Source organism: Hirundo rustica, chromosome 25, assembly GCF_015227805.2.
Source record: "Hirundo rustica isolate bHirRus1 chromosome 25, bHirRus1.pri.v3, whole genome shotgun sequence".
Lineage (NCBI taxonomy): Eukaryota > Metazoa > Chordata > Aves > Passeriformes > Hirundinidae > Hirundo > Hirundo rustica.
In genome coordinates this window covers 286,082-419,092 of record NC_053474.1, presented here as the reverse complement: position 1 = coordinate 419,092, position 133,011 = coordinate 286,082, and the positions used below count along the sequence as shown (strand labels likewise).

General features: G+C 52.2%; 15 protein-coding genes across 24 annotated transcripts in view; 9 read left to right on the top strand and 6 right to left on the bottom strand.

Annotated features, from left to right (window-relative positions):
• Positions 1-6,253, top strand: part of IL22RA1 (interleukin 22 receptor subunit alpha 1) — a 7,135-nt gene extending 882 nt beyond the window's left edge. The window contains exons 2-7 of the mRNA XM_040086341.1: positions 1,365-1,497; positions 1,799-1,971; positions 3,378-3,562; positions 4,029-4,164; positions 4,353-4,474; positions 5,252-6,253. Coding sequence (XP_039942275.1) covers positions 1,365-1,497; positions 1,799-1,971; positions 3,378-3,562; positions 4,029-4,164; positions 4,353-4,474; positions 5,252-6,253 — 1,751 coding nt within the window. The remainder of the gene's footprint in view (positions 1-1,364; positions 1,498-1,798; positions 1,972-3,377; positions 3,563-4,028; positions 4,165-4,352; positions 4,475-5,251) is intronic.
• Positions 6,254-10,601: 4,348 nt separating this feature from the next.
• Positions 10,602-35,000, top strand: MYOM3 (myomesin 3). 2 transcript variants are annotated; one of them, XM_040086105.1, is made up of 37 exons: positions 10,602-10,711; positions 12,459-12,593; positions 12,734-12,808; positions 13,406-13,571; positions 13,793-13,950; positions 15,501-15,596; positions 16,195-16,283; positions 18,555-18,599; positions 18,745-18,885; positions 19,414-19,575; positions 19,842-19,983; positions 20,065-20,264; positions 20,538-20,591; positions 20,733-20,860; positions 21,426-21,609; positions 22,594-22,768; positions 23,358-23,479; positions 23,979-24,166; positions 24,301-24,427; positions 24,810-24,988; positions 25,063-25,177; positions 25,447-25,603; positions 25,913-26,022; positions 26,484-26,528; positions 26,647-26,783; positions 27,864-28,008; positions 29,059-29,118; positions 29,833-29,900; positions 30,151-30,261; positions 30,893-30,980; positions 31,560-31,598; positions 31,786-31,891; positions 32,649-32,812; positions 33,355-33,391; positions 33,504-33,526; positions 33,614-33,669; positions 34,377-35,000. In XM_040086105.1, exons 2-37 carry the CDS (start codon positions 12,487-12,489, stop codon positions 34,671-34,673), a joined length of 4,296 nt encoding a protein of 1,431 aa, XP_039942039.1. In that variant the 5' UTR covers positions 10,602-10,711; positions 12,459-12,486; the 3' UTR covers positions 34,674-35,000. The 2 variants fall into 2 exon arrangements, with proteins under 2 accessions (XP_039942039.1, XP_058279522.1); XM_058423539.1 differs by lacking the exon at positions 10,602-10,711 and adding an exon at positions 11,874-11,885 and having other exon boundaries at positions 34,377-34,971.
• A 1,987-nt stretch (positions 35,001-36,987) lies between these two features.
• On the top strand, positions 36,988-39,057 carry LOC120763193 (fatty acid-binding protein, liver-like). The gene is made up of 4 exons (XM_040086336.1): positions 36,988-37,110; positions 38,127-38,299; positions 38,586-38,675; positions 38,949-39,057. The coding sequence occupies exons 1-4, from the start codon at positions 37,044-37,046 to the stop codon at positions 38,997-38,999; spliced, it is 381 nt and encodes a 126-aa protein (XP_039942270.1). The 5' UTR covers positions 36,988-37,043; the 3' UTR covers positions 39,000-39,057.
• Positions 39,058-42,808: 3,751 nt separating this feature from the next.
• SRSF10 (serine and arginine rich splicing factor 10) lies at positions 42,809-53,218 on the top strand. Of its 6 annotated transcripts, XM_058423542.1 has the most exons (7): positions 42,809-43,005; positions 44,988-45,094; positions 46,747-46,848; positions 48,280-48,442; positions 48,736-48,789; positions 48,966-49,067; positions 52,017-53,218. In XM_058423542.1, the coding sequence occupies exons 1-7, from the start codon at positions 42,941-42,943 to the stop codon at positions 52,033-52,035; spliced, it is 612 nt and encodes a 203-aa protein (XP_058279525.1). In that variant the 5' UTR covers positions 42,809-42,940; the 3' UTR covers positions 52,036-53,218. The 6 variants fall into 6 exon arrangements, with proteins under 6 accessions (XP_058279525.1, XP_058279527.1, XP_058279526.1 ...); XM_058423544.1 differs by lacking the exon at positions 48,966-49,067 and having other exon boundaries at positions 48,739-48,789; XM_058423543.1 differs by lacking the exon at positions 48,966-49,067.
• Positions 53,219-53,476: 258 nt separating this feature from the next.
• On the bottom strand, positions 53,477-57,374 carry PNRC2 (proline rich nuclear receptor coactivator 2). Of its 2 annotated transcripts, none has more exons than XM_040086455.2 (3): positions 57,218-57,374; positions 56,202-56,403; positions 53,477-55,739 (listed from the first exon to the last, which is right to left on the bottom strand). In XM_040086455.2, the coding sequence occupies exon 3, from the start codon at positions 55,719-55,721 to the stop codon at positions 55,299-55,301; it is 423 nt and encodes a 140-aa protein (XP_039942389.1). In that variant the 5' UTR covers positions 55,722-55,739; positions 56,202-56,403; positions 57,218-57,374; the 3' UTR covers positions 53,477-55,298. The 2 variants fall into 2 exon arrangements, with proteins under 2 accessions (XP_039942389.1, XP_039942388.1); XM_040086454.2 differs by having other exon boundaries at positions 56,202-56,406; positions 57,218-57,373.
• Positions 57,375-67,713: 10,339 nt separating this feature from the next.
• On the top strand, positions 67,714-69,642 carry CNR2 (cannabinoid receptor 2). The gene is made up of 2 exons (XM_040086415.1): positions 67,714-67,814; positions 67,953-69,642. The coding sequence occupies exon 2, from the start codon at positions 68,019-68,021 to the stop codon at positions 69,066-69,068; it is 1,050 nt and encodes a 349-aa protein (XP_039942349.1). The 5' UTR covers positions 67,714-67,814; positions 67,953-68,018; the 3' UTR covers positions 69,069-69,642.
• A 1,061-nt stretch (positions 69,643-70,703) lies between these two features.
• FUCA1 (alpha-L-fucosidase 1) lies at positions 70,704-75,117 on the top strand. Its single transcript, XM_040086414.2, has 8 exons — positions 70,704-71,047; positions 71,660-71,794; positions 71,991-72,128; positions 72,758-72,863; positions 73,205-73,405; positions 73,544-73,734; positions 74,197-74,296; positions 74,798-75,117. Exons 1-8 carry the CDS (start codon positions 70,704-70,706, stop codon positions 74,933-74,935), a joined length of 1,353 nt encoding a protein of 450 aa, XP_039942348.1. The 3' UTR covers positions 74,936-75,117.
• Positions 75,118-76,060: 943 nt separating this feature from the next.
• On the top strand, positions 76,061-79,802 carry HMGCL (3-hydroxy-3-methylglutaryl-CoA lyase). Its single transcript, XM_040086424.2, has 9 exons — positions 76,061-76,108; positions 76,219-76,308; positions 76,454-76,561; positions 76,920-77,015; positions 77,546-77,694; positions 78,024-78,087; positions 78,388-78,576; positions 78,811-78,936; positions 79,231-79,802. Exons 1-9 carry the CDS (start codon positions 76,061-76,063, stop codon positions 79,330-79,332), a joined length of 972 nt encoding a protein of 323 aa, XP_039942358.1. The 3' UTR covers positions 79,333-79,802.
• Positions 79,803-80,524: 722 nt separating this feature from the next.
• On the top strand, positions 80,525-84,292 carry GALE (UDP-galactose-4-epimerase). Its single transcript, XM_040086309.2, has 11 exons — positions 80,525-80,555; positions 81,326-81,452; positions 81,523-81,638; positions 81,799-81,912; positions 82,032-82,208; positions 82,287-82,400; positions 82,472-82,538; positions 82,624-82,709; positions 82,793-82,870; positions 82,969-83,083; positions 83,161-84,292. The coding sequence occupies exons 2-11, from the start codon at positions 81,332-81,334 to the stop codon at positions 83,214-83,216; spliced, it is 1,044 nt and encodes a 347-aa protein (XP_039942243.1). The 5' UTR covers positions 80,525-80,555; positions 81,326-81,331; the 3' UTR covers positions 83,217-84,292.
• On the bottom strand, positions 84,197-91,665 carry LYPLA2 (lysophospholipase 2). The gene is made up of 10 exons (XM_040086310.2): positions 91,604-91,665; positions 89,460-89,563; positions 88,822-88,853; positions 88,142-88,207; positions 87,798-87,845; positions 87,564-87,634; positions 87,261-87,334; positions 86,838-86,939; positions 86,537-86,713; positions 84,197-86,068 (listed from the first exon to the last, which is right to left on the bottom strand). The coding sequence occupies exons 2-10, from the start codon at positions 89,535-89,537 to the stop codon at positions 86,018-86,020; spliced, it is 699 nt and encodes a 232-aa protein (XP_039942244.1). The 5' UTR covers positions 89,538-89,563; positions 91,604-91,665; the 3' UTR covers positions 84,197-86,017.
• A 250-nt stretch (positions 91,666-91,915) lies between these two features.
• Positions 91,916-94,134, bottom strand: PITHD1 (PITH domain containing 1). Its single transcript, XM_040086407.2, has 6 exons — positions 93,908-94,134; positions 93,187-93,230; positions 92,999-93,076; positions 92,741-92,845; positions 92,266-92,374; positions 91,916-92,180 (listed from the first exon to the last, which is right to left on the bottom strand). Exons 1-6 carry the CDS (start codon positions 94,088-94,090, stop codon positions 92,079-92,081), a joined length of 621 nt encoding a protein of 206 aa, XP_039942341.1. The 5' UTR covers positions 94,091-94,134; the 3' UTR covers positions 91,916-92,078.
• A 2,586-nt stretch (positions 94,135-96,720) lies between these two features.
• On the bottom strand, positions 96,721-109,167 carry ELOA (elongin A). 2 transcript variants are annotated; one of them, XM_040086406.2, is made up of 11 exons: positions 109,024-109,167; positions 104,279-104,335; positions 103,542-103,660; positions 101,198-102,410; positions 100,285-100,399; positions 99,792-99,947; positions 99,330-99,427; positions 98,917-99,097; positions 98,388-98,499; positions 97,959-98,110; positions 96,721-97,450 (listed from the first exon to the last, which is right to left on the bottom strand). In XM_040086406.2, the coding sequence occupies exons 1-11, from the start codon at positions 109,093-109,095 to the stop codon at positions 97,389-97,391; spliced, it is 2,337 nt and encodes a 778-aa protein (XP_039942340.1). In that variant the 5' UTR covers positions 109,096-109,167; the 3' UTR covers positions 96,721-97,388. The 2 variants fall into 2 exon arrangements, with proteins under 2 accessions (XP_039942340.1, XP_058279562.1); XM_058423579.1 differs by having other exon boundaries at positions 99,792-99,944.
• A 1,930-nt stretch (positions 109,168-111,097) lies between these two features.
• On the bottom strand, positions 111,098-114,113 carry RPL11 (ribosomal protein L11). The gene is made up of 6 exons (XM_040086408.2): positions 114,037-114,113; positions 113,511-113,661; positions 113,052-113,158; positions 112,570-112,701; positions 112,100-112,210; positions 111,098-111,173 (listed from the first exon to the last, which is right to left on the bottom strand). The coding sequence occupies exons 1-6, from the start codon at positions 114,040-114,042 to the stop codon at positions 111,144-111,146; spliced, it is 537 nt and encodes a 178-aa protein (XP_039942342.1). The 5' UTR covers positions 114,043-114,113; the 3' UTR covers positions 111,098-111,143.
• A 2,545-nt stretch (positions 114,114-116,658) lies between these two features.
• On the top strand, positions 116,659-120,518 carry PPT1 (palmitoyl-protein thioesterase 1). The gene is made up of 9 exons (XM_040086104.2): positions 116,659-116,762; positions 116,988-117,097; positions 117,829-117,956; positions 118,183-118,253; positions 118,838-118,940; positions 119,017-119,107; positions 119,224-119,322; positions 119,524-119,595; positions 119,888-120,518. The coding sequence occupies exons 1-9, from the start codon at positions 116,663-116,665 to the stop codon at positions 120,008-120,010; spliced, it is 897 nt and encodes a 298-aa protein (XP_039942038.1). The 5' UTR covers positions 116,659-116,662; the 3' UTR covers positions 120,011-120,518.
• A 14-nt stretch (positions 120,519-120,532) lies between these two features.
• Positions 120,533-132,673, bottom strand: CAP1 (cyclase associated actin cytoskeleton regulatory protein 1). 2 transcript variants are annotated; one of them, XM_040086101.1, is made up of 13 exons: positions 132,498-132,673; positions 127,350-127,462; positions 127,090-127,190; positions 126,644-126,721; positions 124,832-124,975; positions 124,660-124,745; positions 124,426-124,531; positions 124,165-124,336; positions 123,341-123,528; positions 123,030-123,153; positions 122,847-122,929; positions 122,233-122,376; positions 120,533-121,896 (listed from the first exon to the last, which is right to left on the bottom strand). In XM_040086101.1, the coding sequence occupies exons 1-13, from the start codon at positions 132,656-132,658 to the stop codon at positions 121,813-121,815; spliced, it is 1,584 nt and encodes a 527-aa protein (XP_039942035.1). In that variant the 5' UTR covers positions 132,659-132,673; the 3' UTR covers positions 120,533-121,812. The 2 variants fall into 2 exon arrangements, with proteins under 2 accessions (XP_039942035.1, XP_039942036.1); XM_040086102.2 differs by lacking the exon at positions 132,498-132,673 and adding an exon at positions 131,828-131,889.
• Positions 132,674-133,011: the final 338 nt, after the last annotated feature.

Genomic DNA, 133,011 nt, shown 5'->3' with positions numbered 1-133,011 from the left:
TGCTTTGCATAGCAGTGCTCTAGCAGGGATAAATGTGGGAAGACAGAGATTTCCTACTCCTGATAAGATCGAGGTATTTGTGACTCAGTTTTCAGGGTGCTCAGACAGGGAATCCCACTCCTTCACACCCACACTGCTGCCTCCTGCTGAGCCTGGAATGAGCAGAGGCAAATGTGGAGCTGCAGATGAAGTCAGGACAATATTTGGAGCAGCCAGCAGCCCGTTTCTGCACCACTTCCCTTGTGTGTGCCAAATGCCACACAAGCCTGAGAAGGGGTCTGTGCCTTTGTGCCTAACCCTGCTCCATTCAGCCAGCGAGGCTGAACCGCTCACACTCAGTCCTGGCCCATGGGGGGAAGCTTGAAGCGAGGATCCAGGTGGGACTGAGTCTCTGTTCCATGTGATCTTGTCCAAGTCACTCCCATCCCAGTGCTCAGTTTGCCCATCTGTGCTATTCTCATTTGCTCACCCCACTTTTTCACCAGGGGTCTCATTGTTCACTGCAGGCTGAAGCCCTCACATGCCCCAGGTGTTTGTCAGCACCACAAACCAAGGGCTGGATGATGTATTAACGATGCACCTTTGAGGGTCTGCCTACAACCTGAACTCAGAGTAGACAAATCCTGGGTAGAAACTTTTATGGATCAGCTTTGGGAAAATGTTGCACAGTGTTTTCTTGTGGTAAGAGAGAGACAAAACCCTCAAGGACTTTTCTGCAGCACTCAGAGCCAGTTTGCTGCAGGAGGGCCACGGTGGGGTCCTGCCGTGCAGGGACATGTGGGCAGGGACAGCGACATTCCTGCCCCCAAAGGCAGAGCAGCTCTCCCAGGGAAGAGCAGCAGGGCTGAGAAAGCAGGAGCTGGCTGAGCTGTCTGCTGTCACCCCGGCACACCCAGGCCAGAGTCCAGACAGCGGCTGTCGCTCCGGACAGGAAGTTTCCATCCAGTAAAACACGGAGCACGCGAGGAGAACGGAGCCACATCTTCAGGGAGGTGACACTGAGCTCTGAATGTCACTTCCTTGAGCAGGGACAGAAAGCAGAGACGTGATTCGGGGCTTGAAAACAGGTTATTGGTCTTATTTTACTGCCCATTTAGGGGCTCTTAAAGAAACCAAACTAGAAATTCAAGGATTCTCTTTCTGATTCGAGTTGTTGAGGCTTTTCTGTATAAATTCCTAACTTACATTTCTTTGGGATGAGTCAGTCATGTGCAAGAGTGTGATGTGAACACAGTTTGAAGTCTTGTTCTGCTCAAGCTCCTTCTTTTCAACCCAGCTTTAGCAAAATACCACAGGATCCATTTTCATCTGAGGGCTGAGATATCAGAAGACGCTTTTTAATACCTGTTTCTCTGCTCCTTCAGGCATTGTGACTACAGAGAGATCATCATGTCTGAAACGTGCAGCATTTTCTTCCACAAACTTTGAGAACATCCTGACATGGGAAACGGAGGCAGATATTCCCCCTGGCACCGTGTTTGATGTCCAATACAAACAGTATGTGAAGTTCGCTTTTTTTAGGCTGTTCTTAGGGGTCTCAGAGACAGAAGGGCCAAGAGAGAAAAGGTGATTTTGCTGTTTCTCCTGCCTGTATTATGGTTCTGCTCAGAGGAGAACTCAGGGAAGGACAGGATTATTCAAAGTGGAAGATGATGCTCATTTAAGCAGATATTTTAAATCTTGGGTTGCTTTGCTCCATTACCGAGCTACTCTTGCCTTCGGCAACTTCCTTCACTCTATTCCATTTTCTTTCAGTCCTGTTCAACCAAACAAACTCGAACCCTTGTTCTGTCTTCAGGTATGGAGAGAAATCCTGGCTCACCAAGCGTGAGTGCCAGAGCATCACCCAGCTCTTCTGCAACCTCAGCCAGGAGACAGAGAACTTCACAGAGCATTTCTACGGGCGGGTCAGGGCCAGGGGCTGCTCCTCCAGCTGGGTGCGCTCCGAGAGGTTCGAGCCCCGCAAAGAGAGTAGGTACCACTGTGCAGGCACCGCTGCACAGGCACTGCTGTGCAGGCACCACTGCAGGCACCGCTGCACAGGCACCACTGCACAGGCACCACTGCAGGCACCACTGCAGGCACCACTGCACAGGCACCACTGCAGGCACCACTGCAGGCACCACTGCACAGGCACCACTGCACAGGCACCACTGCGCAGGCACCACTGCACAGGCACCACTGCAGGCACCACTGCACAGGCACCACTGCAGGCACCACTGCAGGCACCACTGCACAGGCACCACTGCACAGGCACCACTGCACAGGCACCACTGCAGGCACCACTGCACAGGCACCACTGCGCAGGCACCACTGCACAGGCACCACTGCAGGCACCACTGCACAGGCACCACTGCAGGCACCACTGCAGGCACCACTGCACAGGCACCACTGCACAGGCACTGCTCTGCAGGCACCGCTGCAGAGGCACCACTGCAGGCACCACTGCACAGGCACCACTGCACAGGCACCACTGCGCAGGCACCACTGCACAGGCACCACTGCAGGCACCACTGCAGGCACCACTGCAGGGCAGCATTTCCTCACACTGCAGGCTGCTTGGCGGGGAGAGAGCGATGGCCTGGAGGTTTGGCAGTTTGGGCAAGGAGGTAAATGAGAAATGGGCAGAGCCTCAGCTGAAATCTCACCCTAAAGTGGGATCAGAGGAGAACAGAAAAGCCAGGTGGGATGGAAGGGAGAGCTGCATGAGAGAGAAAGAAATGACTAAGGGCCATGAGGGGCAACCAGAGGACAGCAAGTCCCAGGAGCTGTGAAATGGGAATGTTGGGATAAGCATCCATCCCAACAGATACTTCGTGTCCCAGCCCCAAAGTGAGCCCTACTGCAGGCACAACGCAGCCCTTGGGGGCCTCACTGGCTCCGTGGCTAAGATTTTCCCACTGAAGAATAATTCCAGGTGGCATCAGCAGCCAATGGATGTGAAGAGCCTTCAGACCAAAAAAGGTGTGAAAGTTTGGATTAAAGCCCTTTTCAGTGCTGGGTATAGTGTGCGCCCGTCACCAGAGAGAAGTGCAGGCACAAAAGCTCTGAGAATCTGGAGCAGGATGGGAATTGGGATCTGGCAGCTGCTAGCTGAGTGCCTGTGGTGGGATTTCACCCCTCACACACACATGAAGGAGGATATCCTGCACAGGGACAGGGAACACGGAGCTGGAAAAGCCTGGGATGAGAATTCCTGGGGACAAACACTGTAAAGTACAGAGCCCCAACCCCCCATGTGGTCTGACTTCTGCTATGCTCATACAGCTCAGACACATTTTGTATGAACAGAAATAACAATTTCAGTGAGTCTGGGGTGAGTTGGAGCTATCAGATGATATGGACACAGCTGACACTGCCTGTTCTGCCTTTCCCAGCCATTATAGGGGCACCACAAGTGGAATACGTTCCCTATGTGCGCTCCATAAAGTTCCTGATCCGGCCCCCCTTGACCCCCCTGCGGGGTGAGGATGACCAGCAGCTCACCGTGGAGGACATCTACAGCAAATTTGGGGCTGTGGATTATCACCTGACAATATTCAACCAGAGGACACAGCAGCAGGTAAAGCACAACCTCGGGCATTGGGATGCTGTAAATCCCATTTCACATGAGCTGGAGAAGGATCTCAGTTTACACAGGATGAGGGAGATTTCTGATGTGCAAGGGAAAGTCTTGGACTCTTTGGCTCTCAGGACAACAGGAGCTTTAAGCTTTCTTCTTAAATTCTGGGGGAAAAAAGGACTTTCCAAGAGTACTGTATAAGTAGCGAAAAGTAAAACCATTGGTGACTAAAAATGACTTAAGTAGTCCAAGTCTTAAGCAACTGAAATGTAAAATTATATACAGAAATAATAGAAAACAAAATCATATAAACATGATTCAGAAAAAATCACAGTTCCATACATACAGAATGATTAGAGGTCTGTAAGACCTCATCAGTAAATAATATTTTATGCTGAATTTTGCAATCTGAATTGAAGAAAATTTAACCCTCCCCAATTACAGATTTTACTTTTCTTTTCAACAGTGGACAAAGAATGAACACAGCAAAGAATTTGAAGTTTCCAACCTGGATCCAGACACTGAATACAACGGGACAGTTTATATCTATCTGCTGCAAAGAAGGAGCAGACCTCAGGTGTTTTGGGTGAAAACACTGGCAGGTGAGGCTGTTAACTCTGCTGGAAGTTGAAAACTCCAGCTGGGATACTGGACACAAAATGCATTGATTTTCAGCGCGAAACATTTTAAAAATCTAAAAATTCATTCCTATGAGACTAAAGCTGTGACATCACCTAGCTAATTGTCACACTTTTCTAATCCTGCTCTTTCCCACTTGTTCTTTCCCCAGACAAGACGTGGATTCTCTACTGTTTGGTGGCCCTGGCGTTCTGTGCCGGGCTGGTTTTTGCTGCCGGCGCTTATGTGATCTACAAATACATCAAACAGCGCAATGCCCAGCCCAGGGCCTTGGTGAGTGCCCTGCAGCCACTGCAGCTCGGCTTGGAAATCAGGGAATCACCACTGCCGGGGGCTGGAAGGACCTGAAAGATCATTTAGTCCATGCCCTGCTGTGGGCCCCACACCTGGCACTGCCCCAGGCTGCTCCAATGTCCAGCCTGGCCCTGGCCACTGCCAGGGACCCAGGGGCAGCCACGGCTGCTCGGTGCCACCACTCTCAGCACCTCTCTCAGCACCCTGAGTAAAGCATTTCTCCCCAGTATCCAATCTAAACCCACCCTCCTTCATTTAAAGGTTAATGAGCGGGGTCTAGGCAATCACTGCAGATTACTGATACTTTAGGGTGCTCAGAACCTGCCCCAAACTGAGCCCCTTGGGTTAGGCACCTAAACCTGAGGCATCCTAAATCCCCAGTTCCCCTCGAAACGCTGGGATTCGCACCTATCCCTCATCTCCCACAGCAAGAATGGCACTTTTGTGCTAATGAGCACAAGGATTTTCATGCTATTTCTGTGCTGCAGGGCTTAGACCAAATCATGCAAAAGCAGGAGATTTTCTTCCTCATATTTCAAGAACTGCTCAGTTAGTACACAGTGAGAAATGTCTGTATTCCTGTGAGTGGTCATTCTCCTGGAAACAAAACAGCAGAGCTCTTTTGCCAGCAGAGCAGATCCCTGGTGGTTGTTACTGGCTTTCGCTGACACATCTCCAAAGAAAATGTGAGAGTAACTAAAGCAAAGCTTCAAGGTCACAGCTTAATAACTTGTGCTTTTTTATCTCCTCCACCAGGACTTCAGAGGGATTTCATCGTTCCAGCCTCTCTTGCTGACAGTGGAGCACATCATAAAGCCCCTCACTTTCTCCAGACCTTGCCATTTAATCCCTGAAGTGCAGCTGGCCCAGATGAGCTCGCGTTTGGACTGGGCCCTGGAGCCACCACGGCCTTTCTGTGCCTACCAGCAGCAGGTGGATGTCCCTACACTGCAGCTGCCCCCTCGGCCATGCCAGGTGGAAATGCCAGCTCCGAGCGCTCACGCCCCTCAGACCGCGGAGCAGAGCGTTCCCACAGGCACAGCCCGCAGCAGCCTGCCCCTGACCTACGGGCTGTGTGGGGAAGGCACGGACCTCACCGACCGGAGCTCACAGCCCGACCAAAGGCTGAAGGAAGTTTCTCCAGATCGTTCTGCGGATGGAAAACTCCGAACACAGGCGCTGGGAAAGAGCTGCAGCCACTGGGATTACAAAGAGCAGCAGCCGAAGGTGGCTCTGTGGAAGAGCAGGGACAGGCTGGAGTCAGTGGTGATCCAGGGGAGCCCTGGGCAGAGCCAGCTGCTGCTGCAGAGCGAGGGGCTGGAGAACGCGGAGCGCGTGTCCCAGCTGTCCCTGTCCTTGCTGGAACAGGGAGGATGCTACACACGACAGGCACAGCTGCCCCTGCTGCTGTCTGCGGGGAGAGCTGCCCCAGACTATGCTCCAGAGGAGGAGCTGCTGGCACCCCTGTCCGCAGCGCTGCTCCTCTCGGTCCGGACTGGGACCGACCTCCCCGCAGAGAACCCCGCGGAGCAGTGGAAGCTGCCGGAGCCATCCCCACATCCCGCGCACAAAGCGCAGCTCCCAGAGACTGCGGCCGTGGAAATGTTCCCGGCAGCAAAGGAGCTGAGCTGCACAGAACTGAGCGTGTCCCCAGGCAGCAGCCCAGGCCGGGACACGGGCACTCCGCTCAGCATGCTCTTCAAAGATCTGGACTTGAAAGTGCAGTGGGATGAGGAGGATAGCATGGAATTTTATTAGGATGACTTAAAGGCATTAAAATCCAGATGAGGTTTTCCTGCATGAAACAGAAGCGATTCAAAACCACAGCTGATCCTGGCTGTATTAACACAGCTCGGGGCTGTCAGACTGCTCCGTCGTGGAGTTTGGTGCCTTTTTTCGTAGAACTGCTCCTTGTTACACTGCAATACTGTACCTTTGCACTTAACCAACAGGTCGTTATTTCTTGCATATTCTCAAATTTATTATGAATTGGATTACTTTAAAAGATCAGTTAAGATTCGGTTTCCAATCCCAGATTCAGTTTACTGAAAATTTAGCAAAATTCACAACAGAAACTGTGTTTGCTCTTTACCAACACCAAAGATCGAGGGATAAAATGTACCCTCCCTTTGAAGAAATTCAGGTATGCAAACCTAGAAGTATTTAATGTACCACAGTACAGTAAAAGAAGTAAATAGTTATTGGTGTTCTACCCTTGGAAAAATGACTTGGAAAAGAGTATTCCACCTCCCTGGAATGGACTTTGCCTTTAAAGGAGTCCTTTGAAGCTCCTGAATCAGCAGTTCTGTGAAATACGTCCCTGTCCCCTGTGGGTTTTAGTACTTGTACAAAGATAAAGCCTTTTTTAATACCTGTACAAAGATAAAGCCTTTTTCATCTCTGCAACAGATTAATGCAGCCTTGGCCCACTTCTGAGATTTCCCAGCTGCTGCTCCTTTCTTTCTCTGCAGTAGTCACACGTTCTCTTCCTCCCCTGAGATCCCCAGGGATGAAACCCCTGGGATCACATTCCAGGCAGGCAGGGATGTGAGGATTTGCAGCTCTCCCAGTTCAGCCCTCGATCTCAATTTATCCCAATCCCAATCCATGCACTCAGTTATCCCCACAGGAGACCGGGGAGGTCTGGAGCTCTCCCTCCCGCCCCTCACTGCCCATGAGGAACCTGCTCCATGCTCCTGGCACATCCTCCAGAGCTGCCATGACCATTTTCTAGGAGTCAAAATCCTTGGAGCACTTGGACCTCCACCAAAAGCAAGCTAAATTCTAATTCAGGGGCCAGAGGAGGTGATCATTTTTCATTCAGAGGAAAGCACAGTTCAGCCTGTTCATTTACACAGTTCTGGTGAAAAAATGTGTCTGAGGACATGGGTTTTAGAGAAGTGAAAGCATTTAAAGGAAAAAGCAAGGTTTGACTGGTATGGGGAAGTATTTACCCAAAGAAACCAATGCTGACCAGAGGTAAAATTCAGCTCTTCCCACTCCAAGTGCACTTGGGGCTTTTCTCAGCCCAGGAGAGCTGAAGCTAAAGGGTAAGTTCCACTTGCTTTGGGGTGATTTTGCAAATAAGCCATAGGCTCATGAAGTGAAGATTTTTGATGATTCAATCCAGGATTAAAGGAACAGTCTTAGAAACTTTACAGGCCAAGGTTCAGCTCTGAGCTCCAGCACCAACAACTGACAAAGGACCACAGCCCTGTGAGGCCAAAAGGTCAAAATTCCAAGGGTGGTGAAGAAGAGTTAGAGTATGAAAGACTGAAATACGTGCATGGCTTGGGCAGTGACCAGCAGGACATTTCCAGGGAGTTCCCTCCATACCATTCACCACCAAAGGGTTTGTGGAATGTCCTTTGATCTGTTCCCTGTACTCTGTGCCCCAGAAAACAACACACAGAGAACTGCTGCTGCTCCTGGAGTTGTTCCCAAGGACTGGGAGACCCCAGGGGTAATATTTTTTCCACTAAACCCCCTTGGAGAGGCATTTAAAGCCGGTGATGCCAATTACCTTATTCAGAGTTGCCTGTGGGCTGCATATCTTGTGTCAACAACATTCCCAGTGATGCTACCCAGGGAATAACCAAATCCCACAGTGTCAACATTTTGGATTGTGTTGTGAAACACAACCCCCAGCACAGGATAAGGATGGGACGAGCTGTGTGGAAGGGATGGGGGCCTCAGGAAAGCATTTGAATCTGCTGCTAAAATGAAGTTATTTTCTATTTTAGACGCTTTCCAAATCCCTCTGCAGAACCCCTGCCACAGGGTCTGATCATGCCCAGACTGTAATAAATGTGTCATCCTGCTGGAGGGCAAGCAGGAACTGAGGAAAGTCTGGGAATGGATTTTTAGATGGTGCCTAAAGATGCAAAGTGTCCCCGAGCTGGGACATCCCCCTCCCCTTCAGGCCCTTAAATCCCTCCAGGGCTGCATTACCCCTGACTGAATAAAAGGCAGGAATGATTCCAGCCCCATCCCAACCTGTCTGTTCCACCCTCCCAGCAGCTGTAATGCCCAGGGGTCAGGCAGGAGAGCCCTGTCCTACCGAGGGACTGGCTGCAATATCCTCAGCTTCCTGCTCTCGTCATGGCTGAGTCAATATTGATCTTTGAGGCCTGGATCTTCTGAGCAGAGGGAGATTGATTCTTGTTTCATGAGTCACCTTCTAAATTTAACATCCCTGCTGACTTCATTGCCTTCCCCTGTTCAGAACCAAAAGGATCCATTTGTGTCCAACAGCTGCTCCAGTTCCTCCCTATCTCCATCTCCTCCTGAGTAGGAACATTTCCAGATAAAGAGCAGGATTTCAACATTGTTCCAAAGGCGTTCCCATGCAAGCCATCTGTGCCTAACAAAGTTCTCCTCCTCCAGTCATCCTGGCTGCTCCAGATAACAGTTCTGATAGCTCTGGACAATAAAAGCTGGAGGTGCCTTGCCACAAGGAGCATGTGTCCCCAGCAGATGTCACACCGATGACAGGTGAGCGCTGCAGTTGTCACAAGGACACCAGAGGAGCAGGTGGCAGCTGTAACTCTAGAGCAAAGCATTGCTCTTTGTCTTCTCAGCTAAATCTGGGAGCTGGCACTTGCTCATTCCCCGAGCAGCAGCCCCGCGGGAATCTCGGCAGGGATCCTTGCCCGGGGATGAACACTCTGCAAGCCAAGGATCCCACTCTCCTTCCCTGATTGTTCCTTTCTTTTGGCACTGGAGGGTGTTTGAACACCATGAAAAATCACTGGTGAGTTTTTAACAAGTTCTGTGAGGAAAATCTTACACGGGGGACAAAAGGAAAGCTCCAGATTCTGGAGACTGGAAGGGACCACAGGGATCATCAAGTTCAGCCCCTGGCCCTGCACAGACCCCCCAACAACCCCACCTTGTGCTTGAGAGCACTGTCCAAGCTCTCCTGGAGCTCTGGCAGCCTCGGGGCCGTGCCCATTCCTTGGGGAGCCTGGGCAGTGCCAGCACCCTCTGGAGAAGAGCCTTTCCCTAAACCCATCCCAACCTTCCCCTGACACAGCTCCAGCCCTTCCCTGGGTCCTTTCCCTGCTCACAGAGACCAGAGATCAGTGCCTGCCCCTCTATATAAAAGAAATTTGATAACAGAGGCTTGATGTGACAAAATGAATGAAATTATTAATTTTAAGCAGAATAGATGATAATTATACATTACTTCTCATAATACAAAATTCAGGGAAGCCCTCAAGCAGCCATGGATTCAAAAGCAATGAAAGGGACGTGTTCCTTCCCTTTGACAGCTCAGCTCAAAGCAAAGTGCTTCAGACAGGCCAGCCCAGTCCTTCCTGCTCGTGGCTTTCTTAGGAATGTCACAAACACAGCTGCTAAATGAACTGCACACCTGGAAGTCCTGGGAGTTCTGGTGCTGGTCCTGCTGGGTTTCTTTTTTGTTTGGATGGTGAAGCAAAAAGGTTCCTAGAAGTGGCTCCTACTGGTACTGTGCCAGATTTGATGGTGGAATTCACTCCCACAGGGCCTTCTGACACCACAAGAAACATCACCTGCTCTTCACATTGCTGGGAAGGGTTTCCCCCGAATGCTGGAACTGCAAGACCACCTCCAATAAATGGAAAATCAGCAATCTCTGTTCTCTGACCCTGCCCATCTCTCTGCTGGATACACAAAGCTTACCCGCCCCGAGGCACCAAGCCTTTGTTTTGCTGGGAAAAGGAAACAAAACCATCACAGCCCACCAAAAGCTGAGAGCTGCTGGTGTAATCAGACCCCGCCAGGATTTGCCTGGAGTTGACATTCACTAAAGAGATGTCAAAGCAAATGACGTCACTCTGCCAGGCGGCAATGGCAAGGTTACCCCAAGGGGCATTCCTGGCCAGGGTTAAAATACTCATAATTCGGTTTAGGCGCTTTGTGAGCTCTGTCTTAAGGAGCAGAGCACAAGGCAGCTCTCAGGGTTTTGGAGGCACGCGTCCCTCCCCACATCACCGGGCAGATGCGGGAGGTGCGGGGCTGGCGCTGCCGAGCGCAGCCGGTGTCCCCGGCCGGGCCATCCCCATTGTCCGGGGAGGGCCTGGCAGGGCTATATTTGACTGCACCATGGGCACTCCAACATGGGGAACATTCTTCTGGGGAGAGTCATCCTCGGTGTCATCAGCGGCGAGAAGGAAACGCTCCTTTGTCCCTCGCCGTGCAGGGGACAGGGGCTCTCCCTGCAGCCTCCAGCGGGTGAGTTGGGTTTATCTGCAAATAAACTGCTGTTTATTGTAAGATTTTGTGGGATCTTCAGAGCAGCATCAGTTGTTTTGTGTGACAGCTTTGTTTGACGTGAACTGCAGAGGTGGATTATGCTTTGTGATTTTATCTGCTTTAATGATTGTTTTTCCAGTGTTGTTATGATGATAATCCTGGTTTGCTTCGTGTTTTCTCACCAGAATCTGGTGTGTTTTACTGGCACGTTCAGAAAATAATCTGCATCTGAATTGAGAAGTGTAGGCTTTAAGACTGATTATGAAACAATGAAATTTGTTCAGGGAAAAACAAAAGCCATTCTTTAGTAAAAATGAGTCTGTATCAGTAATTATTCATGAGCATGGAAACAAGGCTCTGATGCCCAGGATGACAGGACTCATTCTGCAGCTGATCCACTTCTGAAGACAGCAGAAGTTATGAAATTACAATGATTTTTTTTTTTTTTCCCCCATAAAAGCCTGTTTTATTTTCTTCTTATTTTACTTGTCTGCATTTGTTGTTTCTTCCAAAATTAATGCTCATGAAGGAAATATTATCAAGATGATTCTGTATTTTCATTTTCATGTTGGGATATTTTGCATTTACCTCAACTCTGCTTTTCCATGGACTGTTTATAAGAAATTTATTTATACCAACAGAAAATTGTACAAGTGAAAAAAAATGTACGAGAAAATTATATTGGGAAAAGCTGAGGGTTTGTATTATTATCAAGTTCGGATTCGAAAGCAGCAAAGCTCAAATCCAGGTGGAAGATTTGCCAAGGGAAAATTTCAGTCATGGAACACGAGCTAGGGAAAGATTTACAGCTATGCTTGGACAAATTCTATCCAGCAACAATTGCATTTGCAAAGCTGCTTTTCCAAAGTAACCCGAGCGTTTGGAACCTGGAAATGTGCACAGGATCGTGCTGGGTGGTTGGGATTTAACTGCAGGGAGAGGGATGAGGAGGGATCCACTTTAAAAATTGACTTTAATTTAATCCCACCCATTAGTCAGAGCCTAAAAGCAGAGAGCTGCGGATTCCCAGAGCAGAGGCTGGGAATGGAGTGCCAGCATTTGCTCCTGTGTTCCACCTGCGGGATGGGATTTCTCTGGGAAGCTTTCCTGGCCACTCTTTGGGGAAATCCTGCTGTTTCCTGAGCCCCTCCTTGTAGGCTGACATTTGGGAGGATGCTGTTTTCCCCACGATTTTTCCACCTTTCCCTAAGAGCTCAGGAGAAACACCTGATCCCTCAGGATGCAAAGGACTGGATAAAGCATTATCCTCTTGGAGTGCTGAGCTGCGACAGCTCCGTGTGCAGCCTGGGAATGGGGAATTACAGATTTGTAGAAGGCAGCAGGAGGCAGAGCTGTTTCAGCAGCTGCAACTGGTGCAGCACCCTGAATTGGCGGGAGGTGTCCCTGCCCATCAGATGGGTTTTGAGGCCCCTTCCAAACCAAACCATTCCAGGATTCCTGATAATATCCTGGAGAAACAAATCTACCCACAAGGGGCTGGCTGTTCCCTGTCCTGGGACAGCTCCAGCTGCCTTCAGAGACTCCATTTATCCCCCTGTTCCCACTTTCCAGAGAAGCATCATGAAGCAAACCCCTCTCTTAGCGTGGATGTCAGAAAATATTTTTATATGAACCTTCACTCGCAGCCCCTGAACGCCAAAGCAGAGCAAGGACTTAAAAAGATTCAGTTCAAGTGATCTGATTTGAATGTTTAAATCTATTCCAGCAAGAAAGTTTGGCTTTGACATCCCACCATGGGAACCCGAGCCTTTTTCCACCACAGAGAGGAGGAGCAGAAGGAGGAGAGGAAACAGAGCTTGGAAATGACTTCCACAACCAGGAGAAAAAGGTTTAAAACCAGGTGAGTCCCAGAGTCGAGGACAGGTTGAGTCAATCAGGCGCAGACAGGGCTTTCCACACATTCACAGATTTGCAGAACTTTGAGTTTGTGAAATGATGGAACGTTATCTGGATTCTTTTCCATGAATCCGCCCCTGGAAGTGAGGAAGAGGAGACTTTCAGCCTTTCAGACCTGTCAATAGCAGCTGCCCTTGCCTTGACCTCCGAAACAGCACAGTAAGTCAGAAATTATTACAACTCCAATACAACCATTGTAGGCAACATCACAGCTCTGCACCAGGGTCACAGCTTCCAACTTATTCTGTTGGAAACAAAAAGAGCAGGTTCAATCCAGAGTTCTTCCTTTAAAAACACCGAGCCTCAACTAAAATGCAGGAATTGAAATGATGGTGCCATGTGATAATGAGGAACATTGCTCTGCTTATACGTAGGGGTGTGAGAGAAACCAGATTTTATAGGAATAACTGGAAAAAATGGAGAGATTAATAAATGAATGGTAACAGATGGGACTCTCCCTCTTTCCTAAGAATCTCAGCCACAAAATCTCCTCCCTTTGATGCTTTTCCCAGCTTCCTCCCCAGGATTAAAAGCAGCCAAACAGTGGGTCCCCATGGAAGGTGGACCTGTTCCGGGAGTTCTGGTTCCTGTGGGGGGCAATTCCCTGACATTCCTGCCCACACTCCATCAGCTGCTGTTTCCGTTCTTAACACTCCCGATTTAACCAAAAACTATGCCATAAATGACAAAAATGACCCTCCAAAAAAGAGAAAAGAAGTGTTATCTTGACTTCTGCTGGCTTTTATGACCATGTAGTTCCAGAGAGTACAATCTAAGAAGGGAAGCTGACATCCTGGAGCTGGAACAGAGGGGGCAGAAGAGGATTCGCTTTGGGAACGACATGGAGAAGATGGAAGAGGAGGTCATCAGGATCTGCAGGCTGCTCCGAGTGAGGGCTGACCGGAAGGGCCTGTGCAGGAAGGTCAGAGCTGACACCTCTGCTGGCAGGGGATGCCAACGGGGTTAAAACTGTGCTCTGCAGAGGATCCTACACCTCAGCAGGTGTTAGGACAACCCCAAAATCCCTCCAGCTGAAGGCCTTGCACCCCCGCCGCTGAAGTGTTATCACAGGTTGCTCGTGCCAGAGAACGCGTGTAACATCGTCCCTTTGCAGTGCCTTCACCCCGTGTCTCCCTGCCACAGGCTATGGAAAAGGCCAGCCTGGAGAAGGAACTCCTGGAGCTGCGCTCGGGCCGGGCGCCCATGTTCTGGATCCCGCTGCGGGCACACGCCGTCTGGGAGAGGATGGACGTCACCCTGGCATGCACCGCCCTGGGGTCCCCTGTGCCACAGGCCACCTGGTACGGCAGGGCCAGCACGGCCCTGGGCACCGGCAGCGGGGAGCCACTGGCCTGTCCTGCCGGGAGGGAGGGAGAGCTTCAAAATCACGGCAAACAGCCCAGATCCAGTCCCACCGTACACCAGGAATGACATGGGGGCCTGGAAACAGCAACAGTCCTGGGGGGTCCTTCTGGGACAGGGCTGATGTCCATGGAGCTTTCCCTCTTTCCTGGCCGTTCCTGTGGGATCCTTCTGGGACAGGGCTGATGTCCATGGAGCTTTCCCTCTTTCCTGGGTGTTCCTATGGGATCCTTCTGGGACAGGGCTGATGTCCATGAAGCTTTCCCTCTTTCCTGGCCATTCCTGTGGGATCCTTCTGGGACAGGGCTGATGTCCATGGAGCTTTCCCTCTTTCCTGGGTGTTCCTATGGGATCCTTCTGGGACAGGGCTGATGTCCATGGAGCTTTCCCTGTTTCCTGGGTGTTCCTATGGGATCCTTCTGGGACAGGGCTGATGTCCATGGAGCTTTCCCTCTTTCCTGGCCATTCCTGTGGGATCCTTCTGGGACAGGGCTGATGTCCATGGAGCTTTCCTTCTTTCCTGGGTGTTCCTATGGGATCCTTCTGGGACAGGGCTGATGTCCATGGAGCTTTCCCTCTTTCCTGGGTGTTCCTATGGGATCCTTCTGGGACAGGGCTGATGTCCATGGAGCTTTCCCTGTTTCCTGGGTGTTCCTATGGGATCCTTCTGGGACAGGGCTGATGTCCATGGAGCTTTCCCTCTTTCCTGGCCATTCCTGTGGGATCCTTCTGGGACAGGGCTGATGTCCATGGAGCTTTCCCTGTTCTCCTTTGGTTTTCCCGAAGACAAACTTGGGATTTCAGTCTCAAAACCCAGAAGCTCCTTTCAGCACTAAACCACCACAAACACACCCAAACAAAGCCTGGCTGCCTTGGACACCATGAGAGTTGCAGCACTGAACTGCTGCTGCTTCTGCCGTTTGTAAAATACAACACAACTGTCATTTACCCCCTTTGTATATTAACCAGCCTCAGGGGGAGTACGTTGTGGACCGGGCCTGAGTGCAGCACACACCATAAATAGCAGAAATAAATGAAAGACCACCTCAAAAAATCAATTTGCCAAGTGTACTTGGATCAGTTTGAAGTGATTGAGCATGCCTCCTCTGGAAGGTTTGAGAGTGCAAACATTTGCATTACTAATGACTCGTAGGCAGCAGCTCTGCCCTGTGGGAGCTCTGCATGTCCTGTGTCCTTCCAGAACGACCTCTCTGAATTATTCCGAGAGCAAAGAGAATCTGAACCTCCCACACATCCCTGGGGAGCACAAGGAAGAGACATCTGTGAACCCCCTCACAGGAGCAGCAGGGCAGGGAATGTAAAGCCAAGGCTGGGCAGGCACACAGGACCATGGAGGGGTCTGGCTTTAGCTGCCAGACTGGTTTGGATTGAAGAGGGAGATCTGTAAAAAAGGGGATTGTGTCTACTCCTCTTTCCTGTGCTGGTTGATGTGGGTCCTTTCCTAACAGCACGATTCCTTCTTTTCCAGGTATAAAAATGGAATCCCCATCGATCTCCGCCAAGCCCCAGCAGGAAAATACAAGATGAAAAATAAATTTGGGATGCTGACCCTGCACATCAGCAGGTAATGGCCGTGCCCTTGGCTGAGCTGCTTTTTCAGCTGAGTGAGACCTGCTCTCCCTAAATTCCCAGTCAGTGTATGATAAACAAACCAAGTAATTCCTCTGGAATCTGACCTTGCCTGCCTTTAGGCTGTGGTGGATTAGTTAAACCTTTGCCAATCTCCACAGCAGTTCACAAGGTTTAAAAAAATATCTAAGATAAATCAAACAAAATTTCATGGCTTAATTTACTTCTGCTCCTCTTTTTATGCATCAGCAAGAATTTTTTCCTTCAGGGTAAGGAATGCACATTAAGCACTTTATGAGCAGACAAACAAATGTGATTTGGGATGGATCAGTGTCATCAGAACAACATTAGTTCTGATCTATGAATTATACAGTGAGAGACAAATGCAAATCTTCAGTAGAATCAAGTGTTCCACAGGCCTTTTGCTTGTTCAGTACTTCAAATGCTTTTCTTCTGGGTCTCAAGAGAAAAATTTGACTGAAAAGAACCAGAGATTCTTGTAATTGAAAGGAAAAGCAGTTTCTGGATTAAAACAAACACCTCTGGGATTAAAGGGGAACCCCTTTGATTTTTATTTTTTTTTTCTTTTTCAGATGCTCCATGGAAGATTCTGCTGAATACAGTGTGGAGGTAAAAAATCAGTATGGTGAAGCTTATTCCTTTGCTACAGTGATTGTCAGGAGTAAGTACAAATATTCCTTTGGGTTTAAACTTTCAAATACTGCAGAGTCTTCCAAATACTTTCATTATTTGATAGGCACACACAAGCACTCTGAAAAAGGGTAGAACAGCTTCTCTTCCTCAGTTACTTCTGGGCCCAGCCAAAGCTTTTCCCTTCAGATTCCATTTGGACACAGCTGTCCTTTCACTGGGATAAAATTGGACTAAATTTAGGAGCTTATTTCTTCTGCACTGCTATGGAACAGCCTGACAGTGAAACACACAACAGGCTTACAAAGAGTCTGTGAGAGACAAGCAAGAAATGGTTCCCTGAGGAGTGTGGCTTCCAGTGGGACCTCTCAGAGCATTACTGCAGAGAATGCCACGCTTTTCCCTGAAATCAGTAACTACCAAGGGCAAACGCAAGATTTTCCTCTTTGATCTGCGCTGTTCTTAAAATAACTGGCACAGACTCCACAGATACGCATTGTGCACAGCCAAATCCAGACGTGGGGAAGGAAGTAAATAAACTACCAGCACTTCAAAAGGGAAATCAACTGCAGCTTTAAGGAAAATGCATAGCAGTCTCACAGGATCACGGTTCAGCTGTTCATATTTCATGTATTTATATCTAAATTAAAATTTTATAATAAAAAGCATAGACAGAAGAGACCTACAGGGCTGTAGACAATCCCTTCAGTGGGACTGACAGAGGCCTCTGTCATGGGTTGTGTTATTATCATACTTATTTGCACATGCCATATTTTGATCTGAATCTTGTCTGGGATCTCTGCAGAAGAATGTGACTCCAGGACTGCAAAAGTAGTGTATTATCATACCTTTCAGATCCTTTAATTAAACAGTGTCAAAATTCAGCATGCCTGGAAATATGCAGGAGGCATCGATCAATTCTAAAGGGAAAAGTATAACAGGCCAGAAAACTCCATTTGCATCCTCCCCAGGTTCCTAAATCCCCCCTTCCCTACTGCAGGCAGCCAGGAAAAGTTACCAGGAGGTTCTCACACCACGGCCACAACAGGAGCTGCGCTTTGCCACGAAGCAGCAGCCTGAAAGAAAACTCCCACACCAATAATCACCTACTCCTCTCAGTTCCCTGCGGGATGCTTAGGATCAGAGCAGGCATGAGGACGGAACAGGGGCTGTGGTGGGGCACAGAAAGGCCTGGCTGGGACAGCTCTGTGACCCCCGAGTGCTGGTTAACCCGTCCCTCACCAGGCACAAACCCCTGCAGACACCGTGCTGAGGGGCCCCGGCTGCTCCTCCCTCCAAACCCATGCCGGTAACCCGAGCCCTCCTTCTGCTATCTGCATTTACTGCTCTGAAAATAGAGATTACAGCGAGCCTTTAATCCTGCCTCCACTGGAAACATTCCCGGTGCCCCAGGCAGGCCATGGCATCTCCTCCCCTGGCCCCTGGCTGCCTGGAAAGGCCTCGATGCCAGGGGAGGGTCCCTGGGACGCACAGCTCCCTTTCCTAAGACATCACTGAGGGTCTCACAGGACCCGGGATGAGGCTGTTTTACCTCCCGTGCTTTACACTTCCCTCCTCTCCAGTGGTCACACTCACTCTCATTTTTTTTGGTCAGCTACTGCCAAACTGCAACCACTGGAAGCACAGGGTTTATTTTATGGGCATTTATTGCAATTCGAGAGAAAAGTACCTCGGTTTCATCTTAAGTGCAGCAGTTCTTGGATTTCAGCTCCAAATGATTTTGCATTGTGCTGTGATGCCAAAAATCCACCTGTGACACCTCCAGAAACAGCTGCTTTAGGGACATCCTTCCCCGAGCTCCAGGAATTGCCTCAGTGTCTCAGCACAAACATCCTTTCTTTTGGTTAAATCTTGAAGCCCCAGTCACTGACAGTTTTCAAGAATCCCACATCATCCTCTGGGAACGGTGTTAAAACCCAGGGGGATGATGTTATTCAAATCTTTATTTTACTTGGTTTTAACTTGCCTGCTTGAAAAGGCAGAAGCCAAAGTGACAAAACCCTCCTTAGCTCTGAATAACTGAGTGCACGTGAGCATTTGGAGCAGCACTGCTTCCACTGGAACGCTCATGGGAACAATTTCCTCTGCAGACACACCCCCAGTGGCTTGTGAAAGGCATCAGCTGTCAAATGAATTAAAGTTTTGCCCCATGGTGACACTTTAAAGGTTCAAATTAAGGGTTGGCTTGAGGAAAAAACAGTCTGCTGAGCATCACCGGGTGTTTTTAACAAGATAAACACTCTGCAAGGTTTGTTAAATGTATTTTTCTCTTGTCTTATAGAATATTATGGAAAGGAGTCAGGATTTGATTCAGAAATATATAAAAGTGAGTAAATCATTGATGTTATTATTTTCCTGTCAGCCTGACTGCACATGCAAAGTGCAAGGCTCACCCTAAATATACGACCATAAAAATACTACAGGAGGAAGGCTCTGGAAGTCTCTTTATCATGCTGGCTTTTATTCCACAGGATCCCTTTTGGCCAGAGAGGCAGATTTTGCTTTTCCCCTGAAACCCTTGTTTGCAAGAGAGAAGGAACCTTTCACCCTCTCCTGTTACTTCTCCTCGGATTTACTGGACCACCAACGAGGCATCACCTGGTTCAGAGATGGTTTGTAGGCAACCGCTGAGTTCATGGGCATTTACCTCTGGGAATATCCCACCGGAATTCATAGCTGTGATTGAATGTTCACAGAAAAAAAAAAAAAAAAAAAAAAAAAAAAAAAAAAAGAAAATTCAGGATTCCTAAGCTGTTCTCAGCCCTGCTCAAGGTAGAGATGTTACTATTTAATGTTTTTCTTTCCCCCGTTTGGAAAGGATGATGCCATCGGAATGTTTTGGAGGTAATGACATTCCTGTTCTTAAGAATATTTTAAGAGCCTTAGTTTGAAAAGCCTATGGTTCTCCAGTGAGAAAAACTTTTGGATACTCTGTGTTGTCCTGCTAGCAATCAAGGATTTGGGTCCTTCTGTGGATCAGAGTCCATGGCTGCAATTTGGAGGCACAGAAATAATACCAGGAATGTCTTAGAGATCCCTCATCTCATTCTGTGCTTCTCGAGGCATTTGGAAACAAACATTGCCACTCCTAACCAGGCAAATGCAGGTGAATTTCTGTTCCCCCTTCTCCTGCTCCACAGGGGAGCTGCTGCAGGACTCAGAGCGTCAGGAACTGAGGTACCAGGAGCGTGAGGCCTCTCTGACAGTGCCGTGTGCTCACAAAGAGGATGAGGGCTTCTACACCATCCGTGTCCCCTCGCTGGATGGATACAAGGAGCAGACCACTTATGTGTTTGTTAGAGGTACCTGCAGAACCTACAGATCTCCTTTCCTAAGACCTTGGCACAAAGCAATTCCCATCCTCACACACAAGGAAACAGCTCCTAATTTTGTGTGAGGATACAACTATCACAATGACCAAACTGTATCTTCTCTGGTGATTTCAGTATTAGAAAATGGGATTTCTGTTACTGGGACAGGCCCTTAGACACTTAGAATTAAGCTACTCAATGAAAATTTTGGAAGAGAAAGGAACAAAACGTAACCAGCCTCACCTGCTGTTTTACAGACGCTGCAGCACTAACAGCTGGTGCCCCAGGATCCCCCCTCAACGTGAAATGCCACGACGTGAACAAAGACTGCTTGATCCTTTCTTGGGTAGCACCCAGTGATGATGGAGGAAGCCCCATCCTGGGATACCTCATTGAAAGGTGTGTAAGGCATCATCTGTGAGCCAAGAAACCTCAAGTTCTTGTGGAGATAGAGCAAAGGAACGCCGTTTCTCCTTGCAGGTGTGTGGCTGGCTCAGAGCAGTGGGTGCAGTGCAGTGCCCAGCCTGTCAAGGGCTGCAGGTGCCCAGTGCTGGGCCTGGCTGAGGGACAGACGTACCAGTTCCGGGTCAGGGCTCTCAACAAGGCTGGCACCAGCCGCCCTTCAAAGGCCACTGACCCCGTTACAACCCACGATGCCAGCAGGGACAAGAGAGTGACAGGTTGGTTCTAAACCCAGGCCAATTTGCTCCCTCAGCACCAGGGGAGGTTGCAGGAATAACTGAGTGCAGATTGTCCAGATCCTCCCCGTTCCCACAAATGCCTTTGCTGAGCCCACCTTGGGAGCATTCTGAACAGAAAAAGCTCAAAATACCCTTGTTTGTGGCATTAAATGTCTATGATTGCACACAGAGCCAATGTCCCAGTCCTGGGCTCTGTCCTTCTCCCCAAGCATCTCCTGTGGGTGGATAACACTGCTCTGTTTGTCACCACAGTGATTCCATACGACGAAGGCAGGACCGTAGAAATATGCAAGGATGACCTGGAGGGTGAGTTCAAATTTCCCCAAAGGATTTGTCTCCTTCTTTATATTGGAGAATCTTAATTTACAGTGGGAGAACAGAATCCATTGTAAAAGAACTTTATTTTCCTGCCACATTACCACTAAAGCCTTTTCTGCCTTCCCATAGGACACATTAAAATTCCCTTGCCACCCACCAATGTTCATGCAAGTGAGGTCAGAGAAGATTATGTGGTTTTGGCCTGGGATGAACCAGATCCAAGAGGCAAAGAGCCATTGACTTATTATGTGGAAAAGGTAAGAAAAGAATATCCCACAGGAGGGGAGCTGCAGAGCAGAACCATTTCTTTCTCAGGTGAGGAACTGGGGAGATTCAGCCTCAAACCCGGCTGGTTCAGCCTCCCACAGGTGCCCTAAGGCGCGGCCCTGACTCTGACACCAGCTCAAGGACTAATGATTAACAAGGAATGGACGAATTTTAACACCACAGAACGGTGGCAGAATTCTAACAGGAAAACCGTTCCTGCCCTAAGGCCCTGAAAGGTGGAAAAGCTGTGAAGAACTGCACAATACCTCACTGATGAGCTCCCCACTAATCATTCTGTTGGTTAATTAGTATCTTCTGCCAATCTCCTTTCACGCATCCTTACTTCTCACCTCCTGTATGTAGCAAAGGGGCCCTCTGTTGCCACGGGTGAAAAGTTTGGGTACATCAACCAGAAACACATCATTTATGGCTTCGGTTTGTGTTTTGTTTGGACCTTTTTGTAAATTCCTTTCCTACAAAGCGCAGCCTTGTTATTGGTCAGGAGGATTTTGTGCTCACAGTAGGAGTTGTTAATCATCACCTTTTTCGTTGCAGTCACTCGTGGGCAGCAACTCCTGGCAAATGGTGAATCTGGAGATGCCAGCAAATTCCCCAAGATTTGCACTCTTCGATCTGGCAAAGGGAAAATCCTTCCGTTTCCGTGTGCGATCTGTGAACAAGTTTGGGATCAGCGAGCCCTCGCTGCCCAGCCTGCCCATCACTGCCGGGGCAAAACTGGGTAATTATTGCATTACTCTGCTCTGCACCAACCACGGGAGAAGGGGATTGACTGAAAGGAACGAGGGGATCCCCTGCCCACGCTCTCCTCTACACTTCATGGTCTATGATTACACAGCAGTCGCTTTGATACAAGGAAATCTCTTGAAGCCTTAAATCCTTCTTTAATTGGTTTGCAGCTGGTCAGGGCAGTGTTAATCTAAGCAAGCAGTGAGAGGGGAATTACAGTTAATAAAATAGGAACAGTTGAAGCCTGTGTTTAATCCAAGGACATGTCCAGCATGGTGTGAGGGAGGTGACAGTGCAGAAGGAACTACAGGAGGCTGCAGCAGCCTGGGCTGCGGGGCTCAGCCAGGACAGCAACTGCTTTGGGTTGTTTTCTCCCTGGACTGAGCTGACAGTAAGAGGGCCAAAGGATCACGTTGGTGTTTCTCTTCTGCAGAGAGAGGAGCACTGATTCTTTATTTGTATGTTGTCCCACACTGAAGCTGTTCACTCATAAATGGAAATGCAGAGTAGAGCAGGTCCCAGTTCAGGGTGGAGCCAAGGACATTGAACAGATGAGCTTTGTTCCTCCTCTGCTTCAGAGGAGATTGTGTAGGGTAACTGCAGAAAGCAGCGGGTGAGGAAGAAGACATCTGGCAACCCAAGCACAAAACCATAGCCTGTAGAGTGGGCCCCTGTCCATGGCATTTTGCTCTAATTCCACAGAATCCCAGAATGGTTTGGGTTGGAAGGGACCTCAAAGCTCATCCACAGGCAGGGACCTTCCAGTATCCCAGGTTGCTCCAGCCCCATTCAGCCTGGCCTTGGGCACTTCCAGGGACAGGGCAGCCACAGATTCCCTGGGCAACAACATGAAAACGGTGCTCTGGGAAAGTTGAATAAATCAAACAGGCCAACTCACTTATAATAGTTTGGGATTTCTTAAATTATAGATTTTAACCCTCACTACTCTTGTCTTCCCATTTCTTCCTGTTTTTAGCTCCTCTGCCTCCACCATCTCAGGTTTTGGCGTTCAGAGACACCAAGACATCTGTAGTTCTGCAGTGGGACAAGCCCAAGGATGGCCTGGAGCCCCTTGGCTATTACATCTACTGCCGGGAGACGGGCACGGAGGAATGGCAAACAGTCAATAACAAGCCAGTGACATGCAACGAGTGAGTGCAGCTCCTCTGCTCCGCTGAGGGCTGACAGGGCCCAGCCTGCATTCTTCTGTTTCTGGCTGGAGTCGTGTTTCAGACAAAAAAAGAACTTCCTTCAGTCCCCACACCAGGTTGGCACGCACAGCAACACCATGGCCTCCTGGAGGGCTCAGGATTGCTCCAAGCCTCGCTTTTACACCCAGCGCTGGCAGCAAAGGCTGCGTGCTCTCCACAGGCTGGGGCTGAAGAGCCCTGCAGAGCCTGGGGCACCAGCAGAACCACATTCCATGGGTTTGCCTTTTCCAGTAGAGTAAGTCAGTGTCAATCAATGCAGAATTTACAGTCACTCTCCAGCTGTGGGGGTCACACGTCAAGCAGAAAAAGTCCATTAAAAAGTCCTGTTTATCTCCCTGCCGATGTGGTTTCTCTCCATCTGATCCATACCCACTGTGATTTATTTGGAGCCATTTCACGTGACACATTAATTTGTAATGACAAATCATGGTTTTGCAAGAACAAAGCCTTATTAAAGTGTGTTGCTGTCTGTTTCAGCACTGTTTACCTGTGCACAGGCAAACACAAACATACTCATTTGCTCCTCCAGATTTACTGTTCCTGGGCTGCAGCCTGGAAAAGAATACGTGTTTTGTGTGAAATCTGTCAGTGAGGCAGGACTGAGTGAGAGCTCACCAGAAACAGATCCCATCGTCGTCAGGCCAGCCATCGGTGAGTAGTGACCAAAATTAAACCCCTCCAACCCCCATCAGTCAGGCACAGCCACCACTGCCTGCTGTGGTGACAGTGTTTAGAAATAAAACGAAAGGGAACTAATTTCCTTGTACCCCACAGCTTCTGCCATCAATTACACTTGCCAGGCATGGACAGAGTTAATTAATTTGCATTTTGACCCAGCAGTGTACTACATTTGTGGTGTTAATTTGGCCTTGGGTACAAGCGACCATTTTAAGTGCTCAGTTATGCGAAGTCTGGAAATCAACATTGGGAGCTTCTCAGGGAAATTAGAAAATCCTACAACCACACCATCCAGGATCCTCTGTGTTCCTCATTTTATCAACCCGCCGCTCCCATTTTTTCTGCCACACAAACAATAAGGCACCCGGCAAGGGACCTCCCGAGACACATCCGAGGCTTTTGCAGTGATTTCCCAATGAGGAGGGGGACACGGTGCTGAGCGTTGCTGCTGTGTCTGTCCCTCTGTGCCCAGCCCGTCCCTCGGCCCCCCGTGCCTTCGTGCTGCTGCACTGCGGCAAGGCTGACATGACCATCGGCTGGAAAGCCCCGAAGCGCAAAGGAGGAACAAAGATCCTGGGGTATTTCCTGGACCAGCACGACCACTCGGAGCCAGACTGGCACGAAGTCAACACCCAGCCAATTCCTCGGCGAGTTTGCACGGTATCCATTTGGAGCACAGCTGGGAACAGCTGCACCAAGGGTTGAGCGGGGTTTTTTCTATTTCTTCCGTGTCCTGCTGGCCTCCCCAGCCCCGCAGGGCTGAATTAACCGTGTCTGCCCTTCTGCACCCCAAGGTGAGCAGCCTGCAGCAGGGACACCTGTACGAGTTCCGTGCCCGTGCCATGAACAGGGCTGGAGTCGGAGAAGTGTCTGAGCCCAGCGACTTGTTCAGATGTGAGGAATGGACAATGCCAGAGCCAGGTATCCCTGATGTAAAACCATCCAGGAAAATGTCACCAGCTGTATTTGTTACCTCCTCACTCTTCCATAGAAATGGTTGCTACCAGGACAGAAAAGCACACAAACACTTCCAGGGATGTTCTGATGCAGGGTGTTACTCCTGCATTGCACAGATAGAGCACCCAGGGATTTTTAATAATATTGTTTCCAGAGAATGACAAATCAGGATCTAAACTCTAAATCCCTTCTTCTTTACACTGCAGCAAATATCATTAAAGCAGCTGGTGATGCTATTTTATAAACCTTCTCCTAACTACCACAGAAAGCATCCCCTACAGACCCACTATTCCTTCTGCTCTCTGATGCCAGCCCAAGTGCAGTTTCCCTGTTCCCTGTGTGCCAGGCCCCCCTCACGACGTGAGGTGCACTGAGGTGAGGGACTCGTCCCTGCAGCTGCGCTGGGAAGCTCCGCTGTACGCGGGGGCAGGGCCGGTCACCGGCTACTTCATAGACCTGTGCGAAGAGGGCTCCGAGGAATGGAAACAAATCAACAAGCAGCCCACAGCCACCACCCACATGAAGGTCTGTACCTGCTCCTAGTGTCCAAGTGCTGCTTCTCTTAGTCTGACATTAACTCCTGCCCGTGTTTCCTGCAGGTTTCAGACCTGGAGACAGGGAAATGCTACATTTTCCGAGTACGAGCACTGAACAAGGCTGGAGTTGGACCCCCTTCACTCCCCTCGGATCCTGTGGTGGCTAAAACCAAACCTGGTATGAAACTAAAAGCCATGAGACTGGGCCAGTCTGTAAATAAATGCATGATTTGGGTGAAAAACTGCTTTGTGACGCACTGGCTACTTGTTTCACAGCAAGAAACACCCTCAGTAAAACAAGGACGAACAAATCAAACTGCCCAAATTAATTAGCTCTAAGTGTGCACTGTGTGCTCTGCTTTTGGGGGTTGTTTTTGAGTTAGATGCACACAAGCTGAGCCCTCATCTGCTTTTAAGGAATGTTTTATGGGTTTTTCACTTGTACAGGCACAAATGAAATTGAACTCGGGGTGGACGAAGAGGGTTTCATTTATATGGCCTTTGAAGCTCCTGAGAAGAATGACTCCTCTGAATTCATCTGGACAAAGGACTATGAGGGACCTCCAGATGCTGACCGAGTCCAGATCGAAGAGAAGGGCAATAGGTGAGTATCTAATGCACACTGAGAAAATGAATCATGGATTGGTGAGTAAAGAACACATTAAACACCAAAAAAAAACACTAAGCCAAATGTTTCTGTCTCTTTTCCCTGATTCCAGCCCTGGAGCCCATGAAATGAGCTGTTCACTGCAGTCTGGGGAGCAGCTGCCATCATATTCTCAATAACTTCACTTTGTTCCTTATAAATTCCAATGAGTTCTGTACTTCCTGTTCTGGGTGTACCAAATTCTGTTACAGGAGACATCGTTTCTGAGGAAAATATAATTTTTGCTATTATTCTTTTTACTTTGAGATCAAAACTCATACTGAAAGAGCCCTCAGAAAAGGACCTGGGTGTTTATTCAGTGGAGGTCACAGATGTAGATGACGATATCTCTGCCAGCTGCACTTTAACTAAAGAAGGTAAAAACTAATAATTGCCAACAACAAAAAACTAATGTGCCCTCATTTTCTAATCTTAGATGTTTAGAGGATAGTTTCTAGCAGAAGAATAGTGAGTGACTAATGTCACTTAATGATATCACTAAAAAGATATTTCCATTCCTTGAAGGCTCAAGGGCAGTTTCTTTTACAGTCCCCTAAGGAAAGATTCCATACTCCTGCAAAGTCATTTTTCCACTGCAGTTCAGATTTCACATTTGGCTATTCTGTCACAATGATTTAAAACTCCCCTAGCATGCTCCCTGAATTGATCTAACCAGCATTTTATTTAGATATAACCAACAATTACCTTCACCACCTTTTCTAGTCCTCCCCATTATTGAATGTTTTATCTTCTCTTTGACATAACTAAAGTTCATCAACAAATTGAATTAAATTATTTGTTTTAGCCTAGTGTTGCCTTTTTCTTCTCTGCATTTCAGATCTGGACAAGTTATTGAAACGGAGCCACGAAATCAGGAACCCACGTAAGTTGAAGCAGCAAAAAGCCACGAGCACAGGGCCAGCCTGGGAAAAGGGAACCCAGCAGAGCCCAGACCCTGTGGTGTGCCTGTGATTCCCCTGGTGGTTCTCTCTGTTTGCCAGTGATCAAGCTGATATCTGGCTGGAACATCGATGTTCTGGAGAAAGGGGAAGTGAGGCTGTGGCTGGAGGTGGAGAAGCTGTCCCCAAATGCTGAGCTGCACCTGATCTTCAACAACAAGGAGCTCACCAGTACCCCAGTAGGGTTTATTCTGCATTTAATCCTTTACTTTCCCACTGCTGAGCATGGCACATTCCCAGTTTTCTAAATTCCCATCAGATATTTTGATGGGGATTTTGAACGGAATACAGACACATTTCATGAATTCTAAGAGCAGATGGAAGTGATTTATTTCTCAGTCCAAAGCACTGGAAATAACCCTGGGGTGTTACAGCACCCTCCAACCTCCTCATACATCCACAAAAATGTCCAGGCCTCCTCCTTGTCCTCCCATATCAAATTAATATTAGAACATTGGAAAAATACTTGGAATGAGAGGACCCGAGGGGAGAACAGTTGAGAATGAAGCACAAATATAAATCACGGGCTGTCAGCTCAGTGCAGAGCAGCAATGCCCAGATAACAACCAGGACCCACAGAACAAAGGCCAGGAGCAGGCCAGAGCTGTCTGGAGCTGTCAGTGCCCCAACAGGGCACTGACACGTTAAATCAACATGTAACACGTTTATCCAAGGCTTTATCTCTTCTAAAATCTGTCTCCTCTCCACTGGAGAACCGACACGGTTCTGCACAATGAAAAGCCTTTGTCAGGCTCGTTGGAAGGACAATATTTGCTCAGAGCAAACGGGGCAGTGAGGCAGAATGATGAGATTTGTGTTTAGGCACCTGGCACCTGCAGGAGCTCAGTGGTACCTGCATCTCAACAAAAGGGGGAAATATTCCTCATCCTGGCCAAATATGTAATTACACATCACAGATCAGAACTAACTGCAACGCCTCCATGCCACTAAAAATCCCAGACATTCCGCTTTCAGCTCTAGAATATCCAAAAAGGAAGAATATTTTGTGTTAGGTGGTTTTACAGAAATTTTCTCTCTGCTGGAAACAATTCTACCATGCCCACACACATAAATAAGAGATGAATTCCCCAGCACAGCACAGCACCGGGCACTGCCTCCTTTACCCTTTAAAGGAAGGGGAGTTTATAAGGATACAGGTACAGAATTACTGGAATATCGGCTGTAGCAGATGCTGTGCCAGGATCTGACCTACTATGGAAGAACTCTTCAGTTTATCCTATTTCCTTTGTTTTCCACAGACACACAAAATCAACTTTGTCAAAGAGAAAGGCCTCGTGGAACTGATAATCCAGGATTTCTGTGCTGATGACAAAGGGATGTACACAGCCCAGCTCAAAGATGGGAAAGCCAAAAATCAATTTACCCTTGTTCTTGTGGATGAATGTAAGTGGAAATTCGGGGTCAAATATAGACTGCCATGCTCAGTGGAAAGTTTGTGAGGCACTTATGGCCCCAAAGTATTTCCAGCCACTCTAATGGCACACTGGGAATGGGAAGAGCAAATTTTAGCCCAGCTTTAAAGTCCAGGAATCATTTAAGAAATTATCTGACTCTTTCTTTACCAGAAATTAAAGCTTTTGCTCTTATAAATAGGTGCTTGATGATAAAGGCAGTCTGCTGCAGCGGAATGCTTAGTTCTTTCTTCCAAATGTTTTACATGTTAGCTTGCAGTGGTGAACTGTGCCTTGGCAGCAGAGTGGAGTGTGTACAGTCATTTATCTCAGGGCAGGATCAGGCTGGAAATTCGGTGTATTTAGCAGCTGGTTCATTGCACTGAATGCAATGAAGAGTCAACTGCACTCCAGGACAAGGCACAAAAGCTCATGGAACATGCAGCTCCCTGGACATGCAGTACAGAGAGCCTCCTAAAATTAGTTAAAAATAGAAAGTAACAAGATTCTCATTCAAATCCTTCCCCATCGAGTGCCTATCTCTGGTTTCAGTTCTCTGCATCTTGCTCTCAAGTGACCTTCTGAAGCTTCCTAAGTTTTTGCACGAAAATGTCTATAAAATGTCAAATCTCCCTGACTCCTTGGAGAGACACGGGCACTTTCCCAGAGGGATTCAGCACATGCTGGGTTCAGGAGACAAAATTAATTTGATGAGCTGTGCTCTAGACGTACCCATTTCTCTTTACTGACAATAAGGCAGATACTAAAGTTAGATGTGGTTGTGCTCTCTGCCTTCTTCAGTATTTCTTACTTTTTAAATATTTTAATTTCAGGTTTTCTAGCTTACCTTTTAATATGGTGAAATCTTGTATTTAATTTGCTAAATGCTCCATGGTCAAGCCTTCAATGGCTCTTTTGTTTTAATGAAAATAAATGTTAGGGTCTCAGCATCAACAAAGAGCACAGCTCTAATGGTAACACCTTTTGGACAGGAAATATCCAATAATGGGGGTTGTTGACTTGGTGCTTTGCTGTTCCACAGCCTTTGCTAAAGTGGCAGAAGAAGCCGAAGCAAAACGGAGACAATGGAAGAAAAAGCAGGGTAAGATCAGCCAGAGGTTAAGGACTGTTCAGAATGAGGCCAGGATGGCAAAACCCAGTGAATTTATCTCACTTCATCATCTTTTTAAACACATTATTTAAACTAATTAAGACAGTAGGATAAGACTCCTTGTTTTCAGATACTTTACCCTGCCCTTAAAAATCAAAATAATGAAATAGTTTTAGCCAGACTAGGCAGATTTATCAGTAGAGATCTTCTGCATCAGTGCTGTGGCACTGAACACTTTCAAACTCTGGAAATTGTCCAACCTGGATATCCATTCTGTAATTAAGATCCACTGCCTTTCCTCGTAAAAACCAGGATTTCTAGCTAAGTTTGTAAAGATCCATGCATTCCACTTTAACGTCCCACCTTATGTTGACGAACAAAGAAGTTTATAAAACAAGTTCATTGGAAAAATACTACAATTGCAAAGGTGATTCCCTGCTAGTGAGGATAAAGATATTCACTTAACAGCGACTCTTACAACAGCTATATATTTATAACACCGCATTATAAATCCAGTCTCCTTCTCGGCTTCAGAGTTGCTCAGTATAGGATGAAAGGATCCAAAGCAATTTATTTCACAGCTTCCCCTCCCTGTTGCCTGCAAAACTCGGGAATTCCCAGCTGCACTGCGGGAATCCAGCACTAGGTGGGAGCATTCCCGCAGGAAACGCGGCAAAGGCACCACCACAGACATTTCTTTTCCAGGCCCACACTTCATAGAGAACCTGACATGGAAAATTTTGGAGAGCTGTGAAGTGCTCCTCTCCTGCAAGGTAACAGAGTCCAGGCTGAATTCCTCTGGCATTCAAGTTTAGGTGCAATTTTCAGAGGATACGAGCAGTGCTCATGCAAATGTTTTGCTGCAGACCAGGGACAGTAAGGAGATGGTTTCTTTTGGGCAGAAATTTTAACAAAAAGGGAAATTCTCAGATTCTGGAATAATGTAAGTGATGATTCATATTAGGACATCCAATAATTAAGAAATCAAATGCATTTTGACTTCTAAATGTTGACTTCAAACAGGCAACAAACCTGAGGAAGGACACCAACTTCCAGTGGTTCTTCAATCACAAGGCACGAGCTGGTGGAATGTTTGATCCACAGACTGGGATGGGAACTCTGCAGATCTCAAAGGTGAAACGTCAAACAGCTCAGAGGGTCACGGGAAAATGGTAACAAATGTGGGCTGATCTTACTCATATTCCACATAGGTTTTGGATAGTGCCCACTGAGTGAAAGAAACACGGAGAAAAGCAAAAGAGAAGAAACTTTTGATGTTACAGTCCGGTTCTGAATCTGAAATCTAGTGGAATTTGTGGCAGGGGGTTGGAACGAAACAATCTTTAGGGTCCCTTCCAACCCAAACCAGGCTGTGATTTTAAGCTCCTAAATAAGATGTTTTTAACAGTGTGTAGCTGGTCAAAGTTTAACATATCCTGAGAGGCTGAAAAGAACTGGGGGCTTTTCAGGTTTCACAAAGGGACTGACGGCAAAAGCCAAGCTACTGATCCCCCAAAACCAACAGGTTCTGAACCAGACCCCCTTATTCTTTCACAGAAAGTCTGGGGACAAATTGACCTTTTTTTCCCCCTCATTTCAACCAAATTCATTGGGAAGGAAGAAGAAAAGCTCAGCTTTTTCCCCTTTTCCAAATCCTGCCTTGTTTCAATGATATGGGAGATTTCTTTGGAAGGGGTGTTGTTTGTTTTGGGGCTTGTTTGGGTTATTTTAATCAATATTCCACATGCACACATGTATTTGGTAGGTAACCAAAGCAGACGAGGGCCTGTACAAAGCAGTTGTTTCAGATAACCGAGGAGAGGACTCCACGCAGCTGGACCTCACAAAAGGAGGTAAGAGAACCTTGGATCACACAGTAAGAGACATTTACAACCCTGCCCTGAGTTCATTTTGGATTCAAAACCAAGTATCCTCACTTTCTATGAAACCGACATGTCCTACATGCTTTTATAGGAATTAAAATCCGCATTAAAAAGTTACTGGTCAATGTAAAGGGTTTCCTGCTCTACATGCTAATGCCATTTCCACCTGCAGTCATTTCTCAAGCCGGGACTGCATTATAAATTATGTCAAGCCCCATAGATAAAAGCTCAGGGATGTTTCAGTCACTTCAACCCAGAATCAATCAGAAGGTTCTGCTGCCCAAGATTAAATCCTGCCTGACATCTGGAATCCATCATTTAAACCTGGTACATAAATCTCCTGTCTGGGAGGCAGTCTGTTGCACATGGTGAGTGTGAAGGAAGATAGAGGCATCTAAATTTAGTAAGAAATGCCCAGCATCTGAAAACAAACGAATCAGAAAAAGACCCGTGGATATGAAACATCCTAACCACAGTGAAATTAATTGGCAGGATGGATGTGATTTGCTATGAATTGTTTTTATAGACACGTCAATCTTTGTCTTGCAGCCTTTGAGGAGCTTCTGAAGGAGCTGTGCAGGATCAGTGGTATGTCAGCTCTCAGCATCACAGCAGAGGGGAAAGGTGGGATGAGCAGCCAGAGCCAGCCGCTGCAGAGCTGTCCCTGGGTGTGGAACAAGCACAGCAGCACCCCCTCAGCGCTCCTTGGGGGGTTGTGTGGTGAGCGGGTAAATCTGTGCACTCCTCAGTCTCAGTGTTCCCCTTACACCACCAGCTCTCTCTGCTGCACCGCTGAAGATCCAGCCGACTGAGGAAGGCATCAAAATCTACACAGATGTCAAGTACTACACAGATTACATGAAAACCACCTGGTATCACAAGTAAGTCCCCAAAAATTATTTGCAAAGCTTCTGGAGCACTGTCCCTTGTAACTGTTTATCCAAAATTAAATATTAGGGCCCGAGCCCATAAATTTTTCAGGCAACTGTGGATTTGTCTGAGTAAGGGCTGAAATCCACAATTCACTCTCATCCTGGAACAAGTCTGGGAATTCCAGAATGAGAAGTCATGTTATTTTTATTGTAGGACTATTTATAAGTGATCATCTTTACAAGAATAATAATGATGCTGCACTTACGATACTGCTCAGTTACAGCCTCCTTGGTTACAGACAGAATTTTTTCAAACACTTATTTTTACTACTTCATGTTTTCCTAAATCACTTTCTTCCCCTACTCTGAATAAAAAATATTCCCAAAATTACAAAATTCTTCCCAAACACTGACTAATTTAGACTCATGTCTTCCTGAATAGAGAGCTGGTGTTTTATTAGATACCACCTACACATGTACATAAGGAGGTGAATTTTTAATAACATTCAAGGGCTAAATACTTACAAATATTCAACATCTAAATGGGATTTAATCCCTAAAATAAGCACTAAGAGGTCTTTTGTAGAGTTTGTGAAGCTTTGGCAAACTGCCTAAAAGTACAGCCCCATGGGATTTTCTCACTCCACGAAATGAATCCTGACTCCCACACTTCCAACCACTACAGGTCTAGAAAAAAGCGAAGGCTCTGATTTCTCCAGCTCTCCTAAATATTACTGAAATGAAATGACATCACTTGTTTACTCAGGGAGAAACAGCTGGAAAGCCGTGACAGGATGAGAGCTGGGAGCACCATGAATCAGATCTGGCTGCACATCCTGGACCCCACGGAGGCTGATAAGGGCAAATACACGCTGGAGTTATTCGATGGGAACAGCTCCCACAAACTGTCAACAGACCTGTCTGGGCAAGGTGAGCTGAGTCACACCTGAGCTGCTTTCCAGGAGCCCTTCAAACCCTGGGCAGGGATTCCTCCCTCCCTTACTGGAGCTGATTCCCTGTGCAGCTGGGGTAAGGGGGACAGTGGAGAGCCCATAGACGAGAGGGGAAGCGGGCAGGAGAAAGGACTGGAGCCTTTAGGGAGCCTTGGCACTGCCGGGGAAAGGATGAGAAGGGGGCAGCTGCTCCTGAGATGTGTCCAATTCCGTCACTGGACAACAGAGCTCACAGGTGGCATCTTGGAAAAGAGAACTTTTAGGTTTACAAAGGCTTTTCCAAACTGTTGGAATTTTTTTCCTCCTCTGAACTTCTCTTTGGAAAGAGATAACTCAGTCCCACTTATTTCAGCACTACACAAACAGAGCTGTGTTTCTTTAAGGCAGGGGCAGATGCCATCTAGAGGATAATTACATTTATCCATGTAATCCTAGCACTGATAGCAACGACATAATGCTAAATCTGCTGAGTCAAATGAAACAAAAGGCAACTTTCCCTAAAACCTTTCATTCTTGCAGTTTTTGAAGATGCCCTGGCTGAGCACAGGAGACTAAAGTAAGTTCCTGCCTAAATATTTTCACAGTTAAATCTATCTTGAGTCTCACACTCTAAATTGTCAATAAAATGGCTAATAAATAAAAACGCAATAATTTTCTCTGCCTTTCAGGGAAGCAGCAATAGCAGAGAAGCGTAAGTAAACTAATCTCTTCCTTTCAGTGAAACGAAGCCAAGTTTGCTGATAGGAAAAACTAAAAGGTTCTATTTGTTCATTCCCAGGTCGTGCCAGAGTCGTTCAAGGTCTGCCAGATGTTGCCACCATTATGGAGGACAAGGTAATATTGAGTAACTTTATTAATTGGTCCTTGCACAGACACAGAAGGATCACTGATGGGGAAAGAAAGATCCTCGTTTTCCCTCCTGAGCATTGCCAGCAGCTTTTCTGAGCTGCTGCAGTTGCCAGAGGTGGGAATTGGTGCCCTCCTGGGTCATCTTCACAGCCAGATCCTTTCTGATCCTCCCATTTTGCCGGGTTGGACTTTCAAGGCCTTTGGGTGCGTGGCCTGATTTTCCCATCAGACCAACTCCCTGCTTTCATTTCTGAGTCACATTCCCCTTTACACAGGCAGCACAGAACCCCTGCAAAGTAACTGCAAACTCACCTCGTGCCTGTTTAAGTGCCACTTTACAGCACAGGAAACTATAAAAAGACACTAAGACAAACATGAGTCAGGCCCAGTGAATTCAGGCAGATTAATCCTGATTCTACTGGAGGATATCAGGAAAAGGAATATCAGATATCAGTGTTGGAATGTCACCTAATGAAAATATGAGAACTGATTTTTATTGTTCTTTATTTAAAGGATGTGTGGATGTGGCACTTGGGGGCATGGTTCAGTGGTGGCCTTGGCAGGGCTGGTTTAAGAGTTGAATTCAATTGTAAAGGTTTTTCCCAACCTAAATGATGCTGTGATTCCATGAATTGAATTTCCCTGCACATTTACAGCTCCATAATCCATTTCTGTTCTCTGTTTCACCACAGACCCTGTGCTTAACTTGTTGTGTGTCTGGAGACCCCTACCCAGAGATCACCTGGTTCAAAAACGAGAAGGTTATTGTGTTTAAGGACAGATACAAGATGGATGTGAAGGGGTCAGTGGTCACGATCACCATAGAGAAAGTCTGCAATGAAGACACAGGAAAATACAGCATCTATGTCAAGAACAAATACGGGTCTGAAACAGGGCAGGTCACGATCAGTGTCTATAAACACGGGGAGATCCCAGTAGGAACAGAGCAGGAAGTCCCAGCTGGGATTACCACAAAAAAGCCTAAATGAATTAATTGTCTTCTTCAATTTAAAAGGAATTTAACTCCTTCAAATGCCTTTTGGTGTCTCTGCCGTAAAATTCAGGCTTATGTCTCCAGGTTTATTTTAGCAATATTTCAGTATTTTGGCAGTTGTTAGAGAACAATTCTGTGTGTGTGTGTACACGTGTGTACATTGCATGTCCACCTTCCAGAGAGACTCTGCCCTGGTAAATCTGAGTGGGAAATACCAGAGGATCCACACATGAGCTTTCAGTGGAGGGGTTTTGTATTAAATCACTACTTGTACGATTTTCTTGTAGCCTGTGTGTGTGATTAAACTCAAACCCTTGATGACATCTCAGTACTGCTTTGAGTATATCCACGATGAAATCACTCCAGCTGTGGGTGTATGGGCAGCCAGGAACTCTGTGAACAGCCTGGAGTCTGTGCTCTGAGCCAGATAGCTGCAATCTTCCCAGAGAGAGGGGTCTCGCTAGAGACAGCCCTGAGGGTCTTGGACAGCCCCGGCAAGAGGCAGCCTTGGCAAGAGGCAGCCAGGGGCTGCCAGTGATTTCTGCTCTCAGCAGTGACTTCAGCTCCCAGCAGTGATTTCAGCTCCCAGCAGTGATTTCTGCTCTCAGCATTGGTTTCTGCTCTCAGCAGTGATTTCAGCTCCCAGCAGTGATTTCAGCTCTCAGCAGTGATTTCAGCTCCCAGCAGTGATTTCAGCTCCCAGCAGTGATTTCAGCTCTCAGCAGTGATTTCAGCTCCCAGCAGTGATTTCAGCTCCCAGCAGTGATTTCTGCTCTCAGCAGTGATTTCTGCTCTCAGCAGTGATTTCAGCTCCCAGCAGTGATTTCTGCTCTCAGCATTGGTTTCTGCTCTCAGCAGTGGTTTCTGCTCTCAGCAGTGATTTCTGCTCTCAGCATTGGTTTCTGCTCTCAGCAGTGGTTTCTGCTCTCAGCAGTGATTTCTGCTCTCAGCATTGGTTTCTGCTCTCAGCAGTGGTTTCTGCTCTGCCTTTTGAGGATATCCCAGGCCGACTCAGGGACAGACAGACAGACAGCCAGCAGTGCCATGTTGTATGGCCGTTCCTCAGGGTTGCCTTTATTGTCCAGCGCCCTGCCAAGGGTGGCCAGGGACAGCAGCTCCCTGCCGAGCAGGGTTAACCCTGGGGTATTTATGGGGGAAAGCAGGGGTGGTACCAAAGGGGAAGAACCAATGGGTTGGAAAGGTAAATCAGAGCATTATGGGTGCCTTTCCGGACCGGAGGACTGCCTCACCTAGGCTCTCCTGTCCCCGAAGGGGTGAGAAGAGTTTATCACATTCCATTCAAGGGACATCTCTCCAGGGCAGAGGCCTGGCAGGTTCACCCACCACCACAACCTCCACACATAAAAGTGGCCCTGCAAATCAGGAATTCTCACAGGTAAATGTAATCACAAATCTGGTTCCTTCTGTGCGAACCTTCTTTAAAATTATCTACTAAAAAAAGGGTTGTGAATTGGTAAAAAGCTGAGCATTGAGTTTCTATTTAAATAGAATGAAAAGTTAGCATAGAGAGGTCAGCCACCCCTGGGATACAGGCTCCGTTTGAATTAAGCAATATAAGTGCAAGACACATAATCTAATAAAAATCTTCCAAAATCAACAGTCAGGCCTGCACAGCCAGCAAGGAACATCACTCAAGGGCTGGAATGAGGGAAGAATTCCTTCTGCAGTTGGTGAGAAGAAAAAATAACACATCCTATTTGCTTCCTGCATTCACTCTCCAAGCAATGTTCCACGTTTTATCTTTTATCTTCTATTAAAACAAAAAGTAAAAAGAACCTGAATTTAATTCAGTTCAGAGTTAGATGAACACCACTGACATCTGCTGGATTAAGTCATCACTGATGTCCCATTCCAACATGATTTTTTCCCCCTGTCCTCAAGCAAAGGGAGGCCCACAATTTTGAAAGAAATAGAATGATTTTATTAATTCTTTATCCACCATTTAAGGTTCAAGTGCCCGCAGCAGAGAATATTGTGATAGTTAGGAAGTTCCTGCTGTACAATACCAATTACCTTGATCTCCTGTAACTTTACTGAAGAATTCTACTCAAGACACATAAAATCTGTTCAACATAGAAGTTGTGAACAAAAAACAAACAAATGAAGCTGCACTGCAACACTGCCCAACAACGATGGACAATTAACCGAGGTCAGTAACACACAACAAACACAACATCAAGGTAAGAGCAGCATGAACTAGAGGTTATGATCATTAAGAACAAACAAGTGATTAATTATTGCTCCTTCCCAGTTAATAATTAGCTCTCAGACAATTTTGGGCTGGCCTTTCTCTTTCCATAAATAGCATCCCAGTGAGCAGGGAGAGCCCCCGCTGTGTCACACCATGGCGTTCGCTGGCACCTGGCAGATCTACGCTCAGGAGAACCTCGAGCCCTTCCTCAAGGCTCTGGGTAAGTGGCTGCTTCCTCCTCAAATCACTGCCACCACAGCTTTTACTGCTGCTTTTCCATGGATTTTTCCTTTTCTTTCTATGTCAAACTCCCCTGCTTGGTTAAATCTGTTTGATCTAATTTGGCTGTGAAAAGAAGCTGAATGTTGTTTAAATTGATGTAGAAAGGTTACAGATAACCCCCAAACCCCTGTTTTTGTGTTAGATGAGCTGCTCAAGAAAGAGGAGCTATAACAGAAATGAAGTTGTGTTGATTAATTTGTAATTTTAGAAACACATATAACTAGAAACAAGCTGTCAATGACTTTTTCAGCTTCCCAGTTATTGGTACAGAAACTCTTTCTGCAGCACAAATGCTCCTCAGTAATCTGGGAATGATTAACACAGTAAGTGATAAATGCCAGTAATCTCTGAGTGATTATCAAGTGTAGTCTGAGTGATTATCAGGATTAGGAGGTGCTACATTAATAAATATGCATTTACCTTTGCCAACAAAATATTCCCATTGGGGTTCTTCAGAGTAAATATGAGATACTCAGGAGAGTAAGATCCAGTTCCAGTTGCAAAGCCTGGTCTGACAGTGTGACAGAACCAATCCCTCTCCCGGTGACAATGACACCTTCAAGTCATGCCAGGGACATCCCAAAAAAGGGAGCTTGAGGTGCTCCTGCTGTTGCAGCTCTGACGGAACAGATAATCCCCCAACTCCGATTTCCCCAGGAAAATAAAGTAATGCACACGTGCGTTTTTTCATGGAGAATCGTCACCCCGTGGCCACCCCTTAGGAAAAGAATAATCTATGCACAATCTGACACATCACCAAATAGAATATCCAAACCTAACCAGACTAGAAGGAATGGAGCAAAAAGCCCAGAGAGGAGAGAATAATCCAAAACAGGATTTGTCTTTCAACTTGGACATCACTTTCCAGTATTGGTTTGGATCTTTTGTGCCTTTGTTGGACAAAAGAATTTGCTACTTCCATAACAAAATGTCCTGTTTTGCCTATTTTTGCAGGGTTGCCAGATGACACTATCAAAATGGCCAAAGATATTAAGCCTGTTCTTGAAATACAACAAAAAGGCAATGACTTTGTTGTGACATCCAAAACACCCAACAAATCTGTAACCAACTCGTTTACACTCGGCAAAGAGGCTGACATCACCACCATGGACGGCAGGAAGCTAAAGGTAAAGCATCCCAAGAATGGGACATCTCTTCATTTATCCCTAAACCTCAGTTTGCGTGTGAGTGGAATTTGTTTGTACCGTTCCCATCTGCAAACATTTCCATCACTTCAACAAACAGAAATATTCCTAAAACTCCTATTCAAATACTGTGCTCTCCAGTTTAAATTAGCAGCTGTCATTATGAAATATCACTGTAATTTATTTCCTATTTATTAGTCCTCTACTTACTCAAATTGAATGCCAGAATCTAATTTTTTTAAAAAATATTTTTTAAATGTTCCAACAGTGCACTGTGAACTTGGTCAACGGGAAGCTGGTGTGCAAATCAGATAAATTTTCTCATGAGCAGGAAGTTAAAGGAAATGAAATGGTGGAGGTAAGTGCTAGAAAATAAGGGCACTTGCAGAAAAATGCTGAAGGAAAAAATGTTGATTAGCTCATATTGTCTACTGGGGCTAAAGACTGCTCCAAGGAGCACAACCAACTCCAACTTTTCCCTCATCCAAATGTTGTACATACATTTACAGGCAGGTACTGTGACTGTATTTTCTTGTGGACTAGGATGGATATATGCATGGATTACAGACACTTCTGCCCCTCAGCTATAAACAGATTTTCTAAAGTTTAAACGTGTATTTGTCTCCCACAGACGATAACATATGGTGGAGTAACGCTTGTCAGAAGAGGCAAGAAACTCTAAAGACAGATCTCCTCCTCTGTGACACCTTTACATACCTGAAATAAAGTGCACTTTCCACAAGGTGTGATCGTTGTTTTATCTGATCAAACAGTACAGGAAATAATGATGGTTTCTGCTCTCCTTTCACACAACAATTCCCCTTGTTGCAGGACTGTCCCCAGACTGACAGAAATTTGCCTCCCAGACAACCCAACCTGGACATAAATCACATTGTTACAGCTCAGCACAATAATCCTTGGGAGCAGCCAAAAGCTACAGAAATGTTTCTTGCTTTCTTACACACTGAACACACTCAGCTTTAGTTCTTGCATCTAATAAAGTTTAGTCTTTAACCAAACCCCATTCTCTATGACCTGGCCAAGAGAGAAGAATCAGGCATTTGTGGAGCTGATGTGTACCACATGTCCCAGGAATAGAAACAGCAATATTTTAAAAGCTGTGAAGCACTCACCAGTCATTAACAACAGGGATGGCTGTTCTTAAACTGAATTACACGAAAGTACAATTAAGAGGCACTACGACAACAAAGAGAATTAAACATTCTTCCAATTTGCAATGAACTCCCAGTATCTTGCTATGGCCCAAGTTTGTGAAGCTCAAGTAAACCAGACTTTGTTCAGACCCTGCGTCTCCATTAAGTATAAAACACACAGGAGCTGTGCCTAGAACCATTTCTCTGCTGATTAGATCCTATTATCATATCAGCAGCCCCATTTCATAATTAAAGCCACAGCAGATTTGTTAGAATTGGTTTTGGGTGCAAGACCTCCATGAACCAAGTTGCTGGACTGATAATGCCATTTAAAATCCTCATGGGGAGGTTTCATCCCTCACAGGTGAAGAGTGCTGAGTTCACATCTCCCCATGCTACAAGAGCACTTTGTGAGCGGGGAGGGGGTGTTTTAGTTAATGACACAATGTGACACAGGCAACCGGGGAAGTGTATTCTTATTCCGGGATAAGGCTGCTCTCAGGGGGAGTTTCACCGGCATAAAGGATCGTTGTGCTCATTTTGCTTCCCAGGCAGCTCTTAATGCCAAGCACACTCCTGCAGCCAGAATTAAATTCCATGTGAGTTACACAGAAATAAGATCAACAGCACAGAAATCGGGGCTGGTGAAACTCAGGGAGGAGGAGGCTGCTTTAAAGCACTGGTGCTGCAAAAAGCCAGCCAAGAACTCAGCACCCTTCTCTCCGGGAGTTGCTGGGTAACTGCTGCAAACACACCCTGAAACCAAACACACGATGTGCTTTTCCAGCAGGAAATTCACAGAATGCTGCAGGTCGGCAGTGATCAAATGCTGTACCTGCAGACTGGAGGATGGAACATGCAAGACACTTCAGGTTTATTTCTAAAGCAAGGCAGAGATCATTCATTACTCATTTAAAACCTGCTACAAAATGATTGTTGTAGATACTACACACTAAAAGCACACCTAAACTTATTTAGAACTTAAACTGGTGCTAAGCCATTCTAATGGCTAAAATTCTAAAAAAATAACACTTTACCTGGCTTTCTTCTCAATTGCAACGATTTCGTATTTCCAGCAATGCTGCCAATCCTTCCTGTCCTTCTGGCAAAGTCCTTCTGCCACGGAACACCCCAGATTTAGGTGGAATATTCAGTGCAGGTCCTTATGTGAAGCAGTCAAAACCTGAAGGATTTTGATCAGACTGAGGTCCGTGTCCCAAAGGAATTAGCATTCCTAGATGGCATACCAGGCTGGAATGGTAGCTCTGGATTCACCATTCCATAAAAACAGGAGATTTTTTCTGTGAAGGACTCCACTGGAGTATTTATAATCGAACTTGGATCTCATTCAAAGTTTTGATTCCCAATCTGACAAGCTCTGACAAGGCAATCCTGGCAGTGTGGATTTCTATCCATCACCAAAGTCCACACTTTGGTATAGTCATTGTTTTCAGAATGTCCATAAAATAATTTCTTTTCTTTTTTGCTTTGTGGCAAGCACTCCCACCACAATTCCAGACTCTAATGTGCATTCTTGGCTTGATTTTTATGCTCTTTTAATGATTTGTGTGAGCAGATCTGTGTTTATATTGCACAAGGTAACAACTCGAACCGCTGCTTGCATACAGAAAAATGTTAACTGTAAATATTAAGTGCAAAAACCATGGTCAGAGATCCCCATCCCTTCTGTGTCGAGTCCTGCACACAGACCCTGAACATGCAACCACATAAAGTCCTTTTTTTGGAAGTGTATATGGCTGCACATCTCCTGTGTTAGTGACTGAACTTCATCTGCCATTCAAACTTGAATTATCTGTCATTTGAAACCTGTAAAAATGAGGCACTTCTTAGCGTGAGATTGCTAAGATATGAACAGCAATGTCCTCCCACCGGTTTTCATTCATGAATATTAAAAATAAAGATGAAAATACGCTGGTGGCAGACACCAGGGCTGCACCAGCTCAAAGTCTTTCTGTCCCTGCAGGAGTTTGCTGAAAATCCCTCACATGAAAATGCAGACATTTCCATTGAAATCTTCACCAAACCCTGTGACTGTTAGGTCACAGACATGCCTTTTATCCACCTTTATGTGAGTCACACACGAGCGTGGTAAGAAATAATCTCTCCACCCACCAACAGTATTGTTTTCATCTCAGAAACGGCTTTAATGGAAAGGGCTGGTCCTGTGCAAACAGTGTGATGAAAACTCCTGGGGCTCAGCAGGGCTGTGGGTAACGGTGTTCTCCACAAAAATTGGATTAATTACTCCGTGTGCAACAATAGTTACACACCCCAGAGAGACACTGGCCATTCATTTCAGAGCTGCGCAGTTGGGGGCCCTGTGGGATTCCACAAATCGAGCACACCAATGGTCAAAATTTATCACTACTTACACGTTTTAGCAAACAAAGGAATTAGGGTTCCTTAGCTACAAATCACATAGCTCTGAATTAGTATTCTATCTTCCATTGGTTAATTATTCTGTTGTTTCTCATGCTAATTACTCCTGCTCAGTCTTTCTCTCCTTTTGGGTCAGCGGTCTGTGGGTTGGTGGTAACGACCTGCCGCTGCAGATGTACAATGTAAAATTACATTCTACCCAGTTGGAGATCATTTCAGCACAGTTGCTGAGTTAGGTTTATTAGTTTCTTCCTTATCTTGGGAGTTCTTGCCAGATGGCCCATAAATTTTGCATTCTTTGTGTCCTCTATCAGCGGGCAGCCTTTTTCCTCAAGCTTTGTTAACCTCACCCTAGGTCTGAAATCACTGACGCATGTCCAGCCCTGAATTTTAAAAAAACAGTTCTACCAATTTGTTATTCTAACACAGGGACATCACCTAGAACTTGTTGGTTGCTGTTTCACGGGTTACGCCTCCCTTCTTGTTGATTAGGCTTGAAAGCAGAAAAACGTCACATATCCTTTCTTAACAGAACTTTTACAATACTCCACACTTTGCAACAAGGCCACGGAAAAGCGATCCCTTGAGCCTCACGAAGAGCTTTATAGCCCGAGGACGTGTGAGCTGGCTGTACAGGAGGCAGTCGTGGCGCTTTGAGGCGGCCTCACAAGGCCGGGCCGCGCTCTCCCCTCACGGCAGGAGCTCGGCCGCCATCTTGCCCCGCGCGCGCTCCCCCGTCCCTCTTTTCGGCGGGAAAAGCGAGGCGCCGCGGCCGCGAGCGGGGGGGAGCGGGCAGAGCGCATGCGCGGCGCGCGCAGGAGGGCCCGGGAGCTCCCGCGCGGGGCCGCCGCGCACGCGCGCTGCCGCAGCGGGGCCGGATTTTGGCGCCGCGCTCGGCTCTCGCCGGAAGCCCCCCGGGAAGTCTCGCGAGAGGCGGCGCGCGGGCGGGCGGTGCAGCTCCCCCAGGGTCGCCTCAGCCGCTCCCGCCGCGCCCGGGCCGCGCTCGTTCCTTCCCTCCCTCCTTCCTTCCCTCCTTTCCTTCCTTCCGTCTTTCCCGGCGCCGCCGACAATGTCCCGCTACCTGCGGCCCCCCAACACCTCGCTCTTCGTGCGGAACGTGGCCGACGACACCCGGTGAGTGGGGGCGGAGCGGGGGCTGGCGCAGGCTTTGGCGGGCTCGCTAGGCCGCGGGCGCGGGGGTCCCTCCGCCGCCAGGGGAGGGAAGGGGGCGAGCCCGGCCCGCTCCCTTCCTCCGCTTTGCCTTCTGCCTCCCTCCGCTCTCCTTTCTCCCTGCCCTGCCTTCCATTTTCCTCGCGATGCTGCTATTTCCCCGCCTCTCCACGCGGGTCCGTTTCCAAACAGCGTCCAGAAAGAACAAAGCTGGGCCGCAACAAAGTGAAACTCCCCGCAGCCTTTTTGAGTGTGTCCAGCGGGAGATCCAGGCGGGATGTGCCACCGGGGCGATGCTGGACAGCCGCTGGAGTTTGGGATGCCCCTCTGGAAATGCAGTATTGCTGCTAGATGGGCGAAAATAGAACGTTTGTGCCCAAAATTCCTGGCGTAGCCGGTCCCGTTAGTGTGCGAGCTGCTGCCTGTTCAGGTGCGATGTTCCTGCGGTAATTGTTGTGTACTGGGGCCTCTCAGGACGCGCAGTACGGAGTCGAGGGAAGCAGAGCTTCATCTCCGTTAGAATCGTGTGGTACCGAGAGCCCGTAAGGGCTAAACGTGTGCGGTGACAGAACTTCTCATAGGGAATTGAAACAACAAAAACAGAGCATTGCACAGGTTCTTATTTATTCCTTATATGCTTCTTTTAGTGAACTGCTGGTTTTCGTCATTTCACTTTGGCAGTTTAGTGACAAAAAACACCTTTGGTGTTCGTTATCAGCTGTGGGACATTTACAGAGCGTTGTTGGCACAGAGTGTATTTGTCAGAGCACTCCTGTGTTGTTATTTTTGTGTAGAATTTGTACGGGGATGCCTGTAAGGTCTAGTCTTATAAAATGCGAGTTTTCCAATTCTGCCTGGGTGACTTGGACCTAAGTTGTTCAGCGAACAAGAGCAGTGTGGGCACGATGGAATGGAATGAAATGAATTGAGAACATTGTGACAAATAACTTCAAATTAAACTTTTAGGGTTTTTCCATTAATTTGTTCATTTTTCCAGTAGTTTCTTCTGCTTTAAGATGCTGAGGATGATTACTTCCAAATGCTTTACAATAATGTGGATCCAGCTGAGGATTCACCTTAAGCAGAGAGTTCCTGGTGGTAGTTCCCTTCTGCCAGCACTGACTGTATGGGGATTTGTTTCCCAGTTGATGCAAGAGAAATGTTAAATACTAAAAACCAATAGTATCTCTCACATACCACCTAAATATGGCATGGCATCAATCTTCTTACGCAGGTTTTTGTCCTCAAATGTCACAAAATTAAATGTGAGGAGCTCACGTGAATAAGAAAGCTCTGTTGGGGAGAGGGTGTTGTTCCAGGGGTAGTTGCAGCTGAGCAGTTTTGTCTCAGCTCTCTAAAGCCAACTCTGGAAAAACTATCCTGAGGGCATGAGTGGCTGCTCAGTGAGATCTGTTCTATTTGATGTGGTTGTAAGTATTGATTATTCTATGGAAATGAGTTTGGGTGACTTGTTTGTTCACATAATGTTTCTTTGGATCTCATAATTGATGTTTGTGTGTTGCAAAATCACTGTCGAGTTACATGAGGCACTTGAATAATAACAACAATAATTTACCAGTCCTTTCTTTCACTTTCTGCCAGCCTTGGCTGCACTGAATGAACTGATGTGCATCACTTCTCAGTTTATGTTTTTATTTTGGGGTTATGCTGAAGGCTGGTTTCAAGCTGCCAGCATGTACCCTGAGCATCCTGAGAGCTGAATGTTTCACAAAAGCTCCGTGTGCTGCCAACACGGAGCTGCCCAGACGCTTTATTCCCCCAGAAGTGTTTTGCTACTTTCATCCGCCACCAAATGTTTCCAAAAAAGCAGAGATGGTCATATTAATTGCAGATTGGAATTTTTGTTTGTTTGGTTTGGTTTTGTTGGGTGTTTTGTAGCACCTTGAGCAGTGACGAAGCCATATCAGGTGTTTGTGGTGTTGCAGGTCCGAAGACTTGCGCCGTGAGTTTGGTCGTTATGGGCCTATAGTTGATGTTTACGTTCCACTTGACTTCTACACTCGTCGTCCCAGAGGATTTGCCTATGTTCAATATCCTTTCTTCAGATGGCTCATTAGTGAGGGGTGTTGAAGTTTGAAATTCAAGTTTGTGTAAGAGGTAACCAATCTAAATGAAAAAGCAGTTTACTTTTGTGTTGTATCTAATAAGTGTCTTACTTTTGTCGTGGTGTTTCGTTATTTTTGAAGATTAACTTCTCTCAATTGTTCTTTGCCTTTTTTTGCAAAACTTAAGTCCAGTAATATAAAAGCTTGCTTATGTCACTGAAATTAATACTATGTGATTTAAATGAAAATTTGTCACTGACTCAAAATTGTCTAGCACGTTTTTATTATCACTGGTGTGTAAGTAAAGTTGTGCTTAGCAAAATGTGGCTGCTATTCATTGTTAATTTAACAAATGGAAACTGGAATCACTTGATCAAAATCAGATTGTGTAAAAAATGAGGTGAACTTCTTTCTTTAATATTGTCCCCTAATTTGCTGTCCTCTGTTGTTGCCTCAGAATGTAAAGCTGTACAGTAATGGCGACCCCAAAGAGAAAGCATGAAAGAACCTTTAGAGTAGAGTTCAACAATTAAGGCAAGTAGACAAGCCAAAGACCTCTTAAGGATCAGGCTTGAAGAGAAGGGAGAGTTTGGGAAAAGAAAAAATAAAGAAAAGCTGGAAGAAGGACAAGCCATAATGGGAGACAAAGCTTCGCTTTATCTGCAAAAGGGGGAAAAGGTTGTTTTTCAAAGTTAAAGATAAAGCCATCTGTCATTTTTGGCCAAGCATCTCATGACAAGTCCTTCTGACAAGCACTTAAAGAGTTAAAGGTCAAGATGAAGTTGAATGGTGGCCAAGATTAAAGGAGTCATACCTGATGTATCCTACAGAATAACAGTTTTTCTTCTGTCTGTCATGTAAGCAGTAATTTGATGAATTATTCTGGTTTAGTCCATTGACAAAACCTGTAATATTTCTCTTGTGAGTGCTACTCTAACTGTGGTCTGAATGAAATGGAAGTTTCTCTCCTGCAGAGATGATGCTGCTGAGGAATTCCCCCTGGAGGGGAAAGGCGGCTCATTGTTCTGGGTCCCACAAGCTGGAATTAGGGGTGTAAATTCCAGCGTTAAAATAAATGTCTGTCACGTGCCTTGGCCCTGAGTGGCAGTGCAGGGCTCGCAGCGTCTGCTCCTCTGCGCACAGGGCTGTGACGTGACAGCAGTTAAACCTAAAACCAGTTGTTTGAAACAAAACGGAAAGCTTTATTCCAATTCCGAAGCTAACAGTTCATATTTACTGTTGGTATGTCCAACATAATTTAAGAACTAGGGCTTAATTTTAATAAACTCATTGTAGTGGAGAGAACTAAATGACCATTAACAAGTGTATTTTGAAAGGATACCTTTGGTTTCTTTGCATAAGTACAAGTGGGAGAAGAAAAAAATTAAGATATCACATAGCAAGTGCTTGCTGATGGATAAATTCATGGTCATATTACAAGATTTTAATTTTATAACAGGGGTTCTCAGATAGCTGGTGGTTAATTAAAAAAATCACTAGTGTGTAGAGTAGCATGACTAAAAAACTTAAAACATGGCTGTAAAATGAGAAAATGAAACTTAATTTTATTTTATTTTTATTTTAAATACCAAATCTGTTAAACTGCTCAAATTCCCAAGTACCTTAACACTGCCCACATTTGAAGATGTCCGTGATGCAGAAGATGCTCTCCATAATTTGGATCGAAAGTGGATTTGTGGTCGGCAAATAGAAATCCAGTTTGCACAGGGGGACCGCAAGAGTAAGTGCCCGGATTTTATCACACCCTGAGTTTAGCCTGAATTTCAGCACCAAGCACTGCACATGGTGCTGATTGGGGTATGTTCTTATTGTATGTAAACATGGCATGTTGTGTATAAACAGCACGTGGATGTTCTGCCTTTTATCCAGTAACTGTTAACGACTCGTTTTAATTATAAATGGATAACTAAGTACAGCAGGCACCACGGTCATTCTTTGGAGCTTTCTGTGCAGCTCTGTGTGATTTCCAGGATTGAGGTAATGTCTTCACCTTCATTTGGCTTCAGGATAAAAGTCAGTTTCAAGTTATCTCAATTCAAGGTGGAGCAGAACTCGTATTTTCTGAACAGATAAATGTAAAGAGACTTTAGGTCTTTTAAATCTGTTGTTTGTGTGCATAAGCATAATTTGCAGGGAGATACAGATTTGTAAAACCTGGCATAAGGCCGTTGGTCTAAACCAGGACTGTAATACTCATGTGATGCCTGGGAATAAAAGGACCTTAAAGGTCTTCAGTTACAGCTCTCAGAGAAGCAACCTGAATGTCCAGTTCTCCCTCAAGTCCTCACAATTAACTTTAATGGAGTCAATGGAAATTCTACACTCCAAAGGACAAGTTTCTGCCCTCTGTATAAACATTGGGATTTCTAACAAGTTTCTGAACAAAATTAACTAAATCCACCTTAGTATGTTGCAAGCAGCACTAAAAACATAAAATTTGAAGCCATTTAGTACAGAGGGTGTTTGTTACAGCGTGTTTAAAATACTTAAAACATCGTCTTTGAGTTTGAATTTGATAGGAAGGATAGCTGTGCTGCTTAGAGGAAATACAGTGGAAGACTGATAGGTTCATTCATTCTTAATTACTTTAATAACTAAGCTGTAGAGTGAATGTGAATTGTTTTACTGGGGGTTTCTTTTGGAATCAGACTTCTCTTTGTGTGGCATCCACCAAAGCCTCTGTATGAGCTGGGCCTTAATCATTAAAGACAGCTGTAGATCAGGTGTGATGGTGGTGCTGTGCAGTCAGGAAAAAGTGGTTAATTAGCTTTCACTCCTTGGGTAAATTCGGGAATGTCAGAATGTGTCAGTCATGGGTCTGACCTGCCCTGCCAGTTTGCAGCTGGCCTGAAATCACCTCGTCCAGCTCCGTGTTCTGCTTTTGTGGAGCATTAGTCCTTCCTGACTGGTTTTGAGGAGGCTCTTTTGTTTGTTTTGCTTTCTAGATTTACTCTGCCCCTAAGGCTGCATTAATTTGTGTCCAGTGGCTAAAGCAGCACTAAACAAGTGGCACAGAGCAGCCTCTCACCTGTCCCTTCAGGAACGTCAAATCACGAATGAGCCTTTCTGCTCAACACCAAATGCATGGCTTGGACCTTGAGGGGAAAAACTAGGGCATCTTCTTCACCTGCAAATATTGCTATTTTTACAGCACCAAACCAGATGAAAGCCAAGGAAGGGAGAAACCTGTACAGTTCTTCTCGTTACGATGACTATGACAGATACAGGCGGTCCCGGAGTCGCAGTTACGAGCGCAGACGGTCGAGGAGTCGCTCCTTTGATTACAGCTATAGAAGATCCTATAGCCCCAGAAAGTAAGTGTAGCGTGTGGGGCTGGCCTCAGCTGCACAGCACAGACACACCACGCTGGCTCTTTATTTGATTCGCTTTCGAATAATCTTTGGGTTTTTTTCTATGCTGGGAGTAACCACTGGGAGTTGCATACCTTGCATGCTGCATCCGGTCAGGAATAGTGAATGGAACGATTCTGTGCTGCATTGGAGAATAACTAAAAGCAAATGCACAGCTTGAAAATATAATGTATGAAGTAATTGTATGTTTACATAGGTATGTGTCACCGTTTACTTTTTCTGATGTACCTTTTTAGCAGTAGACCTACTGGAAGACCTCGTCGTAGCAGAAGCCATTCGGACAATGATAGGTAAAAAACCACTTTTTACACCCTTTAAATTGCAAGCTAGATCACTGTATTCCTTTAACTATAGGTTTTAAAAAACCAGTTTCTCCTGCAAAAACGGTAAACAATTTTTAATGTACTAGATGTCTAAGAATAGTGTTTTTACATTCAAATCTCCTCTCTCCCCTTTATTCTGATAGGTTCAAACACCGCAATCGATCTTTTTCAAGATCTAAGTCCAATTCAAGATCACGATCCAAGTCACAGCCCAAGAAAGAAATGAAGGCTAAATCACGGTCTAGGTCTGCATCTCACACCAAATCTAGAGGCACCTCTAAAACAGATTCTAAAACACACTATAAGTCCAGCTCAAGATATGAGAAGGAGTCGAGAAAAAAAGAACCAGCTAGATCCAAATCACAGTCAAGATCACATTCTAGATCTAGGTCAAAATCTAGATCGAGGTCTTGGACTAGTCCCAAGTCCAGTGGCCACTAATAGTGTATCCATGTTTGTTTAGGCATGTAAGATTCATTTACACACAGTTCAGTTTACTTAAATTATCAGGAATATGATGTTGCAACAGTGCTAAAAATTACTTTCTTTGTCAGTTTTCCCTGTAGCCGACAATGGTTGAAACTAAAACAGTGTTGAGAAGCCACAGAGAGAGAGAGAGATTGTCCACTTGGTTAAATGTCATGGGCAGCTACTGATTTGGTTGTGGTGTCTCTATGTATATTTTTGTAAAGATTTGCATTTTTAATGCCTAGATATTTGGTGATGACTTGATTGATCGTAACTTGCAACATTGTCCTTTTACAAATGTCACACCCATAGAGAAACTGGTACCAGTTTGTGCTGGGCAGTAAAACCAGCTGTTTAACTGGTTCTTCAACTCTCAACTTAGTGAGAAAAAGGAAAACTGGACAGCTGTAGTGCAACACTGGCTGCTGGGAAATCAGCCTGGCAGTTTGTTTCCATGGCTCCAGGGCAGGGCAGGTGTTCTCCATGCCCACCAGCACCAGCAGGTTGGCAGGTGGAGCTCTGTGCAGGGAGATTTCTCTTTACCCTGCTGTCTGGAGATGTGGTACTGACCTTAACATGTACGACATGGGCAGAGTTGGCCTTGGAGCTCGCTCAGAGCCTGTGCAGTGTCGTGACCCGTCGGGATAGAGGCTTCACTGCCTCTGCCCTGGCTGCTGGTGCTGAATGTGAGGGAAAAACCCACCTTGAAATGGAACACCTAAATTCAGATTTCAGCAAACGGCAGAGCAACTAAATATTAGGTTGTGTGTACATTTTATGCAGTTTTTTGTATCTATTCTCAGTTTTAGTGAGCAGTTAACCATAGAGTTGCTTAGTTTTCCTGCTGTTAGATACAAGTAGATCGTTTGGAGTTGTGTGTGTACAGTATATAAGAAGTAAACTTCTATGCCAATGACTCCTGTGGTTAGTTGGTGTATTCATAGGTGTCAAACTGTAGCCATCTCCCTGGGTTACCAGGCTTGCTTTTTACACTGCAAAAAGGCAGTTGGTCAAGCAAGTCTGAATCACTTTCCTCAGAATGGATAGTGATTTGGTTACAAGATTTGATTTTCCTTCAGAACAAATGTTTGAAGTTGGATATGAACAAGAGCTGCATCTCTAGTTATGTAGTTTATCACTAATACAGTATATTTAGAAAATTGAACGTGAAAAATAACAAACCCAGTGTGCAATCTTACCACTATTTCTCTAGAAGGCAAGATCCTTTGTATGGAAATGGCTTTTGCCTTTTTTTTGTCTTTACCTTCAAAAGCCACCATCAAACACTTAAGTGTTCCTGGCTGTCTGATGTCTGTGGCATATTAAGACATTGATTTCCAAAAATTCCTTTTTAGAGAAATGTTTTAGGGTTTGGTTTTAGTGTTTCAGCATTTCAGCCTTTAAAGCGCAGATGGCTTTGGGATCTCGTCAGCGGAACGTGCTTAGGGGTGGATCCTAGAACCTTTGTACATTTGATAGTATTTCTAACTTTTTCTTTACTGTTTGCAGTTAATGTTCATGTTCTGCTATGCAATCATTTATATGCACGTTCCTTTAATTTTGTAGACTTTCCTGGATGTATAGTTTAAAAACAGCAAAAAGTCTATTTAAAACTGTAGCAGTAGCGTGCAGCTCTAGCAGAGGAAAGTTGTGGGATTAAACTTTGTATTTCCTTTCTTATAGAGGCTTCTAAAAACGTATTTTTATATGTTCTTTTTAACAAATATTGTGTACTACCTTTAAAACATCGATGTTTTGATCAAAATAACTAAAGACCCAGCTTATTTTCCGCTTGCTGTAAATTTAGCAAACATGCTGTAATAAAAAAATGAAGGAAATACTGATCCACTGGAATTATTGTAGCTTTAGAATTTGACTCCAGAGCATGGTTAGGACTAGAGCTATGCATCCCTTATGGAGTAAAATCCTTACTATGATATTTCAGTAAAGGCAGAAATTTTTCATTTAGTGTATGCATAAATGTCACTTCACATTTTTGAAGGGCTACAAGACAAACTGAGAATGCTAAGCTTAAGTTGTACTCTAATATATTGAATTTTCTTTGCCATTAACATTTATTATTGCTGGATGGATTCGCCCCACAGGTTATAATTCAGATATTACTAGCCAAGTTATGAAACTACTTAAAAGCAATGACTGAAGGTTTATACAGAATCAAATTTATAGCATGACCATATCAATTTATAATTGCCATATCAAAACTGGTGCCAGCAGTGGTTCTGTGAGAGGTGGCAACAGGATTGGAGCTGCCTCCTGGCACTGGTGTGTGCCCAGCTGAGGGTTCTGCTCTGAAAGACAAAAATCCTCTGTAAAGCACTGAATTGCTCTGATAAACCAATTTTCACCCTTTGGAAGTTGAGCTGTGGTTATTTCTGCTTCTGCCAGCAGAAACCCCCGCTCTATTTACCTCTATAAATACAGTCTTCATGACTGCCTGCTGCTGGGAGGGGTGCTGGTGCCCGGGCGGTGGGGACAGCGTGCCTGTGACCCGCAGGGATCCGCTGGGAGGGCGGGAGGAGGGAGGAGGAATCTCCGTGTCCAGGCAGAGTAACAGTAGCTATTCCTTAACTGTTGTGTCAGCATGTCCTTATATTGTGTGCCTCAGCGTTTATGTATAGCAGTTTAACTTTTGTTTTGAAAAGCCAGATCATTGCAAGTATTATGTAGTGTCTGCCAGTTCTGATGGTTCTTTCTTTCTCTCCCAGAGGTAGGACTAAACTTTGACTTGACTTGTGTATATGAACAAGCCAGAAAAGCCGAACACAAACCCACGATGTTTCAAGAGTGCATGAATAAAGATGTTGTCCTAGTTCTTGCTCCCATGGAAAAATTGTGAAGAAGCTGTTCTGTGGGCCTTTCAGTTGGGGACGAGTTAGCAGGATGTGGCCAAAAGGGCAGGGAATGTTTATGCATTCATGCAAGTCAAGCCACAGCCCATCTAGATAACATCTCCCTTCCTTGATGCAGGTATCCCAGTCCTGCCCTAAAAAAAAGCAGGAGCCTGTCTTGTGCAAGCTTCCTGCAGGTTATGCACAGCTGGAATGCAAGAACTTTGCAGGCTACAAAAGATCATGTCTAGGCATTTTTCTTTTGGGGTCTCAAGAACGGTGGGAATTACGTTTTTCTGTGGTAAAACTAGATTTTGTCATTCCTGCAAAATTTGTAGAATTGAAGTAGTGTGTAAAACAAAACAACTCTGCTGAAAGTAATGGCTGTGCTCCAAAATATCTGCAGTGAATCGATTGGTGTCAGCAGTCATAGAAGGCTCTATTGGAACTTCTTTTTCACCTAAAGTCCATGCACCCAACTGGTAATTAAAAATCTTCAATTTAGTGGTTAAGTAGCTGGGTGTTTAATTAGGGACTCTGATAGACTGGTCTCTGAAAGCTCAATGTTATCCTTTCTATGTCTTATCAAGATGTTTAATGTACAGTATCATGGTTTTACTGGAAGTGGAATCTTTTGGTTTCAATGTTGTTTTGAGCTCTCTGCTTGGACAGAGCTTTTTTTCCTGCCTGTAGAGTCTGGTGCCAGCTCGGGGTGTGCTCAGGGCAGTGCACGGCTCTGCTGCTCACGCCTCCGCAGGGATGCTGCAGATGAACATTTTGAATTACAAAGGGATAAAATTGACACATTATTAGGACATAATCACCCATTAAGAATTGCTGGTTTTTTCCATTTATCTTGTAACCTGCTTAAAAAAGTCTGTAGTCCATTGCTATAATATTTGTCTAAAGATGCTCTTGCTGCTGAGACTATTGTAGGAAGGGAAGACTCTGTACCCTGTAGTGTGTGATCGGAGATGCTGATGTTTTATTCATCCACATCCTTTCTTCTTGAGTTTTGTGTTCCATCTGTGCAAATAACCCTGTGAATCGGGAATAAAATGTACAAGTTTTGACTATAACTTGAGAGCACCTTCTGACTTAATTAATCCAGCCGTAGTCTGTGGGAGAGGGAGCCCCAAGCGCTGCTTCCCGGCCTCGCCAGCTTTTGCTTTTGTCAGGAGCATTCATTACTGTGAATTCTCAAGCCCCGTGTTCCCAAACCTCTGGAAAAATGCATGAAGGAGAGAAGGCTGCAGTTAAAGGAACCTCCCTTGGGAAGGGAACTACCACAATGAGGTCATCCCGCTTTTCCATTTCCTCCGGAAACAAAGAGATGCTTTTAGGGGGTAAAAAGAAAGTTTATTTAAATGTTTTGTTTCCAATTTGTACAAACATCATCAGTCCTTGACAATTTGAAGCGCAGAATAGATAATTAACTGGGATACAACTCAGACTCTGGTGAAGGTCCAGGTCACAACACAACTTTAGAGACGGCCAATTCCATGTGATTTGGAGCAGTAATTTTGTAAACATTCAGCTCAGCTGCCACCGCATTTGGAATGTACAGAAAGACACCTCTGAACATTTCACAATCTGCAAAAGGCCTGTTCAGATTAAAGCACTTTTTCTTTAGTAATCCTTGTATTTCCAAAGAAGCGTGGCTGTTCTGCTGTCACAGTGCAGCTGTGGCTGCTGCAGGAGCAGCTGGAGGGTGACAGCACAGGAGCCCCCTGCCCTGGCGCTCTGCGAGGGATTTTAGACTGGGACACAAGGTTTATAGAGCATGGATGCATTTCAGAAACACAGAATGATTACAATCCTTCACTTTTATCAAGCAGCCGAGCCCAGGCATTTGCATTTCTTGTGAAACACTTGATTTGGAACATTTCAGTGTTTTTTCATCACTGAACACGCACCTCTCCTACACATCCACAACAGGAGGATCTGAGGCTCCAGCAGCTTTTTTTTTTTCTTTTTTTTTTAAATTTTTTTTCTTTAATTAAGAAAAAGAAACAACCTAAATAAGCCTCTTTTGCACTGATTTTACTTTAAAAAATGAGATTACAACCAAATACAATGTGCATATTCACTGCATGTGAAGTGCAAGGGCACAGCCACAAATGTCTGGGTTTTTTTTTTTTTTTTTTTCTTTTTTTGTTAACTTTTCTTTTTTAAACAAAATATCATTCTTTTAAAACCAGGCCACGTACTCAACATGGTCATCTTACATTCAGCAGTTTTGTACTAAAAATACTTCTGTGCAGGAAAACCCAGCAGAAATTTACATATGCTACAATGTTTTACATGTATTTACATGGCTCTGTCTTCCCTGTGAGAACATCTAACACCTGCCCCAGACTATTAATTGTTAGAGGGGAACCAATTTGAGACCAGACTAAGGAACTACTCCACCTTTTTTTATAAAAACTGATACACAAGGATGTTCTAGAACTCCTCAGTGATGTGGGCACACAAAGGATTGGGGGGAGCTTTTTTGGCAGTCACCTGGCAATGCAAGGTCTTTAGTTGGCACTCACTGAGACTCCTGGGAAGCACAGCTGGAGAGGCTTTATGGATCAGAGTTCTTCCACACCCTTCCAGAACATTCCAGATGGGAGTCATGGGCTTGAGACACTTACCCACCACTGCAGGAGTGCTGCTAAAGCTCATGGGGACAGGTAAAGGAACCAGCTGTGCCTCCTGTGTGCCCAGGTGGAGGCTTCTGCTCTGCAGAGTGTTGAGCAAATCTCACACCAGTCTGAAAAGCAGCAAATAACCTGACTAAAGTTTTCAGTGCGTTTTTGTTTTCAGTTCATGCTGCATTAAGTTAGGTAAAAGGTGGTTTTCTAACAATTCTGAGTCACAATTCCAATTTTGGAACACAGTCCCATTTATTCTTAAATACAGTAAAATGGTGACTGCTCAGGATGTGATTGATTTTCAAGAAAACAGCTATTTCACAGTGAGGTGAACACAGCACTGAACTTTTGAGGTAAAAGATGAAGGGAATGTAAACTTCCACCCCTCTCCAAGTGACTAACTACATGCAGCAAGAACACCCAGCCCTGCACACCTGTGCAGCTGGAGGTGGGAACAGCAATGCTCAAATTTTAAACCCTGACAGCTGAAATCACTTCTGAGTATCACACAAGTTACACCTCAGGCCTGGACTTTCAGTAAGGTTTTGAGCTGAAATGTCATTATTTCTTTATCAGAAGGTTTGAAAGAAACAGGTACCCAGTGGCTTGGTGGCTTAGGCAGAACACTTGGGGAGGGTGGCTCGCTGAACTTGGCCCCAGCATAGTTCTGGTTGCTCTGAGGGGTGAACAACAGGTTACGATTGGATAGAGCAGGATTCCAGTTGGGATTCTTGGGGAAGTGAACCTTGTTCTTCCCCCCTTTCTGCATGGCCTGCCATGCACCAGGAGAGGAGCTGCCGCCGTGGCCTCTTTCCTTCTTCACGTAGGTTTTCATCTGAGAATTCTGATCTTTGTTCTTCTGCCTGTTTTTAAGTTGTTGATGGTTCTTGGTGGTATTTCTAGACTGGGGAACAGGAATGTTGTATCTTTCTCCACCACCCATCTTCAACTTTAATGTCACCTGTAAAAACAAGATGAGTCAGGGTAAGTCTTTTTTTTCTAAACATAGTATTTCAGACAATGTTTAGATTTCAAGCAAAGGGACAAAAATTAATCTAACCCAAAGTAGCTCTAAACACGCCATGTCTCTCCTCAGAAAAGGTGTAACTGGAGAAACGGGACTGACAAAACCTTGCTCAGAAAATGCTGAGCCAGATTTAATTGGTCAGTATTTAGTGCTGGAGATATTTAAATTCAGCCTGTTAACACCTAAAGATTGGGCAAAGTTTGCACTGATAAAGCCACTCCCCAGATTTCCTGTTACGTGTGATAATTGCTCTGATAAACCCAAAATAAACTGAAAACCAGCTCAAGTAACAGATTTAATTCAGTTCCCAAAGCCCACACCCAGAATCCAGCACAGCATACTCAGCACTTCCCTGCTGGCTCTGCTGTTTCCTTCCCCTCTCCCACCACCATTTACCTCTCAGTGGTCTTCTCCGATTCCACGCTCTCCAACTCTTGCCCCCTTTCCTGCTTCCAAGCCTGAAAGATCAGGTGCTGCCTTGTGCTGGACTCCTTCCTTAGGCTGGGAATAGAAGTTTTCATGGGCTGATCTGCTGTCTTCAGCCAGGGAGCCGAGCCCAACATCGGATTCTCGGCACAGAAGCTCCAAGGGAGAAGTCCTGCTGCAGAAAGGAGAAAGAAATTTAAATTCAGATTAAGGAAACAATTGTTTCACTTTGAGGTGGAAAAAAAGGGCAAGCAGAAATAATTCAGAGAATTCAGAGTCAGCTGTGTCTCTGTGTATGTTAAAGATGACAACACATTACAAAGAAAACCTCAAAACCCCACCCAAAGAGACACAGCTTTGTCTTTCTCTACTTACATAAAGTTCACCACCATAGTTAGCATATCCCAAGTAACATTTTGCTCATGTTCTGTCTTAAAAAGACACCCCAGAACTTTATCCCTTTCGTTTTAGTAGGGAAAAAGTAAAGTACAATGGAAAATACTTTGGGAACTGGGACCAATACAGGAACTGCTCATTGTCCAAACCCTTCCCCAGCCATCACAGAGCTCCATTTGTCATCTGTCAGCTGTTTCTTTAACCTCCTCTAGCCAAGTAATTCCTTAATAACGCTTACACTCTCTTCCTGGGATCTCTGGGATTTTACTATTGACGCACTAGAGTGTGTTTAACTCCTGTCCCTCTCCAAACTCAGTAGCCCCCTACCCATCCCTCCCACAGCTCCAGAGGAGCCGCCCATTTCCATTTCCACCTTCCGCCTCGTTTGGACTAAAACCAAAAGCCGAGATAACGTCACCGGCCCAGCGGCCGTCTGCTCCCGCCGACAGGAGCTTCACTTCCGAGCTTTCCCTCTTCTTCTCTCACCGACACCTGAGGGGAGCCGGGCCCCCCAGCCCCCCCTTCCCTAACAACGGAGCACAACATGGCGGCGGCCGCGCCCGGCCCTCCCCGCACCGCTCCGCCCTTACCGACTTCTGTCCGCTCCGCTCGCCCACAAGCACGGACACACACACGGCCCTTGAGGAACCGACCCCGCGCTGCTCCGCCGTCACTGTCCGACCCCCGCCCGCACTGCTCGCTCCCGCCGCTCCGCTCCGCTCCGCACCGCCCCTCGCTCTCCCTCACAAAATGGCCGCCCCGTCCTGCGCCGTTTAACACCCTCTCCCGCCTCCGCCCTCCGCGGGGCCGCGCGGCCGCAGCCAATGGGAGCGCGCCGCTCGCCCGCTCCGCCAATAGGAGCCAGGCCCCGCCTGTTGCTGGGCGGGCCCGGGGCAGAGCGGCCGCGGCGCGCGCGCGGGCGGGGCCGCCATTTGAATCCCCTCACGACGGGCAGCGCGGGAGCGGCCGCCGCTCTTTGTCCCGCCCGGCCCGGCCCGGCCCGGCCCCGGGCACCGCCCGCGGCTCCCCGGCCCCTCTCCACAGCCCCCGGGCCTTTCTCCGCGGCCCCCGGGCCCTTCTCCACAGCCCCCCGACGCGCTGCCAGCGCCGCCCCGCCCGCGCATTAGCACAACAAAAATAATGGGGAACGCCCGCGCCAGCTGCCGCTGGGGGCTTCAAAGGGGTGAAATAATTAAAAAAAAAAAGGGAAAACGCACAAAACACCCGGCTGTGCGAGCGAGGGGCGTCGGGAGAAAAGGATTCAGGGAACAAAGCGTGAAATCCAGCTCCCCCAGAGATCCCCGCAGCGTTCTGATGTCAAATGGAGCATCTCAGGTTTGTTGAGCCCGTTCCCCACGACTACATTTTAGTTAAACTATTTAATGTTTAAATTTAAAGTATCGAGAACAACATAGAGAGATGTTTCATGTCAAAATACAGGGAAAAGCCCAGGTTTAAACTAGCACTATGGGTGTGCAGAACCCGTGACAGTAGCTGCAGTTTGTGTTTACATTCACATTTTTCTCTTATTTTGCCTCAAAAGATCATTTTGAAGAAAAAACCCCACAAGATCTGGCCTTTACCCTGTGTAGGATGAATGAAAATTAGGTATACACAAAAAATTTGCACATGTAAGAGTGTTCTCTGCCCACTGCTGAGGGGCCAGTGAAGCACGGTACACCACATTAAAGGCCAAAAAAAGGAAGTTTCAAAGAAAATGGAAAATAACTAGCTCAGTTCCACCCCCACCAAGTCAGAGCAGTACTTAGAAACAACACATGAGTATTCAGAGGTTTTTTTTTTATTTTGAGGTAAAAAGTCTGGGTTCATTGAGTTACCCTGTGTTTTTAGGTACAGAAGGGAAAAATTATGTGTTCCTGCTTTATCCCTAAAATATTTAAAACAAAACTGTTTCCTTACTGACCTGGTGTTACAGGGCTGTGACCCAACCCAGAGCACGGTAAAGACTCTAAAAAGAAGTTTGTATTCATCATGAAGTTATTAAAAAAGCCAGCATATATTTTAATACACGAGATGTGTTGACATACCCAAGCCCAGACCTTTGTTCCTGTTCTTTATTGTATGTTTGCACAAAGCGAGCTGAAATTAATTTGTTTTTCTCCCTTTGCTTTGGATTTCTTGGCACAACCCTATTACTGAGGTCCTTATAGCAGCTTTTTTTTTTGTCTTTAGATGGAAGACAACAACATCTGCTGTAAGCTTTGAGATTCCACTCATTAATAAACTCTCCTACCACACACATCAGCAGATTTTTCTTTGTTTCTCTCTCTAGTGTGTTTCTTTCTGCTGAAACACAATCTAACCCCAGTGTGTGGATGTTTTCAAGCCAGGGCATGTCAGAGGGATTAAGAAAGAGCATTTTTCAGGCTGCAAATGTTCTGTTCTCTTGTCTGGGGAGCACAACAGTGTGTACTTTTCAATTCAGATCAAGGATGACACAAGGTCTGCCCGTTTGTCCTCACTATCTTTGAGATTATTAAAGAAACATCTTGTCTTTCAGAGCTGGTTTTGGGGCCAGGCTGACACATTTAGCCTGGGGGAGCAGGAAGTGTCAGTGATAAGCCATTCCTGTATTTGTGCAGGAACTGTTCCACTGAAACAAATTGAGTCTTTAGGGGGCTGAGCAGAAACACGAGGTTATTCTTTAAGTCAAAGGGACAAATACCCCAAACACCACAAAGTCCAGCGTGCAAGGATCTGTGTTTCACCCTTCAGCTGTTAGACCCTGGGCTGGTTTCCAGTGGAAGGAAGGGAGATGTTCCCAGAACTGTGGTAACCACAACACAGACAGAAGCACTCAAGTTCCTGCCACGTCCTGAAGACACAGCACAGACTGAGGTTCTGTCTCAACCCTTTATCATCACTACCCGAGAATCCTTCAACAGGAGCTACTTCACTCCTTAACATAAGGATTTTTAAACCCTGTTCCTTTTCAAAGGTCTCAGTGTAACATTTGTGGCTCCTAAGCATGTGACATTCATCGACCTCAGTGACTCATGGGCAGACTGGGATGTTTCAGCTGCCTCCAGGATCATGCTGTGCACACCCTTCGTGTCCTGCAGCCCTCCAGGTGCTACAGACCCAGTTGCAGAGGCAGAGCCCCCAGACACTGCTGGAACAGGCCAGTGCCTCCAGACCCACCTGCTGTGCCACGTGCTGACACACTCGGTGACCTCAGCTCCACTACACCCTCTGTAACCTGTACATGGACTGGCGTTTTCTGTTGTGCAAGTGTCTGCTCTGTCTGGATTATTCCACTTCCTCCAGGCAGTCCAAAGATGACTGCAATAAATCCCAGCTTCCCTCCTGTTCCCAGGGAGCTGCGTTACCCAAATCCTCCTCAGCTCCCCACCACGCTTCTGCTGCCACGGTGACAGCACCTCGAGGATTTCCCCAGCCACCTTTATTTTTCACTCAGCATCTCCACTCCGTGTCACATCAAACATTAATCCAGCCCAGGGAAGCGGCTCCATCTGTGCTGGCACTGCCACAACCAGCGAGCCCCAGTGAAGACAAAGCCTCCAGAGCTTCATTAGCCCCAAATTAAGATGCTTCCAGCTGTGGCTGAGATGGATCTCACCACACATGTGCTCCTGCCCGAGTGTTTCAGTGGAACTGCTCAGCGTGGATGCTGCAGGAAGCCTGCAGCACGGATGACTCATTTGTTAACTCAGTAGTGAACCATTGCCCCAGTTTTATTTCACAGTGACGAGTTTCCGGCAGTGGGTGACTTTCAGTAAACCCAAGATGTTTACTCTTTATGGCTCCAGGAGCCCCATGACACACTTGAAACTCGTCAGACGTTTCCACTTGAGCCAAACATTAACCAGATTGTTAATCTAAGTTTCCTCATGAGGGAAACGTGCGAGCTTGTGTTTTCTTTAAAGTCTGCATGAAAGCACTGGGTATAGAGCAGTGTTTACCCATTCAGTGAGTAAAGTATTCAGTGTTTATGGTGGTTATAAAGTTCAGTGTTTATGATGGTTTTGGTGCAGTGAGAGCAGCTCTCTTTTGCCCTGCGTTGTCCCCATCCTCCATTCTGCCTGGCAGAGGACTCGAGTTCATCAAATAAAGCTCAGGATATTCACAGCAGAGAGCTACAGGAACTAAGCAGACATTTGAACCTCTGCAGGGCAAATAGAGAAGAGGCTCAAGAACCCAAACAATGCGATAAAATGACACACTTTAATGGCTTAAATCTCCTTAGAAGTATATTGATAGAAGATTTAGAGGTGAATTAAGTAGGTGTCCACCAGTACCTGAGTTACATCAGCTCCTGTGCACTGCTGGAGCTGGTGAGTGTGAGATCACATCCAGCAGAGCATTGCACATTGGTGTGTGTGGGTGTGCACAGCACCCAGCAAACAGCGCTAGGAGTAAAACCACCCCGGACACCGACAGATCACTTATCCAAACACGGAGCCTGCGGGGTTTAAAGGGCTTGTGCTGAAGCAGCTTTGTCACAGCTGACAGCCCCGCTCTGGAAAACAAACACGTCCAGGCACCACTCCCCAGTCACTCCCTGTTTTCTGCCTCAACAGCTCCCGTTCGAACCCACACCGGCTCTGAGTCACAGAACCCTGCAGGAACTTTCAGCCTATTTAAATCAATATGGCTGGTTTGTATGCAGGGAAAACATTTTTACCTGAACTCTCCTCCCTCCACAGGAGCAGCAGAGGTGTTTCTGCAGCAGGCCAGGGCACAGGAGAATCCCTCGGGCAAGCCCTGTTTGCTCTCAGGAGCTGTGCCAGACACAGCAGTAAATCTGGGGGTTTTTTCTGAGCATTTTCTCAGAGCGCAGTGGAGTCACTCACTGTGGCTCTCTGAGTCACACCTTACCAAGGTGAGCAGTGCCCCGACCCTCAGCCCCATCTTCACCTCCCGGCTTTCAAATTCAGCCGCAGTAAACACAGCGGTCAGGGAAAGGAGCAAAGCCCTGAGCTCCCTCCCACAGAGCACAGCCACCTTCCTGCCCAGCTGCTGTCTGAGCGCCCCAGCACAGCCCCGGGCTCTGCACTCTGCTCTGGGACAGGCTCCGCTGCCCAGCTCTTGCTCACGATCCTTTCCCAGGCTCACGATCCCTGTCCCCAGCGCCTGCACAGCATCTCTTCGACCCCGGGTATGGGGGTGTTCTCAAAGCAGGGTTATTCCAGGCTGCATTAACTGCAGTTGATGCCAGGGGGAAAAATCCAAGCTGACCAAAAAGCCTTTAAATTGCAGGAATCAGCTGTAATGGTTTTTCTTTAGTCTGGTAGGAAAATTTTTGCTATAAATCAGAGTCAAACTAAAAGCCTCTAACCATGCTGCAATAATAAGATTTCTTTCCTATAAAACACATTCCCGTGACACAACAGTTGCTTCTGCAGACAGAGGAGACTTTGGTCAGTATTTCACAGAAGGTTGCTGGATATGAAGCAGGGAATCATTTGGGGCTGGGTGCTGCTGTTGGAGCTCAGGACCAGTTTAAGAACCTTTCTGTTTCTCACCTGCTCTTTACAGGCTCGTACCTATCCCTGCAAAATTCTTCATTCCTGGGAACAGGAATGGAAGAATTATTTCCGAGACAGAGCTGACAGCCCATCATCTCCTGTGCTTACACCGCAGCCCGTGATGCCTCTCACGGTTATTGTGGTTTCCAGACCCGCCCAGCCCCGAAAGGGTCAGGCAGGTCCCTGCAGGCCCGGGAATCCCCTTTTCCCGGCCGGGGCCAGGAGGAAGCGCTGAGTTCCCAGTTCTGCCTCTTTCTCAAGCTTTCCCCGGCCGCTGTCCGGGTTTCCCAGGAGAGGGCAGCCGAGCATCGCTGAGCGCGGGCGGCTGCCGCCAAACCAAAGGATTTGGAGAGGACGGGGTGAAACCGCTCGTGATTCCACCGAGCCAGGGAACTGGGATCCCAGCAGGAGGGAAAGTTGAGTTCCCAGCTGGAGAATCGAGTTGCTGGTGCTGGCATGGGGCTGTGGGGTGGCTCTGTGGGTGGCAGAGCAGGGGAAGGTGCATCCAAGGGCTAAGGATCACGACTTTCCTTGGCTTCCAAGGCTCCCCACAGCCCCCATCCGCAGTGTGGCCGAGTCCTTTGGGATTTGGGGCGAGCTTGCCTCTCCGCAGTGACGCGGGGATGTCGTCCCTGGTGTCACCCGGGAGCTGTCGCCGCTTTCCCGCGGCACCAGCGCAGCCCAGCCCCAGGCAGCTGCTGCCCGGCCGAGGGGGGAAGTGGTTACTGGAGGAAGGATGGATGAGAGCAGGTACAGCAGTGACCACAGCCTCTGCAGCCCCGCGTCCTTCCTGACCGCGGGGATTGTGTAAATGAGGACCTTGAGCCATTTCCCTTCCACTTGCAGAGAGAAAATCACCTCGTTCCTCCAGCATGAGCTGACTCTGTGTACAGAGAAATTCAGGGGCACAGGTGAGGTCTGTGCTGCTCGTGGAGGTTTCTGAGCTTGCCCTTAGACCTGCACACAGCCAGGTACATCCAGATTTTTCTACGTCTGCCTCCTAGCTTTTTTCCTCCCCATACTTTTCCATGTTCCCAGAGAAATCAGGAGGACAACCTGAACGTCTCTTGCCTCAAACACTGCAGTTGCATGGAGAAATGAGAGGGACCAGGAGGATTATTTCAGCGAGCTGGAGGGTTTGGGTGGTTGTAGATGTGGCACGAGCAGGCAGCAGAACACAACACCCAGAGGAGAAGTGAGGAAGGAAAGAAAACCTGACACACATTCTCCGAAAGAATGTGACAGAGAGCAAGGAAGCAGAGGAAGGATTCACACTGATGGATTTCCAACCCAGGGGAATAAACCAGAATGTTTCAACAAACCCAGATGAAACCAGAAGTGCCGTGAGAGGAGAGGGAAGCAGGCGTTGTCCACAGCTGCACCAGCTGCCCTGAGAGCCAGAGGGATGGGAAGCCCCAGAGCATCCGTGGGGAGGTGAGTGGTTTGTGTTTGCTGAGCCACAGCATCCTGCAGCTCTGGATCCTTTTTTCACACTGGAACACACTGTCTCTGAGAGCCCTCGGTGCTGCCATGCACCAGGCAGGCTGGGGGGACTCTGCTGCACCGGGAGGTTCCCAGGATTAACTGTCAGCTATTCGGGAAAAACTGCAAGGCAATGTGTAACAGAGGGTGGGAAATTGGCTTTTTAGGATGGATTCTTTCTTAAGGAGAAGGTGAAAGGTAAGTGCTTCATTGCAGGCTGTGGGTTAACTCTTTACAGCTGATTTTGGGAATTGTTAATGTTGGATCATCGGGAACTGGAGTGACAGCACAAGGAGGAATGGGGTCAAGGAAATTCTTCCCTGTGAGGATGGGCAGGCCCGGGTTACCCAGAGCAGCTGTGGCTGTCCCATCCCTGGAGGTGTCCAAGGCCAGGTCGGATGGGTTTTGAAGCAACCTGGGACAGTGGAAGGATGGCACTGGATGGGCTTTAAGGTCCCTTCCAACCCAAATCACTCCTTGATTCTCTGTGTCAGAGGTATTTCCAAGTGTCTCGCGGGGATGTGAAGCTGAGTTCAGTGTTTATGATGGGTTTGGTGCAGTGAGAGCAGCTCTGGTTTGCCCCGCTTTGTGCCCAAACTGGCACTTGCAGCTGCTCTGCACCCACCCCGTCCTGGTTTCACTGTCTCCTCAGGCAGTCACACACGGGCAGAGCTGGACTCAGAATAAATAACCAAATAATCTTCAGCGTGGCATTTGAGGCACACAGCTCTTACATCAGGAAGGGAATTCCGCTCGGTGTTATTTAATGTGGCCAGCAGGACAAAGCAGGGTGAACAGTTAATTCCAAAATAATGGAAAAACTTCTGCAACTGAACCAAGAAATCACATACAAACTAAAATGTTTGTAAAGCAAAAGATACTTTGCTTCTTCAGCAAGTGAAATTTGCAAGCATTAGTGACAATTTTTTGCATAAATCACTGTGCTTGTTCATAGCAGGTGATCATTTAAGACATTTTATTATATTGTGAAGCTCAAAACTCTCAGATATTCTGAACATGAAATATTCAAGAGCAGCGCTTTCAGAGCGCTGCAGGCACAATGCACCGGCTGATTGCAGCAGGAAAACTTAATTTTACATTATCTAAGCAACTGGTATGTAACTTTTTAATCAGCGGGATGCTGTGATGGCTCTGTGAAGGCAGAACCATCCCAAGTGGAAGCAGGAATGGCGCTGCTGCGTGCAAGGCTCGGCGAGCCCGACAGCTGGAATCAATCGCAGCGAGGCACTGAGAAGGAAAAGGGCTTCTTCATTTGTAAATTTAATTTCCCCCAAAGCCAGTTGGAGTTATTAGGCTGGAGTGAGTGGGCTCGCAGCAGGTCTAGTGGGAGGGGAGGTTTCTCTGCTGCTCTGGGCACTTTGCAATCACTGAGGCTGTATCAGGAGTATGTTGCATTCCCAAGTATCTTATCTGGATCCTGTTCCTAATAACTCACCCCTCATTCATTCACTGTCTTCTTTCCTGGGGCTCTTCTCCTGTTGCTGGGGGGGTTCTCTACTGCAAGGACTCGTTATTTTGGCAAAATTTTCCCTACCTTGGGCCTTCCTGCTGGCAGGAGATGCTGGGCTGTGATCAGAGAGTTAATCCTGTGCAGAAGCCCAGGGAATCTCGGCTCAGCTGCTGCACTTCCAGGGAACCAGTCCCTGGATCTAAAGGAGAGCCAGAAGCCACTTGGCTCTTTCTTGTTGAGCTGAGCTGTCAGCCCATGGGGCTGGGACTCCCTGGGCCTGCCAGGCTGGCTGTGGGGAGATGCACGGCCATGCCAGGGGCTGGAATTCCCGGGGAGGTGGAGATGCTGCTCTTGGAAAGGGGATTTCCACCCTGGGAGTGGGACTTGCTCCATGGAGGATGCTGCAGGTCAGCTCTCCCCCAGGAACCAGATATGGGCTGGCACTTTTCCCAGGAGCTAAGCCAGGCAGGGGGCAGAGGGCAGGGACAAACAAATCCAGGGGCCCATCTGACAAGAGGAAAATGTCCCCTGAGCAGGAAAAAGCAGCTTTGTGGCCAAAAAAGCAAAAAAATGAGGGACAGGCAGTGCAAGGAGAGGAGCCCTTGGCACTGCTGAGTTTTCATGCTCGTGCAGAGGAGACCTTTAGCAGGAGCAGAGCCCTGTGCTTTCCCTCATGGACACGGGAGCTGCAGGGAGGCTCTGGGGGAGCAGAGAGATCTGTCCTTGTCATTCAGCCTGACACAGAGCAGATGTGGGAAGGGAAGATCGGGGCTGGCCGATTGCTGTGAGCCCAGCACAGGGTTTTGAACCTGAGGCTTGTCTGAGTTTTTTCATCTTAGCGGAGAGAGCTGGGCCAGGACAGGCAGGAGTTATTTTAACATGATAAGCTGGTTCTCCCCCAGCAGCTGAACGTCAGGGATGGCATTTTGCTGCCTTCACTCCCTTGCCTGGTGTTCAGTGGTTTCCAGGCTCCTAAGGACAGTAGTTGGATATTGCACAACTGCAGGCTGGAGGATTTACGATGGTGCTGGGAATGCTGGCTGCAGGTAATGGATGCCAAGGTGATGCTGGAGGCTGCTTAATGAGGAGATGTCTTGGTTTGGATGCTGGGGAGGTTTGGAGACTCGAGGCAGTCGCTGCTCCAGTGGTCCCTGGTGAGCTCTGCTATATGAAAAGTCCATCTGTCTGCTAAATCCATCTCTCTCCAGAGGGAGGGATGTTGTCAGCTTTAATAACAGCAGCTGGTAATTCCTGCTGCCTGTGTGGTGTTCCTCTGGAAGGCTGCAGCAAACGAGAGCGCTGAGATCCGAGGGCAACATCCTGGCCCTGTGCTGTTACCCCATTCAGGAGCCTGATGTAAGGGGAGGGCAGCTTGCTGCAACACTCAGCCACACGTCAGCCCAAAGTCCAGGACTCGTCCAGCCTGGAATGCCAAGAAATCCCAATCGGGATTGCCCTGCTCTGCCTGTAGCGTGCACTGAACTCCCTGCAGCCAGCGATGTCCCAGCCCTGGCAGGCAGCAGGAGTCAAATGTGGGGCCGGGGCTCTTCTCTGTCACCTCCTGGGCAGCCCCTCAGGTCACTGCGGGTATTTTACAACTCCTGAAACACAGGGAGAGCGCTGAGTGTCGGGGGATCAGTGGGGAGGGAAGTCCCCAGGCCAGGTGTAGAATTCATGTCGCTGCTGAGGTGTCACAGGCAGGTTTGCTGGGCAGTGCTAGCTGCTGTCACCTCCACCAGCAGCTGAATTTCCCACAGCAGGCAGGGGAACCGCGGCTGGAGGGGTACAGGTGGCTGGAGCCTGCAGCCCAGCAGCCCTGCCCCTGCTCTGTGGCTGTCACACGTCCTGGCCATGGCTCGTGTGTTTGGGACATTTCCTCTTTCACAAGAGAGCCGAGGGCAGGGAGAGACGACAGTGACTTGTTTGTTCTGAGGGAAAGGGAACGCTGTCAGCTCAGTGCTCTCCTCCAGCAGAGGGAACTCATGATCCCATTGCCCCGATGAGGGATCCTGGAAGCTTTTGGGAAGGGGGGTCCTGTTCCGTGGGCTTGGGCACAGAATTAAAATCAGGCATTTCCCTCCATCACACCTCTGCTGATGCTAAAAGTACTGATAAAATTAACCTCATCCTGGCTATGGACAGGGATTCTTAGGCTCAGGTGGTCTCAGTCCTGCATGTCCCCATTTGTATATCCAACCTGTACTCTAATACCAATCTCTAATTAATCTCTAATAATATCTATTAATTGCTCTGATCATGGCACATGGAGGATGGAGGGGGAACCACAACTGCATTGAGCTTTGTGAAGCTGCAACGGGCAAGCTTCAGTATAAAACCAGTCTTGTTGTTTTGTATGTTCAAACAGCTTTGGTGAGAAGTAAATCCTTCATATTTCCCTTTGTGTTCCCCGATGAGCTGCACCGAGTCCCTGGCAGGGCAATATCTCCCGTCCTTCTCCATCCAAGCCGTCTCCCAGGGCAGTGTCCCCATGAGCAGTCCCTTCCTCCCTCCCCGTGCTGCTGCTGGCCCTGAGCACTGAATCCTGGGGGAGTGATAAGAGCTGGCTCAGGATTTGTACAATCCTCAGCGTTGCTTCCCTCTTGTGGAAGGAACCAGCCTGGGAGACTGAGGCAGCAGAGCCAGGGTGCCCCGGGCTGTGGGAAATGGGTCCAGCCCAACAGCCGCTGGGACAAAGCCTGGAGCTCTGCTGGGAGAGCGTGGAAGGTGGCTGCAGCATTTGGGCTGTGGACCCGAAAGCAGCTCTCTGTGGGCTGATTTCATTTCGCTTGCTTCCCTCGGAAGGGAGGGAAGTGTCTGGGTTGAATCTGTTGCTTAAGTCCTCTTCACCTCCGCCTTTTGCAGAGCACCTGAAGAAGTACGGAAGGAAGCAGAGGGCTCTCTGTGAGCTCCCAGCTCCAGGTAACCACCATGGATACTTGCAGGACACCTGCCAACGCCTCCAAGTGCAGCGGGAACACCATGGAGTGCTTCATGGTGCTCAGCACGCAGGCACAGAAGATAAGCATCGGCATCCTGTGCGGCCTCTTTGGGACAATGTGCGTTTTTGAGAATTCCTTGGTGCTCTACCTGATTTTCTCTTCCCCCGGGACCAGGAAGAAGCCTTCCTACCTCTTCATCGGCAGCCTGGCCCTGGCTGACGTCCTGGCCAGCATCATCTTCGTCTGCAGCTTCGTGAACTTCCACGTGTTCAACGAGGCTGGTTTCTCCAAGGAGGTGTTCCTGCTGCAGCTGGGAGGGGTGAACACGTCCTTCTCCGCCTCCCTCAGCAGCCTGCTGCTCACGGCCCTGGACCGCTACATCTCCATCAGCCGGCCCTCGGAATACAAGCTCCTGATGACCAGGAGAAGAGCCTGGGCGGCGCTGGGGGTGCTCTGGGTGACCTGTGCCACCATCGCTTGCCTGCCCCTGCTGGGCTGGAACTGCTGCGTGCTGGACTCCTCGTGCTCCGAGCTGTTCCCCTTTGTGGATGACAATTACCTGTCGGGCTGGCTCTGCTTCGTCATGGTCCTGCTGGGCTGCATCGTCTACGCCTACGCCCACGTGCTCTGGAGGGCTCGCCAGCACGTGGCCTACATGGAGAAGCACCAGGCACAGGCAGGGAAGCAAAACACCCGGATGAGGATGGACGTGATGCTGGCCAAGACCCTGGCGATGGTGCTGGCTGTCCTCGTGCTCTGCTGGTCCCCCGTGCTCGTGCTCATGATCTACAGCGTCTTCGCCAGGCTGAGCGACCGCCTGCGCAAGGTGTTCGCCTTCTGCAGCACCCTCTGCCTGCTCAACTCCATGGTGAACCCCATCATTTACGCCCTGCGGAGCAAGGAGCTGTTCTCCTCCCTGAGGAGGGTGTTCTCCCGCTTCAGGAGGCAGCTGAAGGCCGCTGAGGAGAGCCCTGAAGCAGAGAGCACCCACAAGTCCTCGGCGATAGAGACGGTGTGCGAGGACACGCACACGATGTAGGGAAACCCTGGCGCTCGGGCTGGAAGGAACGCTGGATCGCTTTCCTTTTTCTTTTCTCTTCTGCTGGGAGCTGAGGGATCAGCTGTGATGTGGAGACAGCTCCTGCTGCTGTCACCCTTCGACACCGTGTCACCCTTCTCTGCTCTCGGGCACACGGTGGGACTGTTGGGGTGTCCTGTGCAGGGCCAGCAGTTGGACCGGATGATCCTTGGGGTGTCCCTTGCAGCTCAGGATATCCCGTGATTCTGTGATAATCTCCCATCAGGGGAGGTTCACGTTGGACATCAGCAGGAATTTCTTCATGGAAGTGTTGGTCAGGCTTTGGCAGGGGTTGCCCAGGGAGGTTTGGAGCTCCCGTCCCTGCAGGTGTCACCTGGATGTGGCACTCAGTGCTCTGGGCTGGTGACAAAGTGGGGACTGGGCCCGGCTTGGCCTGGGAGGGCTTTTCCAACCTCAATGGAATGCAGTGTTCTCACTGTGGCTTAAGGACTCGGCCAGGGCTGGGGCACACAGGACCTTGCAGGCAGCACATTTCTCCCAGTAGATTTCAGGAGAACTGACCTAACCACACAGGTGTCTGTGGGATGTTATGTGATTAAACATATAAGGCGTTTTCCAGGGTTTTCTTCCTTTTCTTTCCAGGTGTACAAAGTTCTCCAGGTGACAAGTTTAAGCCCAAACTGGGGCAAATACTTTGAGCATGAGGAACTTGATTTGGGTTGTTTGGTTTTGGTTTTTTTCTGCAAATTACGCAAAAGCAGCACTTTTAGCTGAATGGACTAAGTGGGATAGAGCCTTTCACCAGTGACCTGGAGCAGCTGGGCTCCTGCCAGCTACCAAAATGCCTCCAACAGGGATGAGCCTGGCCAGGGCACGGCCACGAGGCCCTTGCACTCTGCCCTGTGTCCCAGAGGATGCACCCAGCCCTCGGGAGGGTTTGGGAGCCCTGTCCAGGCCTGTCCTGGCTGCACAGAAGGGCCTGGAGAAGGAGAGACTGAGGGGAGACTTATCAAAGTCTGCAGGACATTGAAGGGGCAGCTCCCACCTCTGCGACCGTGGACGGGATCCAAGGCAGCGGCTGGAGCTGCGCTGGGGGAGGTTTAGCTTGGATTTAGGGAAAGGCTCTTCTCCAGAGAGTGCTGGGCACTGCCCAGGCTCCCCAGGGAATGGGCACGGCTCCGAGGCTGCCAGAGCTCCAGGAGAGCTTGGACAGCGCTCCAGGGGTGCGCAGGGTGCGGTTGTTGGATTAGCCCCAATGGGCACAGAGTGGGATTGCTGGAGTGAGTCCCGGTTATCCTCCATCCCTTCCCGTGCCATTCCCGCTTATCCTCCGTCCCTTCCCGGACATTCCCGGTTATCCTCCGTCCTTTCCCGTGCCATTCCCGGTTATCCTCCGTCCCTTCCCGGACATTCCCGGTTATCCTCCGTCCTTTCCCGTGCCATTCCCGGTTATCCTCCGTCCCTTCCCGTGCCATTCCCGGTTATCCTCCGTCCCTTCCCGGACACTCCCGGTATTCCTCCGTCCCTTCCCGGACCCTCCCGTCCCCGCCATTCCCCCGCGGTCGCGCCGCAGCCTCGAACCCGCGGCCCCCGGCGGCGGTGACGTCAGGGCCATGGCGGCGCGCTGAGGCGGCCATGGCGGCGCGGGCGCTGCTGTGTGTGGCGGCCGCGCTGGGCCCGGGCCTGGCCGCGCCCCGCTACCGCCCGGACTGGGCCAGCCTGGACGCGCGGCCGCTGCCGGCCTGGTTCGACCGGGCCAAGGTGGGGGTGTTCGTGCACTGGGGGGTGTTCTCCGTGCCGGCCTGGGGCTCCGAGTGGTTCTGGTGGCACTGGCAGGGCCAGCACGATGCCGCCTACGAGCGCTTCGTGCGCCGCCGCTTCCCGCCCGGCACCACCTACGCGGAGTTCGCGCCCCGCTTCACCGCCTACGACTTCCAGCCCCGCCAGTGGGCACAGCTCTTCCAGAGGGCCGGGGCCAGGTCAGCGCCGGGGCTGGCAGAGTTGGGGTCCTCAGGGGATGGGGGTCCCTGAGGGGAGGGGTGCCATGGCCGGGGTCCCTCAGGGGATGCATGCTGGGTCTGGGAGTCCCTCAGGGTACAGAGGAGCCGTTTCTGGGAATCTGTGAGACAGTGGTGGCCCCACTGAGCAGATAGAAGAGCATGTCCGGGAGTCCCAGAGGGAATGAGGGGTCCCTCAGGGGATGGAAAAGCTTGGGAAGCATGTGGGGCTATTCCCAAGAGGATGCAGGAGTCTTTGGGGAGACGGAAAGGGCGAGGCCGGGGATCCCTGAGGGATTGGGAGTCCCTGAACAGTGCTGGAGATCCCTCAGGGGTCATGCCCGGGGTGCTGAGGAGATGACAGGTCTTGCTCCTCCCTAAGTATTGACTGTTCATTCTTTCCCAGCATTAAAATCTACTAAAAACCTCTCTTGTTCTTGTATTTGCTTCTAAATCCAAAAGATAGTGACAGAAGGGCTCCCCACAGAGTGGTTATCCAGTGCCTTGCTCTTTTAGTGACTGGGTTTGCAGTGAGGCTGAGAAATATCTCCGTTGTCCCTGTGCCATCCCAACCAAGTCCTTTCGTCCTCTCAGATACGTGGTCCTGACCACCAAGCACCACGAGGGCTTCACCAACTGGGGCTCGCCGGTGTCCTGGAACTGGAATTCTGTGGATACGGGGCCCCATCGAGACCTGGTGGGAGAGCTGGGAGAAGCCCTCAGGGAGAGGTAGGGAGAGCCAGAGAGCTCTTTCAGAGCAGTGAATCCTCCTGGCTGTGCTTGACAAACAGCAGAAAACCCCGAGTTCAGTGTGAAAGATGGAGTGCATGCAAATAATGAAAAATAATAATGCCAGTAATTTAATTTCCGCTGCTTCTTAATCCCCACTGAAGCCTATCTCTTCCCTCTGTGTTTTGTCCTTCAGCAACCTCCGTTATGGGCTGTATCATTCCCTGATGGAGTGGTTTAACCCTCTCTACCTCGCTGACAAACAAAGTGACTTCAAGACCCAGAGCTTCGTTTTAGAGAAGATGATGCCAGAACTTTATGACCTTGTCTTAAAGTAAGAGCCACCATTTCAGAATCACCAGCATTTCCTGGTTTCACTTCTGTAGAGAAAGATGCAAAGGGGGTGCAAAGAAGAGGAATGTTAATTTTTGCAGAGGCAGATTCTCTTTGCTAACCAGTAATGATTTGTGGTAATTAGAAAAGGGATTCACTTTTGCTGTGTGCAAGGTATAATCTGTAGAATAAGGCAGGCACAAATTTTTCTTGCAAAAGCAATTCCCTTTAATCCTGCCTTTGTGCAGGGTAGCTGGAAGTGGAACAAATTGTTCAGTGTTTAGTAGGGTAGAAGACTGAACTCACTGTAAATTTGCATCCTTGCCTTGCTTCCCCTTGCTGACAAAAATACAAGGCTTGGGTTTGTGGGTCATTGTCCCAGCTCAAGTATGCGCCTCATAATCACCTTTGAGGTGCCAAATTCTGGGTTTTTTGGAAGAACTCTCTTGAACTGGGGATCTTTGCTGCTGCAAGAACCTCCCTTACGGCTTTGTGTGAAGCAGAAAATGAAGCAAAATCCTCCTGGTGGTGCCAGGCAGTGGGAAGGGGAAGTGAAACTACCCCACATCCGAGAAACACGATGTGGCAGGAGCAGATAAGCCATTGTGGACCAACATCTGTCTCCCTTAGATACAAACCAGATCTAATTTGGTCGGATGGAGACTGGGAAGCTCCGGATTCCTACTGGAATTCCACCTCCTTCCTTGCCTGGCTCTATAATGACAGCCCCGTCAAGGTACCGGTGCCGTTGGGTGGGTGTGGAGGGGCAGGAAGCTGTGGGATGTGTGATCACACCAGAAACATCCTTGATGCGTTTTCTGTGACAAAAGGAGAGCCTCGGCTGTGCTGCAGTGACAGCCCCGCTGTCCTTTGCAGGATGCTCGAGGGAGGCTCAGGCCAGCAGCTGTGTTGCCTCAGCCTCTGCCTGAGTGAGCAGAGCCCAGATTCAGCCTTCCCAGAAGGGTTTCCATTACACAGGGAATTTTTAGGTGCTTCCTTGGGGGGGTGACTGCCAGCTGGACACCCAGGAGCTGTCACAGAAAGGTTCTGTGCCCTGAGCTGCTGCTGTTCTCGCAGGACACCGTGGTTGTCAACGATCGCTGGGGCCGGGGCTGCTCCTGCCGCCACGGGGGTTTCTACAACTGTGCAGACAAGTACAGGCCAGGCACCCTGCCAGATCACAAGTGGGAGATGTGCTCCTCCCTGGACAGGCTCTCCTGGGGCTACCGCAGCAACATGAGCCTCGCTGAGGTGATGGATGAAATGAGTATGATTGAGGTGAGGAGCCTGACATAGCCTGGGGAGGGTTACTGGGAACTGGGGGCTTCTGGAGCAGCTGATGAGGATAAAACTGCTCTGTTTCTGTGTGCTGAGCTGAAGATAATGCCGTTTGTTGTCTTGCTTTATCTGCCGCAGGAGCTGGTGCAGACTGTGAGTTTGGGTGGCAACTACCTCCTCAATGTGGGACCTACAAAGGAAGGGGTGATTGTCCCCATCTTCCAGGAAAGACTCCTGGCCCTTGGGAGGTGGCTGGAGACCAACGGGGAGGCAATTTATGAGTCCCAGCCTTGGAGGGTGCAGATGGAGAACACCACAAACTCGGTCTGGTGAGGACTCTGCTGCTCAGACCAGCTGAGCTGATGTTTATTTCTTACCTTTTCCCTAATTTGGTACACTCTGTAGTCTTGCTGTTAGGATTTCATCCATCTTGCTTCAGTAGGAACAAAACAACCCTTCCTTTAAAAATGTCCACGCTGTGGCTGTCAGGACTGTTTAAGCAGAGGTCCTGGCCAGAAATTCCTACAAAATGGGATTGTTTTAATTTCCTCCAGAGTGTTCAGCCCAGAGATGTAGAGCTGGGGTCAGGATGAGGCCGGGACAGGTTGGCAATGACATTTGCACACATGAACTTTGGGTTTCATCAGCCAGCGCTGAGGGGCTGATTTTGGAGTTGGGGGAAGCTGGTGACCCCCGCGTGGTGACACAGGGCAGGGCAGTGTTCTCGTGCTGTCGGGAAGGGTCAGGTTTGTGTCTGGTGCCCCTCACCTGCTGCACTCGTGCTCCCCCAGGTACACCTCCAAGGGACCTGTGGTGTTTGCCATCTTCCTGCTCTGGCCTCGGGACGGTGTCCTGTGCCTGTCCTCGCCCATTCCATCCCCAGGCACACAGGTAAGGGACCAAAAACAAGACAGCACACACACCGAGAGCCCTTCTGGGGGCATCTGTGCGCTGGGAAGGATTCAGTTGGGAGCTGGGGGCGCGGGGGAGGTTGTGTGCTGTGGGCTCCTTGCAGCATCCCAGGCCGTTCCCCAGGCTGTGGCTCACGTGGAACATGGGGCAGGAGTTGCCAGGACAGGCCCATGGCTGCAGGGAAGGTTCCTCCGGAGTGTTTCGATCCTGCTGTTGCAGGGGAGGGCAGCAGGAGTGGCAGATGTCACTGTGACGCAAATGTTTGAGTGTCCTTTGCTCTGAACAAACAGGGGCAAAGCATCAGCAACAACCACCCCCCAAACAACAAACTGGAGCCTGGTTTGGCCTCAGAACACCGCGTGTGTCCCCCCTGTGCCACGTGAGCCACAGCTGGGGACCTGCAGGGCCTGTGGGAGACGCCGGGCTCTGCAAAAGGGGCCTGGTGAGCTCCAGCTGAGTGTCCCCTTCCTTCCTCTGCAGGTGACACTGCTGGGGTTTGGTGGCACTCTGGAGTGGCAGGAGCACGCAGGGAAAGGGATGCTGATAACCCTGCCCCGCGTGCTGCCGTCTCCTGCCCCTCAGTCCGGCTGGGCGCTGAGGCTCCAGGGCGTGAAGTGATGCCGTGGGGGCACACAGCACCTCCCACTGCCTTTCTTTTGACTCAGTCCAGAGGATTTTTATGTTTCACGTTGAATACATTATTTTATTCACTTGAGAGGATGAATCTCTCCTCTGGTCTCTGTTGCCTTGTGTTACTTTGGTGTTGGTTGGAATGGTTGTGATCAGGTGCTTCCACGATGAGTAAATCTAAGGGAAGCTTGCTGGAAGAGACCTGGAAGAAATCATCTGTAAAAAATAAGATACAAATCCATCAAAAAACTTGTATCGATACTCTGCTGGAGACGGCTACAAGAAAAGGTTTTGTTCTTGGTGAATTTTAGAGACTGCACCGTTGTGAGTTGCAGCTGTGACTTCTGCTTGCTCTCCTGAACTTCTGCGCTCGGAGTTCCAGTGGGAGCAGGTTTCCTGTGGATGCTGAACTTCTGAAGAAGGGTTGAACAATGTGTGTGAGCGATGAAACTGCTCCCGGGAGCACAGGTTGTTGTGAGGCGCCACAGCGTTGCACACAGGCTTTGTTTAGTTCCTGTCCGAGGAAAACCTGCCAGGAGCTTGGAGCCCAGCTCGAGCAGAGCCCTGGGCCACGTGTGGAGCTGGTGCCGTGGGAGCTGTGACTCGAGTGACAAACATACAACAGCCCCGGCTGCCCGGGACCGGCTGCGGTGATGACGCCGTTACGAACGAAAAAAGGGGACAAAAAGGGACAACAGAGCCGTGGCCTCTTTGCCTCACATCCCCGTCACGCCGCTGACCCCTGGCTCGGAGCGGGGCCCGCCCCAAAACAAACAGCGCCGTGTTTACCCGGCGCTCCGGCCAGCGGCAAAGCCGCCGGTATAAGTGCGCGGCGGGCGCGCTGCCGGGCAGTGCCCGGGGAAAAATGCCGCGCTGCGACACCGGCTCCGCGCCGCGGGACGGCGCCTGGGGACAGGTACGGGGCTGCGGACGGGGACACGGGGGGCACAGGACACACGGGGGACACCCGGGACTCGAGGGACGCAGCGGCCGCGGTGACAGCGCGCGGCCGGGGTCACGTGGGGGGCGTGGCGCGGCGGCGGTCACGTGCCCTCCAGAGCCCCGCCCCGGTCACGTGCGGGGGTGTGCGCGGTCACGTGATCGCGGGCGGCCATGGCGGCGCGGCGGCTGCTCCCGCGCTGGGCGGGATCGCTGCGGCCCGTGAGGGACCGGGGCACCGGCACGGGGGGAACGGCACCGGGGGGCGCCGGGAGGGACCCGAACGGGGCTGGCGGGGCCGGGGGCTCGGCTGACTCTTCCCTCCGTGCCAGGTGAGCTCCGCCGCGGCGGCCGCGGGGGCGTACCCGAAGCGAGTGAAGGTGGTGGAGGTGGGACCCCGCGACGGGCTCCAGAACGAGAAGGTACCGGGCTCCCTGCGCCTCCCTTCTCCAGCCAAATCCCCCAAACGTCCCCCTCTGCACCCTTTTTTTCAGTGGTGGTGGAGTTCATTGTGGTAATAATAATAACTTTAGGTCCTTTTTCTTTTCTTTTTCTTCTTCTTCTCAGAACGTCGTGCCCACCCCAGTGAAGATCAGTTTAATCAACATGCTGTCAGAGACGGGGCTGCAGGTCATAGAGGCCACCAGCTTCGTGTCCCCCAAGTGGGTTCCTCAGGTGGGTGTTCAGACAGGATTGGCAGTGCAGAGTTCCCAAAGTACAGCAGTCCAGCGATTGTGCTTGCTCCCTGTTACTGGGCAAGAGCCAGCAGAGGAGATCCAACATCCCAGAGCTTCCCTTTGGACCCTGGGAGAGAGCAGAGGGACAGACAGGTCACACACGAGCCGCTGCTGCTGCACATTGGCCTGGCTGGGTGACCCCTGGCCCCTCACGGAGTGCAGCTCTGTTTGCTCTCACAGCCTCTGATCCCTCGATGTTCCTGTGCCCTTTACAAAAAGGAACTCTGCTGATGAATTCGTGGCTGGCAGAAGTGGCAGTTGTCACCCTCACAGACGTGTCCTGGTTTGCTTTGCAGATGGCTGATCACACCGAGGTCATGCAGGGCATTAATAAGTTACCTGGGATCAGTTACCCTGTGCTGACTCCAAACCTGAAGGGATTCCAGGCAGCGGTAAGGCCCGGGAAAACCTGAATATCCACTCTGGGCTCTTCCCAGTCCCACCTGATCCTGTGCTCCTGCTCCTTCACCCTGTTCAAAATCAGATGTGTCCTGGTGGTCTTGCTGCAGAATGAACTGAGGGAAGGATTGGGTTGTTTGGGGGAAAAATACTTTTATAAAATGAGAGAACTGCAGTCAGAGACTGTGGATCACAGGGTCATTGAGGCTGAAGAGCTCCAAGATCTTCACGTCCAAATAAGCAAGGCAGATTTCTTTTAGGAACAGAAGAGCCTCTGTAAAGGGAAGTTCTTTATGGGGCTGGTTTGAGATGTTTCTACCCAGAGGTGCCATTGAAACCCTTGAATGAACACTTGGCCATGAAATCATAAAGTTGTGCCTCTGTTTGTCATTTCCCTCACAAGAAAAATCACCTGGCTTTGACTTAGCGACAGTGCTGGATTAAGGGTCAGCCCTGCTAATCTCAGGGCACTTTCCCACCCCCAGTGGTCCCGTGATACCAGTTTGGGATTTTTTATTTGCAGGTGGCAGCAGGGGCCAAAGAGGTGTCGATCTTTGGGGCAGCATCCGAGCTGTTCACCAAGAAAAACATCAACTGCTCCATCGAGGAGAGCCTGGAGAGGTTTGAGGAGGTCATGAGGGCAGCAAGGGAAGCCAGCATTCCTGTCAGGGGGTAAGGACTTCCTGCTGGGATTCACCCATGTGTTATCATTCATTCTGGAATAGTCCAGAATCACTTTGGATCAGGTTTTCTTGGCAAACATTCCACATGGGAATGCACAGATTACACACCCCCAGCCCTGTGGGCTCATCCTGGCAAACTTCACACCCATGGAAGAAGAAATTGTTGAAATCCTGTAACCTTTGGCCATTGGATTTCTGGAATATAAAATTGTTTCTCCCATCTTATGGACATGGAAAATGCACAAGTCCTGACTGATTTGTCCAGTAGAATCCCACTGCCCTTTTCCAGCTAAAAGTGTGGGGTTTTTTTAACCACAGATATGTTTCCTGTGTCCTCGGATGTCCCTATGAAGGGAAGATTTCTGCAGCTAAAGTTGCAGAGGTGAGTCAGTCATAAACAACCAGAATTCCTGAGAGGGTTTTGATTTCTCTTTAGGGATGTGGAGTGGGCACTGGGGATGTGTCAGACCCTCTAACCACAGGGAATATCCAGAGACTGAACCCAGCTGAAATGGGGAATTGAGGGAGGTTTTTAATCCCAGAGAAAAGTGTCCAGGGAATCCCTGTCCGCAGGAATCCCCTCTGGGGAGGGAAGGAGGAGTGTCCAGGGAATCCCTGTCCACAGGAATCCCCTCTGGGGAGGGGAGGATGTCTCTCAGTGCCCGTGCTGGCTGTGGCACAGGTCTCCAAGAAGATGTACTCCATGGGGTGCTACGAGATCTCCCTGGGGGACACCATCGGCGTGGGCACCCCCGGCAGCATGAGGGAGATGCTGGCAGCGGTGATGAAGGAGGTGCCCGTGGGGGCTCTGGCTGTGCACTGCCACGACACCTATGGACAGGCTCTGGCCAACATCCTGGTGGCCCTCCAGGTAGGATCCTGCTCCGGATCGCTGCCTCGTGGCGTGGCTGGGACGGAGGGACCTCAAAGCCCGTCTTGTTCCACTCCCTGCCCATCTCCCACCATCCCAGGCTGCTCCGAGCCCCATCCAGCCTGGCCTGGGACACTTCCAGGGATGGGGCAGCCGCACAAGGAAAGTGGCTTTCCTTGGGAAACGCAGGTTTTGTGCTTCCAGAGCAGCCCCTGACCCTGGGTGTGTTTGCAGATGGGGGTGAGCGTGGTGGACGCGTCGGTGGCCGGCCTTGGGGGGTGTCCCTATGCCCGGGGAGCCTCCGGGAACGTGGCCACAGAGGACTTGGTGTACATGCTGAACGGGCTGGGCATCCACACGGTGAGTGGCACCTGCCCTGGGCTCCACAGGACTTGGCCCAGGGAGCCTGAGCGTGGTGGGGCAGCTGGGGTCACTGGGCCTGGGGAGACAGGACAAGGAGAGTGGCTTCTCTTAGACAGAGGGCATTGTGAGAGGGGGTATTAGGGGAAAATATTCCCTGTGAGGGTGGGCAGGCCCTGGCACAGGGTGCACAGAGCAGCTGTGGGTGCCCAGGGCCAGGCTGGACGGGGTTTGGAGCTCCCTGGCATGGGGGGAGATGTCCCTCAAGGTGTGTCCTGTGCCTTTCCCATGCAGGGAGTGGATCTCCAGAAGCTGATGGACACAGGCACCTTCATCTGCAATGCCCTGAACAGAAAGACCAATTCCAAGGTGTCTCAGGCCTCTTGCAGACTGTGACACGGAGTGAAATTTCTCCTTGGCTCGAGAAGAAACCAAAGGTCCTCGCTGATCTGAGTCTGGCTGGGATTCCTCTCTGATCTCCCAGCTCGGTGTTTGAGAGGAAGATCAAAATCCACCAGAATTATGAAGAAATGAGAGAATATTCAGTTACACTGGCCCTCGAGGATGTCACCGTGTGCCTTAGAGAAGGGAGGGCGTGGAGGGGCTGAGGAGGGCTCTGACAGAGCAGCACCCAGCAGCTCCTGCCTGCAGACCCAAGGGCTGACACAGATTTGCAGTTAGAGCAGTGCTCCAGGTCAGGCTTTGCCCTTCCTCCCTTCCCTGCCTGCCTTTCGGAGCCTCCCCTGTGCTCAGCCTCGGGCCCCTCGGCCCTGCTCTGTGTATCTGTTCTAAGATACCTTGAAATAGCAGGAGTAATAAACACTTTATTTAACAGTCTAAACTATTAAAGATTTGATTCACCTGAAGCAGCTAAGGAGCTTTTGGTGCTGGTTTGGTTCCAAGTGCCTCTTCCCCATAGAAACTGCCTCATCGTGGGCTGGGGGTGAGGAGATCCTTGCACCCCCAGAGAGCAGAGTGTGGAACCCCCCTGCTCCTCACGGTGATCAGGGCCTTGGGAGCCGCCCCCAGCCCTGTGGTTTGAAATCATTTATGGAACACTTTATTTGTGGGACTGGAGACGAGCGCAGGAGCTTCATCCTGGCAGGGCGCAGGGCTGGTTTGAGGCTGTGTGTGCCGCCTCTCCACATGACTGCAAAAACTGACACAGTTATCAACCTTCGCTAATAAATGCTGCAGAAGTGAAGCAGGAATGGGCAATAAGTCAGGGGTTAGGGCAATAATTTGGGGTTCGGAACAATAATTTGGGGTTTGGGGCAATAATTCGGGGGTTGGGGTAATAATTCGGGGGTTTGGGCAATAATTTGCAGTTTTAGGGCAATAATTCAGGATTTTGGGGCAGAAATTCAGGATTTTGGGCAACGGCTCCCTCCCGCCGCAAGGTGGCGCTGGGGCACGAGCTGCCCGCTTTGGCCCCGCCCGTTCCCGCGCGCGCCAATCGCCGCCGTCCCCTCCGCGGTGTTTTGGCCCCGCCGCCGCCCCGTAGCCGTGACACGTTTCCATGGAGGAGCCGCGCGCGTGGCACCGGGGGCGGGGCCAAGGCCCGGCCTTAAAGGGGCCGCGCCCCGCGCGGGGCTGAGCGGGAGCGGCGGCAGCGGCGGGTGAGAGAGCGGGGGGAGCGGGGGGGAACGGGCAGGGGGCGGGTGTGCTGCCCTGCCCTGCTTTGCCCTGCGCTGCCTTACCTTATCCTGCTTCCTCTGGTAGCGAGAGCCCAAACCCCCGGGGACGGGGGCATTCCCACGCCTCTGGAATCTCTCCAGTTCCCGGGGTACTTTCTGTCCCCCGGGGCCCCTCCGGTCCCTCCCGGCCCTGTCCTCGCTCCCCACCTGAATTCCGCGCTATTTTTGCCTTCCCCGCCCTCTCGCACCTGGCCCAGGTGCTGCCCACCCCAGCCCCGGGCCGGTTTGGGGGGCCCAGGTTGGGTCCGCAGCTCCGGGAAGGAATTTCCCAGTTCGGGTTCTTCCCTCCGCTCCTGCCCCTTCCCAGGGACGGAGCCCCGCGTCCCGCAGGCATCGCTGCGCTTTGCGGTGCCCCAAGTCCTTCCTGAGGGGAGGCGTGGAGCGGGGCCGGCACTGGGAAGGGAGGAACTGCGGGAAAAACCAGGAATAGGTGAAGGGCAGAGCTGACACCCCTGCGGAGACCACCCCAATTCATTAATTAGCTACTTAATTAACAACGAGAACTCCTGCCCTGAGGGCCCTGGGTGCAGCAGGACCTCGGCCGTGTCCGGGAGGCGCCACCTCCGCGTCCGGGAGGTGTGACCGGGAGCGCCGGTTCCTGCCCCGCCCGTACCTGCGGCCGTGCCGACGTGCCCGTGCCCGTGGCCCGGCCGTGCCCCCCGCAGCCGCAGCTTCGGGGCTCTTCCCCGCAGGGAGCCATGGCAGAGCAGATCCTGGTGACGGGCGGCGCCGGCTACATCGGCAGCCACTGCGTGCTGGAGCTGCTGCAGGCCGGGTACGTCCCCGTGGTCATCGACAACTTCCACAACGCCATCCGAGGTACGGGGAGCCCCATCCCGGCCGGGCTGCGCCCCACCGCAGCAATCCCTCACCGCCCTCCACCCCCCAGGCTCGGAGGAGCTCCCCGAGAGCCTCCGGCGGGTGCAGGAGATCGCGCACCGGCCCGTGCTCTTCCAGGAGCTCGACATCACGGACGAGGCGGCGCTCCAGGAGCTTTTCAGGAAGGTGAGAGCAGGAGCTGCAGGGCCCTGGGGGGCTCCCGGGGCCCCTGGCAGAGGTGGGAGCAGGGAGGAAAGGCAGTGCCCCACTCCTGAACGAGCTCCTGGGGGAATTCTGGCTGGTTCCTGCTGCCGTGGCACCCATGCCCAGCCCGTTCCCCCGGCAGCACCGATTCTCGGCCGTGATGCACTTTGCGGGGCTGAAGGCCGTGGGGGAGTCAGTGCAGAAGCCTCTGGAGTACTACAGAGTGAACCTCACCGGGACCATCCGGCTGCTGGAGGTGAGAGGAGCCAGCGGGGATCCCGTGCTGTTCCCTCTGCTCTCCCGGTGCCCTGCAGCCTCTGCTGGGCTGACACGGGGCACAGAGCTGGGTCAGTGCTGGCCATTGCCCTCTCCCAGACCATGCAGGCCCACGGCGTGAGGAACATCGTGTTCAGCAGCTCCGCCACCGTCTACGGGGACCCCAAGTACCTCCCCCTGGACGAGAAGCACCCGGTCGGGGGCTGCACCAATCCCTACGGCAAATCCAAGTTCTTCATTGAGGAGATGATCCGGGATCTCTGCAAAGCAGAGAGGGTGAGGAGCGGCCCCGCGGGGCGGGAGCCGGGTTCTGTCCCCAGGGGGTGACCGGGCCGCCCGTCCGTGTGTCCCCAGGACTGGAACGCCGTCCTCCTGCGCTACTTCAACCCCATCGGCGCCCACGAGTCGGGGATGATCGGAGAGGATCCTCAGGGGATCCCCAACAACCTCATGCCCTACGTGGCTCAGGTACCAGCCCCGCAGCCCTCGGGGGATCACGGGGAGGGGACACGGGGTGACGGGGCTGTCCCTCCACGCAGGTGGCAGTGGGGCGCCGGGAATTCCTGAGCGTCTTTGGGAACGACTACAAGACGGACGATGGAACGGGTGCGTCACAGGATGGGTGCAATTTGGGATCCCCAAGGCCCTGGCTGCACCCTGAGCCCTGCCCTCACCCTCTGCGTCCCCACAGGAGTCAGGGATTACATCCACGTCGTGGATCTGGCCAAAGGCCACATCGCCGCTCTGAAGAAGCTCAAGGAGAACTGTGGCTGCAAGGTACCAACCTCGGGCTCCCAACAGGGGCTGAAGAGGGGCCTGGCCCTTCTCCCCTTGATCCCTGTCCTTCCTCCTCCTCCCAGATCTACAACCTGGGCACAGGCACCGGCTACTCCGTGCTGCAGATGGTCCAGGCCATGGAGAAAGCCTCGGGGAGGGAGGTAAGGGCAGAGAGGCAGCTGCTCCCACAGCAGCCCTGGCACCGTTCCCTGAGTCCCTCCGGGAGCCCCCGGAGCCCACGGCGCTGCTCTCCCTGCAGATCAAGTACCGGATCACGGCCCGGCGGGAGGGAGACGTGGCCTCCTGCTACGCTGACCCCGCGCTGGCCGAGCGGGAGCTGGGCTGGAAAGCTGCCTTTGGCCTGGACAAGATGTGTAAGGGCATCCCCTCCCCGGCACAGCGGGCACGGCCGGGCCCCTGTCCTCCCTCACCTCCCTTGTCCCTGTTCCAGGTGAGGACCTGTGGCGGTGGCAGCTGCAGAACCCCACGGGCTTCAGCAAGAACTGAGCCGAGGGCTGGCCGGGCCCCGGGCTGCTCTGAGCCAGCCCTGCCTCCATCCCCCAGCGCTGGCACCGTCCTGAGAGAGCAGTTCCAGCTCCCCCTCCTGCCTCTGGTGCGGGGCAGGAAGGCTGGAGCATCCGCAGCCTCCCCACTCCTCATCCTCATCCCCCAGGTCTTTGCATCTCACAGAGCAGAACCACAAGGAAGAGAGAACAGAGCCAGGGCTGGGCTTGGCACCCCAGGCCTGGAACCCCTGGCGGGAATGCCCAGGCTGGGAGCAGGAGCTCCTGGGCCCTCCCTGTGCCCTGGGGACACAGCGCTGGGACTTGTGAGTGCTGCTGACCCAAACTACAGCACGGCCCCTGTTCCCTCCCTGGCTTTAGGGCTCGGGGGGAGCCCAGGGCCCCCCTGCCCTGGCACAGAGAGGCACAGGAGCCTCCCACAGGGACCAGTCACATTCCAAAGCCACCAGGGCTCATCTCCCCAGCCCAGGGCTTCCTCCACCCGCCCTTCTCCCTGCCCCCAGCATGGTTTTGGGGACCAAATCTCCTCTCCCCGGTCTGGTGCTGAGGCAGAGGAGCCCCTGCCCAGGGCTGGCCTGGCTGCCCTCAGCCCCTCGCTGCCTGCTTCGGCCTCCCGTGGCAGCCGCTGCCCAAACCCCGGTGCCAAAGGCTGCGCAGGCGCCGGCTCTGCCCCCTGTCCCACACTGCTCCCGTTTATTCCTGGCAGCTCCCAGGGCTCCTCCGGGCAGGGATGACGCAGTCGGCCCCGTGTGCTGTCGGCTGGATGAATAACTTATGCTCCTAAATTATGAATTGAGCTTTTGATTTGTTTTTAAAATAAACTTTTCCACTTTCTAAGTGGCAGCTTTGTTCTGCTTCCCCTCAGCCAGAGCTGCTGCCCCTAAAAATGGCACCCTGGGGCCTCGTGCCAGCCCCACTCCACCCCCAAATCTCTCACCCTGTCTGGCCAGGGATGACGCCAGCTCAGGGATAGGTTGAGGATTTATTTCACCTTGATTCTCTGTGGAACGCACACACACACAAAAAAAAAAACCCCAAACATGTACAAGGAAGACAAGAGAGAAGAAAAACCAAAAAAAAAAAAAGAGCAAAAAAGAAAAAAAACAACCAACCCAAACAATCAAAAGAGAAGAACCCAAAGTTGTACTGAGGAATGGAGAGAAGCCGTTCTCCCTCCCGGGTTCCCGGCACTGCTCGGGCAGGGAGTGAGCAGGAATGCTCTGCAGAGGGGTCCCGGGCCCCATCACGCACGGTTCCAGTTCACAGTCACACGGGTCAGTCCATCCATCACCAGCCCTTGGTCCCTCCTGGGAGCTGCCAGCCCAGCCCAGCCCGGCGTGAGGGGCAGGGGCACAGCAGCACTCAAACACAGCACAGAGGAGCCGGCAGGGCTGAGCCCGGGCAGGGGCAGCAGCAGCTCTGCTGCTTTCAGCCTTCCTAAAAGGGGCAAAACCTAAAACCCCAAGCCCAGGGCAGGCCCCACGCTCCACTCTCCAGAGGGCGGTTATTGCTTTGCACAGCCCGGGCAGGGAGGGCAGGACTGCTGGGGCTGAGCCCCCCAGAGCCCCCCAGAGCCCCCCAGGCCTCGCTGGCACCGGGGGGAATGCAGGGATGTTCCAAAAGCCACGATCAGCCCGGGCAGGGGCTCAGCCCGGGGGAAGAGGGGTGAGGTGAGGGCAGAGCCGCTCCACAGCCACTGCCCTGGGCCCTGTGTGAGGGGAGGGTCAGCCAGGAGCCCCCCCAGAGGAGACATTCGGGGCCCCAGCACGATGCCAGCAGGGGAGGGGACAAGCCACAGGTGAGGGACACTGGCGATTGTTCATGGAGGGGGAAGAGCCCCCAGGCCCGGGAGCGGAGGATGGGGCGCAGCAGCACTCGGGGCTCAGATGCTGCTGAGATGATGGCTGGGAGCAAAGCTGCTCCTTCCAGCTGCACCAGGAGCCAAACCCGGGGTCCAGGGACCCCACACCACTCCCCATCCCCGAGCCAGCCCAAGCCCAAAGGGAAGGACAAGTAGCAGCAAGAGAAGACATTAAAGATGGGCCCGGTGGCTCCACGAGCGTAAACGAAGCTGGGGGCTCCCAGGGTGCGGAGCTGGGCTGGGTGGGGGGAGATGGCCCCGGGACCCCCGCGAGGCAGAGGAGGAGATGGAGATTGTAAAAGCAACAAGAGGAGGAGGAGGAGGAGGAGGAGGAGGAAGGAGGTGATTATCTCCAAGGGCAGAGCTGCCCCAGGCCGAGGCGGAAGGGAGTGTGCGTGTGTGACAGGCGTGCGGGAGGTGCGGGAGCTGCCCTGACCCTCCCTGCCGGCCCCGGGCAGCCTTTGGCCGAGCCAGCCCCGGGCAGAGCCCGCCCTGGCGCCTGGAGGCGTCCGCAGGGGAGTCCCGGGTTCCTGAGCTCGGACTGAAAACCCGCGAGTCGCCTGAGCAGCCGCCGAGGGCAGAGCTCCCAGCCCCAGGTGCCCCAGCCCCGTCCCGCCCCTAATACTGGTACAAAAACCCCAAACGCAAGGGGAAAACCTCCCCCGCGCCGTGCCGGCCCCGCGGGGGCCCGAGGGGACCGTGACCCCCCCGGGAACCGCTCGGAGCCAGCGCAGGAGAGAAAAGGCCGATGCGGGCTCGCCTGGCTCCGGGAGCAGCGGGAGAGCCGGGCAGCCCCAGGCGAGGGGACGCGGGCGCGGCTGGGGGTGTCGGGACTGCGCGGGGGGACCGTGGCTGGGCGGGTCACAGGGACACACGGGCGGCGACAGCGGAACCCTCCCCTGCCACAGTCCCCAGGGCTCCGCTCAGATCCGGGGCAGCAGCTTCTCGATGAACTCCTTCACCGCCATCATCTCCTGCCGGGAGCGCACGGCCCGTCACCCCAGGGCTGCGCAAGGGCCGGCCTGGGGCACGGGATGGGGCACGGAATGGGACATGGGAACTGGGCACGGGGCTCTGCAGCCCCCTGGAACAAGTCAGGAACAAATCTATCTCGTGTGTTCCCCAGCCTGCCTGACCTACAGCGCTGGGGTTAGTCCCAAAGATCCCAAAGGGACCCACAGGATCATCCAGCCCAGCCCTTCCCAGATCACCCAACATTCCCACCCTGGGCACCTCTGGAGCACTGTCCAAGCTCTCCTGGAGCTCCAGCAGCCTCGGGGCCGTGCCCATTCCCTGGGGAGCCTGGGCAGTGCCAGCACCCTCTGGAGAAGAACCTTTCCCTAAACCCATCCCAACCTTCCCGACACAGCTCCAGCCCTTCCCTGGGCCCACCACTGATGACCACGCCTGCAGCCATCCCCTCCGTGCAGCGCCGTGCTGACCTGAGGACAGGAACTGTGCATCACTCCGGGGTAGGTTTTGAACTGCACCTTGGCCGGGGTGACCACGGACTTGAGCTTCTCGGCAGTGAGGGCCCCGAAGCGCACGGGGATCATGGGATCCAGCTCCCCGTGGCACTGCAGGATGGCGATGTCCTTGTTCACGCCGTTGTTGGCCGCCTGCCACGAGAAGGGGACGCTCAGGTGTGCCCAGGTGAGGGGACACCGCTGGGGCAGTGTCCCCAGCGCAGGACGCTCTCCACCGGAGAGCTGCAGTGGGAGAAGCCCCACGAGCCAAGGGTACCTGTGGGAAGGCCTTGTGGAGCGGGAGCCAGCAGCTGAGCGCCACGATCCCGGCCAGCTGGTGCTGGCACGTGAGAGCCGTGTACAGCGAGAGGGCACCGCCCTGCGGGGGACACGGGGTCAGTGCCAGGGGGTGTGCTCACACACACACACGCACAAAAACACACACGCACAAAAACACACACGCACAAAAACACACACACCGCCCTGTGGGGGACACGGGGTCAGTGCCAGGGGGTGTGCTCACACACACACGCACACAAAAACACACACAAAAACACACACACACACAGACAGACAGACACAGACACTGCCCTGCGGGGGACACGGGGTCAGTGCCAGGGGACACCCTCGGGGTGACACCCTCACTCACACAGACACTGCCCTGCGGCAGCTGAGCGGGAATCGGGCTGCTGCTGCTCACCTGTGAGAAGCCCCCCAGGATGATGCGGTTCGGGGGGATCCCGTTCTTCATCTCGTGCTCAATGATTGCTTTAACTGGAAGGAGATGGGAGAAACGGGTCACTGGAAGGGGAGGGGGGCTGGGAAGCATCACAGGGTGCACGGCAGGGACGGGCAGGTGCCAGAGATGCTGGGGAGAGGTTTGCTGGGATCACAGGGCAGCAGAAACAAAGGAGAGGTGGAAGGAAGAGACCCGCTGCAGTCCCAGCAGGGGAGAGGCACACAGCAGCTCCCCTCTTCCCCCTCCCCTTATAGAGCTCCTTACTGTTTTCTGCAGCTTTCTTGATCCCAGCTTCATCCTCAGGTGCGTCCGGAGTCAACCCCATCAGGTCAAACCTGGGGGGAGCAGCGGGGTCAGCCAAAACCTCTCCCAGCACGCCGAGCGTGGGGAGGCAGGAGCTGGGTGTGCTCTGCCCCTCCCGGGCCCCCACAGGGCAGCGGATTTTGTCTCCCCATCCCCAAAAGGGCCCCACCCAGCCCTGTTCCCCAGAGCACTGACCAGGAGGGCATCACCATCTTCATGTTGAGGGTCACGGGGATCCGGGGCCTGTGGAGGGACATTTTGGGTGTTTTAGCACAAGTCTGAGGGCAGCAGGAAGGCTGAGGCCGCTCCCCTTCATGCTGAGCCCCCTCGTGCCTGACCAGGGGATGCACGGGGAGCTCCAGGGCCTTCGTCCCTCCCTGCAGCCAGCAGGGATCAACAAGCCAGGAGGGGAAGGGAAAGAGCCTGGGGTGGTGCTCAGCTCTGCCTGCAGCAGGACAGACCAGGGCAGCAGGGGCGGCCTGGCTGTGCTCAGCACCACCGAGCCCCCAGGGCCCCCGAGCCCCCAGGGCAGCACTTACGCGTGAGGGCAGATGTACTTCACGTAGGGCAGGCGGATGGAGGAGAGCGCATCGGCCCAGCTGTGCCTGGCAGGGACACGAGGACAGATGAGTCCGAGGCTTGTCCGAGCCGTCCTCCCGAGGCTGCTGCCCCCCAGCCCCTCCCCTGAGCTCATTTCACCCAGCCCACCAGCCTGAACCCCCCGTGCAGCCTCCCCAGCACCGATCCCATCCGAGGGGAGCACCCTGAGCCCCCAGGCTGCAGGCAGGGAGGACAAGGAGGAGGGAATCTCCCAGACAGGGATGTGGGAATCTCCTGGACAGGGAGGAGCCCTTTGTCACCACCTCCGAGGTGGCCCTGCACAAGAGAGATGCCCTGTGCAGGCCCAGCCCAGCTGCCAGCCCTGGAAGAGCCTCGGTGCTTCCTAGCAATCCCCGAAGGCAGCACAAAACCCACCCGCGGGGGGTGGGGGCTGCCAGGCTGCCGGGATCATCAATATTCAAGAGCATCAATATTCAAGAATCTGCTGGCAGCGATTCCCTGCCATTCCCTGCCATTCCCGTGCAGGAATGGCTGCAGGCCCCAGCCCAAAGCCCCACACAGAGCCCAGAGATGCCCTCAGGGAAAGCAGCAGCAAAAGGTCGGGATCTGCATTTGGCAAACCACACATCCCGCTGGAGCCAGCTCCAGGGACACTTACCCCGTGTCTCCAAGGCCATGTAGGAAAATGACCTGTTAAAAAGAGAAGGAAGGGAATTAGCTGGTCTGAGAGTCGGGAGGGGGCAGGGCTGGGCTGGGCTGGCAGGGAGGTGGCAAATGGACACTTAGTCACCAACTGGAAGAGGCTCAATTTAGCTTGGAGCAGGCGGATGGGTGGGTCAGGGACGTGGTGTCACCCTGCCACGGGCAGGTCCCAACTGCTCTGCACAGCAGAGGGACAAGGAGTGACAGGTCATCCCACCAGAGCAGAGGCCCAGCCTGAACCCCAGAATGAGCTGGAAGGGATCTTAAAGCCCCTCCAGTGCCACCCTGCCATGGCAGGGACACCTCCCACTGTCCCCAGTGTCCAGCCTGGCCTTGGGGGGCAGAGGGAAGGCAGCCTGCAGACCCCAGGAAGGACTCGGGGGGTTCCTCTGGGAGATTTGCTTTGAAAAGCTTTGACAGCCCGATCAGCCCCAGCTCCCAGTGCCTTGACGAGCTGAGCTCTCCCTCTGGAGCAAACATCCCGGCCCAAGGACAGCCACAGAGCCCCTGCCGGCCCTGCCACCCCCACGCTGAAGCCCACGGAAGCAGCCCCCTGTTTTGCAGGGCAGCAGCAGGGGAGGGTGCAGCCCTTACCGCGGCGGTCTCCCGCTCTGCCCCTGAGACGGTGACGGCGTCGGCGAGGAGGGGGACAGACATGTTGTTACCACACATACACCGAGAGGGATCGACACTGGCACCTGCGGGACACAGAGGTGAGGCAGGAAAACAAACCTCTCAGCCCCCTTCACGCAGAGCAGCAGCTGTCTGGGGGAAATTAAAGAGCAGCTGGAGGCTTTGATGTCCAAGCCCTGGGGACAGCCCACACCACAGCCGGGCAGCGCTGGAGTCCGGGAGCACAGGGAGCTCCCTGCGTGGGGTGATGGAAGTGTTAAAATTAGCCTGGAAATTACACCTCAGAGCCAAAGTTGTTCCTGTGGCTGTGCCAGCGTGAGCAGAGGGCAGCCGGCAGCACAGCCTCGGCATCCCCTCATTCCTGCACCTCTCCACCCCTGATCCCTTCCTGGAGCTGTGCAGGAGCGTGACCCATGTCTGCTGCCACCGGGAAGCAGGAAACCCTTGGCATGCAGCAGCACAGGCTCTGCTACACCAATAAAGGTCCAGCCCTGTTATATGGGGCTGTTTAGGAAGGACCAGAGCGCTGGGAGCTGGTCTGAGTCCTCCCAGTGACACGTGACACCCTTGTGCCTCCCCAGGACAGCAGGCAGGGTCACCATCGGAGATCCCAGACCCCAGAGAGCTGATGGCATCCCCGGCGCCTTCAGCCACAACAGTTCATGGTGTTTGTTCCCACTGCATCACAAATCAGAGCTCCAGGTCCCCACCAGGCTGCCCTGACCCCACCAGCACTAATTAGATCAGAGCTTGTTTAGGGCACTGCCATTATCCCCCAGGAACAGGATCAGTCTCCAAGAGCACAGCCACAGAATATCCCGAGCTGGAAGGGATGAAGGATCATCCAGCCCAGACCCTGGCCCTGCCCAGACCCCCCAGCAATCCCACCCTGGACATCCCTGGAGTGCTCTCCAAGCTCTCCTGGAGCTCTGGCAGCCTCGGAGCTGTGCTCATTCCATGGGGAGCCTGGGGTTCCTGGGGGAACAACTTTTCCCTGATATCCAAGCTAAACCTCCCCAGGCACAGCTCCAGCCGCTCCCGAGCTCCTGTCCCTGTCACGGAGATCCGAGCTGCCCCTCGGGAGGCCTTTCCTCATCCCCCACGCTCTGCTCCAGCCTCAGCTCCCACAGCAGCACCATCCCCAGCGGCTCGGGGCCACACAGGATCCCGCCAAGCTCTCCCAATCCCCGGCACGCCAGCAGCCAGCCTTACCCACGAGAATCAGCCTGGTCTGCCTCCCAGCCCGGCCAAGACCTGCCCGACTCGTTCCACCGACTGCTCGTCAGCGGCTTCCCCACTCAAATAAAAACCGGGACCAAGCAGCTCCCGGATCTGACACAGACACACGGCCCACGTGCTCGCGTGTACAACGGGCAAAACAACCGGCCGGGAGAGACCGCGCCTGCCAAGCGCGCTGGCGGGGAGAGGGAGGCAGGCACAGCAGCATCCTCGCCCGGCCGGCGATGGGATGCGCTCCGTGTCGGGGCGGCTCCGGGGAAAGCGGGGCTTGGCACGGGCAGAGCTGCCCCGGGCCGCTCCTGCCCCGCTCCGGGAGGGAACACAGCGGGAGCCCCGGGCCGAGGGGGATCAACCCCTCGCATGTGTCTGTGTGGGGGTAAAAGCGCAAAGACAGAACCGGGAGGGGAATTCGGGTCCCATTCGGGGCTGTCGGACCCCACCAGCGACACCGGGCCGGGGGGGAACGCGCTCATCGGTCGTTAATTAGCATTAATTACCGCGCCTCAGCCTCTCTCCCGGGCCCGCAGCCCCGCAGGGAGCGGAATGCAGCGGAGGGCTGGGGAAATCCCGCCTGGAAGCGGATGGAGGCGGCACCCCACGGCCGGGAGCGCCGGTTTTCCGCCGAACCCGGGGCTCTGGGGGGGGCCCTGCAGGCTGCGGCTCCTGAGGGCTCGCAGGGAGCCCCGCGGGCGGGAACAGGCGGCCCCGTTACCGCCGAGCCAGCACCGCGGCCCCCGGCCCCTCCGCCGCCCCTCTCCCCGTTAATTCCCGTTAAACCCCGGGAAGGGCCCCGCCGCCCCCCCCCCCGCCCTCACGGACCACCCCCCCCGCCCGCCCCGGTGGTACGTGCCGCCCCCCCCCCGCACCTCTCCCGCGGCCCGGCGCGCGCGCTCCTCGCGGCTCCCCCCGACGCGCTCCCACAGGAACTTCCGGAGCGCGGCGGAAGTGACGCACCACAGTGCCGGGGGCGCCGGGCCGGCCATGGTGGGAGCGGGCACCGGGCGGGCACCGAGCGGGCCCGCGGGGTTATCGGCGGTACGGCACGGCCCGGCCCCGCCCTGCCCGCGCTGGCCGGGTTATGGGGACGGGCCCGGCCGCCGTCCCCGCCTCGGCACCGGTGCCACCCGCGGACACGGGAGGGCCGCGACTCAGGGACAGCGCACAGCTCTGCACCGCAACGTGTTTATTGTCAGGCACCGCCGGTACCGGCCCCGCACACGGCTCGGCGCTGCCCGCGGGCAGGGCCTCCACAGCGGCTCCGCCGCGTCTGTCCCACGGACACGGAGCTGCTCTGGCGCCTCGGGAGCCGCTGCTGCCCCAGGCAGGCTCGTGGCAGCCCCGTCAGGAGATGAGGTGACTCTGAGGGGTGATTTGTTCCAACTTGTGGTCGGCCGGATTCGCCGAGGCTTCGTAGTTGCAGATGGTGACCTCGTGGCGATGAGCCTGTGTGGAGATGGAGCGTTTTAAATCCAGGGAAAGCAGGATTCCAGCCCTTCCCACACTCTGGCTTTTCTCTGCTCTCACTCACCTCCGTCCACTCCCCTTTCAGGCCTATGTAAAAAATCTTTGTTGTCTCCGCTCCGAAGTTCTTTGGGAAGTGCATGGAGAGGTGGTAAACATTGGAGAAACGGGCAATTCTGAAAGAAAGCGCACCCTGAGACCGCAGCTGCTGCTCCACCACCGCCCCAGGCTCCCACAGCGCCTGCAGCTCCCCCAGATCCGAGTCAGCGAGGGCATGTCCCTCACACCTGCCAGTCTGCCATGAGCTGGGGACAGGACCCCAGGGTGATTCTGCACCCCAAGAACTGCTGGGGTGCCAACACATCCAGCCCCAGGCTCTGGGAAGGAGCTTTCAGAGGGCAGGACAGAGCTGGGGAGGCAGACGCTCCTGAGGGCAGCTCTGAGGCACTGCCCTGTGCTGAGCCTGCCCTCAGTCTGGAGGGCTGGCCAGAGCTCCTGTGCCAGGCTGGGGCAGCCCCCACGCCCCAGGCTCTGTCTCGTACTTGGTGGGATATTCCAGCTCTCCCAAGGGATCCCGGCTCAGGCTGAAGGTCTGCTCTGCTTCCTTGGCTGTGTCATCAAAGGACATGTGAGGAATGTTCCTGAACCTGGCAGGACAAGAAGGGCGTTATTAACAACAGGTCAGCTAATTGGATCCCATCCACTGACGCTGCCCAGATTCTTCTCAACAAAAATCTGGATTTCCTTTGTGTTCCCCCCAGCACGCAGCCCCTGGGGAAGGGGAGGCTGGTTTTACTCACAGCCTCATCTCGGCCGGGTGTGTCCCGTCGTCCTCGCCCATCACGATGACTCCTTTCAGCTTCACGCTGCCCGTGAACCTGCCGAGACACACCCACAGGGTCCTCACCTCTGTCCCCTCCGAGCCAGCCCCGGTGCCTCGCTGCCAGCAGCCAGGACAGTGCCAAAGGTGCTCGGGGACGGCACTCACGGGATGTTGAAGAGCAGCTCCTCGTCATCATCGCTTTCCACGAACTGGAGAGAGACGAGAGCAGGTCAGGGCCGGCCCGGGGGGTGCTGGGGGAGCACAGGGGACAGAGCGGGGAGCGTGGGGACAGCCGGAGGGATCACCCCAGTGGGGTTCACAGTACCTTGCTCACAGAATCCCAGAATATTTAGGATTGGAAGGGGCCTCTGGAGATGATCCAGAGGATGGAAGGGTCACCTGGAGCAGGTAACACAGGAATGTGTCCAGGTGGGTTTGGGATGTCCCCACAGAGGGAGACCCCAGCCCTTCCTCCCTGGGCAGCTGTTCCAGGGCTCTGCCACCCTCATGGAAAGTTCTTCCTCATGTTGAGGTGGAACTCGTTGTGGTTATTTTATGGCCATTGCTTATTGTACTGTCCCTGAACAGAGCCTGGCACTGTCCTCTGGCACCCCTTGGAGATAGTCTGTGGGTTGATGGGATCCCCTCTCAGCCTTCCCTTCTCCAGAATAACCAGGCCCAGCTCCCGCAGTCTCTCCTCGTCAGGGAGATGCTCCAGACCCCAAAATCATCTTTGTGGCCTCCTCCGGAGCGCCTCCAGCAGCTCCTTCACCTGTCCTGAGCCCAGGCCGGGACACCGCACCCCAGCTGTGCCTCCCTAGGAGCGAGTGGCGGGGCAGGATCCCTGCCCTGCTGCCCACCCTCCTCCCGCCGCTCCCGGCCGGACCTGAGAGCGATCCCTGCGCTCCTCCCAGGGGCGGAACACGGTGGCTCCGGAGCCCTCGCGGCGCTCGTTGAGGCACTGCAGGCGCTGCCGGTCGATGCGCAGGTACAGCCCCCAGGCCGCGCCGCGCTCCGCCGCCTCCTCCCCGCAGCAGCGGCACCGGCCGGGCCCGTGCCCGTGCGCCATGGCCGCGCCGGTACAGCCCAGCGCGCATGCGCGGCGGCCGGACACGCCCCGCTGTCACCTGGGCCACGCCCAGAGCGAGCACATGGCACGCCCCTGATGTGACGTCACATCGCATATTAATTAGACACGCCCATCCGCCCATGACCCTGCCCGCACAAACCGGTGATAGGTTCGTTATCTCATGACCACGCCCACGTGGGCGCGGCCTGGCGCTGCACGTGCTGGGCCCGCGAACGGCCCGCTGCTCTGGGGAGGGTCCGGGGGTACCGGGGAGGGTCCGGGGGTACCGGGGAGGGTCCGGGGGTACCGACGAGGTTCCCGGTGGGCCCGGCCCGCCCTGACCCCGCCCAGGAAAGTGCGAAGCTGCTGCTTTCCCGCGAAGGTACCGAGTGTATTATCCATGGGGATTGTTCCAAGCAGCGCCCGGGATACCGGGCGGGATAGCGGAGTGGGATACCGGAGCATCACCCTCCAAAGCGCCACGGAGTTTCCTAATGGTGCATTTCACATTCGCTGTTAGTGTCAGGAAAGAACGAGCAGCCACGATCCAGTGTTTGGCTTTTATTGAGACATGATTCTCCTCTTTTTCATATAACTTATCTAATTAAAATATTCATCTTAGTTACCACAAAAAAAAGGAACATAGAAAATTGTATATATACAGAGTTTGGGACCAAAATACAAATACGAGTCCAAGTCACTCCCCCTCCTCCCCGTCACTCATCCTACAGGGATGGGGTGGGAGGAGGGAAGAGGCAGCTCTGCTCCATCCTCCGGTGTGTGGTGGAGCACAGAACAACTGCACAAGTGTCACAGGAAGGAACACTTTGATCCCAGACTTTGCGTAGTGTGGCCCCGGGGAACTCCCCCAGCTCTGCTCCCAGCTGAGGGCCGGTGCCCACCTCTCCCCAGGCTGGATTTAGTGTCCAAGCAAAAGGAAGGGAAGGGCAAGGGATCGGCATCGCCCCCGTGAGAGCAGAGCCACGCCAGTGTCACCTCCTGAGTGCCACGAACAGAACACGACACAGCTGGCAAAGGCTGGAGCAAAGGCTGCTCTGAGGGAAAGAGCATCTCCCCGGAACAGCAGCGCTTGGGCCGCACCCACAGCTGAGTGTGCAGCTGTGATATCAATTAATTGGCAGCTTAGCAGTGCCCAGAGCCTTGGCTGAAAGCTCCATCGTGTCTGAACGTGACTGCTTCCCTCCCCTCTGCCCCTACCCCAAGTACAGAGGAGAAATAAACAGTAGCACAAGCGGTCAGCAGAAGAGAATATATTGTTATCTAATTAAAAATACAGCAAAATTAAATACAGCAAAAACACAGGAGAGTAAGGAGCCATTCCTTTACAGCACAACACACACTGAAATGCTGCACGGTAACATTAAAGCATCTGGGACTGTAACAAACTTACAGCACATGAGAGTCTGAGAACATTTTTCCAAGAATTTCAAACTAAACAAAGAACAGACCAAATAAAGAAGAGACAGGTGTTCAGAATGGTTTTAAAGAAAGACATTTCTTTTAAAGGAGGAGGAAAAAAGAAAAAGGAAAGAAACGAACAACCAAACAGAAACCAGAAGCAAAACAGGGATTTTTCTAGAGCCCTCCAGGGAGGACCCTTCACAGCAAGGTTTCCCCCGGTCAGTGCACACAGACAGCTCCACCGGTTTGGGATTTGGCAGCCACGGAAAGCCAGCAGCAGAGCTTCTCAGGAGCTGCCAACAACAACAGCATCCACTACTAGCATCTTTTCCACCCAGACAGCAAAGTCCTAGGGCAGCAAATATGGCTTGGAACAGGAGAATCCCTCCCCCCTCCGACCCAGTCGGACCCTGGAGCCCTCCCAGAGAGGCCTCGAGCTCTGGGGTCTCCCCAGCCCCATCCTGTGCTTGCACCACCCCTGGGGCTCCCTTTGGGGCAGACACAACACGAGCAGAGAGCTTCCCCAGACACACCCCACAAGCAGAAACCTCCCCAAGAGCACAGCACAGCTCCTGGCTGTGCCCAGCCCTGGCGAGCCCAGCTGCCATCCTCACACCCTCAGCAGGGCTCCGGCCTCTCCAGGAGCTCCAGGCACTCCCTGGCACTGCCAGCAGCCCCATCCAGCACCTTCTCCCTCCTGAGCTCCAGCTCCTCACACACCAGGTACAGGGGAGCCTTTGGAACTCCTGCTCTGAGGGGCACACACGGGTGACAACAGCCACATTCCGTTGCTCACTTCCCTCCAACCTCATTCAAGTGGTTTCAGGTTCAAAGACCAAAATCCTTGGATTTTTCCTAAGAGGGGACAGAGCAAAACGTACAGGGAAAAGAGAGGATTGAGGCACCAGCTTCCCAACTGGAAATAAGTCCTTTGCGATCCCACACAGAAAACAAGACAGAAATATTCCTTCTTCCCACTAAAAGAGGCAAACGATGCCTTCACTGGTATTTAAAAACTGTTTTCCATTGCAAAGTTCCCTATCTCCCTCCAGATAAAAAGTTAAAATCTGACTTGGAGAACAGTAAAACTTCTCCCAAATCCCTGGCAGTTTTATTCCCAGCAGCCAGCAGAAGACAACAGCAGCAGAGGAAATGTCCCCGAAGGCTCCACAAAAGCACCTGTACAGGATCTACAGCAACAGCACAGAGAGGGTCAAGAGCTCAGATTTTATTGACACACACGAGCAGGGAGCAGAGCCTCAGGGCTGGATGCACTTGCCAAAGGCCTGACAAGTGCCTGGGCCACTGGTCCTACCTGTCCCAGAGCCTCCAGGTGAGATTTTGGGCCCAGCAGGTACCAGATCTCAGGAAAGGCTCCTGTGACACCCAGTGTCCGCTCAGATGGGTTCCAGCTCGAGCCACCAAGGCTGACCCCAGGACTGTGTTGGGAGGGGAGAGACTACTGGGAGCAACATAAATAATACAGCAGGGTAGAGGGGCAAAATATTAATTAAAACCATTTCATAATTTATTAAGAGGTTAAATAGTAAATAAGTCTCTGGATCTTCCACTCTCAGCAGGTGCCAAGATTTCACATTTTCCTGTGTTGGGAGATTCTATACACCCTTCTTTCGGTGGATGACAAAGCCAGAAACAGAGTGTTGAGGACAGGGGGTAAAAGAAGAGGGCTTGACACTGAGAAAGGGACCAGAATAAAAGATAAAATACTGTGCCGTCATCTTGTGCAGATTGAAGCTTCTCCCAGCAGCTGCAGCCTCCAAAGAGTTCAAAGATAAGGAAGGGCTGTTTGGGTACCTTCTCCCCCTTCAGTGCCACTCCTCCCCAAGAGAGAAAGGCCCAGCTCAGCACTGCAAACTTATCTCCGAGAGAACCTGTTTTTGAAAGCTTTGATAGTCTTTGCCATCATTGGTGCAATTTCTGCAAAAAAGACAGAAAAAAAAAAGCCACCACTGAGTCAAACAAAAAAGCCCCCACAGGAATGCAAAAGTGATAGACAAAGAGCTGAGAGCAACTGAAAGCTGCAGCCCTGGCAGACACGAGTGTTTGAGCGGGGCCCATCAGAGTTTTCAGGTCTCAGACTGAGGAGAAGCTACTGCTCTCTGCACTGCACCAACACAGATCCCTGGTTAAACCCTCCCTGCTTCCTTCCCAAGGCAGCTGCACCCCAGTTCCAAACAGCTGGACAGACACAGGGCAGCAGCAGGGCAAAGGCAGAGGTTCTGCATCACTGGAGCCATCAGGACAGGCTGATGCAGTCAGCTCTGAGCAGCTGAATCAGATGTTTCCCTTTGCTGCTCCTCATGCAACAAGTCTGAACAGACTTCTTAGAAAGAGGAGAGGTATCAACATCAACGCTCCTGCACAGCCCCGAATTCTCCCACAGCAGAGGCACAGACCACAGGGGTGTCCTGCAGGGCGTACTTACTCTTCACAGGGGGTTTCCTGGGGTCGTAGGAGGAGAAGGTGCTACCTGAAGATGGGACCGAGTGGGCGCTGCTGGTGCTGGGCCCGTCGTAGGACTGCTCGTCACTCGCCCGAGCGTGGCTTTTGCTGGATGTGTACAGCACTGGTTTTATTCTGCAACAGAATGCACAGGACAGGCGTTTCCATAAAGGATTCACAGTGGTTTGAGGCAATTCTACAGACACAAGCCACGTTTGTAACAGCAGCAGGGCTGATACAACCTGGAACCAGTGGTGACCCGGATCTCCCTGCTTCCCAGCAGGAAACAGAGGATGACAGTTACAAGTTTCCCTGGAAAAGGAGCTCCCAGACATACAGTATCCCCTCCTGAGCCTCAGGGCGCAGCTGGCAGGAGGCCCCTGAGCAGCAAGTGCTACAGAGAAACACTCACTTGGTCTTCTCGGGCAGAAGAGGGCCTCCAGTTCCAAACTTCTCCTGTCTCCTCCGTACATCCCGAGGGGGCTTTGCTGCGGAGTTCACAAATGCCATCTTGGCCACTCTCCCTGCAAGAGGCCAGACAGAAACATCACTTACATCAACTGGCTATAAAGAAGGCTCCCCAGTGTCCTACTATTGACAGTTTATCCACCTCTTCCCAATCCATCCATTCCAAAGAAATAGCGACAGCCTCCTTCCTAGGGTCTGAACCTCTCGTGGTTCTGAGAAATCAGACTGATCAGCTCAGCAGTTCTCATTATGCTCACCCAAACCCCAGGAATGCTTCCCCCCACCCCGGTTCTCTTCCATGCCACATGGAACAGGAGCCTGCTCATCACTGCTGTAAAATAACAGGAGCTGCATCGACACCACCGTGGATGAAAGCAAGACACCACTAAAGCACGGAACAAAGGCAAGCACAGAGAGCTAAGCAGCTCCTAATCTGGACCGGTTTTAAGCCCAGCTGCCCTCCCTGCCCGCACCTTTGGGTTTGTTGGCGTGGGCAGAGCCGATGTTGCGTGCCAGCATGAGCAGGCGCTGCTCGCGCGCGTCGTGCAGCCGCAGGTACATCTCCCGCCACGACTCGAACTCCTCGGGCTTCTCGTTCTTGAAGTCTCGCAGGCAGTGGTTGTGCCACAGCTGATCCGTGTCCTCCACCAGCACCTGAAGCAAACCCACACAGAGCTGGGATCCCTCCTGACTCCTCCGGTCCCCCTTCCCTCGGCACCGGCTCCGTGTCGCTGGAATTCCAGCAGGGCCCGCGTGCAGCAAAGCCAGGAACTCAGCACTAGCAAAAGCCACCTCTCGCAATGAAGAAGCTTTGTTTGCTATTCTGCTCTTGCAGGTGAGGACAGCCCTGCACATCACATCCCTTCTCCCGGGCCAAGGCACTCACGTGGTTACATTCCTCGATGCGGTACAGCTGCTCCGGGGTGCACCTCTCCAACACCGGCTCCAGCACGGAGAAGGGGACACCACCCACTTCATAGATTGCTAGAGAGAAGCAAGAAGCACGGGGTATTCATTATCCTGCTCCTTCCTTGCCAAGGAAAGGGCTTGGCAGCTTGAAACACAGTGAAAAAACTGCAGTGGTGCACAACACCACGCAGGATGAGCGGGGAGAAAGGAACCTCAGGCACCAGTATCTCCAAGTTAAGAAATCTCTGTGCAAGCTCCATTTGCCACAATTTCCAGTGCTTTAGCACTGCTTGAAAACATTCTGGGTGCTGATCCCTGCAGCAGCTGGAGTTCCAGTGGGATTTATCCCACTGTAGCAAGGGGGAACTGCTGGGGTCTGCACCAACAAGTAGCCAAAATTTCAGTGCACAGCGAGTCTGAGGCAAGGAAAGGTACTTACAGTCGATGTTGTTACTGAGGACCCTGATACACTGCTGGTACAGGGACATCATCTTTGGGAGGTAGGCAGTTTTGGAGCCAGAGTACACCTGCATCTTGGAATTTAACCGTCGGCCTGTGAAACCCGCTTCGCTCTCCTCCACTGGCGAGGACACTGCTGCGGAGGGAAACGCTTGGAGTGAGGAGGGGACCGAGAAAAGAAAGAGCCTGTCCTGATAAATGGCACGGGAGGCACAAATTGGAGTCAGCCAGAAGTGACCCAAAGGGCAAAGTCTTCTCCAAGAGACCTGCAGAGCAAGTTCAGGAAGGGCAAGTGCAAAGCCCAAGCCCCAAAGAAGCGTCAGTGAAGGGTTCTCCTCATTTCTGATGGAGCACGCGGGAAGCAGATGCTTTTTTGTCTGACCCCAACAGAAAGGCTTCAACCCAGGCAGTGTCCACTCCTGCTCTCTCCCACAACCTGGCTCATTCCAAACGCATTTTCCTGCCCAACATACCTTTCCTTTTCGTCTGGGAGCAGGTGATGGACTCGATCGAGGGAAGAGGACGATAATTGGCCTGGATGGGGGGCAGGGGGATGTCTGGTAACGTCGGCACCACATCTAAAATTATCTGGAAGGAGAGGATGCACATGGAGTAAGCCAGGAATACAGCAGAATGTGACATTCCACCAGTGCACAAACAGCACTGGACTGTGCAGTTTTTTTGCATATTTTGAATAAAACCACTCAATGCTGCTCAGTTTGCACCAGGAACAACCTCAGGGGCTGGCTGCCAATAGGAAGACGCTGAAATTCGGGATCTGAATCATTCAGCACCTTCCAGAAAGAGGCATCCATGGTTTTAACCTACTCAGGACAAGCAGAAGCATTTTCTTGATCTCAAACACTCATTTACCAGTTCTGCCTCTTCTCCTCTTCCTGCAAAAAGCTTTGCACTGGTGGAGAAGGGAACCTCAGCAACTGGGGGAAACTGAAAACTTCGATATGGAGTTTTATGAAGCACTTATTAGAAGGAATGGCAAAGCAGGATTTAAAATGCTGTTAAACCTTATAAAAACCACTTTGTGAAGAGTCAAATGTTTCAAAGTTGAGTAAAAAGGTGAAACAGTCAAGATTTTACATTTTAGCCCCTATTTATACACCAAACCCTGGCAGCCATGTGACAAAGGATCTGTACAGAAATACTGCTCATTTTCCAGGCTTTCACAAAAGAAGGTTTGTCTTCTGGAGTGAGCTGCCTTGTGCCACCAGTTCCCCCATTTCTAGACACTAAAAAAGGTCCATTTTAGAGAAGCACAAATACTCGAGAGGGGAGACATGGGAACCTCGTTAGCAGGAGATGCACTGCAAACTGGGCTGGATTCTAAGCTCACATCCACAGACACTCTGCTTTCTTACCAAACCTTACCCTCTTTGGTTTAGGAGGCTCTGGGGGTTTCTTCTCTGCCTTTTTCTCACTTGTTCTCTTGTGGCTTGGACTTTTCTGACTGGAGCTCGAGCTGTTGGTACTGGCTTTGGATCCGTTCTGTTTGCTGTGCCCTCGGTCTTTGTCCCCAGCTGACACAGCCGAGGATTTGACCACTTTCTTTTTCTTTTTCTGGGGCTGGTCATAGCTGAGATATGACTCAAACGACATTGTAGGCTGTTCAAACTCATCCTCTGCTTCCCCCTCCCCAGAATTTGAGGAAAAGCCCACTGATTTTTTGTCCACATCGGAGATTTTGCGCTTTCCCTCCGAAGACTTTAAACTCCCAGAACCCCCCTTTTCCTTGATCCTACTGCCTGAGTCACTCTCAGCTTTCCGTTTCTCCGAGTTAGAGCTCTCCAGGCTCTGCTTGGACTTTTCCAACTTGCTCTTCTCAGAGTCCCGATGCTTTTGTTTCTTGACGTGGTTGTCCAAAGACTCCTCTGAGAGCGGCAGCGAGTGCAACTTCTCCTTCCTGGAGATGCTGCTCTCCCGACTCTTCTCCTTTTTGCTGCCCTCTGACGTCCTCTGCTTCTCCTTGCTGGCCGCTGCCACGGGGGATTCTCGGAGCTGCTCTTTCAAAGAGGCCTTGTGCAACCTCTCCGGGCTGAAGGCAGAGCTCCTGTCATCCCCTCTGCCATCGAGTCGCTGCTTCTTGTGCGAGGACTTGTGCTCTTTGCTCCGACTCGCGTTCCCTTTGCCGCAGAAATCGCCGGAGCTGCGCTCCCGGCCCGCCCCGACCTTCTCCTGCAAGCTGTGGCCTTTAGTGGCTTTCCGATGGAACAGTGCTGGCTCTTCCTGCTCCTCAGAGGCGTAAGGGTCTGTGTCCACATCCTGAGGGCTCTCACTGGGCTCAGGTGACACCGCTTGGCCACAGTCCGAGTACTCCTGGTCTGAAGACAGCACTGGGGAGGATCTGCCCCAACCCTTCCCCTGGTGGCTGCTATAGCTGAAAGTCTCATGGGCTCTCTCGGGCCTAGGATACCTTTTGGACTTCTTTTCCCTATGATCTGGGCTATAGGACTGGCTGCAAGAAGGCTGGAAGGGCTCTGAGTAATCCTGATCAGCCTCCTCATCCTCTCGGAGGGAGGATTCCTGATGCCTTTTGCTCGAGCTGCTCCTCTCATAGTCACGGTCTTCAGAGTCCAGGTTATTTCTGAAGGGAGAAGAAACCAAAAAGAGTTAGATTAATACTGCCCAGCTGTGGGCCTGACATTTCTAAGTCTGAAGGGATTTTAGCCTGCTAGCAGTGCTAACTGCTTCCCAAGGGACAAGTTCTCGCAAAAGCCTCTTCTCAAAACAATCTTGGCAAACAACTCTTCTTTCCCAAAACAATCCTTCTCCAGGTGGTGTTTTGCTGTTTCCCTGGTTTCACCAATGGGATTAGAGAGGTGTCGTTCCCAGTCACCAATACTGTTGGGTCTGTATCAGAACACCTTATAAAAGGTGGTAAGAATTAGACAATAAAGCCTTCTGTACTCTTTGCCTTCTGAAATATTTGGAGTCTTTTATCTTTCTTTCGTGTCCTACAACGACACCCAACATGAATGAAAAGAGCCACTTCCTGGACTGGAACACCTCTCACAGAAGACCAAGGCTGTATTTGGTAGCTTTGTGGCAAAAATCCCACTAAATCTCTAAGGAACAGCAACAATCAGGGATTTAAAAACTGCATTTCCAGTGCAAGAATTGATGAAGCACTTTTATTAGGACTAGAACTTTCTCCATGCCTACACAGCCCTGGCTGTGTGATGCTGTGGGAAGTGTTCCCCAGTTCAATACATGGGAATACCACTCCTTTAAATTCCCATTAATATCTGTGCCTTTATCACTCCAATCTATTTGATCTCTGCTGGGTTCAGCATAGCTTTGTTACTGCCACATGCCTGCTAGCAATAACTTCCAGTTTCCATAGGATTCTGGCACATAAAAGCATTCTTTCAAATTACTTGGGCCTAGAACTTCCTGTCTTCAGAATCAAAACGGGAAGCAAGCAGATTGCATCTTTTGCTTTATTAAGGGCATTTTTTTTTTGGCATCTCCTGTTAATCTCTTAATCAAACTGCAAATTCTTGAAAGTTGGCCCCAATTTCCACATGAAACTGCAGCTGTCATCATCCCAACACTCCAGAGCCAGCAAAGGCAGGAAGTTTCTGCCAAAACAAGGCAAAACCCCCAGGCAGAGTTCACATATTGGTTTTACAAGTTTTTCCAGAGCCTTGGCCAGAGAGGTTTGAAAAATCCACTGAAAAAACATTCCCAGAGCTCATCCATGGGGCTCACTCACCGCTCTGCCTCCTGGGCCACAGGCACCAGCTTCTTCCACCTGGCCACGAGGTCCTTGGCAAAGTCTCCCACGAGCTCGTGTTTCCTCAAGCTGTTCACAGTCTTCCCAACTCCTGTCTCCTTCAGGAGAGAGCCATGAATCCATCTTAGCAAAACAGCAATTCTCAGCCCTGCTGAACTCCCTGAAGAGTCAATGAAATCATCATACTCCCTACTGCTGCGAGGGAGAAAGTTCCCTGGTCTAACAGCAAAGACATCACTTTTATCATGTTTTCAGCTGCTTTATATCACTCACTACACGTAAATCAAAGTGTTAATTCTACCTTAGTCAAAGACTAATTATTTGTATTAATAACCCAAGTGAGTTTTTACCATGAGAGCTGGCAAGTCTGAAGACAGAAGCCATGAAAAAGTGTAAGGATTAGCACTTCCTCATTTCCTGCTGATTTGTTATTGCTGGGATCTGCTCCAGCTCTCATATCCCAGTCAGGTGTTGAGCTTTTGGAAGAACCAAGCGTGACAAACTGTCCTCCATGGCTTCCCACCTGCCTTGGCACGCTCCTTGCCCGTGCCTAGCGCTTCCAGAGCCTCATCCCCATCACGCCCATGTCACTGGGCTCTAGCAGGTGGCAGAGACAACACAGCCTGCTCCAGGGAAAGCAGCACTCCCATGGGAAACAGCTCTCCCTGGGACTCGACAGACACGATGAAAAGCCCCAGAGATCTCACAGCTCTTACCACGAGAATGTCAACTGTGATGGGCAACTCCGACAGCCTCTTCAGACTCTTCAGCAGCTGTGGAGACAAGAGGAGAAGTGTTCAGACTTGTCACACAGAACCACGGACTAGGGAGGAAGAAACTGCTGCACTGCCTGAGAGCTCACTAGGAAGTTACAACTGGCTGACAAGCTGCTGTCTCGCTCCAAAAAAGCTCCTGAGGAGCTGAACACGAGGGCCAACTGCAAAAAAATCTTGTCTCTGCCCACAAGAACCCACCTGAAAGTCTTGTAACACGCTCAAATGTTAACCTTTGCTTCACAGGGGCCTGCAACTTAAATCTGCCTTAAAGCACTGGGAACAGAAACATGCAGCAAGAGGAAGAGAGGACTTGGAAGCCTGTGACTCTCAGAAGGTGGTGGTGGAATCACACCCCTTGGCAAGAGGGGTGGGAACAAGCCAAAACAAAAAGGGGAAGGAAGATTTCTAGATGCTCTTAAAGACCTAAGAGGGGAACTTGTGTCTCCAGCACCGACAAGCTCTCTTCAGTCAGGTGCTAAAACAGCACCTGATCCCTTCCAAATTCCCTCCCTCCTGCTCCATTCTTTTCCCTTCACCAAACACCAGGAAAGTGTTTTTTCCTCCACACAGCCCAAGCAAGGCTCTGCCAGCACCTTCAGGTGCTCCATGGGACAGGGTGGGACAAGGAGCCCTCTCCAACAAGAGCTGGAGGAGTCTGGCAAGAAGAAACAGCCTCAAGCTGCACCAGGGAAGGTTCAGGTTGGACACCAGGAGAAATTTCTTCAGGAAAGGGTGGCCAGGCATGGGAATGGACTGCCCAGGGAAGAGGTGGAGTCACCATCTCTGGAGGTGCTGGGGGATTGACCAGACGTGGGGCTCTGGGCTGGCTGGCGAGGCGGGGATCGGTCACAGGCTGGACTCCATGATCCTGGAGGTCTTTTCCAACCTTAATGGTTGTGGGATTCCAAAGGAAGGGGATGTTCCTGTACCTCTGGCACCCAGGTGGTTTGGGACATGGCCTCACCACGATGTCTGTTGGCTCTGTAGCTACAGCACATGGTAGAACACGTCTGACAGCGCCGTTGCCCCTCACATCATTTCCCACAGCTCAGCTATAGCCACAGTCCAGCCTCATCAGCATTCCCATTATTATAGCCCCTATAGAGCCCGGGCTGTGCTCAGCACTCCTATGCTATATGCCATACAAAGGGCTGCCCCTGATCCAGATCTTCTCTTTAAAGCACTGTGCTCGTGCTCAAATCAGCACTGTCAGCCTGAGCTGACACCCAACCAGCCCCAGGGCCGCCGTGCAAGGCTCACACAGGTTTGCAGGTTTCCTTCCTGTGGAGGGAAGCAAGTTCCTGTAACCTATTTGAGGAGCGCTCTTGCTTTCAGAGAGGAAACACTCCTCGACACCCTGAGTTAAGCAAAACCGCAGCTTCTGCTCACTAGAAACCACTCCTTTATATTTAGGACCGAATGACTGTGACGGGAGGTTTCGGTTTTCTTGGTTTAGAAGAGTGAAACCCTGATACCAAGAGCGGCTACTGCTGCCTTGCCAGCACAGCTGCTCAACAAGTGCACTGGCAACTGAAGCCACCAAACCAAAGGCAGCAGAGACAGAGCCCAACTCTGCTGCCTCTCCTCGGCCTGCCTGCCACGCTTCAGGGGCCAGGATCCCCCTGGGAAGGCCAAAATCCTTCTGGAATTGGCAGTAAAGGAGTTTGGACTTGTGTGCACAGAGGGGACAGGAAGGGAAAGAGGGATGGATTTTTGTGCTAGACAGAAAAAGAGTAAAGCAGGACAATATTAAAGCAACAGCATCTCTGTGAGCCAATTAAATTCCAAGAAAGGTTTTTTCAGAGCTTACAAAATCCCACTGTGAGAGTCAGAACCAAAGAAGAACTCATTCTGGTATCCCTAAATCCTCCCAAACATCTTCTAGCTACACCCCATGGTAGCATCTCCCACAGTTCTGTTTGCTCTTTAGTTATTTGTTGCCTTCAGGGCTGAATTCCAGGAAGAGAAGTGCTGCTCTCAATGGGAATGCTGTTCTTAGTGTGGCTGGAGACCAGGGGAGCCTCACACTCGATCCAGAACACGTTTCACGAGGAGCTGAGCTATTCCACAGCCACTACAGCCTGCTCCTCTGTGGAACACAGCTCCTTGCGCCAGGGATGCACCAAGTGAGACAGCTTTGATGCAGTGAGGCTCAAAAACTCGTACCAAACTTTATTTCCTTTGGAGGCTGGTGGAGTTCATCCCTCTGAGGCTTAAAGGGACATCAGGAAGAATTTTGGACAACGGGAGGAATTTCTTCACAGAAAGGTGGTCAGGCATTGGAAGGAGGTGATGGAGTCCCCAGCCCTGGACTTGTTCAAGAAGGACTCGATCCTGGAGGTCTTTTCCAAACCATAACAACCCTGGGATTCTAAATCTGGCAGCTCATCTTCGAAATAACCAAGATCATACAAATCCTGCGAGGAAAAGGTGACCAGCTGGGAGATAGAAATCACCAGGCTCATGTCTTGTGAGGCACACACGACACAGCTCCTCTAAAATGCCCCAGCACAGGGCAGGGCTCCAGTCAATCAGGACACAGCCCATAAAACCTTCCCCAAGGTCCAGCTCCAATCAAGTTCTGCTGAACACGGGTGGATTGTTTTCTTTGTCTGAAGGGAGGCAGCCAGACCGTTACGACACTGAAAACACACGCTAATATCAAATTGCTCCAGCACAGCCCAGCTGCTTCGCCTCCGTGAAGATGCTCATGTTTTCCTTCTCCTCCTTCTTCCCATAGCCCTGGAGCAGAGCTTGTACCTCCTCTGCTGGAAAAAAAGGGCTTTTTCCAAACCATGACAGCACTGTCCAAGATTTCACTTGCACTGTTCCGTGCCAGCAGCCCAAATTTCACCCAAAACCAGAAATAACAACACTTTACACCTTTCAGCAAGCTAGTGAGTGGTACACGATGCTGGGCAAATATTATTCTTTCACATTCTTGATAAAATATTTTGAAAGGACCAGGCAAAAAAAGTGAGGACTGGAAATGATGTTAAGGGTGGGTAGCACCCAGGGGTGCTGTGGGTTTGTCCTGCTGATGGGGTAAAATTTCTTCAACAGGAAGGTCCTCCCAAGACCTAGCAAGACAATGCGATGGCAACTACACTCAGGCTTTAAACCACTAATACTTCCGAGGAAACAGCTGGAAAAGTATCGGAAATAAAGAATATAGGTCACAGGACCTTTCTGCTGGAGAAGAAAAGAGGTTTTCAAATCATTACCCTGCTTTACCTCCTCTGCCTGCCCTTGCCGAACCGCCCAGGAACAACAGAGCAAGAAACGACTTTGCACCGTGAGGTCACTGGAGAAAGAGTCGGGCTGCGCAAACACTGCCCCGAGAATTGCTCCAGAAACACAGCAGCAGTTCCTGCCCCGAGCTCACACAAGGGTCAGGGCACAGCAGCACTAATTCTCTGTGCACGCCGCACTCAGACAATATTGGAACTCTTGCCCATGGTCTCAGCACCACGAAGCTCAGGGCCCCTGGAATTGACTCCTTGGCAGTCCCTCAGCTCCATTTGGGGCTCCACCGCATGAACGCTGCTCTGGGCCTGGCTGAGAGGGTGAGAAGAGTAACCAGATCCCATTGCATCACCCTCAGCCAGGCTGGAGCTCCTACCGGGGCTCCCATTTCAAAGGGTCAGCACTCCAGCATCCTCTCCTCTTCCTGGGGGGTGGGAGATCTCGGGAAGCGAGTTCTGCAGGTGTTTGTCTCGGTGAAACGGAGTCAGCCCAGCACGGAGCAGCTGCACAGCCCTGCCTGCCTCCTCTTTCACCTGAATTACACAAAACGTGAACCCAACACGTGGGAGTACTCTCAACAGATGCTCCCCCTTCAAACAAGAGAACGGAGTAACGGCATGCCCAAGTTCAACCATAATTCCAAATTTCACGAGAAAAACCGTCTCTGAACGCTGGTTCCCAGCAGGACAGCCGCTGTCACCAGCCGAATGTCACCGAGCACAGCGAGCCCAAGGCAGGTCGGGGCAGCGCAGCAGCTGCTGCGGGCAGAACATTTTGGCAGCGGGCACATTCCCTCGTGGAGAGGGGCAAGAAGAGCCCAGCAAGTGCCCCAAGGCCAGAGGGAGCGGAGGCGACAGGAGCCAGCTGCGGACCGGGAGCCGTGTCCCCCCGGCCCCGCGGCGGTGCCTCCGTGCGTGGGCTCACACGGCACCGCCGCCGAACACGTCACCAGGGCGAGACTCTTCCGGCGAGTTCTCCGCTGCCCGTCTGCCCAGCCGGGCCCCGGCCCCGCCGAGGGGGACCCGAAAGGGACCCCGAAAGAGACCGCTGCCCGCCACCGCCCAAGGGAGACCACAAAAGGGCCCCCTGTCCCCCACTGCCACGGGCGAACCCCTGGCGGGAGCCCTGCCTGCCACTGTCGCGGCAGGAGCTGCCACGGGACCCCTGCCACCACCCTACAAAGGGACCCCCCGAGCACTGCCACGCGGGGACCCCGCAAAGGACACCCGCCCGCCGCAACGGGACCCCCAGGGCCCGGGCAGCCGGGAACAAGGCCCGGGCAGCCCGCACGTCTCACCCCACGCACCGCGGCCCCGGCCGGGCACGGAGCTCCGCGCAGGGGAAGCCCCGGCCGAGGGAGGCCCTGCCCCGCGCCCCGCGCACTCCCGACCCCCGTCCCCACCGCTGGGGCCCCGGCGGGCTGAGGCAGCCCCCATCACCTTCTTGGGCTCGGCGCTGCCCGCCAGCCGCGCCTGGAGCCGGCCCACAACTTCCAGCACCGACTCCGCCATTTTTACTGCTGGAGAGCCGGCGGCGGCGGAAGCGGCTTCAGCGGCCGCCGGGCCCGCGGCGTTGGCCCGCCGCCGCCGCCATCTTGGCTGCGGGCAGGAAGCGGAAGCGGCGCGAGCGGCCTCGGCCATGGCGGGTGCGGGCAGGGGGCGGCGCCATGTTGTGGGCTGGCAGCGGCGCTGGGCGGCGCCATCTTGAGTGCTGGCAGGGCCGCGCTGAGGGGAGCGCGGCCGCCGCTGATCGGCGGAGTTATTTCTTGCTCCGCCCGCACGATGGGCTGTCACAGAATTCCAGAGGAGTTGCGGTTAGAAAGGACCTCTAGATCGTCCCGTTCAATCTCCTGTCAGGGCTGGGCCACCTGACAGGAACACGTCCAGGTGGGTTTGAGATGTCCCCACAGAGCCCCAGCCCTCCCTGTGCAGCCGTTCCAGGGCTCTGCCGGCCTCATGGAAAGTTCTTTCTCATGTTGAGGTGGAACTCGTGGTTTAGTTTATGGCCGTTGCTCCTCATTCTGTCACTGTCACCACCTCAGACAGCCCGTGGGGATTTTTTGTGTGGATTGATGGGATCCCCTCTCAGTTTTCCCTTCTCCAGACTGACCCAGCACAGCTCCCAGTTTCTCTTCATCAGGGAGATGTTCCAGTCCTTTAATCATCTTTCTTCCGTCTTTTAGACCCACTCCAGCAACTGCTTGGCTTTCTTGACCTGAGGAGCCTGGAACTGGACACATTTTCTTCCTGAGGCAATGTCACTCCAGACCTGTTCCTGTTGCCTCACAACGGCTGCTTCTCTTTGGGATTGCTGGCAGCGAGGACGTTCTTGCAGTGCTGTACCTCAGCTGAGTCCGGACCTGAGTCCAGCCCATTCCAGGTGAGAGTCTGGACCTGAGTCCAGCCCTTTCTGTGTCCTTGGGGCTGGGGGAGGGCAGCTGATCTCACACCACCCCAAAAGTCTGCTCTAAGTGCAGAAGTGGTAAGAGCAGTCAGCTGGCTGGGAGGGGGCAGAGGAGGGAGGATGTTGTATGGGGAAAGCTGAGGGTCTCTGTGCCTCAACCGGCAAATCCTGGTGCTGGGCAGAGCTTCCCCCTGGACAAACCTGTCTGAGAGCAAGGTAAGAGTAGCCCCAGCCTGTGGGTGAGTCACACAGAGCCAGGACACACCTGGCAAGATCAGCAGAGACCTCGTGTGGGGCCAGGAACTGCTGGATAATGGAAAAGGGAAAAGCCTTTGTTGCTTTCTAGAACAGGGCTGGAGGAATTATTAGCAGCAAAAGAGTGCCTGGAGCTGCAGTGCCCAGGTAGTTTTCCAGGCTGGCTGGGAGTTGGCTGTGACTCAGACACTGACTGAACCCACCAGCAGGAAAAGGAGAGGGACTCTGTCTGGTTAGGTATTAAAGAAAATAAACCTGACACAACTTTCTGAAGGCAGTGGTGCCCTGCTCTGCTGTTGGCTCAGTAATCAGCGGTAAGATTAGCAGCACTGAAAGGATGTGAGGACAATGATTGTATTTTAGGAGACATTTAAACAGCCAGAATAAAAGCTTCTCTTGCTGTCTTCCTTCGTCTGGACCCTTTGAAATCTCTTCAAATCACTCCAGCTTTCTAGATTAACCCAGCAGCCAGGATTAATCTGTATGAAAAATCAGATTTCGGGTTGCTGCAGTGACATTTCAATCAGGAGCAGCAATAATGTCCCATTTTAAGTAAAGTGCAGGTAATAAAGGTCGCTGTGCCCTCCCACAGCCAGACTTTTGAGTAACTTTGGCTCAAGCTGGGAGTCTGTCAAAGGTGATGTTCGGGGTCACTGCAAACTTTGGGAGTGCCCTGAGCTGCCTTCATCTCCACCTCAAATCTTAAGCAGGGAATGCACACACAGAAGCAGGACAGAAGAGCTTTTCTCCCCAGCCTGCAGCACCGGATTGGGAAAAGAAAAAGGAAAAAAAAAGAATAAAGCCAAACCATAATAGTGGAGAAGGACCCTCACTCCACAAAACTCACGACACAAGTTAGGGGTTAGAAAAATTTATTTACTTCTCTGGTAACAGGAACTGCTCATTTACCAGGAAGGATGATGCCATCATACTGTGAGGGGAAAAAAAAGAAATAAAGAGCCAAGTGAGAAATCACCATCAGAGAAAGGTGCAGTGCTGCTGTGCAGAACACTTGAGTCACCACGGTCATTCCAAGCCAACAGACACGAAGCGCAGTTCTGCAGCCACTGCCTCTGTGCTGTGCTGCAGTGTCCAAGGGGGCTGTGCTCAGAAAAGCACCGAGATCTGCTCAGCAGCCCCCTGGAACAAGCAGCCACACCCTGCACAGGCTGCTCTGCCCCCAGACCTGGGCCCTGAAGGTAACTGTGCCACACTGAACACAGCCAGGCAGCACGGGGGACACAGGAACGCAGCAGGGTCAGGCTGGAGGCCTCCCTGCACAGGGTGTATGACCAGTGTAGGTTATCCAGGCAGACTGTCCACACTTCCCATCAAAAAAAAAAAAAAACAACCCAAAAAACAAACCAAAACCCCAAGAAACTATCAGCTGTCCCCACCTCTGAGATTTCCAACCCAGCCCGCAGCAGTTCCCCTTCATTATCCTATTATTCATTATATGGACAGATAAGTCCGAGAATTTATTTTATTTGTGGATCTCTCCATCCTCCCAGTGTGGCAGCTGAGCCTGGAGCTGTGTCAGACCATCAAATCCTAACCCTGCCTCCTCACTCACGATCCACAAATGTGCAGCTCCTCCAAAAGCTGTGGCAGCCATTTACACAAGAGCTGGTAACTCCTCTCAGCTCTCCTGCCAGCAGCTGCCCTTTCAGTTCAGCACAAACAGCACTCATGCTCAAACGTTTCTGTTCAGTTGTAGCAGCTTCTATTGCCCTGGAACAGTAAAAATCTACAATCTAAGCACTCATCAAGATCTGCCCAGTGGTTTGCTCAGGCCTTTCCATGAGGCGTTTTGCTGCTCCCTGCTAGGAAGCTCTGGGGACACAGAAATGACTGTACCTTTTGCTGGAACCAGCGCATGGCTTCCTCCTTCCCAATCCTGTGCTTGGCCCCGATGTTGCCCGTCCTGCGTTTCTTGTCAGCAATGCTGAAACCCGGCCTGCCCAGCACCTGCAGAACAGCACTGCTTCAGCCCGGCACTTACTGTTTCCTTAAACTGAACAGCTTTCCATGGGGGAAGCCTGGAATTCCCTCATCAGTGATGCCCTGCTGCTCTCTCCTTCTCCAAACCCAGCCCTGCCGCTTCAGTGTTACCCCAAGAGTCGCTGTCAGAGCAACAGGGTTTGTTTCTGAAGAGGCTTTGTGAGATTTGTCACAAATGAGGGATTTTATGGCAGCTCTGGGAATCTCAGATTAGAAAAATGCCAACAAAATCCAAGTCTATCATCCAGCACATGGCAGCAAGTCCATGGAGCCAGAGCTGGTTCCAGGCCCCTTCTGGAGCTTTCCAGAAAGCAGGGAATACTCACCACGTAGAAATCCAGGCCGTAGATACCGATGCTGGGATCATATTTGATGCCCAGATCGATGTGTTCCTGGATTCCAAAGCCAAAGTTCCCGGTGTCTGAGAAGTTGTTTTTTCTCAACTCGTATTCTCGCACCTGAAACGTCAGTTCTTGGTCACTATTTTGTTCCTGACTGGGAGCAGAATTAAAGCTCCTGCCCACTGCTACCAGACCCCCAACTCTCTCACTAGCTGTTGAGCCTTTATCCCAAAGATTTTACTCCCCCAGCTTGCTCCTCAATCCCAGCAGCAAAGACAGAACCCCAAAAACAATCAGCTGCTGCACCAATTAGTTCTTAAATAAGGATGAAACAGCACCCAGATGAACAGTGTGAACACTTCATCCCGTGTATCTGACCTGTACCTGCATCAGATGCAACACTTCGGAGCGCACACCCCTTCAGTCAGAATGGAAAACAAACCCAAGATCCAGCCCCAAATCCTCACCTTCAACCCCTTCTCCAGAATCTCCTCTGCTTTGGCCCCGCGAACTGTGCAGTGAACAGCGATTTTCTCGTTTCTCCTGATCCCAAAGGATCTCACCGTGTACCGGGCTGCAGGCAGCAACAGTCACACTCAGAGGACAGACAGAGAATTCCAACCCGGGGGATTCAGAGCTCCTCCACACCCAATAAACACAAGGGAATTAAAAAGAACCGAGGCAGCCCCACGTCCCATCTTAAGGGATGCTGGCAGAGCAGCAGCCTGAGTTTAGAGACAGAACTGAAATGACACAAACGTGCACAAGGCCCTAAATATTAAAGCCCCCCAGTTCTCCAGCAGCTCTCCCGACACCGGCTCTGCCAAGGGCCCCTTCCCTGGGAACCGCGCTGCCACGGCACCCACGGAAAGAAGGAAAACAACCGAGAAAAAGAAAACAACCAGGGCTGCTCCGCAGGCGCTCACCTTTGGAGAACACGGGGGTCTGCCCCGTGAGCTGCTCCAGCACTTTGGCGGCGCGGGTGAGCCGATCCCCGCTCTCCCCGACGCAGATGTTGAGGCAGAGTTTGCGGATCCGCAGCTCCCGCATCGGGTTCTCCTTCTCACCTTGGTCTTGCTGCGGAGAGACCACAGGGGGGCTAACCGGGGGTGCCCGGGGCACGGCCCGCCGCTCGCCCCGCCAGCCCCACGACGGTTCGCCAGGGGTCCGGAGAAAGGCCTCCGCCGCCGGACACCGCTCCCCGCTCCCCGCCGGGCCCGCACCCCGGCGCCGCGGCCCCGTCTGGAGCACCGCCACCACCGGGCGGGCCGCGGCCTGTCACGGCAGCCGCTCCCCCGGCGCACCCCGGCGGCTCCCCCGCGCCCATCCCGCCCCCGCGCCTCTTCCGCCGGCCTTCCCCGCTCCCGTCCGCACGGGTCGCGTCCGGGAGAGCCCCGCCGAGCGCGGATGGCGGCGGATGGAGGCGGCCCGGCCCGCGGCCCCGGCACTCACCGCCATGATGGAGGCGGGGAAGAGGCGGGCGGGCCGCGGCCGCGGGGCGTCATAGGAGGGCGCCCGGCGGCGGCGCCCCCTGGCGGGCGGAGGGCGGGGTTGCCGCGGCAAGCGCGGGGCTGTCGTGGCTCCCGTCGTTAACTAATGCTCGTAATTGAAAACAAAGTCAAATACTGATAGTAATGACAGTTAACTGAGAGAGGCAAAAGCGGCCCAAACGTGATGCACTCAGAGGGGAGCAGAGCTCTAGGAATGGGGCAGTCCCAACTCACACCACTTTGGAGTCCAAAGACTCCTCTTCGGTGGTCACATCCCGAGCAGAAAATGCCTTCAATGAGGGTCACACTCCGTAAGGATGGCACCAGCTCAAGGCTTTCCCTGTTTAGCCCCTTTCCCTGCCTCCCCAGAGCCACGCTCAGGGCTGCCAGCCCGAGCTCTGTAATGGCATCAATTATTTTTTGCCCCAGTTGCTCTTAAGCGGGGATGAAGGATAAATGAATAATCAGCTTGTCTCATTAAGGAGAGAAAAAAAGTGTCAGGAGTCTCTGCGCAGAGAGTGCGAAAAGCCTCTAGTTAAAAAGTAACGCTGATGCTTCATTATGGATTTACTTCATCCAAGAACAGCTTTGCTGGAAATAGCTACAGGCTAGGCTGGCTCCCAGCAATCCACGGATGCCGTTTGGGATCTGTCCGTGCTGCAGGGCTCCTTCCCACGAGCAGAGGCTCTGGGCACTGCAGCCAGCACAGGCCCAGGGGGAGCAGGTTGGACCAAGGGCTGGACAGAGGTGTGTGAAGGTGCTGCCAATCCCCCTTTGCCTCTGGCCAAGCCCGCAGCCCTCTCTCCACAGCAGGGCCCTCCTTCACCCCGTCCTGCACGGTCCCACTGCCAAAGGCTGTGCCCAAGATCACTCAGAGAGGCTGAGGGCTGCAGAGAGGGAGAAGGAATTGCTCTGGGGATCCTGAGGGACAAGAACAGAGCTCAGTGGTGTCACCCTTCCCTTCATCTCCATGTAGCGACCACCCCACTGCTGCCACTTGATGGCATCAACTCATCCCATCCTCTGCTCCAGACTCCTGCCAGCAGCAGAAGAGATTTGCTCAACTCCAGACGCGGAGAATCAGAGAATCATGGAGTGGTTTGGGTTGGACCTTCAAGCTCATCCTGTTCTGCCCCCTGCCATGGCAGGGACACCTTCCACTGTCCCAGGCTGTCCCCAGTGTCCAGCCTGGCCTTGAGATCCGGGGGCAGCCACAGCAGCTCTGGGCACCTTGTGCCAGGGCCTGCCCACCCTCACAGGGAAGGATTGTCAGACCCTGTCTTGTTGGAGAGACATTTCCTACCTTGGCATTTCTCTGCTGAATTCAGGAAGCTTTTCTTGCCTGGCACAGCGCTTCCCACTCACCCACTCCCTCGACCCTCTCCCCATCTCCAAACACATCCAGATGGGGTCCCATGTGGAGCTCTCCCTGCTTTGAGTCATCCGTGTCCCCAAAATAGTGCAGAGCTCTGTTTTGCCAGGCGCTACAACACATTTTCTCTGGGAGAGGGAGTGGGCTTGGTGTCATTTTTGATTCAGTGCAAAGAAAGGAATCCATTGCTGAGAGCAAGTTTGGTTTTCTATCCAGAGATGTGCTGTTGGTTTCTGGCCCCAAGTTACCTGGTTGATGAGAAGTCCAGCTGCAGTGGGAGCAATAATCCGCACCACTATGCCAAAGGTATTTGCGATTCCCAGCAGAAGCTCTGCGGACCTGGGGAAAGAGAGAGCAAAGATTTCCTGAGCGAGGCCTGGAGGAAACTGTCACAAGGAGGGAGAGGAGTGGGTGCTTCCTGTCCCTTCCCTCACTGCAGGAATGCTGCCTGGAGTCCTGAGCAACGTTAGGATCATCCCTGCAAGAGCAGGAGGGATTCTAAGCCTTTATTTCACCCCTTAGCTTGCAATGCCAGCAGCTACAGAAGAAAAGGGGAGAGCAGGAACTGCAGAGGCCTTGTGGGAGCAGGAAAGGGAAAGATGCGGGGTCAGGGTGGGCACAGATGTGCAATATCGACGTGGTTGATAGTGATGCCTGTTCCTGGCATGCTGATGATTGTCAAGGGCAGCGTGAGAAGGACCACAATGACTGTGGGACTGCAGCCAAGGCACGGCACAGCCACCAGGAAGGCGGCTGGGAGCAGCTTCCCTTGGGAGGAAACGGGAACTGTTCTACAACAGGCCACGCAAGCGTGTTGGAAAGGCTGGGTGGCAGATGAAGGCTTGTCCTCACTCGGTGCCGAGAAGAACTTCCTGACGGCTGCTGTGCCAAGCACCCGCCTCCGCAGGAGGAAATCAGCCAGCAGCCTGCCAGGATGTGCCCCGGCCCATTCCCAACGCACGGCAGGGCACAGAGGATGCAGCGCCACGTGGACAACACGCGGGCAGGAGCCTGCGTGTCCCGGGGCGGGGAGCGGGAGGCAGCCGCAGGATTTGGGATTCCTGGGTGGGATCGGGAACGCGGGGCTCGAACCCGTGGTCCTGGGGAGTCCCGGGGTCACGCCCCTACCTCAGACCACGCCCATTATACGAGCCCCGCCCCGTTCGGCCCCGCCCCTACCGCCCCTCGTGCCCCGCGGGTCATGTGACCGGCCAAGATGGCGGCGCTCGGGGCGGCGGTGCCGGTGCTGGCGCTGCTGGGGCTGGGCCTGGGCCCCGCGGCCGCCGCCACGCCTCTGGTGATCTGGCACGGCATGGGTGAGCCGGGACCCTCCGACAACGGCCGCGGGGCCGGCGGGGCTTGGCTGGGGACGAGCAGGGTCCCAGGGCGCCCAGGGGCGCTCGCTCCGGTGTCCCACTCGTCCAGGTCACCGGTGGGGGACGGGGAGGTGCTGCCCCTGCTCGGTCCCGTGGTGCGTTTGTGGAGGGGAGGTGAGGCCGGGGCCGTGGCGAGGTGATGCATGCCCGTGTTCCCTCTGGCAGGAGACAGCTGCTGCAATCCGGTGAGCATGGGCTACATCCAAAAACTGGTGGAGAAAAAAATACCCGGGATTTACGTCCTGTCCCTCAAGATCGGCAGCAACATGATCCAGGTAAATGGGGCGTCACTCGGGTGTCACTCGGTGTCACTCGGTGTCTGCCTGCCGGGGTGGGGCTGGAGTTCCTGCAGTCCGTGGTTTAGCAGGATTCCACAAGGATTCCTGCTGTGCTTTCCTTGCTGATTTTCTCCTCTCAGTGAGTAAACAGCTTTGACAGGTAGAACCCGATAAAGTCCAGCTAATGCCTGCAGAAAGGCACTGGGGGAAAACAAATCCCTGACCTAAACTGGATTAATATGCAAATCCAGTGATTAGCATCCTGCAGGTAATACGTGTCTCTGCTGTGCTGGCGCAGAGCTTTATCCCTGGCCAGGCCTCTTGGTTTGCAAACATTTATTTACTGCCGTGCAACAAATTACACCTTCTGCACCTGCGTGGGTTTTGACAGTGTGTTGTAGTCCTGTGGGATTTCTTTAAATAATTTCTCAGGACAATGTGCAGGTGGTTTTCTGGGCTCTGGAGAAGTTTGATTTTTAATTTTTATATCTATATGAACAAAACACAAAGAGATTCAAGTTGTGAAGGAGTTTGGAGAAATGCCACTGTCCCACATGAGACAGTTGTGCCAGCCAGAGCAGGACGTGGCAAAGGGAAGTCTCAGAACTGGAATTTCACTTCTCTCCCTGCGAAAGCTCAGGTCCTCTTTCAAAACCACAAATGTAAAGCTTAAAGCAGCACCAGCCACGGCAAAGGTGCAAATGATCCCTCCTGATGTGACCCCTCAGGATATGGAGAACAGCTTCTTCATGAACGTCAACGATCAGGTGAGGGAGGTGTGCAGCCAGCTGGCCGCGGACCCTCGCCTGCAGGGAGGCTACAACGCCATGGGCTTCTCCCAGGGAGGACAATTCCTGTAAGTCTGCGCTCCTGCCCGGCTCCGGACCCTCCCTGAGGACCCTTCAGGAGTGCCCAGCAGACACAAACTGCAGGAGCGCCCCAAAGGGAGCGGGTTGTGTTTGCCCTGCTCTCCCAGGCGGGGTTGAATCCCTCGGCCGACGCTCCACACGTGCCCCAGCCCAGGCAGGACTGCGCCCGTGGCCTGGGCGTGCTTTGCTCAGCTCCTTCCTCTTCCCTCACAGGAGGGCTGTGGCCCAGAGGTGCCCTGCTCCTCCCATGCTCAGCCTCATCTCCATCGGGGGACAGCACCAAGGTAGTGTCCCTGCAGCTCTCACAGCTCCTGGGCACCTCTGGGGGAATTCCCTGAGCTCTGGTCAGCTCCTCCCTTTGTTCCTGTCTGGATCCAGTGATCTGCTTGGCCCATTCAGAGTTTGCTGGTTTCATTATCTCGATTTTGCTTAAGTGGCAGTGCAAAGGGGCCTCTGTCAGTAGCTGGCTTCAGTGCCTGGGCAGGATCCTCACACGGCTTGGGATGAGTTTTATGTGAGCAATTCCTACAGTTCAAAGCCTCTGTGGGTCTCCAGGGTATTTTACAATCAGCATCTGGAAGGCCAAAGCCCCAGGAAAGGGAGGGATGGAATGGAGTTAAGGGGGGTGGAGTTAAGAGTGGCTGGCAATGAATTCCAAATACTCTCCCCTGAGAATTCCGTGGCTTCTTTGTAGTGGAGAGGGAAGATGTGTGGGGAGCACCCGGCACTCGTGGTCCCCCCTGTCTCTGCCACAGCCCCAGGGACAAGAGGGCTGAAAGCTGCCTGGTTGCCTGCAAGAGCTGTCTCGTGTGCAGCAGGAGGGTGAGGGGATCGCAGCGGGGCTGACTGGGCTGTGTCCCTGCCCCAGGGGTGTACGGCTTCCCTCGCTGTCCCGGGGAGAGCTCCCACGTCTGCGACTGGATCCGAAAAACCCTGGACCTGGGAGCCTACACCAAGGCCGTGCAGGAGCAGTGAGTACCTGCCCAGCCCCGGCCATGGGGGCAGCTCTGCCCTTGCAGGCTCAGCCCCGGTTCCTCCCCTCCCCAGCCTGGTCCAAGCCGAGTACTGGCACGACCCGCTCAAGGAGGAGGAGTACAGGAGGAGCAGCATCTTCTTGGCTGACATCAATCAGGAGAGGGTAAGGCCTGTGATGGCCTGGGAGCAGAGGCCTGTGAGGGTTCCAGCTGAGGAGCAGGCAGTTTCCCGTCTCTCGGCTCTTCCAGTGGCTTGGATGTGTCTCCTGCTTCCATCCAGGGCATCAACGAGACCTACAAGAAAAACCTGATGGCTCTGAAGAAGTTTGTGATGGTGAAATTCCTCAATGACACCATGGTGGACCCCCCCATCTCTGAGGTGAGGAAGGCAGGGCAGGTTCTGGGGCGCCCTTGTCTCAGGTTTGTCCTTCACTGGCAGAGCTGGAGGTTGCAGAGGGGCAGGCTGGGCACAGCCACAGGCCTGGCACTGCCCTGGCTCCGGCGGGAGCTGCTGGGGCCTGCTTGGCTCCTGGGAGCCCTTCAGCAGCTGTTCCTTCATTTTTTATCTGTTTTTGTGCAGTGGTTTGGGTTCTACAAAAGTGGCCAAGCCAAGGAGACCGTCCCACTGCAGGAGACCTCGCTGTACAAAGAGGTGACTTCTGGGGGCTGTGTCCCCTCTGTGCCATCCCTGGGGCCCCACAGCTCTGCTCTTGTCACTCCTGGGGCATTGCCTCCCCCTGCCAGGAGCCGTTTGTTTGGGGAAACATTTCCCTCCGGCCATTCCTGGCTCTGCTGAAGCTCAGGAATGGCACCGGTGGTTCCTGCCGGGCTCAGGATCCCCCTCAGCTCTGCTCCTGTTCAGACCTTGCTGCCAAACCCCTGCAATCCCCTTTCCCCCTCCCTGAGGAGAAGAGCAGAGCTGGAGCCTCCCGTTCCCTCGGCAGGATCGCCTGGGGCTGCAGCAGATGGACAAGGCGGGGAAGTTGGTGTTCCTGGGGGTGAAGGGCGATCACCTGCACTTCTCAGAAGAGTGGTTTGACAGCACCATCCTCCCCTTCCTGCAGTGAGGCTCCCCCTGCGCAGGGGAACAGGAGGGGTTTGCCGGGAGGGAGTTCACTCCGGTCTGCCTCCAACACGCTCCAGCCTGGTGATCCCAGCTCCGCTCCTGCTGTCCCTGGGGCTTGTTCTCCACCCCCGGCTCCTGCAGGACACACTGGCAGTATTAACCCAACTCACAGGTGCAGGGATCAGCAAGACTCTCATGCCTGAAGGCAAGGGAATCTTTATATCTTCGAGATGGGGGAAAGGCCAAATTTAGGGGTTTCTGGGGAAAAAAAAAAGAGGGTTTAGAATTCAGCAGTATTAACAGCTTGAACACTTTTCAACTAATGGCTTAGTTTATGTTCTTTTGTACAACTGAAATCAATAAAGAGCTTTCCATCTAACCAACTGAAAAAAAGCTTGGACTGGGTGTGTTTGGAGGGGAGCTGAGGAAAACCTGGGAAAGTATTGAAAGGAAACAGGCAGAGAGGGGCATCCTGTCCTGCCTGAGCTCCTGTGTGTCCCCAAAAAGAGACAAGAGCCACAGAAATGAGCAAGTTGGCATTAACTTTATTCTATCTTCTGTATAATCTTAAGTACATAAGAAAGGTTTTTTCACAAGCCTCAGGAGAAGACAAGTACAAGTCACAGGACAGTTTCAAAATAAAAAAAAAATTGCATAATTTTTCTTTTTTTTTTTTTTTGTAAGTTTTGTACTAGAGAAAAAGAACATTAACACTTTACAGAAGAAATGCATTTAGGATATGCTAATGCCACCCGAGGCGTTGGAAAAATGAAGGTCAAAGCACGTGCAGCTCCCTTTGTGGGTCAGTACAGTACTGTGTGATCCATCACCCTGCTCCAGGGCCCTGGAACAGAGCTACGAGCTTCCACCAAAATAAAAGAGCCAAGCAACAGGGGGAAAAGGAGAGGATTCGGTGGGGGCTGATTGCAGATGAGGAAGGGAGCGATGAACCGAGCGGATCCCCCTCGGGTATTTACAGCTCTGCACTGCTGACCTGCCCTGGGGCAGCCCCTCCTCGGGGGAAGGGAGCCCTTCAGAGCCCCGGCCCGAGCCTGAACCCCAGCTCAGCTGCTCCGAGAAGGAAGCCCCGGGACAAAGGCTCCCTTGTGAAGGTGGAGGGCTCATGGAATGAGGGGGGCTCAGCTCCAAGCTACCAGCCAGGCTGCTGGGCCATGGTGACACCGCCGCAGCCCTCCTGTGGCACTGGGGAAGGAAAGCCTCCTGTCATGGCACAATCGGGAATGCACTGAGCTACTGGGAATGATGAAGAGAAATCAGGGTGGAATTGGCCCAGGCCCTCAGCCTTTGGTCCGACAAAACCGTTCCCAGGTCCTGTGATGCCTCCAGAGAGCTGGAATGAGCAGCTTCCAGGACCTTCCCAAGACATCTGCCCGAGCAGCTGGGTACTGTGGGCTCCGACAGACACCGGCACTCGATAAAAACGGACAACATTCCTCTCACATCAACAGTTTTGCTTAAAGGCAATACAAAAACAACACTCTGAAAGCCAACTGCCAGGACTGGCTGTGAAGTTCACCGAGACTCTGATCGATTGGTGCAGTTAGATGGGACAAGGGGAGAGAAAAATACACCTTCCTGCTGAGAGAGGTGCACAATCACTGAGCCGCCGCTACCCCAAGGCCCAGGCAGAGGAATCTCAGTGATGGCAGGCAGCTGTGTCTCTCGGGTAGAAGAGAAGCAGTTTGAGAGCAGAAAGGTACAAGAAATCTAAGAGAATCATCTGAAAGCAGATTTGTCCCACAGCAGGGCCAGGGGAGGGTGTGAGCCTTGGAGCTTTTCGGCTTAGCCAGCGATTTCTGTCACGGTGGTAACCAACTTCTGACCGTTCCACACTGTCTTGAACTGTTCTGGGACAGGGAATTCGGTCTGGAGGGTAAAAACAGAAATCTGTAGTCAAAAACCAGTTTATGACTGTGATCAATAACCACTCCCACTGCTTCAGGCATTTCTTTTCTCAGCTCTGTGCTGTCACCTCCTGTACCACCACTGGCGCCTGTTCTGCCCCCAAGAGATCCCGAGGAAGAAGCAGCTCTCACAAACCAGCAATAATCTTATTTAGAGATGTTTTTTGCCCTTTTTTTTAAATCAGACCATCGCTCAGAACCTCCAAACTGTCCCCCACCATAAGCAACTCTCCCTGCAGGGCTCAAAGCCCAGCTGCTGCCTGCCCCAGCCGCAGGAGGATTCCAGAGCAGCACTTACAAAGTCCCCGCCCTCGGTGGGGATGAGCACGTTCATCTCCGAGGACTTGGCACTGACGATCTCGCAGTCGAGGGAGCTCTTGCTCAGGTACACGTGGCACCCATCTGTCTTGTTGATGGAAATCGTTGGCACTTTACCCATGACCTGGCAGGGCCAGAGCAGAATCAGCTTCAGCTGGACAACCACAGCAGTTCTGGGTGTTTATTTCGAGGCGAGAGGTTCGACTCCCACCCCTCCCCGTGACAATCGCACGGGATTCAAATATTCCCACCTTTAGCAAAAATCCAAACTTCTGGTTTGCAACTTTCCCCAGTTTCTTGTTCTGATCTCTTTAGAACAAAACTTGAGCCAGCATTGGGCAAACTGAGGATCCTAAATCAGCCCAAAGTGAACTGGAATAAATCCTACTGCCAGCCTCCTGCTTTGGCAGCCCAATGTGCTTTCCACCTCACAGAGCCTCAGCTCTTACCCCGAGCCCTGGAACAGCTCAAAGACACAAAGTTCAGCCCTTTCCCAAGGGAGAGATGGTGTTTCGTGGATATTCTCCACAGCTGCACTTTCCTGGTCTGGAAATACGACGGCTCCAGAGGCAGGAGAGAGAAGAGGTCACTCACCTGAACTTTAACATCCCTGCTGTTGATGATCTCTACAATGCCCACCACGTCGTCAAACACCAGACCCAGCTTCTTGCAGTTATCTGCGAAGAAAAGCAGATCAGGGCACAAAGATCTTGGAGGCTCCAGCTCCTGCACGCAGCCCAGCAGGCAGGGGCAGCTCCCAGGGCTCTCCCCACTCACCCAGGGTGATGGAGTTGATCTTGCCTTTGATTTGGAGCGTGCTGTTTGTGCACTTGAAAACATATGCTACCTGCTTCAGCTCCGTGTCACTGATGACCAGGTTAGGGGCGTTCTCCTGGTTTTCCTGAAAAGGCAGGGGAAACACACTTCATTTTCTGAATGCAGAGCAATTAATCCATTAAAATCCCTTTAAAAACAAACAGGTGCCTTCAGGCTGATGCCTCTTAGGAGAAAGGACTCCAGAAGAGCCCCCTTTGCTCCTCCAAAGCTCCCATCCCTCCAAGCCACTCCCGCCAGCACCAGGCACTCACCACTCTCCACTTTTTGCCTTCTAATTCCAGCAATGGAGGTGCTTTCGGGGAGGCGCCTTGGGAGGGATTAGCATTGCAGGCTGGTTTGGGAGCAGTGAAAGGTTTGGGGCCGCTTCTCACGGGGCCCCCTTGGCTCTTCAGGGCTGGATTCTTGTGGGTTTTCATGTCATCTGAGACGTGCCTTAAGCCTGCAAGAGAAGGCAATGCTGAGACCCAGCTGCCCTCCAGGAACGCAGCTCCACAAATGCCAGACAGCAGCGGTTACACCAGTCAAGACAACGCTTGTGAAAACACAAATAAACTCCTGAGACCAAGGCTAAGCTGAGCCTGAGCGCGAGTGACAGGAAGGGAAGGAGGAAGCAGGAAATGCTGGTGCAATATTGACAAGAACACAGCGTGAGCCACAGAACCCTGCCAGCTCTTCCATTCTGCAGCTTGAAAAAGCCCCGAGCCCAGCACCTCATGTCCTGATGTGCTCACCAGGTAAGACAGAAAAGGGAAAAAACTGTGCAAACAGCAGCTGTGAAATTGCACTTTTTGTACCAGAAACATGCAGGCAAGCACAGGGCTCAGCCTCGGGTGCTTGCAGCTGGAGGTTCCTGTCCTGTTCCACCTGCCAGATGAGGGTGACAACTCTCCCCCAGGAGCGCTCACCTTGTCCCCGGGAAAGCGCTGCCCCCGGCTGCCAGCTCCAGACTGGGGCCAGACGGGTTTTTATGCACTTTTTAGCAAGTGCTTTGAGGGACAGCAGGAGGACGAGGAGCAGCAGCACAGGGAGCAGCAGCACAGCAGTTCCCTCCCTCCCTCCCCGTGCCCTCACGTACCCGAGGTGATCCCTTCTCCCCGGTTGATCTGGGCGAAGAGCGCCGAGCGCGAGGCCGAGTCGTCTGTGCTGGAGCTCACGGGGGCAGGAGGAGGGGGAGGCCCTGGAGGAGGGGGTGCAACCCCAGCCGGGGGGGCAGGTGGTGCTTTAGCCCCTGCTGTGGCTACGGGACCCTGGAAGAGCAGGGAAGAGGAAAGGCACTCGCACCGGCCCCGGCCCCGCCGCGCTCGCCCCGCCGCTCCCTGCCCGAACCGGCGCTCACCGTCTTGCTCCAGGTCAGCCCTGTGGTGTGGTACTCTTTGATGTAGGCCTGCAGCTCTGTCCAGATGCTCAGATAAGCTTTCACCCAGTCCACTTGTTTTTTATCTCTGGGAACACAAGGAGATCAGAGGAGGAGGAATTAAAGGCCGAGCAAAGCGGCTGTGCTCGCTCAGATGCTGGAGCAGCCCCAGCCGGCTGAGCTCAACACCATCCCCAAGAGAAAAGGTGAACTTACACATCCTTGTACTCCTTGAGGATGCGGTTGGTGTAAAACATGGCAGCGTCGGTCATTTCCTTCACGTAAGGACCGGGCTTTGGAGCCTAGAGCAGGAAGAACGCGCTGGCACTGAGCAGCCCCGACCGCCCCCAGCAGCCCAAGGAAAACCCCTTCCCGCTGGAGCCCTTACCATGGCCACCCAGCCCAGGGCGGGGATGCTCTCGCTGACTGCTGACAAGTGGTTGAACAGTTTGCTGCCACGGTTCCTCTCCCTGAAATTCTGCACGGCCTGGATCTGCTCCGAGATGGGTTTGAGGAGATCCGCGAACGCGTTCTGCACAACGACAGAGGGACAGCAGCGACTCAGGGCGTTCATCGGGGTTAATTAATGCACGTCTCTGGAGTGGCTGCACAGCTGAGGTGATGGGGACTGGGAACGAGATTCCAGCTGGCACCAGCTCCTGCCCAGGCCCGGCCCTGTCCAAGCCAGGCTCCTCCAGGGCTGCTCCCACCGGATCGGCGCGGTGGGAGAACGCCAAGAACTGTGACTCATGTTCGATCCAGGAGACACTGACAAAGCTTGCTAGTAACGAGGACAGAAATAGCATTTGCCTTTCCTGGGCTCTTTTTTCCCAACAGTTTGTTACGTTTTCCCTCTCCTCCAGGAACCCTCGGAGAACCGGGCGCTGGGCGGGTTCGGCACCCACAGCCTGCCCCACGAGCAGAGTCCCAGGGAGCTCAGGGGTCAGCCCCACCGAGCCAGACCTCGGGATTCCAGCATTTCCCAAGTCAGCCCTTTAGTATTTGGATGGTAGAAATCTGTTCCTGCTGCTGTTCCCCCGGAATGCTGACTGGAAGTGCCAGAAGTGCCCTGGGTCAGAGCACAGCTAAGAGCAGCTCCACGGGCCTCTGAGGAAACTCTTCCTCCCTTCAGCACCGCAGTCTCCTGCTGGTGGCAGCAGAGAGGGACAAATTTGGGCAAAACTGGCTTTCCAAAGCCTCAGCTTCTGCTTTTGCAGCCCTTTCCGCTGTTCAGATGAAAACTGAGCGGTCCCAGGCACCGCTGGCCAGGCCACACTTTCAGAAGCTCCAGCCCAGCAGCACATTCCAGTCACAGGATGGGGAAATTCTTCAGCACAAGCACTCAGAGTTCACACATTTTGCATTTTAAACTGGCTGCTCCAGAATTAGACTCCTGCCAGACAACCTGCACAAAGAGCTACCCTAGACTAAGGCTGTTCTTTGTTCATAATCCTTTATTTAAATAACGTGTCCGTGGATTTATGAGCAGATTCTCAGGCTAGAGGCTGCGCAGAGCTGCATCCCAGCAAGCCTGGTGAAACATAACAACCCTCCAACGCTGACTTGGGGGAAAAGGCGCAGATCTATTCTGCAGTGAATAGGAAAGGAGCACAGAATTCCAGCTCCCACAGTGTAAGAGTAGAAGCCACGACTGAGCGAGATAATAACCGCAAAGAACAGCAAGGTGGGATCCTGTTGCTCGGGAAAAGCAGTTCCCAGCAGGGAAAAGCCAAAGCATTCAGGATCGGATTCTCAGCCACACATCCTGCTGAGAAGCAGCAGCCCAGGGTAAAGTGTTAAATTACCCGCTAAGGACAGATCAATCCTAAAAGCCCAGCGATTATTCAGAGGCCATTCACCAGCGTCTGCTCTGCTCCTGGAGGAGTCTGAAGCCTGAAAGTCTCTGAGCATCACAGGATGAGAAGCAGACAAGATCCTGTCTGCAGGTTCTGGGGAGCACTGATTGAGCAGCTGAGACTCGAGACACGGGCTGGGGCTGACACCCCCACAGCACTTGCTGCTCTAAGAACCGGGAAATGCCAGTTCTGCGGTTCCCACGACCAACATCCAGGATTCTGGGAGCACCCAGAGCAGCTCCTGCTTTCAGCAAGCGCCCCCAGTCCTCCTCCAGCTCCCTTTTGTGACAGCCCAGGTTCGCCCTTGCAGGCAGAGGTTTCTCATCAGGGGCCCCCACACTCACCTCTGCTGGCTGCTGATGCTGAGATGCCACCACCAGAAGAGCCCTCTCACTCACCAGGCCTGCGTGGACCATCTCGGCCTAAGGAGAGACACAAACATCAGGGAGGCTCCCTGGTGCCACGTCAATAAATCATCCCACCTGCGAGGAACCAGCCACACGGAGCTCAGAGCACACCCCTGGAGAAAGCCACCCCCAGAGGAGCCTCCCCAGAGCGTCACAGCTCAAGGCTCCCAAAGGCCTGCAGCAAGGTCTCTACACAGCCAGGACAAGGTTTGATTCATCTTCTGTGTGTGTAGGTGGCAATCTGGAGGTTATCTGGGCATCTGCTGTGAATCCTCAGGGATTAGAAAGATCCTGGGATAACAGTGCTCTGGCAGCAGACCTGGCCCTTCCAGCACTAAGGACAGGCAGCACCCCTAGAGCAGAGTGAGAACTGGAATCCTTACGTGCTTCTGCACATCCCCGCCGACTTCTCTGCTGATCCTCGTGTACTCAGCCACCGGCCCGGCCAGAAGGGCATCGAAGGCCTGCACGTACTGAGCCACTCCTGAGGGAAAACCAGAGCACAGGGATCACCAGGAGCGTCCCACGGGCAGCCACAGCCAGGGCTGCACCTCCCACCCGCAGCAGGCACAGCCCAGAGCCCCCGCTGCCAGAGCGCCCCGTGCCAGCTCTGCAGGGCTCCTGGCGCTGCCCTGGGCCCTACCTTTGGCAGGGGCATCTCCACACATGCCAGGGCCTTGGCACACGGTCTCCAGGCGCTCCACAGCCTTCTCCAAGCGCTCCACCAGCCTCTCCATGACTGCTGCTGTCCACAACCTGCACAGACAGGAGACCGTGACCTCCATCCTCACGTGCCACAGAGGCTTCATGGCTGTCTGGTACTTCCAGGAGAACCATTCCCGCCCAGCTCCGCACCCTCACACTAGCAAAGACAGCTGGGTTACACAACAGCCTCTTGCTGTTGCCACACTCGCTCCTTAATAGCTTCTGCTGCATTCTAAAGGACTCCTTACACGTGAAAGGACATAAAACTCCCACTTGTAACTTCGCAGTGACACCACTCAGTGACACCAAGGCTCTGGCTGCAGTCGGGTCCTGGCCAAAGCCCCAGCTGTGACCATACAGCTCAACTACTTTGCTGGGAGCTCACGTGCTCCAGGTGAGAACCACTGGGTTGGAATCTCCAAACGCATCTGGAAGGACCTCCTGGAGTCCTGAAATGCTCCCAGGAGCTTCTGCAAGCCCAGCATCGCTCCAGCACAGAGCCTGGGCTGCCCTGGCACACGCCAAGGGCGGCAGCTGCACGAGCTGAGGCGGCAGAGCTGCTTCTGCAACAACGCGCCCCTGTTCTTCCTCTGCAGCTCTGGTGCGTGCAGAGCCTCCTCTGCAGCCACTGCACAGGAAGGAGACTCGGGCACGCAAGCCATTTGCTGCAACTCATCTGGAAAAAGTCTTAAAAGTCACACAAACTTTCCATTAATTACTGCTTTGCACCAAGCAACAAGACAGGTCACGCTCCCGGCACAGTAATGCCCTGGGAATGCAGGGAGGGAGCAGCAAAGTCACCAGTGGCACTTTTATCTTATCACCGCTCATCGAAAGATTTTGCAGCATGAATCACGATGGTGGCTGGACACAGCTTCCCTCTGAAGAGGCTGCTGCAGCCTGCAGAAGCCCAAACCCCTGCCTGCAGGAGGGGGTCCCGGTCCTTCCCAAAACATTCCCAGAGTGCTCCCGGGGGAAGGAAGGCAGGGTTTGCTCAGCTGAACCGACACTGGAACCCCTCTGAGAGGAAACCTCAAGTTCTCACTCGAGTTTTGCCTTTGTTCACAAGCCCTCCCAGCCCTGCTTCAGAGTGCACGTTTTCACCCAATTTCCAGAGGATGTGGGGCAGACCCAGGATTAGTCACGAGCCCAGCGCTGATGTCACAAGACAAACAAGGCCCTTTCCCACCCCACTGCCGTGGGGGCAGGGGAGAGGCCACCCCCTCCCAAGAGGAAGAGAAGCAGCTTCCTCCTCTGTCCACGACTGAGACGGAGGACAGACTGTGCATAAACCCGGACAGCAGTGGCTGGACAGCTTCCAGAGACACGGACACACAGAGCAACGTCCAGAGAAGCTGCAGCTCCACGGCAGTGACCCCTGCCACGGCAGCCCCGGGCGCAGGATGCCGGGCTCTGCCCCGGGAGCCCCTGCCAGGGCAGCTGTGCCACGGGAACTGATCCCCACCGCGTCCCAGGCTCTAATCTGATCGGCCCGTCCATCACCCGGTGGCAAACTGCAGCTGGGATCAGGATTAGCCAGCAGAGTCCGGCTGGGAAGCTGCTCCCTGCCCCAGCGGCACTGCGATCCCTCGGCCCTGGGCGGCATTAATGTCCCCAAACCACGGCGCTCCTCGGGACCCGCATTCCTTCCACTCTCCTGATGTTTGACCACTCTTCCCTGCTTTTCCTGAGCCACCGGCGCTCGACACCGGCTCTGCAAACCTGGCGCTGCCAGGCAGATGGAGAACTCGTTTTAATTTCCTTCTAATGGGTGGCATTAGGGCAACTTAAAAGATAAGTCAGTCGGTAAATTGGCAGCAAAATGAGAGCTAAGTGCAGGCAACCCGAAGTCCTGGATCTCAGTCCCTCCTCCTGACTCACCCTCCCTGTGCTCTTTGCCCCGTGGATGCAGATATTTCTGTGCTCTGGATACTCATACGGAACGAAATAAAAAGATTGAGCTGTAACTAAATCGGAGTTCGCAACCCAGAGATGAACACTCAGCAAGGAAAATAAAAACAACCACACACACAGCGGCCCTGCCCGGGCTGCATCTGGGCAGTGTTTTATCTACCGGCCTGTTTGAATGGAAAATAATTCGACAGAAAGCGATAAATACACTTCAAAGGTCTCAGTGCGAAAAATCAGATCCCATTTCCCTTCTCTGAAGGGGAAGATGAGACACACAGAACGTCCAGGAGCATTTTGCTCCGCACATCGCCCTGTGCTCCAGGGGGATGAGGGAGATTGTCCAGCTCCCTGTGCAGGGTCGGAGTTCCCTGACAGGGCGGATGGAGATGCAGCTCTCCCTTGGGACCACAACACGGGATTTAAATCCAGGTCTTGTTCGAATTCAATTGAACTTTGATTACCAGCGGAGCGGAAGCAGCAAACAGCATTTCACCCAGGGCCAGAGGGGCCATTCCTTTTCACAGCACATTTGTTCATCTATCAACTGCCCTTTATTCCCCTCGCGGCCTGGGAAGGCGGCTCTGGACACGCTGTGCCACAAACAGGCTGAGCAGAGCAAGAAACGGAAGGGATTTTATTGGTAAAAACATCAGTCACCCCAAACCCTGCACGGCACAGCGAGAGGAGCTTCCTGTGTGGGGAACACCAAGGAGCTGCCCTGTCCCAGCCTCGGAGCCAGCAAAGTCTCAGAAAAACACCAAAAATGAAATTCTTTGCTTGCCTGAGACAGCACAAAAACCTGAGCCCTTTCTTAGACACCCTGGGAGACACAAATGCTGGTTTTACAGCCAGAGCCAAGTCAAACCCACGCTTCTGCTCACACCGAGCCCGACAAACTGCTGTCAGCACCACGGAATTTGCATCAGCTACTTCCTGTTTCTACAGGCAAAAGAAATAAAGATGGGACAACTAAATTAGGAACATATCACAGTTTATTTCTGAGCTGACACTGGAATATCTCAGGGGATCAGCCACCAGATGATTTCCAACATTTATATCTGCCAAAAGCCCGAAGAATTTTTTTTTTCTTTCTTTCTTAAACAGTTCAGCTCATCAAGGCAGGAATTATTCGAAGCAAGGCAGAAGTCAAAAGCCTGAATTTAGCCAGTGGTCAGGAGCAGCCCTGAACACAAGATAGCTATTGCTGGTCCCAGCAGCTGCCAGGACAGAGATCTCAGCTGTTTACAGTCCAACAATACTTGCTGACATTGCGCCAGAACCCGTGCTGGCTGCTCCTGCTATTTCAGATCCACTTCATTTAGAAAACCAAGAGTGCTTTAAAAAAAAAAAAAACCCATCTGGCCTCTGTTCCAGCTTTCCCACACAACAAATCCTCTCGAAGCCATTAAAAGCCTTACTTGGTGTTCCACTCACACGTTAAGAGGGGGTTAAAGCTCGGCCCCAGAGCAAAGGCTCCTTTTTCAGCACAATTATCTGAATTAGGAGGTTTGCGCCTGCCAGCCGCAGTTGCCACACTCCTCTCACTTCCCTTCCCTGCCAGGGCGATGAATCCACCAGGGAGGTAACCAAGGATCTGGGAGCTGAGCTAAACTGGATGCAGCACCGAGCTCCGTGCCAGGAATTGCAAGTGTGGAAGCTGCTCAGCATCCCGGGCCGCTCATCCCGGCGGAACGTTCCGCATGAATAACGGGGTATTCCTGGCTTCGGAAAGCTCAGCAATATTCCAGGGACACGAGGATGGCCTCTGGAAGGAAACGGGCACACGCAGCAGTGCCTTGACTGATGCCACGCATTCTTGGTTTTTTTTTCAGGGCATCTGCAGCACAGGTCTGAAGGAATCCCAGAACCCGATGTACAAAACCACCCTGTAATTATTATTTCTCCACCTCGCCATCACGAAATCCAACGAAATCACACCTTTATCCCACCCTAAGCACCCGCAAAACGCAGAGGAGGAACCAGCAACAGGCGGAGGTCGGGAAGCGCCCCGGGAAGGTGGAGACGGTACCGGGGCGCGGAGCACGAAGATCCTCGCTCCAGGCTGCGGCAAACCGGGGAAAAGCCGGATGGGCCACCCGGCACGGGCCGCCTGTCCCGGTGAGCCGGTGCAGCCCCGGTAACCGAGCTCCCCGCCCCCTCAGGGCCCCGGGAACAGCCCCGCGGGGGCGTTCGCACCGTTCTTATTATCACAAATTAACCCAAACCACCGCGTTCAGGGGCTCTACCCCCTCAGCCGGGCCGGGGGGGAGCGGCCGTGCTCCTTCGGTCCCCGCTCACGTCTCGCCGGTGCTGCCCCGGGGCCGGGCCGTGTTCTCCGCCCCGTGCCCGCTCCTGATCGCGGTCCCCGCTCACTCTCGCCAGTGCCGCCGCCGGGTCTGGCCGTGCCCGGTGCCGGTGCCGCTCGCCCCCTCAATCCCGGCCGTGCCCGGTGCCGGTGCCGGTGCCGCTCCCCTCCCGGCTCCCCCCGGCTCCCCCCGGGCTCACCCCTCGCCGCTCCCGCTCCGCCGCTCCCGGCGCCGCCCAGCCCCGCCGCGCCCGCCGCTTCCGGCCCCCGCCCCGCGCGCCGGATGTGCGCACGGCGCGCGCGGCGCGGCGCGGCGAGGGGCGGGGCTCAGGGGGCGCCGCCGCCCTGCCATTGGCGGATGGAATGGGAGGCGTGGCCACGGCCCGATGGGCGGGGCGATGGGGCGGGGTCTCGCCTCTGGGCGGGGCCAAGGGGCCGGGCGGGCCCGGGAGCCCCGGGAGGAATCGGGACCCCCGGAGGGGCTGGGGGGGGGGCTCCGGGACCCGCGTGCGGTCACACTGAGGAGCTGGGGGGATTCGAGAGCCCCGGCAGGGCCAGCTGGGACCCCCCCAGCGGGAGGAGGGCTGTTGATTCCCCAGGAGGGGCTGCTGTGGTAGTGGGGTCCTCAGGAGGTTTGGGACACCCCCGGAAGGGGTTTGGGGTGCTTTGGGGTGAAGTGGAAGCCTCTGGGAGAGGGGTAAGGATGAAGGTCGGGGTCTAGAGATGGGGCTGGAGGTGCGCTGTGGGCCGCCAGGGTGGGGTTGGGGTGAGATGAGCCCCCCCTTGGAGAGGGGCTCGTCCCCCTCTTGCAGCGGCAGGGTTTGGTTCGGGACGGGGTGGAAGGGATCAACGAGTCCCCCCAAATGGTACCTGGCTGCAACGGTGGGGGCTGAGGTCAAGGTCCCTCTGAGCCTGGTGGGTGCAGGGTGGGAGAAAGGTGCCCATGAAACATTAAAGCAGCTACAGCCCTTCTCAGGGTGAGTCCTGGGGGCTCTGGGCCCTGCATGCTCTGTGCCAGGGGTGGTTGGCATGGCCGGCTCATCCCAGGCATCGCAAAACTCCTGGAAAGCTCCTGTGCATCCAGGAGCACTTCGGAGCCCTGAGCTCCCAGCCCCCAGGGGGGGATAAAAGTCGTGCCAGCTTTGTGGCTGGGCACTGTCCTGGCCGAGGCAGGGACACGTTGTCAGGCCGGGAAGGAGGAGGAGGAGGAGGAGGAGGAGGAGGAGGAGGAGGAGGAGGAGCCTCCGTCGCCTCCTCCTCCTTCCTGCCCGGCTGCGCTTCCAAAGATGGTCACGGCTCGGTGCGAGCGGGGCTCTGCTGACACCTAGTGAGGCTCTGCAGGTCCCGGCTCCTGCTGCGGGACCGCCAAAACAGCCCAGGGTTT

Bases quoted from the DNA above. Each gene is read 5' to 3' on its own strand.
- PITHD1 (XM_040086407.2), bottom strand. From the start codon at position 94,090: ATGGCGCACGGGCACGGGCCCGGCCGGTGCCGCTGCTGCGGGGAGGAG. The intron at 93,077-93,186 runs GTGAGTGCCGTC...GTGTCTCGGCAG, and splicing joins GAGCTGCTCTTCAACATCCC to GTTCACGGGCAGCGTGAAGC. The intron at 92,375-92,740 runs GTACGAGACAGA...GCTTTCTTTCAG, and splicing joins GAGCTGGAATATCCCACCAA to AATTGCCCGTTTCTCCAATG.
- LYPLA2 (XM_040086310.2), bottom strand. From the start codon at position 89,537: ATGTGTGGTAACAACATGTCTGTCCCCCTCCTCGCCGACGCCGTCACC. The intron at 87,846-88,141 runs GTAAGTGCTGCC...GTCCCTCCACAG, and splicing joins AAGTACATCTGCCCTCACGC to GCCCCGGATCCCCGTGACCC. The intron at 87,635-87,797 runs GTCAGTGCTCTG...TGCTCCCCCCAG, and splicing joins AAGATGGTGATGCCCTCCTG to GTTTGACCTGATGGGGTTGA.
- PPT1 (XM_040086104.2), top strand. From the start codon at position 116,663: ATGGCGGCGCTCGGGGCGGCGGTGCCGGTGCTGGCGCTGCTGGGGCTG. The intron at 117,098-117,828 runs GTAAATGGGGCG...GTGACCCCTCAG, and splicing joins TCGGCAGCAACATGATCCAG to GATATGGAGAACAGCTTCTT. The intron at 118,941-119,016 runs GTGAGTACCTGC...TCCCCTCCCCAG, and splicing joins ACCAAGGCCGTGCAGGAGCA to CCTGGTCCAAGCCGAGTACT.
- HMGCL (XM_040086424.2), top strand. From the start codon at position 76,061: ATGGCGGCGCGGCGGCTGCTCCCGCGCTGGGCGGGATCGCTGCGGCCC. The intron at 77,695-78,023 runs GTAAGGACTTCC...TTTTAACCACAG, and splicing joins GCCAGCATTCCTGTCAGGGG to ATATGTTTCCTGTGTCCTCG. The intron at 78,088-78,387 runs GTGAGTCAGTCA...GCTGTGGCACAG, and splicing joins CTGCAGCTAAAGTTGCAGAG to GTCTCCAAGAAGATGTACTC.
- CAP1 (XM_040086101.1), bottom strand. From the start codon at position 132,658: ATGCCAACCACCCCTGGCACAGAGCATGCAGGGCCCAGAGCCCCCAGG. The intron at 124,532-124,659 runs GTAAGTTCACCT...TTGTGTTCCCAG, and splicing joins CTCAAGGAGTACAAGGATGT to AGATAAAAAACAAGTGGACT. The intron at 121,897-122,232 runs GTAAGTGCTGCT...TTTACCCTCCAG, and splicing joins CCACCGAGGGCGGGGACTTT to ACCGAATTCCCTGTCCCAGA.
- CNR2 (XM_040086415.1), top strand. From the start codon at position 68,019: ATGGATACTTGCAGGACACCTGCCAACGCCTCCAAGTGCAGCGGGAAC.
- RPL11 (XM_040086408.2), bottom strand. The intron at 113,159-113,510 runs GTGAGCGCCTGC...TGCTGCCTGCAG, and splicing joins GACCCCCGTGTTCTCCAAAG to CCCGGTACACGGTGAGATCC. The intron at 112,211-112,569 runs GTGAGTATTCCC...GCTGTTCTGCAG, and splicing joins ACGGCCTGGATTTCTACGTG to GTGCTGGGCAGGCCGGGTTT.
- SRSF10 (XM_058423540.1), top strand. From the start codon at position 42,941: ATGTCCCGCTACCTGCGGCCCCCCAACACCTCGCTCTTCGTGCGGAAC. The intron at 46,849-48,279 runs GTAAGTGCCCGG...CTATTTTTACAG, and splicing joins TGCACAGGGGGACCGCAAGA to CACCAAACCAGATGAAAGCC. The intron at 48,443-48,735 runs GTAAGTGTAGCG...GTACCTTTTTAG, and splicing joins AGATCCTATAGCCCCAGAAA to CAGTAGACCTACTGGAAGAC.
- ELOA (XM_040086406.2), bottom strand. From the start codon at position 109,095: ATGGCGGAGTCGGTGCTGGAAGTTGTGGGCCGGCTCCAGGCGCGGCTG. The intron at 103,661-104,278 runs GTAAGAGCTGTG...TCTCTCCTGAAG, and splicing joins TCACAGTTGACATTCTCGTG to GAGACAGGAGTTGGGAAGAC. The intron at 99,428-99,791 runs GTAAGTACCTTT...GCTTCTCTCTAG, and splicing joins CCTCAGTAACAACATCGACT to CAATCTATGAAGTGGGTGGT.
- MYOM3 (XM_040086105.1), top strand. From the start codon at position 12,487: ATGGGAACCCGAGCCTTTTTCCACCACAGAGAGGAGGAGCAGAAGGAG. The intron at 12,594-12,733 runs GTGAGTCCCAGA...CGCCCCTGGAAG, and splicing joins AGAAAAAGGTTTAAAACCAG to TGAGGAAGAGGAGACTTTCA. The intron at 25,604-25,912 runs GTGAGTATCTAA...TTTTACTTTGAG, and splicing joins ATCGAAGAGAAGGGCAATAG to ATCAAAACTCATACTGAAAG.
- GALE (XM_040086309.2), top strand. From the start codon at position 81,332: ATGGCAGAGCAGATCCTGGTGACGGGCGGCGCCGGCTACATCGGCAGC. The intron at 81,913-82,031 runs GTGAGAGGAGCC...GCCCTCTCCCAG, and splicing joins GGACCATCCGGCTGCTGGAG to ACCATGCAGGCCCACGGCGT. The intron at 82,209-82,286 runs GTGAGGAGCGGC...GTGTGTCCCCAG, and splicing joins ATCTCTGCAAAGCAGAGAGG to GACTGGAACGCCGTCCTCCT.
- FUCA1 (XM_040086414.2), top strand. From the start codon at position 70,704: ATGGCGGCGCGGGCGCTGCTGTGTGTGGCGGCCGCGCTGGGCCCGGGC. The intron at 72,129-72,757 runs GTAAGAGCCACC...TGTCTCCCTTAG, and splicing joins CTTTATGACCTTGTCTTAAA to ATACAAACCAGATCTAATTT. The intron at 72,864-73,204 runs GTACCGGTGCCG...CTGTTCTCGCAG, and splicing joins ATAATGACAGCCCCGTCAAG to GACACCGTGGTTGTCAACGA.
- LOC120763193 (XM_040086336.1), top strand. From the start codon at position 37,044: ATGGCGTTCGCTGGCACCTGGCAGATCTACGCTCAGGAGAACCTCGAG. The intron at 37,111-38,126 runs GTAAGTGGCTGC...CTATTTTTGCAG, and splicing joins GCCCTTCCTCAAGGCTCTGG to GGTTGCCAGATGACACTATC. The intron at 38,676-38,948 runs GTAAGTGCTAGA...TGTCTCCCACAG, and splicing joins AAGGAAATGAAATGGTGGAG to ACGATAACATATGGTGGAGT.
- PNRC2 (XM_040086455.2), bottom strand. From the start codon at position 55,721: ATGGGTGGTGGAGAAAGATACAACATTCCTGTTCCCCAGTCTAGAAAT.